The sequence below is a fragment of the Carassius auratus genome, chromosome 42, assembly GCF_003368295.1.
Source record: "Carassius auratus strain Wakin chromosome 42, ASM336829v1, whole genome shotgun sequence".
Classification (NCBI taxonomy): domain Eukaryota; kingdom Metazoa; phylum Chordata; class Actinopteri; order Cypriniformes; family Cyprinidae; genus Carassius; species Carassius auratus.
The window spans coordinates 12,318,095-12,462,273 of record NC_039284.1 but is presented as its reverse complement, the minus strand read 5'-3'; the positions used below and the strand labels follow the sequence as shown (position 1 = coordinate 12,462,273).

Sequence of the window (144,179 nt, the reverse complement as noted above, 5' to 3'; positions counted from 1 at the left end):
CACTTAGGCTATTAGAGATTAGAGATTTCTGTAGTTAATGTGACTACTCTCACATTTAGATTTAGCTGAAATTTTCCTCTAAATAACAGTTTTAGTGAAAATGCATGAATATAGAATGTAAATGTAAATTAGAATGTAAAGTTACATAATTTATCTAATACATACATTTTAGAAAACATATTGACGGACATCAATAGAAGATTATGCTTTGAAAAAGAAGACACAAGGTTTAGGATGAATCCATAAATCATTTATTTCATTTCTGAATCATTGTAGTTAAATGTCATGTTGGTGCCACCAATAGTTAATTTTTTTCTCATGGTAGGTACAACAATACTTATTGTGCTTCAATGCTTCATTTAATTAAATTATTATAATTAAATTTAATTATTATAATTAAATTCTGTCATATAAAGATTTGCAAATAACTTATCTAAATGGTTTAATCTAGATTTGATTTATAAGTAAATCAAGGAGTGCTGGAATGATCCAATTAGTTGACGTGTTATAAATCATGTGGTTAAATGCCTTGTTGTCACAATACACACATACTGTATGAGATACCATGTGAGGGCTTATAAACTTTTTTTTTTTTTACAGAAATGTGGACCAGTCAAGCATTTTATGTCCAAAAATGTGATAATCAGGCCGAAAATTGTTGTGACTGCTAGGGTATAGAAATGCATATTTATATATAAATGTTTTTCATGTTGTTGACATCTGTTTTTAGGAATTTGAAGTTTGGCTCATGCATGTAAATTAAGTGAATTAGTCGTTTTTTTGAAAACTGATTTGCTAAGAGAAAGGCAGGTTCAGATTACGTGTTACAGCTTGCTTTTTAATGAGCAAATAAAATTAAATTAAACATCGAAACCCTGAAAAAAATTAGTTGAGTACATTTTACATTATACTAATTTAGTGTTTTTACGTTCAATTTTCATGTTTAATTCAGTGAGTTACTTGATGTTTCTTTGTAACTGATGTGAAATTTAAAAGCAGAGTGAAAATGTCTACATCAATTTTTTTTTATGTACCATTGAACTCTCAAGAAGGTCTTTCTCTATCATTTACTGATAAACAAGAGCCCAGCTGGTTATATTCTGACCAGACTTTAGACATTTTAATGTCAAATTAGCTAAATGCATTAACTGTGTTAAATTTAACACTGTTAAACATATTTCGTTTAATTAACCTCATAATTAACCTCATAACTTTGACAGCCCAATGCACATGTCATGTATGCTTTGATTGGTGTTTTGGTCACTTTCAAGTACAGAAGACCAGTCAGAAAAGTGTTGGTCTTTGCTTTGATGGGCTTATGTGAGTAACGCTAGAGATGATGAGGTGAGAAAGTGGGGGATAACAGGAAGACACTGCTGTGACGGAGGTAGAGAGGGCGGGACGTCCCAGCTGGACCCGTCTTTGAAATGTGGAAACAGGGAAGAAAGAATCTGATTCAGGGAAATACCAACAAGGTGCTCTTCACGGGAATCAGAGGAAGTCCCAGAGAAGGACTTACACTCCATTAAGTCGTAACCAAATGCATGTGCCTCTGCTTTCAACTCTGTGCACTACTTTGTTATTTGTCTATTAACATTAGAGGCTCAATGGCTGCAGTTAAATGGAGTCCTCTTTTGCTACAGTGGTTTCTGTGGGGTTTAACTCAAATGAAAAGGCAACGTTGCGGGCTGATGTGAAAATGAATACAGAGTTAGAAAGCAGATATGAAGCAGCTTTGAAGTGGCCTGTAAAGATTTTGGCCGGTCTTAAGAGAAGCCGTTTCTCAAACCCTGGCACCCCACACATTATAGTTTTTATTACAATTGGCAACCTTCAGGAGATCTGGAGAAACGAAGATCTGGAATAATCTTTTAAGCCTCTCTCCAAGTCCTTTCTTCTCCATAGTCACGGAGAGCTTTTTATTTTTGATCTGTCTATAATAATAGGTTTCACTCTACATATTAAGTTTTAAGGAGGAGTATATCCAGACAATCCAGCCAGTCGTATTGTTAAAAGTATATAAATGCAATTTCAACACACTCCATCTATTCCTCCTCCACCTTTATTTTCCTACTTAGGCTTATTGGTAAACTTTGCTGTAGAGTCCATTCTCACCTCTAAAGTCCTTCTATTTTGCATAACCTGACCAGTTTAACCTTTGCACGATCGCTTGTTTTTCAGATATAATTAAAAGGAAATCTGTTTTAAGTAATTATTTGGTTGGACTGGATTTGACCTTCATATCATATCATGAGATGCCATTTCCTAACATTTTAAGATTTATTCCCCAAGATAATGCTAGAGTAATGTCTTTTCTAAATAAACATGCAAACATTAGTGTTTCTTGGCATCGTGGTGTGGCTGATGTTTTTCAACTCTCTCACATCTCCCGAGGGTTGGATGACGGCTGACCCTGAGCAACAAATGCAAGGGCGGGAGTGACACGGGTGGCTTCATGCTAACAAAACTGAGATGGAAAAGTTACATGCAACCTTATGGGTATAAAACGGATCCCCACCAGCTCATCAGGGAGTTCATCAGTGGTCGAGATGTGTGTCTGTGCCGCAGAGGACACTCCACGTGCTTTGAGTGTTTATCCCTGAGGTTATCAGTTCACCTGGTTTCCAATCGAAACCATCTGAGACTCGTTCACTCACCATCACACTCACATGACTCTAGCTAACTGCTTTGTAATGTTTTTAAGGTTAAAATGATGCAGTATATTTTCAACCCTCAGTTGAATTGCCCATTAGATCTGTGGTTGCATGTAATTATTTAGAGAAGACATTTAGTGTAGGGTTTGTAAAGTGGCTTGTCACACACAGAAAGCACACACACCATCCCCCTTGCCGAGTGATTTCCCAGGGGTTGATTCAGAGGTCACAGAAAGGCCATCCATAGCTGACCTGATAATAAGTTCATTCTACTTTTTGACTGCTTTTATTTAAAGACAACATGGTATTGGAATTGATCAATTTACAGTTTTATTAAATTTCCCTGCTATTTTTTGTACCATGTTGTCCTAACATGACCAAGCTGAAAGGAAGCCATCCAATTAGGATTTGCCGCTAAATAAGAATGGAGGCTCATTCTCATTGTTAGAGCCCAGATAGTAATATAGGCTTTCCTGTCTCCACAGGCCTCCTGAGAGGAGCATGGGGTAGAGAGCATCCCACAGCCAATTTATCCACCCTTCGTTGAGTTGCATGTGCTGCTGGTGAATTGCACCCTGAAACTTTCATGTTCCCTTGACTGGAAGTTAATTAGGAACGTCTGTATTTGGCAGCAGGGGCAAGCCATGACATGTCACCGACAAACGATAGGGTTATCAGTTTTATTTGGCACTGAGTAAAAATGATGACTCATTGACATTGTCTTTTACGTTGTTTAGAGTTTGCCGAGAGCTGATGAGTGATCTGAATGAATCATCGAGCAAGATCACAAATAATCAATCAATGATGTGATGGTCTGCTACCTCAGTGACAGTAGATGAAGCCAAGACATGTGCGAGCATGCAGGTACATATGAGATTGAAAGAAAAAAAATATATGAGCATTAGTGTTTGTCATCCTAGACTAAAAAAGGAGTTCATATTAGCTTGTCTAATATTCTTCTTCTGTGAAACATAAATTAAGATATTTTTAAATATTTAGACTTTTGTATGAACAAAAGCAGTTGAAACGTTCTTCAGAATATCTTCCTTTTGTGATAAAAGAAAGTCATAAAAGATTGGAATGGCATGATGTAAATGATGAAAAAAAAAATTTTTTTAAAGACATAATGTAGTTCATCCAAAAATACATTTGTGCCATTATTTACCCAACATCACGTCATTACACAACCATAAGACTTTAGTAAATCTTCAAGACACCAATTAGGATATAAACAAACTTGATTTAGGTTTTTATTCACATATGAATTAAAATATAATGTTTACCATGTAATGTGTACTATGCATTTGATAATTGTTTAGATGCAAATAAAACCATAAACTAAATCTGTTAATCATATGAAGCTATTGGATCACTTCATAAGACAACATTAAAAAAAAAATACCATGGGAGTCAATGGGTTACCACAAACTCTTTAGTTAACCATATTCCATGACATTAGGGCAAGTTAATGATGGAATCTAAATTTTTGGGTGATCTGTTCTTTAAGTCTCAAAGTTATCTCCTTCCTAAAGAAGAGTGATAGAAACTGCATGTGAGTGGGCCGTATTTCATCTGTCTGATTTTTCCACGTTTGTGACAGTGAGAGATGTCCTCTGCCAGCTGTGTTTAAGCATGCACAAGCTGTTGCCAGTCAGAGCAACTCCCCATGAGTTTCAGAAGCAAGGTGACTGGCCTTGTTATTATCTCATCAACCAAAAGAACAAAAGATGACTGCATGGTTGCAGTCATCCATGCGTACTGCAGTTGCCTTGGAAACCAGCTGCTCAGCAGGAATGTTGGAAGTAGGTACGGGCGGGGGGCCAGTGGGGTTACAGAAGGGGGCCCGGGTTACACCCCTCTCCAAAATTGGAGATTAAGCCCATTGAGAATGTAACGGTTCAGGAAACTGATCAGAGCCACAGGTCAACACAAACTGAGCTGTATGTTTTGCAACTCTAGAGCTGACCGAGCAGTTTTCCAGCTTGGAAAAGCCTCATGTCAGAAAAAAGTGGCGTGACTGGGAGAGGAAGCCATTCTTAATTAGTTGTACCCACTGCATGGCACGCTGCAAGTCAAGCATGCTTTTTCCACATGATACAGGCTAAACGGACGTCAATATAGACCATTAGACTAATTCAAGTGATTTAACAGAATGGGAGAAGCTAAAGCAGACCGAGAGAGGTTTCTTATTTGCACCTAATCCCTGTAATTTTAAATCCATCAATCTAATTTATATTTCATGAGTTCTTCTCCATCTCAGGCCACAGGGTTCAGAGATTGAGCAGGGATATGCATTTCCAGAACCCTCTCGAAAATAAACCACACTGTCTATGGGCCTTATTCATGAAACATGAGCTACCAAAATTTTGCTAAAACCTTTTAAATGTTCTATTTGTCAAAGAATCAGCACAACTAGTTTCACATTTCAAATCAGCGTGTTTGAAGGATTTCTGAAGACTGGAGTAATGCTGAAAATTCAGCTTTTCCATCACAGGAATAAATGACATTTTAAAATATACTAATATTAAGAATGATTATTTTAAATTGTAATAATATTTCACTATTTAACTGTACTTTTGATCAAATAAATGCAGACTTTGTAAGTATAAGAGACTTTTATCAAAAAACTAAAAAACGAATAAAAATATATTATCAACGTCAAACGTTTGAATTAAATTTATTATGCTGGTGTTTGATAAACAAATATTTGTATTTGGAATAAAACAGAATTCAGCCAACATTTCAAACAGCAGTACTGTATGCTACATTGATGACACTGATAACTTTGTCATATGACACATTAGATTTTTTTTAAATACAAAAAAGTTTCATTAAAACACAATTTTGTATAAAAAATTCTAACAGTAAGGAAATGGGTCAGGAATGACATTGTAGATTATATTACTTCCAGTTTACTGTTAAAAATTGCTGTAAAAAAAAAAACGGGCCAAATTTTGACTGTTTTATAACTGTTTTTCTACAGTTTGTTGCTGTAAATTAATGGTTGCCAGCAAAAAAGTGTTTTTCTACAGTTTGTTGCCATTAAGTCAAGGAAAAAACAGCAAGATACTGTAAAATGTAAAAGTCAGATTTACCAAATGAAAAAAGTTAATTTGACTAAAATATTTGTGGATATCCATATAAATAAAGTTATGCAAAGTCAAACACTGATAATGAGAGTAAATATTGACCTCGACTGTATTAATGTGTGTTTGCACAAGAGAGATCTATTATTTTAATGTATTAACAAATTGTATTACAATAGTTTAATGTATTATAAATTACTGTTATTTAACGGCAAAATTTTTTACGGTGTATAAAAATGGTGAAAAGTTGAGCACATTGCATTGTGGGATAAGTGTGGTCTGTGATTTGACTTTTGTAGTACAGTATTGTTCAAAATAATAGCAGTACAATGTGACTAACCAGAATAATCAAGGTTTTTAGTATATTTTTTATTGCTACGTGGCAAACAAGTTACCAGTAGGTTCAGTAGATTCTCAGAAAACAAACAAGACCCAGCATTCATGATATGCACGCTCTTAAGGCTGTGCAATTGGGCAATTAGTTGAAAGGGGTGTGTTCAAAAAAATAGCAGTGTCTACCTTTGACTGTACAAACTCAAAACTATTTTGTACAAACATTTTTTTTTTCTGGGATTTAGCAATCCTGTGAATCACTAAACTAATATTTAGTTGTACGACCACAGTTTTTTAAAACTGCTTGACATCTGTGTGGCATGGAGTCAACCAACTTGTGGCACCTCTCAGCTGTTATTCCACTCCATGATTCTTTAACAACATTCCACAATTCATTCACATTTCTTGGTTTTGCTTCAGAAACAGCATTTTTGATATCACCCCACAAGTTCTCAATTGGATTAAGGTCTGGAGATTGGGCTGGCCATTCCATAACATTAATTTTGTTGGTTTGGAACCAAGACTTTGCCCGTTTACTAGTGTGTTTTGGGTCATTGTCTTGTTGAAACAACCATTTCAAGGGCATGTCCTCTTCAGCATAGGGCAACATGACCTCTTCAAGTATTTTAACATATGCAAACTGATCCATGATCCCTGGTATGCGATAAATAGGCCCAACACCATAGTAGGAGAAACATGCCCATATCATGATGCTTGCACCTCCATGCTTCACTGTCTTCACTGTGTACTGTGGCTTGAATTCAGAGTTTGGGGGTCGTCTCACAAACTGCCTGTGGCCCTTGGACCCAAAAAGAACAATTTTACTCTCATCAGTCCACAAAATGTTCCTCCATTTCTCTTTAGGCCAGTTGATGTGTTCTTTGGCAAATTGTAACCTCTTCTGCACATGCCTTTTTTTTAACAGAGGGACTTTGCGGGGGATTCTTGAAAATAGATTAGCTTCACACAGACGTCTTCTAACTGTCACAGTACTTACAGGTAACTCCAGACTGTCTTTGATCATCCTGGAGGTGATCATTGGCTGAGCCTTTGCCATTCTGGTTATTCTTCTATCCATTTTGATGGTTGTCTTCCGTTTTCTTCCACGTCTCTCTGGTTTTGCTCTCCATTTTAAGGCATTGGAGATCATTTTAGCTGAACAGCCTATCATTTTTTGCACCTCTTTATAGGTTTTCCCCTCTCTAATCAACTTTTTAATCAAAGTACGCTGTTCTTCTGAACAATGTCTTGAACGACCCATTTTCCTCAGCTTTCAAATGCATGTTCAACAAGTGTTGGCTTCATCCTTAAATAGGGGCCACCTGATTCACACCTGTTTCTTCACAAAATTGATGACCTCAGTGATTGAATGCCATACTGCTATTTTTTTGAACACACCCCTTTCAACTAATTCAACTAATTGCCCAATTGCACAGCCTTAAGAGCGTGCATATCATGAATGCTGGGTCTCATTTGTTTTCTGAGAATCTACTGAACCTACTGGTAACTTGTTTGCCACGTAGCAATAAAAAAATATACGAAAAACCTTGATTATTCTGGTTAGTCACATTGTACTGCTATTATTTTGAACAATACTGTAGGTCATGTAATGAATAGGAAATGCTAGAAGATAGTTTTCTCCAATATGTTAGACTTCTTTAAGTCATATTTACATACTTGTGCATGCTCTGAAAAATATGCATGCTGCACACTGCAGAATTAGTATATGTGACATTCTATTCTCATCTGCAGAGCTCATAAGTCTGTATTTGGCCTTGACTTGAGAACTGGGGTATAAAACCAATGCCTTACACAACACTTGATGATTAATGGTGTTATCGAGTTCTCTTGGTGCATTAAAATACCCACCAAATGACAAGAAGTGGTCTTCTAAATCATCCTAAAACAGTGGTGTGGAAAACAGAAAGCTTGACACACAAAGATTGCAAGCAATAGCATGCGTAGCTGCAAGCAAAAGATGAAGGCAGAGATTGCTCCAGGGAAGGAAATGAGGTGGTCAGAGACCACTCCACATGCTAATCCTCTCTTTCCCGGCTCATAGTCTGGCTGCACCGGTTCCCGTCTCCGTGTCTGTCTCGCAGGCGAATGGGAACGTATCTGGTGCTCTTTCAGCGCCAGCACTAGAGCGCTCCGGCCATGTTTTTTCAATTGTGCTGATGAGACAGGCTGGCTCCTAATAAACGTAGCCTTTGGTTTTAAATGACAGGTCTAATTTCACATACTCTGATGAGAGACTGTGAAAAAGTGTGGCACAGCCTGAGACACGCAAACCATGCATGAGTCATTTAGATCCTTCTAGATTAATTCCATTTCCTGTGAAGATAAAGTGTGCCACAGCTTTTATATCTGATTAGGGTACTTGGGGGAGTTGATTACAATTAGTTTGGGTGTAATCTCATTTCACAGCACCTCATGGGGAGGCAAATGTTTTTTTGCAAATGTATCTGCATGATTGGTCGAGGTGTTAATCAGGTTTGATGATACCTGCTGGCTAAATAAAGCAAAGAATAGACCTGTTCTACATAACATCACTGAGGAATTGTGGGTAAATTATATTGCTCAACATTATTTACATCATACAACATCATCCACTGTGAAATAGATAGTTGTCTTTTTTATATATATACAATAGTCAAAACTAGTGGTGCTTTCCCGTGTAAATTCCGTTGCCACAATGCTATGTTGTTGTGGATGGTGGCATAAACTAAGTGATTGCTAGGGTAGTTATCAGGGCATTACTAGGTGGTTGCTTACTGGCCCAAGTAAAAAGAAACCACTCTCAAGTAGCAATCCTCATTTATGGTGACAGATAAACATGTACTACCAATTTTAGTCATTGTTTCTCATTACTTCATTTGTGTATTTTTGAAACTGTATCCATAATTGCAATTTGAATTTCATTTGAAGGACAAAGAACACTACTTCCAAACTTTCAATGATGGCTTTGTCAAAGTTTTGTTTGAAACTTTTGGAAAACACAAAAACCTTGAAGGTTTATAGGGCTTACAGACAGAGAGAAGGATAGAAGGATAGAACGACAGACAGACCAACAGACAAACAGACAGATATACAGATAGATAGGCATCACTTAATGCATTAACTTTTTTCTAGTCATGACTCTTCATTAAAGTCCCAGTTTCACACAGACCAAAGTTTGACCAAACGTAGAGCTGTTCACCAGACAGATGGTTCCTTTTGTGTTTTTCACTTCCACACTCTTCCTTTAGCTTGCATACAGGTTAGAAGGAAAGACTCAAGCCTCGGACACATTCCAAATGAAACTCCACTGCGATAATATTTGTCTTGACACCCAAAGCTTCCTGAACTCTTTGTGAAGGAAGAGATTGGAGGTGTCATCTGTATGGCACATTAAAGAGCTCTGGCTGTTTATTTGTTGTCAGATGGGGAGGCAGGGTGAGAAAAACCAGGTCTGTCCTGCTGTTCAGCACCACACAACCAAAGGGAAGTGAACCTTTCTTGGTGACCCCCCAACAAGGGCTCACTAAGGTTTTTTCCATTTATGGATACTACTGCACAGTTCAGTCACAAAGAGGGTCTATATTTGGGGCTCTGCGATGAGGCAGATGTGATTGAGGAAAACAACATAAAGAACAAGTTGCAAGTGAAGGCGGTGAAGAGAAAAATACGTAATGAGTTACGTTTGCATATATCTGGATACTTACTCATTCCAAGCAACCAGTGGCGGTGCCAGGGCGGGGCTTGACAGGGCTATAGCCCCATCAGAAACTTGCTTAGCCCCAACACGACCCCCACTAGGATTTCCTAATGATTTTCCTGTTTTTTGGTGTCACTTTCATTAACAGTGAAAAATAAATATTAAAAACCTAAAACAAAAAAATAAGTTCCTAATACGTGGCCTATAAACATTTGATATTATGGGGGAGGGGTCAAGCAACACAAGCAAGAAATGCACAAACTGTGTGCAAGAATTAACTGCTTCAGCATATGCTGAAAATGGTATACAACAGCATTCAATTATTCCCTTAATGTTTATCTTGTGGCCTATACAGTGATGAGAAGAAATCTATAATCTAAATCGGTGCACGAAATAAAGCTTAATTTTAACTGATGACCGCAGTGTTAATAATTGTAATTATAGGGCTATAATTCATTGTATAAATTAATAGACCTGTAAAAAAAAAAAAAAAAATGTTTTTTTAAAAACATCTTCAATGAGAAGTAAGCTAGCCTAAACTTGAATTATCCTCACAGCGTGTAATGCGGTGATGCACTATGAAATTATTGCGGGGCAATAATTTTATGTAGGCCTAATTTAATAATAAAAGTAACCTACTACTACTACAAGGCTACTACTACTACTGATAATAATGATAATGATGAGGCCTAATGATAAGAAGAATGTAACAGGCCTACATTAATTGGAAATGCTAAATCCTCTTAATATTGCTTGTATTTCTGGCTATTGTCAATACATGCATCTCAGCATGGGGAGGTAATCGCGTGCCCTGCGTGCCCGTCCACTATGCCACTGTGTGGAAATATTTGTATGAATCGTCTCCACTATATCTATTGTAAAATAAAAGGTTTATTTACCATAAGGTTTTAATGTACCATGTTTTCCTGCCAGTTGGCATTGAAAGTGACTGACACTTGATGGTCAGAAAAAAACATTAAATAGGCTAGTGTAAAAAAAGAAAAAAAATCCCTACTTTCTTTCTTTTCTATGCATGTTCATCAACTGTATTAATTTGTAAGTGTCATATTTGTATCATCAAAGGTAATGTAAATGGATTAAGATTTAGCTGGTTAATATAGACCAGGTAGTCTCTGCTGGTAGATGTTGTAACTACACCATCTGGCCCCAGAAGCCAAAATACTTAATTTCTTTAACTGGGTATTTCAGTAACACTTTGAGGAAACTACCTGCAGAGCAACATCATTTTATAAAGGGTGAATTATACTGCCAGGAGAGGGGTTCAAACCCAACAAGGACATTTGTCCATTGGATCGTAAGGCCAATGCCTAACCACTCATCCTGGTCCCTATGTGATGCTAATAACCCCTCTTTGTGTTTCACAGGTCACTTCAGGAGCACTTAAACAGCAGTGTAGCATTACTGTATGAACCCACAAAGCATTTTTATCCATGGGATGCCATTTAAAGATTGCTCTGTATGCTGACAGCATCAGATTCTGGTTTTCTCCAGGTATTAGTCAAAATTTCATAATTTTTACTCAATCTTTCCACATTACACTCAGTGCATTAATGCACAGTGAATAGTAAATGAATGAATGTACACAGCATATGCATGAATGTATGACACTTTTTGTGCTTTATCAGCATATAGTAAAGCAGTGAGTGATGTATGCAATGACAAAAAAGAGATTAACCCCTAAAATCCAGTCACAAGTAGTTACAGGCTACGGGATTCGTCTCACAGTGCCAGGTGTAAACAGATGTTTGTTAATAACTACATGCAGCCACACGATTGCATTCAAAGTTCACATTGCTCTACCAGGACTGGGGTTCAAACCAATAAAGTCACTCATCCACTGGTTCTTATTTTCAACACCTTTAGCACTCATTCTCATTTTTTTTTTTTTTTTTTTTTGATAAACTAATTTTTGAAAACAACCACATACAGTCATATTGCTGTTCTTTTAAAATTCTCCCTGATTTACCAGGTGTGGGGTTTGAACCCACGAGGACATTTGTCCATTGGATCTTAAGTCCAACGCCTTAACCACTCGGCCATCCTGGTCACTCTATTCTGTGTTACTACATACATTAGCCACTCAGACATCCTGGTTACTTTGTTGTTTTGAAAACCCCTTTGTTTCTTCTACAGGTACTTCATAACCACTTTGAGAAATCAATTGGTGGTAATGGGACCACATACAATCACATTAATATATTCCATTGAAAAATCACATTAATCTACCAGAAATGGGATTTGAACCCATGAAGACAACTGCATCCATTAAGTTTGTCCATTGGAACCAGTGCTGATAACACAACCACATACAGCTGCATCACTATGCAGGGCAAATTTCTTATTGTTATTATTAAAGAATTCAAGATGGCCACTGGTTGTCTGCTGGCTTGTTGTCACTATGTTGCTTTGCAGGCTTGCCATGGCCTCTCACCTAGGTCAAGTGTTTTGTATTTATTGTTATGGGTGATATGACTGTTAGTGGTAGAAACCTGTTCTTACTCATGTTTGCCAAGCCCTTCTTTATTTACATCTCTTTAACACAGACTGCTGCAGACGTATCCTGAATGATGACCACTCCTTTAACTCATGGATGTCATCTACCTTTCCTGTGGTTACCTGTTGCTCAACAAGTTGCTGTCTTCATAATAAAAAGCGCCTGAGAAAATTAGGAAAGTGCAGCGGTCTCCCTGTAAGGCTAAAGAGATGCAGGTTTTCATTGATATGGTTTCTATTTTTGGCCCTTTTAGCTCTTTGCCCCATATTTTTTGTTATTTGTGGAAATGTTCATCCATACGCCAAAAATCTGGGTGCCGTTTTTTTTTTTTTTTTTCAAAGTTGAATTTCCTAAAAAAAAAAAAAAGTTAATACTTGTTGAAAACTACTTTATGCTACTTAAGATTAAACCAGTGCTCACATCTAGAGATTTGGTTATCATCCATGCTTTTATATCATCTTGACTGGACTATGGAGATTTGATTAATTTATGCTAACTTTCCGTGACTGTCCATATTAAAATGGAAGTTTTATTTTCATGACTGGATTTTGAGATTCCGTCCATGTTTTCTGCTTCGCGGAAATCATAGCGCTGTATGCGTCAAGAACAGGGTTGACCGGGCAATCAGTACCACCGGTACTTAAAGAAACCTGGTACCGCAGTGACATTTTCATTTTTTTAGTAGCTACCGACCTGGTACCGAAGTACCGGGTCTTTTGACAACAACTTGTGTATTTAGGAATTTCTTATTCATTGGTGAATCAGTTGCATCTTGCACAAAATGCTGCTGCAAGACTATTGACCACTATGAGAAAGAGGTCAGAATCACTAAGATTTTAACATCCCTGTAATGGATTGATTTCAAAGCCTTCTTAAGAATTATTTACATTTTAAAAACTCTCACACTACCTCATATTTGTCAGATCTTGTTACTCTAAATAAGCCAGTAAAGAGATCTGCTGATAAACTATTGCTCCAGGTACCCTTGTCCCGACTCCAGTGAAAAGTGATTGGACATTTTTGATAGCCTTAATTTCTTTAAGGAGTAACTTACCGCTAGCCATCCACTCAGCACCCTCTCTGATCGCTTTTAAAACAACTTTGATGAAGTACTTTTATATCTTTGCTTTACAGTTGGATTTAGGAGAGTTTTTTATGATGCTGTGGTTTTTTATTGTCTTTATTTCTTTTTTTATTTTATTGTATATCACTTTTGGCTGCTCATGTTGCTGTAGCATGTGCTTTAAAATGAACCACACTTCTTATTCACCCTTAATGCAGAATGAGCACATCCCTTTAAGAATCTTCCCCATTTGTGACACGACCGTGTTCGGCTTTGATCGCCTTCTGTACGGCTCACCAAGCAAACACTTTAATTAGTGCTTTATTGACTAATGCTTTTTTCTAGGTCTTGTGTCACTAGCTTTACCGGCCACTGCCTATTCTTTGTGGATTAACCTCTTTCTGTGCACAGTTTAACCAGCTATTGTCCTGCAGTAACGTGAACTGTTCTTCCAGGAGGTTTCCACACAAAAGCCCTTCAGAGCCCAGGCAGACCTCAAAGACCCATCATCCCTCCATCTCCAGCTCTTCAAAGACTCCTTCATCATTCTGAATCCCTCTGTTCCTCCTCAGCCCCTCATTTAGGAGCAGGACCCCACTGGCCCTCACCTCCCCCACTGACCAACACACTTATGACAGTGTCTCTTGGGAGCTTGGAGCTCATAAGTAAGACCTGGACAGCTGATAATGACTTTGCAGCTCTTGAGGAAGGAGAGTACTGCTGCGTTTTTGTGGTTATGGCAGTGGTGGTCTTTGTGTACATTCAGGGTCCAAAATCAATACTCACCAAAAGCTAGAAGAGAGTAAAAAATGTCTTTTGGCAAAAACAGTATCATAGTGGTCAAAATTGCAACGTAAGAACAACAGACTGAGCCTTTTTGGCATGCTTAAATGAAAAAACAAGAGAGATGCAAACAATTTACCAAAGAAAAGCTGTTTATATCTAACCACTTTTACCATGAATTTCACTAAAAATCCAAAAGTTTTATTATTTTAGTTATATTTTAGTTATGTATGCGTAACTCTAGAATTCCATGTGGAAACTGATTCCTGGTGTTGGAAACAAGAAACAAAATAAAAATAGGTCTTTTATGTTTTTGTGATATACGTAGTTGGTGTTTCGCTTGATGGGACTGATAGACTGGCAAATACGAGAGACTGGGGCTAGTTGTCACACTTTTATTCCAATGAATATCTCTCAAAGTAAATTTCGGTTTTAGATGCCACAAAAAGCTACTGAACATTATTGCTTTTAACAGATGCAGTTGATTGAACACACATTGACCTTTTGTGGCAATATGTCATATAATTTGAATCGGGAGCGGGGGGATTGATTATCCTATCCCCATTTCTGCCAAGCACTTAAAAAAAAAAAATAGTCAGAGCAGCCCTTTCATCTGAGAGCAACTCCTTGTAATGAGCAGACCTTTGCCATGCTAATGAGTGTTTAATTGTTCCCGTTTATCCGTGGCTTCTCCATCAGCAGGAGCAGCACTCTTGGTTGGGGTCTTCATCCTGTCCTTCTCCTAAAAACCCTGTTGGATCTCAGCGTAAAGGGGGGCAGATAGTCTCCTTTGAAGCACAAGCAGTAATTTTCTTATCTGAGGCCTCATGTTGGGTAATTGCGGTGGCTTTTTGGTGTTAATGATTTCTTTGATATTGTATAGATGAGTAAATCCCAGCATGGGCTTAATTATCTTTTTTTTTCTGTTATTTTTTCTTCTTTTGTCCATCATACCTGACAGGTTACTAGGGAAGGGTTCGCTTACTGCAAGGTGCTGCGAATCAATACACCACACTAGTTCTTTTTCGATTAAATGGCATGGGGATGGAGAAAGATGAGTTAGACAGACAGAAGGGAACTGGTTTATTGGAGACTCAATAACTGAAGCTATTTATATGCGCAGCCTCCTCGTTTCCTTAATGACCTCTTTACCTATTTCAGGCCACCCGAGAGCTTCAGTCTGTGTTGAACGGACTGAACAGAGCTCTACCGCAGTCTTTGTCTCTTGATCTCTCTACAGTTACATGCCTGAAGAATGTTCTTAAGTTACTGGAATACCAGTGTTTCTAAAAATGAGTCTGTGCTCCCCCTGAGAAAAACAGTGAGAGATTTACACAGCTGGTCCATGAGCACAACACAAACGGTTCGTTTTTTTTTTCTCTTTTCAATATGCAGAGGGCAGTGGGTACACATTACATTCCCTCCAGCATTACTCACCCCTCATCTGAATCCTGCGATCTGAGTGATTTGTGTGTATATTGATTCATTCTTCCATCAAATAGCAAGAGTTATTTATGTACTAGTAGTTTTTTTTCTTTGCTCAGTTGCCATAGTTGCCAATAAAGAATCTTTATTTCATTTTTTCATTTTGATCAATTATCTTATGTTTTGTTGAGTTGATTGTGCTCACTTAAAAACATGCAATTCTGTTGGATAAATGTATGGAAATCAGTATGACGGTATCAAAGTTTCACAAACTTAAATCTTATTATAGCTGTTGAAGTTACTAATGATACTGTCATTGCCTAAATATTTAAATTACAAGATTATTGATAACAGTTAAAACAAGTACTGCAGCAGGAACATCTTTACAATAGCAAGTTAGCCATTATACAGATGTTTGTGTAGCACTCCTGTCATAACCACACAATATAGTTTAACTTCATGGTTGCCAGATTTGTTCTTTGCTGATGACATGTTACCATCATCCTCCATTACTATATTTCATTTGAAACTTGTTCTTCTCTACCAGAAGTGGGGTTCAAACCCACAAGGATATCCTTTCACTGGATCTTAAATCCAATGCAAACTCTTCTCTGCTGTTCATGAGATTTGAAAAAGGTAATTTAACATTGTTACTTTTATTTCTTGATATCCTTTTCAGATGCCATATGTCACCTTCTGGTCTATCTAGTGTACTAGGGTGGATGAGTTTGACTCAAGGATGCAGTGTGGTCATATCTGTGAGTTTATCTGAGGCAAGTCTTTAAATTCCTCTTGAGGAAGATAAGAATTGCAATCTTAACTTGCTGTCTTTTCAATCTGTCTTTGTCTGTCTGTTTCCTTTTCACTCTCATTTCAGCTCAAATTGCATTACATTGCTGTTTCATACTGGCATTCTTGTTTTCCATTGGCTATATCAATTGAAACAACAAATAGCCCACAAATTCATAATCTTACTTTATAGAATATAATACACTTAAGAGTTTTTCGCATGTCACATGTCCCGCAGCAGTGATTGTGTGATCAATGCTGAAGGACATCTGCTCTAGAGGAACCACAGCATGACATGTGTCCTTGCTTTTGTATCTTGACTGGAATTACTGTAAAGGCAGAGAGTTCTGAGTATAGTTTATAAGCTTCTGTGTTCATAAATCAAGCCAAAGGCTTTTTCATTCACTCATCTTTAAAGCTTTCCTCCAAACAGCTGTTAACAACAATGTTTTCTGGAATGTATCAGTTTATTGATCGAATCTTTTTAAAAGAAAGCTCCTTTCATTATTGCAACACCAATATATCTGTCAAATGCTCTGGGTAGAAACATAAACCATATATATGTGTCCACAAAATGATCTTTGTACTTGATTATAAGGGGTTTCGAGGAGCAGCTGTTGTTCTCTTGCATTGTTTGTTGATTAATTATTCTCATTTCACTGCATTTGTTATATTTGTTACGTGTGAACCATTTATATTAGCCCTACATCAGTGTTAACCAGAGCCATATAGTTAACATGCTGATGTTAGCAGTTTATCAGGAGGTCTCAGCTAACCGTTTAATGTTTTAAAACATTTTCTAAACATTTCATTTTTGGTTTTAAGAATGTTAAACCTTCTATCTGCACAGAGCAGTAAGCTATTTTGAATGTATTGCAATGTTTCTAAGAGTGTTCAACATTTATTTGTAATATTCATATAGTGAGCTGCATTGCTGAATATGTTTAAAATACTGTTTTAAAAAAGCTAAACCGTCCACATTATTTAAACATGATTTACTTTTTTTAAAGGAACTATGTAAAAAAAATGTGTCTGTGATGACATTTCTTCAATATGATCATATGTTGCATCTTGCATGTTTTGCAATGCTTTGAAAGTGACATTTTCAGTGCATGGTGCTAAAAGCACATTCAGTTTTATCTGAAACAGATGTACGTGAATCTGTCACCCTTTGACTACACTGGTCATAGTATCTATATCACTCTATATATGTAAGTGTGAACTTGTGAGTGCTCTATAGTGTTTAAAAATAACATACAACCTAAACTATACACTATGCTAAATATAAGGTGTAAATCATAAATTTGATTTCTTAGGAATGTAAGAGCACAGCTATATAATTTGTTGTCAAATTATACCCTAAGAGTTAAGGTTTTTTTTTACCCTATTGGCAATAGTAATAATGATGGATGCTTGACTTAGCAAGCACTACTAACTAATGTTGTGATGGTGAGCCACAGAGCTGAAGGGAAGCAGGAGGTATGTGTGCAGATGGTCATATATTTATTTGTGGTCAGTCAATGGCTGCCGTCCAGCACATATATATGATCAGGACATCAGGACAGCGTGTCAGGGTGAAAAATGACTGCAGCAGTGGGGGAGCAGGCGATATTTCAAGGAGGAATAGCAAAGACATTACACTCTCTCACAGACTCTCACACACACTCAGCACAATGACCTTTCCCACGCAAGGATCTGTGTGTGTGTAATCTCAGGTTGCACAAGCATAACAATCTCTACTACTTACTCAGCATTCTGGTCGGCCGTCTCACCTTGCAATAAATAAGTGTGCAATAAATGCTTGAGTATTTAACATGCCTGAGACGAGAAGCATGGCCATTGATCCTTATGATGAAGGACAATATTAATTATTGATTTATATTCAATACAGCTGACCTCCTGTCTTTGTCCAAAGGTCAAAGGTCAAAGGTTAGTGAATATTTCTTATATGTTAAGAGACATTTAATGATAGAGATAAATCATTAATTATACATGCTTTTAATAATTAATTATTTTTTATTAAACTATTGTGTTGATCTTTGAAATTGTTCTTTCTATAATTTTTCCCGTTTGAGGGCTGTTGGACATTATTCGTTTGAACTATTACTGATTTATTAATTGTTGTTAAGAAGGGAATATTAACTTTGAAAATAAATTAAAATAAAATAGCACTCTTTTATTAAAAAAGCTCTCTCTTGAATTGTTTCTGTTCAAGGAATGTCGGAGGTAATTAGTCATTTTAATTATTTAATTTAAATTTTTTAATTATATAACATTTAATAGGGAGAATAAACTTTGATAGTAAAATATAATAAATGTTGATCTTTAAAATGGTTCTTTCTTGAATTTCCCTGTTTTAGGGATGTTAGAGATAATTAATAATTTTTGTAAAAATTATTACTATTTAATTACTACTATTACTAATACTATTATTTACTATTTAATTACATCTATTAATTTTTATTCTATGTATGCACTTTACTCTTGAAAGTAGAGAAATGAAATAAAATAAAATAAAATAATTTAATTAAATCATTATATATTTATTATTTAATTATGTCTATTTTATGTGTTATTCAATTCTTCTTGTTAATCTTTATTTTTAAGTAGGGTGATTGAACTTTAAAAATGAAATAGTTCTTTCATAAATATGAGGGACGTTGGAGACCGATTTTTTCTTCTGATTAATCCTTTGTGGTTTTGGGGGATTAATTAAAGGTATTTTCTCTGGATCCATTGCATGTGTGATTAATGACTTCCACAGTGATTTCTCTTTCCTGAATCCTAACATACACACAGAGAGTTGAACTTTGGCCCTGACCCCTGGAGGACATTGGACCGCCTGCAGTAGTTTTTTTTATCTCTAGGAGATTCCTTGTTTAATCTTGCCTCTCTGTGTTGTCTTTGGCCTCCTCCTCCGTTTGTTTGTGATTTCAAACAGAGCTTATGATAACAGAGTTGAGCTCTCTCATGAGACAGAGCTCTGATAAGGGTCTTGATATCAGGTCACAAAGAACCAGGTCTGGTTATCCCACAACTTGACCCAGACAAGGAAAGCCTCTATTTTATTGTCTGAAGAAGTGTAAGGAGTATAGATTAAACATGAGCAAGGTCACTGCGATCTTCTGATATTTTTGTAGGTCAAGGGCTTTTGGTTTTACGTCACCAGGAAGGGATCTTTAACACACATTCCTGCTCTTTTCATTTTAAAGTCCCTTATTGCTTGGAATCGTATCTCAGTCCACATCTGATTGCCATCATAAAGTTCATGTGCGGGCTTGACATGCTCTCTAATGCTTTCATCACATGTACTCAGGTTAAGGAAGATAGAGATTGTGGTTATATCACATTTTATGTAATGCATGAAATAATTTATAATTTCAATTATTATGATTTTTTTTTATTATTGTTTCTTTTTTTCTATTTTAATTATTTTATTAATTAGCTTTTTGTATTATTTCTATTTTTAATTAGAGAGATACATTTTTTATAAAATAAATAGTGCACTTTAAGGACTGTTTAAGCACTATTTATTTAATTTCATTTCTATTTAGTTCAGTCTCCTTGCTTAAAATATAAATAATAAAACTTAAAAATTAGTAAAAAGTAAACAGAGTAGTTAAATAATAATAAAAATAAAAATAATTAAACAGTGAATTCATAATAATTAAATAATTAAAATTAAATTAAAATGGAGAAAAAAGAAAATTCTGAAAGAAGAAAGTTACGTACACCTAGGATGCTTCGAGGGTGAGTAGAAGATGGACAGATTTTCATTCTCGAGTGAACTATTCATTTAAGTTTTGTGGTCCAGGGTCACAAATATTGCTTAGTGCACCTTTAAGAACTAGTGTTTTAAGAACAATAGTATTTATGATTATGACTGCGTACACAAAGCATGGCAACACTTCGTCTGTGAAGAAGTAGCTATAGTGGATGAAAACTGTCGAACATTAAGAAGGATTGTGTCCAAACAACAGAAGCACTGCAGGAAAGTGACAGCTCGAAGATCCTGTTTCCTTTGTAATCGGAAAATTATGTGACAACAGGCTCTTACATGCAAAACAGATTTTTCTCACATTCTTAAAGCATAGTATTATTTAAAACAAAACATATAATAAATGACTGATGACGTCAAGTAGAGTGCTTTAATGCTTTGAGCTGTCTGGTGGTCAGGACCTCTTGTTCTTATTATGGCAATGATATTAATCAGTGATGAATGTGTTGACATAACTGCATGCATCTGGTCTTCAGCCGTTTAATGCCCCTATATGTTGTCTCACCTCTCCTCTTCTCCTACCACATCCTAAGGGACTCCTTCTCTTTTTGTTTTGGCATTTACGTAATATCCAAATTCTTCCATTCCTCCTTTTCACGTAAAACAACCCTCTGACTTTGATCAAGCAATCCACAAACTTTGAGTCAAACATAACTGAAACATCACACCAGTGTCTCTTGCAAAACATTGGAGATTTGGTTTCTTTCAGTTTTTCCATCATCATACCATCTGTCACAACAAGAAGTGGACTGGACAGAGCTATTAAACATCCGTCAACCCTCATTAATATCATATCTAGAAAATGTCCCTGATGCTCTTTTGATTTCAGAGAGACAAAAGGCTGCCAAATGTATAGTCAAGACCGAGTACTCTCAAAAAACAAGCCTTTTCCACAAAAAAGGTAAACATTTTTCCAATGTTCTGTTGAAAAATTGGCTTAACTTTCAAAAAATATGTACATATATATATATATATATATATATATATATATATATATATATATATATATATATATATATATATATGACATTGTTTGATCATATTTTTATGATCATATATATTAATCTTACTAATATTTTAAATCATGTTGTACAGTACTTATTATGGCATTGGCAAGAAAAAGTTAGCAAAATCCACCACGTGTAGTTTAATCATATTCTAACTCAAGAGCCAAATACATTTGAAAGTCTATTCCTCATGAAAGGTTGCTTTTGGTCAAATGACTGAGACTCTTATCGAGTGTCTATCTCCCAGAGAGCCGCTTTCTACAAAGCTTCAGGTACGGTGGACGGCAGACAGAATGGCTCCAGACAGCTTGTTAACCTTGAATCCACATAGAAGCAAAGAGGTGCAGGACTGCTATATGTGGCCAAATGAGCTGGAAGCAGTGGACCTCTAGACCCCTGTACAGTCTGTTTTCATTCCTCTACATGTCCCAGTGTCTCTGCCGAGCTCAATGGGAAAACGATACCGGTCATACACTCTCCTCAGACCATAGCCTCTGTGTTCAGATGGGGATTTGATAATATCAAACCTGACATCATGGAGAAAAAACCAGACAGAAGGAAAAAATTGGACTTCTAAGAACTTTCTCAGCTGTTTCTCATAGAGTTAGCTGGAGAAAGAAAAATAGACAGAAATTAAACAGCTGCTGAGATTTGTAATTGTAAAGAGCAATGAAGTCAGTATAGATAGTGGGAGAGAATTTGATGAGAAATTCTCAAAATTGTTTGATTGCAGATTTTTCTATATTGGTGGTCTGAGACATATTTAAGATCTCTTATGAAACTCTAAAACTTGAGATTGCTGGGGATTCTTTTTCTCACAAAGAAACATTTAGAAGCTTTAAAGGAGCAGTTAATCCAAAAAACAGGATAAGTGAATAATGACAAAATACTGTAAGCAAGATTTTTGATTTACGTTCCAATTTTTTGGTAAATTTAGTCTAGGAGAACAATTGGGCTTATAAAAATTGCGTTTGTGAATTTTCTTTCTTTTGAGATGAATACATATTTCAACATAATAGAGGACATTTAAGAACAATCAGATATCAAGGCGTTTTGCTGTAGGTAAACAGCTCAATTACTTATAATTTACTTCTAAATTACTAAAATACTTCTAAATAACGGTCATAATGATCGTGACTCAGCTTTGTGATTTGAAATCCTTTGTAATTTCAGACAATACTGTGGTTCTAATTATGATTTACTATTCCTCCATACTTTCGTTTTCTTATATCTCTCCCACTGTCCGTATTTTGTCACACAAAGTGGCACAGCAGCAAAAGTCATGCTATTACATTCCTCTCTGCCCTTATTCTTTCCAGCTGTTTGAAAGACCCTGCTTGCAAATTCATCTGTGAAGATCTTATCAACTCGACTGTTTACTTTAACATGCAATGCAGCTGCAAAAATCCACCACAACTGAAGTATGCATCAAAGAAACCCAATCTGTCAAAACAAGCTGCTTTCCTCTGCGCACGATGACTGGAGACGGCGTGAAATTATAAATGGGCTGGCGGTCTGGGATTCAAACAGAGCAATTATTATGTATTCATACTGGAAGTTGATTTGAGGGTGCATGTTCCGATTTTAGTGGCTCATTTATTTTAGGCTATTACTAAATTGCTTTAGATTAAAACACACTTGTTTGCTCTCTTGACAAATTATTATTATTATTTTTTTTTTTGTTGTTGCTTTTTTTAGTAGTCTAAATGTATCCGTTATGGCCTAAGAATCTTTTATCTGTAACACAAATTTATTAGAGCTTTTTTAGCTCGTGTTTCCCACTGTCAAAGCCATAATACACAGCGCTGTTTTGTGAACAAACAGTGGATATGTTTGACAGAAGTGACATCCACTTTGTCATTGCAGACCCTGGTGAGTCTGCAGAAGAAAAGTAAAACAGCAAGAGCTTGCGCCCTTTTTCACTCAGAAACAAGATGTCGACTGCTGCTGGCATTGAACACTAGATAAATGAGACATTGTGTCTGGCTACAAGCTATTGTCAGTGTGAAAGAGAGGCAAATTCAATGTGCATGTCAATCACTTGACTTTTAACCAGTGGGTCTCACTTAATGGGAATTTGACGGGATGACAAACAGATGGCCACTGTGAAATCAAATTACTCCAAAGACTGTTCAGTGGAGGATGAATTCAGACTGGAATTGATTCAGGAGTAGCTTTGGAATTTAGTTCTGTACTTTCCAATTATCCTTAATCTTCCACAAAAGTGATTTTGTAAAGAATCAAGCTACTGCTAGACATTTATTTGCATCTTAGGTTTTGTGTATTGCACAAATCTACAATTGAATGATGCAGACCCCACTCTGAGTGTTGTTTTCAAGCCTGTCTGAGATTTTTAAAGCATTGTTAACTCTGGTAATAAAACCTGTTGATATTTCAGGGCTATGTAAATGGTTGGTTTGATAGGGACAAAGAAGAGAGGGGTCATTGCCTGTTTGTCTAGTAAACAAAAACAGTTCTTGGCAAATCTTTGGGTAAACATCTGTACAGTTAATGAATCACATGTGTAACTTTATGTTTGGGTGAATGACAAGTACTACGAAAACAAAATCCTCTTCATTTCATAAATCACCACTGAATAAAGTTGTTACCCTAAATCTATTGTGTCGTGTAACCTATTTACTCTAATTTGAGGTCATTTACATGTGGATGTTAATTGCACTGGATGGCTCGCTGATGACGCTGTCCTAAATAAACTGTAGGGTGGCTGTTCCTTTTTAGAAACACACTTATCAACATCTTGTCAGCTCCTTTTATAAGAGGCCTTTTGCCTTTTAGGGGGCCGAGACTCGCTGTTTGAGTAAGTCTGAGTAAGATTGTCTGAGAATGTGTTTTGGGCCTATGCTGGATCCCAGATGATTCATCACCAACTTCAGTGCAGTTTTTATACAAAAACAGCTAGATGGAAAGTTGAGGATTGCTTTACAGTATGTACTAGATATGCAAAGAGTCCCAGTTTGTAAACTCACAGTACACATTAAAAGTATGTACGTGGCTGGGGATGGGAGTATGACAATGGGAATATACATTATAAACTGCTTCTTGATTGCACAGGCCCTTTTGTTGTAAAATTAAAACAAAAATATATCATTTGGACACCTTTATTGTGCTTTTTTATGTCATTTGTAACACAGTCGACAGATTAAAATCGTATATATTATTTATTATGGACAGTATGCATGCACTGGAAGCTTCATTAACAAAAATTGCAATAAAGGTCTTTCTGATTCAGAATGCAGGAAGATATGACTTATTGTTTTTAAATCTTTAATTGATTGATGATTTCTCTTTTCCGTATACACCATATGAAAAAAATGCATGTTTGTTTATTTTAGCACATCACCTTTTTCGATGTGCAAACCCTGAATCCCAGGTTTCTTTGTGAAGTATCACACATTTTTGAGCTTTTCTAAAACTGCATGCTAATATCTTGTGTATTCTTGTGATGCTCCATGTATGAAGTGCAAATAAGGGAGCTTTGCTTCATTTTAAGTGATTGTCTGAAAATATAACAGGGCCCATGCTATATTTATTCATTGCATAAACCTCTTTATAGGCTGGAAGTCTGTGTTCCATCACTTGTGTTTAAATGTCAGCACTCGCAAACCTTCATATTTTATATATATAAATATATATATATATATTTTATCTTAACCATACCGCATAATCATGTATGGAAAGTCATTCAAAAATGTATGGAAAGTCTTACTTACTAACGGCACAAACTCATTCATACTGATAAAATATCATAGATTTCAGCTGAGCACGCTGAAAAGAAACTCAGCACTGTTCTCCCAGACAGGAAATGAAAGCAGCTTGAAATGAAAGGAGTCAGAAGCAGACAACTTTCCCCCTGGCTTCTGACCCTGGCGGCTGTGTGTTTTCATAATGTTCTCTCATGATCGATTGCAAGAACATCGACAGGCCAGCCAGTCACTCTGTGCCCCAGCTGGTATAGTTTTCTTGGTTAACCGCAGAATTCACAGTACTTTATAGTGCCGAAGTCAGGGGCAGAGTCTCTGTTAATCTCAATTATGAAGTCAGAGCTGTCATCATACGCTGACCCTAAGGAGAACAGAGCATGACTTATAGCCTTATAGCGATACTAAATTGTTTTAATGGGATTTTTAGTGAACTACTTCAATCTTGTGCTATAGGCAATGCAAATAGAGAGTGAGACCAGTGCACAGAACTGTCATCAATACCAGTTTTTCAGATTCTTCAAACAATCTCAAGTGATCAACAAATCTAAAGTAATGCTGTTGAATGTAATAATTTACATCATAAAAGAGGCTTGTTTAATTTATTTATGTGCACAAAAACCATACAAAAATGTGTGTATCTTTAATGACATGTTATCATAAGGACAGACAGTCATTATGATACTCATTAGAAAGAATCATAAGAATCATTAGTTCTGGAATCAGACTACAACGGTAACGTTGTTTTTTGGATTCACATACAAGAACCAATTTTCAAGAGTCATTAGTTTAGGAATCAGACTATACTGGTCACGCAATATGTTTTGATTCTTTACTCGCAACACAGTAATCAGAAATCAGGTATAAATGTATATATATATATATATATATATATATATATATATATTTATACCTGATTTCTGATTACTGTGTGGCGAGTAAAGAATCAAAACATATTGCGTGACCAGTATAGTCTGATTCCTAAACTAATGACTAGTGAAATGTATATTTATTATGTAAAATATATATTTTTGCTAAATATAATGACAGATTTTAGCCAGTTATCCCAGTCTGTCTTACCCATGACATCTTACCATAATTGCATCATACTAACAAAAGATTCATGTTTTAATACTGTTGCTACTTGAAATGCACATTCTTCCAGAACAATTACTGCCCACTCTCAAGTGTTCGGCTGTTGTACCATATAATTTAGTATTCACAGAGTTCCTTGCTCAAAATTCCATGATGCAAAGCCATGAAGCAAATCTTCAGTGTGTAATTAAATGTGTGAGTGCTCCCTGCGGACTCAAGGTGTTACTGAATCATTGTGCTCTAGGTGAGAATAAACTTACACACTATAAATGACCTTGGGGATGGCAAGGTCATCGCTGATGTGTTGTGCTGTTTGCAAGTGAGTGAGCATACCTTGAGAACTCATAATCTGCACAGAGATGCCCTTCACATTTCCAATTTCTTCTCTCTCTCTCTGACTGTTGGCACTCTGTTAAGGATGGGGTTGCTATGGTGATGCCGTAGTGCTTCCTGACAGCATTCACAAAAAGACTGTAAAGTGTGTATTTTAGGTCCTGTATTTCCACTGATAAATTACAGGCCTGCAGAAAGTGTCATTGGAAGAATGTGCAGTAATCTGTCCCTTCTGAAAGCTGACTGGGTGTCATTCTTAAAGGAGAAATGTCCTTGCAAGAGAATGTGCTTAAGAAACATACATTTCCTTACAAGGTTTACAGGGGTATAGAAATACACTCAAACACTGACAAATACAGTATATTAAAGCAAAAGAAGCTGTGACCATTGCCATATTTGGATCTTTACAAATTGAGAGTTGAGAGTTCATTTTAAATTAACATGTAATAACATCATCCAATTAGGTTTTAGAGTTGGAACTATCTATTGTGTTAAAAAAATATTTATAAGTTTAGTTTTTTTCTGATATATTTATGGTATATAATATTTTTATTTAAGATACATTTTTAACTAATAATTTGTGATGTTTTTTAATTTATATTAACATACATCCCATCATTTAGTCAGATGTTAGAGCTGGAAATCCATTTTATATTTTGGATTTCTAAATTATTATTATTATTATTATTATTTTATTTTTTTTAGTTAACAAAAGTTTTTTTTTTTTTTTTTTTAAACCATCATCCAGTGACATTTTAGATAATATATATATATAATTTCTTTTTCTTTTTTTGCACTAGCCACCTCTTGGCACTCCTCCCATTTCATTACAATATTAAGAATTACATATGAATCTGTTCCAGGCTAAATGTTCCATGTTTCTGTCACCTGTCAAGGAGTTGATATTGATATGAGCGCTACACACACACCAATGCAAACAAATGCTCCCTAGAGCAGGAACCTGTCAGCGCAGTACAGGGATGTCTCTTTGTCACCATGTGGTCAAGGCTCGCTGGAACTGGGCCACATATCTTAATCTAACAGATCAGAGCGCTCATGCGAGCCCTGATGGCTGAACATTTGGGTGTCTTTTCATTTTGAGGATTAGGCTTTTTTTAGGCCACCCTTTATTCGATTGAAAATGCAATTTCCCAAGACAATGGGGGTTGAGTGGAAGCCATGTCACTGCGGCCGACCTGGGATGATACGTCATGTACCTTCACTAATGTCATTATTGGCAAGCAGCTTTGATGGAATATGTTGACTGATTGCTAGAGTGTTCTGTGTTGTTACTAGTTCTGGTTGGTTACTGGGTTTTCTAGGTTGTTGTCTATGATAAATATAGATAGGTCTGCAGGTATGTGGCACATCTTCAGCATTAAGTTGAGCAAACAAGCAATAATTGTTCATCCTCCTCTAACCCCTGTGTGTTTCCTTAGTGTAGCATTACACAGACATGGGCAGCCAATATAGTCTAGTGTTTTTGTATTTAAAGGCAGATAATATGCTATCTCAGAGTCTCAGTTCCCGGACTGACGTCCCATTCAGCATCAGTCAGCTTCCTTGATTTATCTTTGAAAGACATCTGAGAACTGGACAGGTTGATTGACCGCTCTCTCTCTATCTCTCCGTGCATATGTGCATGCATGTGTGAGAAAAACACATGCATGCATGTTTCCACTCTGGATCCGCCTGGATTGGAAACATATCGGCATAAATGCAGCTTCATCTCCCTTCAAACTGGCTCATCCAATTCTCAGAGCATCTAAAAAATTATTATAATTTCAGAATAGGCATGCAGTGGGTTCTCCACAGAGCAGCTCTTTGTTGTCTGGTTTTGGGTTTACAAATGTTTGCATTAATTTAATCTCACAGTTTTAATCCAGTTGACACAGTTGGATGGCTTGATTGTCTCTCCGTTGCTTTTGTTTGACAGCTTGTTAGCTTTGTTTGTGTCTGTTGATGCACGAGTATTTGCTCTTCACATGCATAGCAGTAAAGCTCATTAGTGAGACTTTGTCACAGCACTCTCCAGCCAAGAAATATGTTGATTACAGTATCTCATGTGCAATCAAGTGTCAGAGATTTACTGTATGTGGTTAATGATGTGAAAACTACTTTTTATGTAATCTCCATGAATGCAGATTTAGATTATAACCAAACGCAGACTTTTAAAGGAATTATTCACCCAAAAATGAAAATAATGAACATTGGATTTCTTTAATTGCATTTGCCCCCATTGTTGAGCTTCATAGATGCGATGAATTGTCCTTGTATTCAAAAGATCCTTATAAATATTGTTCAAATGTTCTGTTTCACAGAACAATAGATAGCATATGGCCTTGAAACGACATGAAGGTGAGTAAAAAATAATAGAGCTGTCATATTTGCTGAAATATTTATTTAAAGAGTTCTTTTAACAATGAATGCAATTCACATTTTCCCTAATATTTTTTTTTATTCTAAATAATAATAATACGAAATACGTTCTATTGAAACTGTTTTGCAGGATTTAAGGGAATAAATGTCTTTAGCATTTCTAAATAAAGACTGGGCACCTTGAGGACAGAAGCATCCCATTATAAGGGAGCAAATGAAAACACCATCATCATATGATGCAGGAGTAAGTGCTAGCACATGATTTTGATGACATTTATAACATTCCTAAAGCTTCTGCAGAAGCATAAGTATAGTTTGTCACTGCCATGCACTGTTAAGTATTTCGCCGTAACATGCTTTTGTGACCTTGTAACATTCTACAAAATGTCTTTTTGTAAATTTTTCTAATTCTCTGCCATGTACTGAGGGTGTTTTTGTTAGATCTTTCTGTTTTGTATCTCACCCAGCAAATTTAAAAGGTTCGACTAACATTAGCAGAATGGTTTTCATCAAAAAGTATGGAGCGTTGGTCAGCAATATCCTTCTCTTTAAAGCCAAGACTGCTGCTTTGAGTCTGGAACACTGCTGATCATGCATAAAGGGTAAATAAATTGTGCGTCATAGTGGGTTTTATGTAAACGGTCAGCAAATGAAAAATGCAGAATGGGTTCCAGCCCGTGGAAGGTCTGATTGCCATCCCTGATGAGAGAACCGTCTGCCTTTAGAATGCGTTCTCCTTTGGTTTGGTTTCTCAGTTGCAATGATCATTCGACTTTATCATGTGGGTTCCCCTCGTGCCGCAGAGGCGTTCCGTCTGCTTCTGCCATTAAATGCCGGGCTTCCAACAGGATCATAGCGTAGCCAAGCATTTGTTTTTTTTTTGTTTTTTTAGTAAAAAAATAGGAAAAGTAGGTTTCTTTTTACTTGGTCAAAATTTTGGGGCTGGTATGAAATGTTATTAATTTATTTTGTTATTTTTTAAAAGACGTCTTTTAAGAAGGCATCTATTTGAACAAAAAAATTATATTTAAAAGTATTTTCAAGTTTTCAATTTTTTTCTAAACTGAATTTTTCAGTCTTCAGTGTCACATGATCAATCTAAAATCAATCTAATATGCTGATTTGCTTCTCAAGTAATGTTTCTCATTATTATTAAGGAATGCAGTTGTGTCAATTAGTCAATTAATTTGTGAAAAAAATTATATAAAAATTCAGGATTCGTTCTGTAAAAGCCCATAAATAAAAGACCCTCCAGCAAAACTAAGAGCAATTCCAGGGAACGGCAAAGAGAGAGTGAATATTGCATTTACAAGGCCGGCTACGTGAACACAAGGAGGTTCTTGTGCAGTTGTGGTAGGGGTAGAACAGACCTGATGATGTTCATAATTAAGATATGAGATCCAGAAATAAGAAATAAAAATGGAGTGATTGTTTTTGTTTTGATTCTGCTGGGACAGATAAGAGAGCTCTCGCACAAAACAATTAGACGCTGCTTGTTGAGGTTTTTTTATGTTTGGACATGGTGAAATAGTTCAGATAATCAGACAGGCCTAAACAAACATGCCCTCTTTACGCTCAGGAAGATGTTAATAGGAAATTCCAATAAAGCTGTTCGGTAGGGGGTATTTTTAATAATAATAATAATAATAATAATAATTCCTTACATTTATATAGTGCTTTTCTAGACACTCAAAGCGCTTACATAGTCAGGGGGTATCTCCTCATCCACCACCGTGTGCAGCATCCACCTGGATGATGCGACGGCAGCCATAGTGCGCCAGAACGCCCACCACACATCAGCTTACTGGTGGAGAGGAGACAGAAAGCATTTGAGGAACATTTGAGGAATGTTCTACAAAACAATCAGATCACTAAATATTAGTTCATAAATAATAGTACATAGGAAGCTGCATCTTTTCCATGTGAAAAATAATCACATTCTCACCTGTCTTCACAACAGCATTGATACTGGCCAAAAAAAATACAGTAAAGCATTTCTATATACACTAATCGCTTCCACAGGCAATTCTTTGTAACGGCTCTACCAGATCCTACCGGATCCAGTTACACAGACTTTATAAGCTGTGAAATTCCTGAATGTTCTGATAAAGGCAGGTGCTAATGCTTTCAATGATGATAAGCTAAGATCTCAGTGTAATTATCTGCAATACTAAACAAAAGACTGGACTTCAACGTATACATTTTCAACATATATGAACATAGTACAAAAGTTGTCAAATAAAGAAAGACACTAATGAAAGACATCGGTCAAAATCTGAGAAATCCATCATTTATGTCTGCTTACACTCAGAACAACTGAATAAGGGTAAACATGCACACTGAGAATTATTCTTACCCCTGACCCCTATCAACCAATCACCTTGTGACCTCTCAACTCTGCTTTGAAGTCATTGATTGACACCAATCAAAAGATAGATCTTTATTTCCTGTTAAGCATCTTGAATAAATATACAGACAAACTGTGAAGCATGTGATCTGCTGTAAGTCTGTAGAAACATTCTAGAATATACAAAGTGATTCACGTTTTGTTCATGCATATTAGCCTTTGTATGATTTGCATTTATGCCAAATTAAAGCATTTAAGTCTGTCTGGAAAATACTGTGGCATATTTAAACAAAGGCTGTAAATCTACATTAGTAATCACACATTACTCACACTTATTTACAGAGTAAACACGCCATCTGGTGGTTTCGCAGGGCATGACTCTTTCAAATACTGTATATAGATTTGGAATCTATTACTTAGATGACTTCTCCTTGTATTATCCCATGAAAACGTTTTCCTCCATGGATATAGTCTTGGAGAAAAAAATTTTTTTTCAAGATCCTTAGCGCATATATATATATATATATATATATATATATATATATATATATATATATATATATAATATCATGTTAAATTGAATGTCTGTTGAGCTATGGTAGAATTTATATGTTTATATTTATATAGTATTGTTTGTATTTATACTTTTAAATTAAATATATTTGGTTAAAAAAAATATTTTGAATTATACATCAATATAAATAAAATATAAATATAAAGAAATAGTAATTTCTTATATCGGAAAGATATTCATTAACTTTCCTCTCTTGTTGCTTCATGCATAAAATGTAACATTTATAATTGATTTAAGGATTGCTCAGATTACCGTGCATTATTTAATCATTACACAGAATGACCTGCTGATAAACAGAGTTCAATAATTTTTTAATGATTAATAAGGTAAAAGGTATGTTTGTAACTTTATAGTTCACTCATGAAGAACTGAAGATCTACATTTGTAGAAACAAATTGAACCCAACATGATTTTTCTAAACAAATTTTGCCTTTCAAAAGTACAAGTTGAATCAACATTATGTAAATATAACCATGCTAATGTAAATTCATGACCTTACAGTAGTAAAACTTCTGGATACACTTTACTGAATGTTTCTCTTGATCTTCATATTTTCTTGATTTAAAGGCATCTTGAAATTTGTTTCTTTATAAATTGCGCGTATGAATTTGTTTATATGTCAATATTATCATTAAGTTCCAGCATTCCCTTGAACCTACACTGGATAAGGCCTGCACCATGAGGTCAGTTTAGCTGGCCAGGTACAGTAAGTTTCAGTTTTTTTTTGCCCCATCTCTTGGTTTAAGGTAAAGGCTACCATCAAAGTAGCTAAGCTTTAATCAGTGTTCATTACAACAGTAACTTACGCTCCATGGATAACCTGCTCTGGGGCAGGTCATGTTCTGGTATAGAGATCCCCAGCTTCTCTTGCTTCAAATTAAAGAACACTAAAAAAATGATTTTTTTTTTTACTTTTAGATGAGTGTTTATTATTATTATTATTATATATGATTTATATAAATATTATACCCTACACTAGTCAATTTAGTTTAATTATAATTATTAAGCTTTCATTTTAAATGAATATAAATATATAAAGATATGCAATATAAATAAGGTTTAAAATCAATAGTTTTAAACATGAGCATTTCAACTTTTACATGCACTGATGTGGCAAGCTGTCCTCTTTCATGGATATATCGTTTCGTCTTGCTTATAAATGTGTTTAAATTCTTCATATTTTTCAATCTTTTGATCTTTGGTAGTGAATCACACTGACTCTCTTGCAAGAAGTGAGTCAGAGTTTCCAGGCATATGATTGGCTGTTGATGTCACACTTCATAAACTCAGGATCAAAGCCTTATTTTGAGAAAGAAAGTTTATATCAATGATTGTTATGATGATAATCCTGTAACCCTAAGTTTGTTCGGTCACCATCATGGTACAAGCTCCAGTTTTCAAGTGTACAGCATGCATGGGAACTCCTTTGGTACTGTTTAAATTAATTTGCTTCACATGAGTAAGCAGAGTCAGAGCCTTTTGTAAAGGGTTGTGAATTTAAACAAGCTACAATGTTATTTTGTTATATTTGTGCGGTATTTTTTTTGGTCACAACACTGTTCCAATACTGCAGTTTGTGTTAATTAATCACTTTTGATTATTGCACTACCCTAATATGGAAAAAAAAAATGAATAGCCTAAAGGATTTAATAAACTTTCATTCACTGGGTGTGTCCACTACAAAACAGTCATGTAATGCCAGTTACCATGCAATGCAACATATGTTTTGAACTATGAACAGCTCTTCCGCTACTTAGTTGCCAAGACAAATTGGCTTTTTTCTCTCTCATTCTTCTGTTATTTTGTTCAGAAAAATCCATAAAACTCATGTAGCCTTAACCGGAGGTTAAGCAACTCAAATGAACAGAGGCGCATAACCTCCAGACCATAGAGGAGCCAACAATATACAGATGATAAGAGCGTTTCACATTGTTACAAATATTATTTAGTCTGTCCTCTCGTCTATTTCCCTATGTAAATCAGCCCTATGTTGTAACACGTGGGTGCGGTCTCTTCTCAGAAGGGCTGGGGGTTTTCAGGCGCGTGCGTGTGTTTGTTTATGAACTCCACCCGGAATTCCTGTCTATACCTACTGCTTCTACACAACAGCAGCTGTGTGACACCTACAAATACAGGTATTTGCCTTCTTTTAGCTTCCTCTCTCATTTTCAAAACTTTCTAAGCAGCGTGAAGGTTAATAGATTTGAGTTTGGTGTTTGTGTTTGCATAGCGATTTGTGTAACTGTTGAGTTTTGCCAATGTAAACTGAAAGTGGTCCTCTCATATTAACATGAAAGTCATCTTGATAGTTTTACAAATAATAATAGTAGTAGTAGAAATAATTAATTGTATCTATGGGCGCCTTTACTCAAGTAAAACTTACATGCAAATAAAACACAAGCAACAATAAAATTCAAAGCCCACATTCATAGTTTTAGAACCATTAGGGAATACATAAAATATCACCGGGGTGCCTGCCTAAAAAGATGCGTGTTCATACGAAATTTGAAAGGAGGAAGAGAGTCACTATTACAAAAAGTAAATTCTACAGATGAGGAGCAACGTAGCTAAAATTTCGAGATCCCATAGAGACAAACAAACGTGTACGAGGAAGAACTAAAGAGAATGTAGACGAGATTTTAGAGTTCGAGAGGAAGTATATGTCAAAAGTAGGTCAGTTAAGTAAGAAAGAGCCAGGTTATGTAATGCCTTAATAAGAAGAAGCACAGTTTTGAATTGTATACGCAGTTTAACCGAAAGCCAGTACAGTTGTTGGAGAACAGGGGATGTGTGTTCAAGGAGTTCTAATTATTCGTGCAGCTGAGTTCTGCACTTACTGTCTCTTGTGTAAAAGTTTATCAGGAAGACCATAAAAAGAGCATTACAGTAGTCAATACTTGGAGAGATGAGACCATGAACCATAATGGCAGCGCCATTTTAAAATAAAGTTCATAACAGAAAAAAAGTTTTTACATTACCATCACTATATGTGATAGCATTTGAGTAATAATCAGATTTATCTGATGAGATACCAGTTTTGTAGCTTTTCATATGCTCAGCATACAGTACATCTGTTTGTGAACAACTAGTCAACACTCCAGATAAGCGACCTTGAGCTTTTAGCTTGCATAAATATGGGCCTCTTACCTCTAAGAGTTTTCCTAAATAGCAATAAAAGTCTTTAGCTAAGAGTTTTCTTGTAAAACCTATTCAAAAAGCTGCTGAGACAAACTTTTACTAGATAGAAGTCTTAAAGGAACACTCCACCTTTTTTTGAAAATAGGCTAATTTTCCAACTCACCTGGAGTTAAACAGTTGAGTTTTACCGTTTTCAAATCCAGACCCGGAGATCAGCTGAATGGATTCAAAAACTGTAAAACTCAACTGTTTAACTCTAGGGGAGTTGGAAAATTAGCCTATTTTTTTTTTTTAAGAAAAAGCTAATAATAATGGTGGGGTTGACCTTGTTGCAATGGACTAATTATGCACAAAGTGATTGGCTGATAGGGGAGGGTCTCTGTCAGTGATTTATTCATATAAAAATTGCAGAGCATGATTTTGCCACATATAAAGGTTTAAAAATAAAAATGTTGCCACATTCAAATAAAGATTTTAAAATGCAGGCTAAGTGTCACTAATTAAACAAATATATGTTCAGCTAATTGTCAGCCTCTTACATGTATGCTTCTCATGAACAATTAGTGTATATGCACAATCATAAACAGACTTTTAATTAACAAAGTAGAATTATCATGGTTAATAGTAATACATTTAAACTTAAAAATAAAATAAAATAAATTAATTTAAAAAAACTGGACGCAAGAGCAGCTATTAGCCTACTTCTTGCCCAAATGGTTAATCAACACAAGGATATAACCAAAGGAAAATGTAGAGTTGGAATAACCTCCAAAGGTGATACCTTTTTAAAAGGTCATTATCATCAAATGTTTCTAAAATGTTAATATTCACAGGCAGACTGATGGCAACGGACATTTTAGGATAGTTTGTGATTTGATCTTAGTTACTTGGGCATCCTCTTCACTACTCCTAACCTTTCACAGGTTTAGAAGCTAGTTTTAGAGCTAAAACGCTTTGTGAAATACTCTAGGATTGACATGCCCATTATTTTTTAAGATTTTCTCCTAAATCTGCAAGTTATGAGCTACTTTTGGTCTTAAGATGTTTTTATGAATACGGGCCCAGGTGTGTACCAACAATTTTTGAAAGAAAGATAGAGTTTAGCTGTACTTTTGCTGGTTTTAAAACACATGCCTTCATTTGAGTCACAGGCCCAGTGAAATCCAAAGGCCTAAATTCATGTTTTTCCTTTCAGTAAATTGTGAATCAGTATTACATAAACATTACCATGTTAACATGAATCAGTGATATACATTCTTCTTACATTAGCTTATCAGTCAAACGCTGGATACGCTTGACTAAATGTTTCTCTTGATCTTCAAACAATCTTCATATTGACTTTTGAAAGAAAGATTGTTACTTTTGCAAGATTTAAACATGTCTTTGTGTGATTCAGAGTCCAAGTGAAACTACTGACGAGTCTAAACTTGCAGTGTGGCAACTGAATGCAGATAAACTTTTGCTACAGGGGAATAGTTTAGATTGATCTGAGGTTGTAGAGATGTATGCTTATGTGCAACTATTCAGTGTGAAAATTTGTACAAATACTCCACATTCTTACTTTAAAAGCCAAAACATGTTAGTCATGTAAGTTATAATGCACCATTTCAAAGGAACTTTATTTTATTTAACGTGCATCTCTGTTAAGAGTGTGCATTTATTACTATTCACAGAGTTTGATAATAATACTGCATTATCTGCTATTGTAATCATCATGCATCCCCTCTGGCTCAGTGCAATGGGTGTGGTGGGAGGTTTTACGGACGAGTGAGTCATAGAAAAATGGAAGCATGTAATGTACTCCAGGGAAACCAGTAATAAACTTTACATCATTTTAAACAAACATTGACCAAATTTATTGGCGTTTTTAAAAACTGCTTAACTTTTAGCACTTAAATGCCTAATTAACCTTAGTTTAAATGTTAGAGACTACGAATGTTATGTTTTAGTGAAAAGATTACCCTTGTGCATTCAGGATTGTGAACATGCTTAATTTAATTAATTCTCCCAAAAATGAAAATATGTTGAAAATGTTCTAACCTTCAGGGCATCCAAAGTTTAAATGAGTTTGGGTCTTCATCAGAATATATTTGGAGAAATACAGCATTATATCACTTGCTTACCTACTGATCATCTGCAGTGAATGGGTTCCATCAGAATGCAAGTCCAAAAAGCTAATTAAAAACATCACAAAAATTCACAAGACTCCACGAGTTAACATCTACTGAAGTGAAAAGTTGCATGTTTGTAATCAAATTTTCATTAGCATGTTTTTAAAATCAATTTATTAATTTAATTTTTTTTTTTATCTGCTAACAGTATAGCAAGGCCAGTGCATAATTATTATTTTTGTTTGCAAAATTAATAATATCTTCTCTCTATGTGAATTTCAGATATCATGGATGTAAGTACTTTTTATCATTTCAATAATTCTATTTATCTTATTTAGCACAACAAATTCCATGTTATAATTTCCATTATGTTCCGTTTTAGCTTTCAGATGCCCTTGACTTCCCACAACAAAATAATCAGCAGGCAGGAGGCCCAGTATGGCCCGGCCAACCAGCCAACCCCACCTGGCCCGGTCAGCCCGCTAACCCCACCTGGCCCGGTCAGCCCGCTAACCCCACCTTGCCCGGTCAGCCCGCTAACCCCACCTGGCCCGGTCAGCCCGCTAACCCCACCTGGCCCGGTCAGCCCGCTAACCCCACCTTGCCTGGTCAGCCCGCTAACCCCACCTGGCCTGGTCAGCCTGTTAACCCCACCTGGCCTGGTCAGCCTGTTAACCCCACCTGGCCTGGTCAGCCCGCTAACCCCACCTGGCCTGGTCAGCCAAACCAACCAGCTTGGCCTGGACAGCCTGGGCAGCCTACAGCTCCTGGGTGGCCTGGACCTGCACCACAAACCGGCCCTTATGGTGCTCCTGGTGAAGCTCCAAGAGCACTAGTGAGATGTTTTCACTTTCCTTGGATTTGTACAACCATCATAGAGTTTGTTCTTTGGTCTATATTTTGGATATTTTTAAAGTGTTACATACGATATAGTGGTTCTTGGTTTCTGCTTTTTTATGTATTTGTATTTACATTTTTTTGCAAGACTGTGCCATTTGACCTCCCACTGCAAAGTGGAGTCTATAACAAGATGCTCATCACCATCGTTGGAGAGGTCAAACCCAATGCTAATAAGTAAGTACAACAACAACAACACATACATACAGTATATACTACAGTTTAGCAAAGATCTTTCATTGATGATAGAGTATATTAACTATTTAATATTTAAGTCTAAATTTAAGATGTATATGTTGAATTCCATATAGAATTTCATCCATTACACAGCTTTAACATAAACTAATAAACTTAATGTGAAGCATATACGTCAGTCATACACAAACGAAATACACTGGTTTATTATTAACTATTTAATTGTATTTAAATATTTTTTTCAAAATGCATTTATTCAAATTGCTTAGAATCAGCATAAATCTTTTACTTAAAAAAAAAAAAAACTTACACTCATTGAGTTCGAAAGTTTGAAAACTGTTAAAACATGGCTAGCTGTGAAACAATAAATATTCACTAATACTAGTACTAGCACTAATATGACTAATAATTATCATCAGTACTGATAATAATTAGTATTATTAGTAATATTCACAACTAAAAATTATTATTAGAACTATTACAGAAATCTTACTTATGTATGACAAATATGCATAACATTAAGTTGATTAATTTGTTAAAACTGCATAATCCGCATGGATGGAAATGTTAAATGCGGTTAAACATTTTGTGGCATTCCTGTGTATTCTTATGTTCTCTTCCCCAATTAGTATCACCATTAATTTAAAGAGAGGCAACGACATTGCGTTTCATCTAAACCCCCGGTTCAATGAAGGTGGAAGGCAAGCGATTGTGCGAAACAGCTTGATTGGAAACCAGTGGGGCAGAGAAGAGCGCGAGGTCCCCTCCTTCCCGTTTGTCCCAGGAAAGCCTTTTGAGGTGAGCATGGCATCAAACAATTTTGTTTCTTTTTCATCTCAGTGGTTTTATTTTGAACAAATGTCTTAAATATTTACTGTCGGGCCCTCATTGTGTTTAAAGACATCAGAGAATGTCTAAGATATCAGATAACAGATAAAAACAGATAAAGAGGTCCTGAAATAGCATCTCTTAAAATACTGCAACAAAAAAGAAAAAGAATTTGTTTTGTCCTGCCATGTTTGGTCAAAACTACATGTTCTGTTGCATGCTTGTTAAATTGCAACTGATTAAATTTGCTTTTAATTTCAGCTGAAGATCTTATGCACTGACACTGAATTCAAAGTGGCTGTGAACAAATCACACCTTCTGGAATACAAACATCGGATCCGTGAGCTCAACCAGATCAGAGATCTTAGTATCTACAGTGATGTCAGCCTCAGCTCTGTAAATGTGGAAACGCTGCAGTGAAATCACACTACAGATTTAACAAAGAAATATGCGATGATCTAACCACATGTGCAAATTACTTCACCTCCAGTAATCATCTTTTTTAAGCACTATGTGTGTCAATAAGAGTTTATATTTCCTGCAAATCCAAGAGTGTTATCAATTTGCAAGCAAATCCTGTTTTTCCTCAATGCTGTAGTTAGCTTTGCCACCTCTAGGTGGGCCTGTTATTATCCGAGAGGGTTGGTTTGTCATAAGGTTCAATGATGGAGTTAAGGAAAAAAATTTTTTTTACAGAAAATTAGCAAAATTTGTTTTATATTGATACATGAGATAATATGATGTTGATGTACCATTGTTTATACACTTGCAAAGTCTGTGGTGATCAAAGTGGGGAATGTGATACTGGCCAGTCAAGAATAATGCGTAATGCGTAGAACTGGAATATAATAGGATTCTATGAATGTACATAACCTTCTATTGTAATCGGTGCCAAAGAAGGTTCTTCTTGGTTTAACGATCCCATGATTAAAGAAACAACAACAGATGTAAACCCTGTGTGCATGTAATTACATTCCTTGGTGAGATCTGTGTATTACACTTTTACTGCCAGCTCCTAATATAAATAAAAAAACAGCAACATAAACTGAAGTCAAGGCAGTGTTACATTTTTAATCATGGAAACAGTCTGTCGGAGACGCCCTGAGAGAAATCTAATAGGCCTGACCTCAATTATGCAGAGGTCTATTTATATAGTGCCTCAAGCACCTGATGAATCTTCAAAGAGTTGAGCCCTGTTGCAGCCCACAGATGAAACCTCCAGCATTTTATAACTAATGTGCACACATTTTAAGAATGCTTCTTTGTGTTGTGATTGTGATTTTAGATCACAATAGCTATCTTAATCCACTTATATCAGATTATATTATATTAGAATGCCTCATGTTAATTATATATAGTGTATTTTCTTGTTTAAATTTTATGATCTATCAGAAAATGTGAGATTCCTCAAATATGGTAACTAATCTGTCAAATAGAGTGATTTTAAAGATTTTTGTAGTTCAAGTGTTTGTGTTTAATTACTTATGTTACAGAATAATAATAATAATAAGCATATAAAACAAAGTTTTTTTTCAACATTTTGTGTTTCTATTTCTATATATAAAAATCATTAAATTAATCAAATCATCCTATTGGACAGAAAAGGTACCTTATTTGAACAACCACACATATATTTTCTGAAAGAGCGTATATTTTAATGGGTTATTACTGCTGGTAAGAAAAATGTTCCTGCAATAGCTTCCACAAATGTATGCAATTTAAAAACCCACACCTGCCCATCACAAGCAGTGCTCTATATATTTCTGTACTGGGTGGCTTCGTGCATGCTCGTTCGCTCCCGTGTCTGTATGCGCGTGCTCGCGATATTTAAGACAGTGCCCTCTGCGCGCTCACCTGGTCTGATCACGCGCACGCACGCAGAATTGAAGCATTGAGTCGAGAAGGACACACGACTTAAAATTATGACAAGATGAGATGAACTCATCCCAGTAAAGACAGAAGAACAAGGCGACGAAGAATTTCTCCCATCAGCTTTGAATTCACTTCTCCATTTCGACTTTTATTCTATTTCTGCTCAGGTCAGTTTTTAAGTCTTCTACTTCCTCATGTTTGGCGTATTACTCCTTCGTGTCAGTCATAAGTAACGTTACCTTTATATGTGGTTAAACTGAGTTTTAATTGCTTTAACTTGCATATAAAGTGACGAAAATGTAGCATTTGTTCCGTGTTTGTCCCCTGTTGACTCGGTTTGGCATATGCTGAGCGGAACTAGCATTTAAACACCCCCAAAACAGGACATACATCCTTTTATACACCCTAAGTTGACTTATTTTTTGATTATGTATTTTTTATGCATGTGTATTTAAGCGCTTATGGTCGTTAAAGTACTCTTTCTCTCTCTCCTTTAAAGAGCAGATGTATGTGATGGCGTTTCTGTCAGTTAGCTTTAGTGCTAATTAGGATAGACGTCTCCCATTTATAAATTTAATAAATATATATTATTTTCAGTGACTTATTTTTAAAGGGAACAAGTAAGTGGAAATTACCTGATGTTTAACTTGTGGTCCATACTTTTTTGGTGCAATGGCCTGTTCCTGTTTTCTCTCTTATTTATTTCCATTTAAGTTTTAGGTCTGTATGTGTTGATTTTAATGAAGTGTATTTATTTATTTACTTATTTACATTTTCACATTTGAAAGGTTGTGATTCTTGAAGGCTTTTAAATAACAAACGTGAATTTAGGCAAGCATGCTGAATTAAACTCATCCTTAGTCCTGTTATGATAATATGAACACAAATACAGGCTGATAATGAGGATATGAGTTTTGAGATCTTTCTACTTCATTAAATTGCTGTCATTAAACCCAAACACTGACACATCATGGTGTCCATGTTCATTAGCTTACCTGAGAAAACATGGCAAATTGTTGGAGGGAAGTGAGACACTTAAATAGCAAAGAACATATAATGTTTAACTACTTAGTTAGACTTGTGAACTTTGTTCCTGTGCAAGGTGTTGACACCAGCACATCAGTCTCAACAGATACAGAAAAAATGTAACCGATTTTGACCAATAGATGAGGTAAATACATTTGCTTATTAATTGCATTCTTCGTACAAAATAAAAGCTACTTACGAATATATTTTTAAGCTATTGGCGTCCGTTGTCATTACAGAAAAGTCAGTTTTGCATATTGATTATCAGACACTTTAGAAGCATGATAAATCCCTTGTGTGTGTGTGTGTGTGTGTGTGTGTGTGTGTGTGTGTGTGTGTGTGTGTGTGTGTGTGTGCGCGTGCAAGTTTTCCTTCCTGAAGTCAAGCTTGCAGCCAACTTTTGATCTAAAGCCTGACTTGTTTTTAACAGGTCAGTTGTTACCAACAGTGGGCTGATCTGCAAGCCTTGTTTTTCCATAATGAGGGAGGAGGAACAAGCATTTTGCAGCTCTACAGTTTTGGTAATTGCAGATCAGGAGTGCAAAGAGTGGCTTTTATCTTTGCTGGACAGCTGTTATGTGGCATGTCAAAGCCAGCCCATACATCCCGTTAAAGATGTGATAAATGTGCTCATGCTTATTTAACAGATGATGAGGTAGTGGAGGGTTGTTTTGTTTGTGGTCGCATATATTTTCTGCTGTCCTTTTTGTTATTAGCTAGGCAGTGTTATGTCAGATTTATGTGCATTTACTTTTTCAGGTCATTTCATTTTAAGTGGGTCAGTGCGTCAAAGTGTAAGTGTTTTTTTTTTGTGTTTTTTTTCTTCTGGAAGGTCTACAACTGGAGGGTTGCAGAACATGTGTGAAGTTAGCCTGAAGCAAGCATACATTTAGCAATACACAACCCAGAATGTCCAACACCAAACAGGCCAGTAAATGACTCTTAGGCAAGTTAATGTGATACAGACGGATACAGCAATTGTTATACATTGATTATATACAAATTAAGTTTTTGGTGTTTTGACAAGTTATTTTACTTATGCCACAAAAATCTAGCATGTAGTCTTGGACCATTTCTAATGAGACATTTAAACCGTTCCTCTTATCAGGCTAATAAAGAGGTTGGTTTATTTGGCAAGCAAAAGTATTGATTTAAGGAACTGGTGTCGATGTGAAATGTGCAGAATTGCAGTAGCCGCCTTTTGATGTTGTTTTTCTGTTTTCCTTATGCAATGCAATGAGAATATACATGGTTAAGTGAGCACTTCATAAAACATTGTTGAGCCAGACCACCTGTTTGAACGCAGTTCGCTTTTGCAAGGGAAGTCTGACAACTGGACTGCTTACACCGCTAAAGAAAACCTGTTTGGCCACTCGGCCTGGGGTCATGTGGCAACTAAAGGGAAGTGGAAAGCAGAAAGGTGTACCTTACCTCACTCTGAAAACCACTGAAAGCTTTTATACAAACTTTTCGTATGTAAGAAATACCCAGCAGGTTGGGACAAGCTTTTGTCTTGAACATAGGCAGGTCTGCAGTATAGTTTGCGGTTTGGATTGCATTGCCCCCTTTGGAACTGGGGTTTAGTGTGTTTTTAATCAAGCATGAAATGCTTTGAAGTATTTGTGTGGTGAAATTTAGAGCTGTGTCTGAGAAACTCTGCATTATTTGGGTGGCTTGTGAAATCCTGAGCCTTTGTTTTCCACAATTATTAATGCACTTTTAATGCATGTAGGTTTCCCGTCAACCTCTGACCAACTCTTTGTTTTTGTTTGACCTAATGTTTTTGGTCTAATACATTTGTGGGAAGAGGTGAACAATAAAGATACTAAACTACACACTTTTTAAATTCAGCCAGTGACTTGCCTGGATGACTAATGGTGGACTGAATAATTGGGCTGTTCTTTCCATATTTACAATGACAAGATCCAGTATACAAGCTGACCTCATTTGTTTAGTTTTGTGTAAATGGGCAATATTGTGTTAGTCAATTAAAATGTTCAGTTTATTATTATTTTTATTATTGTTGTTTTAATTGAATGGTGGACAGTTGCCAGCATGTGATTTCCATAAGATATCATTAACCATTTAGCATATTTTAGTTGACACAAGTATTTAATGCTACTAGGCAATTTTTTTCCTTCCTAGAAAAGTACTTTAATGGTTTTACCAATTGTATTTTTTATTTTATTATTATTATTATTATTATTATTATAAGATACACTGATATACGCTGCCACTCAAAATAGAGGTCAACTGATTAATTTTAGCGATAGCTAGGTTGGACTGCACTGGCCAGTTGCCAATACCAATTAATGAACCGATAGTTTTTTAAATGGATATTGAAGAAAAACAAAAATAGGGCTTTGCTGTTTAACTAAAATTTACTGAGCCATACTTTGTAAATTAATAAAAATATTAATATTAAATATTAATTATATATTGATCATTAAAGTTCATAGTTCATGAACTGTTTTTACAGTTAATGTTAACAAAGAAACTTTAACATTTAAAAATGTATTAGTTAATGTGGAAATTAACACTCTAACAAGGAATAATACTTTAAGTATATAGTTTAATAAAGCTTATTAAACTATAGTTAATTTTACAAATGGACACTTATTGTAAAATGTTAACATTTCATATTGTCAGTCAAGCTTAAAGTTGGCCATCCTCAAATATCTACATAATTGCCAAAGCATTTAAATTAAATGCATATGGATATTGGATGTAAACTCTTAAACTTTATTTTATTCTATTTAGGACATTTGATGATTATCTAATCAAAATAAAATGTTAGACACAAAATGGGCAAAAAGTGCAGAGTTGCGTCTAGGACAAATTGGGTATCACCCACCGGATGCATAGCGTTCAGTTCAAGCGGCGGTCTAAAAATTTATTTAATCAGCAAATGGCCAAAAGTTCACGTCTAGAATGAACCGAGAGGCACAGATGAGTCTGAAGTTCAGAGTTCGAAAAAGAGCAAAATGGAAAAAGAGTGCGTGATCTAAATTATAGCTCTCTGTATGAAGCACACAGACGTTATTAGAGCCACAGACAAACTTTTCACTGAATAATTCACAATACACAATTTTAGAGCCTAATGTGAATTCATTATGTACCTTAACAATGATTTGGGACAAATGTAATTTAATGTAAAACCGATCAGTCGGTCGACCTCTAATCCCAAAAGTCAAACAAACAAAAAAAAACGGTAACGCTAAACAGTGGTTTAATGATGCTGAAAATTTGGCTTTCTTTTTTACTTATCCATCATACACAAGCTCACTTTAGAGTATTGTTTTGTTCATGTTAAACTTGCATTCCTCAAGGAAGGACTCATTGCAGACAGACTGTCGATTCCAACTATGAACATAGTAATGAGATCATACGGCTGTGTTCACATTTCTGCTCATTACAGAGGTTTATGACACTGGGTGATTTAATAGGAGAGTGAGAGAGAAGACAGATAGCAGTTTCAATGGCAACACATTTGTCTTGGAAAGCTGACTGCACAAGGTGTGTTCAACATATCAGGTTTCAGTAGGCGAAGAGCGTTTAAAGGCCTGGTTTTGTCTGAGGTCATGCAGTGAATGTATATTGGTGCTAAATTTTTTATGCTGCTTATCCTGGCTGGTCGTATTGGGTTGGGCTGTGGATATGCTTGTTGACCTGACCTAACTATTCCTAGTATGGTGTCAGAGTAGCAGCGTAGTATTTGGCAACAGGATGATTTCACATTCACACACCCTTATCGTGAACGGTCCATCAAAGTGCCACAGAAGCAATTAAAGAGCATGTTTGAACTTCTGTTGTGATCTGGAATTCAGAGCCATGGCTGTTGGGAAATCAGAGACTCCACAGGTAGTGGTTGAGATGTCTCCATTAGGGACTTTGAGATGGATCGATTTGTCTTTGTTAGCTTGCTGAACTACTGTTGACCTCTTTCAAAGGAGTTAAATCTGCTGAGTGGTTAACACTGGTTGGTTTTTTGACTATAAGATAGTCTTCTGATATCATATGCAAACACTGAATAGTTACACAAGTCTGTTTGAGAACAAACACTCATTTGTCATGATAATCTTATGTTAAAATTGCTGCTTTGGAGATTTGGTGTTATATATTATACTTTCACATTTGTAATCAATTTGGACGTACATGTCTTATTATTGACTGATAAGCTAGCAGTTTATTAAATATTAAACATCAGCAGCATATATATCAACCAAGTATTTGGGTCAGAAATCAACACAACAGTGGACAGAGAGGGCAAAGATAATCACAAGTTTGTTTGTGATTCAGTAACGTCCAGGAAGGCAACTTGAGAAGGCAAATCATTGCACAATAGCTCCACCGCAGCTCATCTACAGCTCAGTTATGGGAAAGAAAACTCCCTAGTGCGTTGCACTGAATGCGAACCAAATCAAATATAAAAGTGGATTTTGTCCATATGCCAAGTGCATTGAAAAATATATTTACTCCTTTTGCTGGATTTGAGTTACTTAAGTGTTTCTGAGAAGGGGAAGTTGTACTGAAGAACCAGTGGGAAGTGAACTGCTGTGGTGTGTTAAGGTGGGTTAAATTTTAGGACCGAAACCATGAATGCATACTAGTTTGAGCTTGATTGTTTTGTTTGTTGTTTTGGTAGTCAGTGGTTTTATTGCACATAGGATATATCTTTCAAGCAGTTTATATTTATTTATATGAATAGAATTGCATTTTTTTTTTTTACAACACTAGTATGCAATTTGTAAATTATCTTTATACACAGAATAGCTGAGTGACCAAATTTGCATGTGGCATAGTGCATCTTTCAGTGCAAAGTGCTCCACTTCAATTAATTTCCTGTGTGATGAATGCATTGGGACTATTATCAATATCAACCGCTGTTAACTCTCTCTTGACTTACATTTTGCTTAAACTACAAATATTTTTTAAATTTTGAAATTAAAAAGATTATCTCCAATTTAAGCAGGCACTTTAGTAGGGTCATGTTGAAATGCTTATCTTTGAACAATACATACTTTTTTTGCATACCATTTTTGACAAATATTTAGTATTATACATTGCATACTTTGCAGTGTGCAGTATTTTAGAGTTCTGAACATGGCCTTGCAGACATGACATGTATCTTTATTGCTTTTGGTTTGGACCAAATGTTCCAAGACACTTTCGACCAACTCAAAGCCTCCTCTGTTTGCGAGAGCAGCTGAAAATGATTGGGTTTGTACCATGAGAGGTGCTTGGTTCTTTGATTTATGTTCTTACATTTTTACAGGGCCTGAGTTCTGGAAAAATCTATGAACGCTATTGTAGCAGCTGGTCTGTTTTAGACCGTCTGGAAATGGCATTGTGTAAGCTTAGCAGCCGCCCCTCCTCTCCTTTTGAATGTGTGCCATTGTTTTTGGAAAAGCGTGAGCAAGTTCAGGTAAAGGAAGTGTGATATGAGAAGTTCTCCGGTCTTTAAAGGATGTCATGCGTACATTGTGCAGTTATGTGTGCATATTTTGTTGTTGCAGAGTTTCTCACGTCTTGTTTTGCTTGCATCACTGAATGTAAAGTTTGTGTGGTATGTGCATGCAGACTGTGCACTCCATGTGCGTTCTTCAGAGAAGGTCCAAAAGTATTGATTATCTTTGCCATTTATAGGCATGCAGCAATCTTGAATAGCCCATTGGCTCCTTATTCGACCTGTGTTTATCTCCTCCGACAGGCACACACGTGCTTGTAAGTGGAGCCCTCCTGTCCCAGCCAATCACAGCTGCTTAGGTGAAGTTCTGGAGGGTGTCAGTCAGACCAATATAACCACGTGCTGTGCTGGAGACAGTGTACATACTATCCTCTGTAATGGAATACAGTGCACATGTCAGAGCAGAGGAATTTACAATGCATTGACTTGTCGAATAGCTTGGAAACATGTGAGTAAACAAAAGACACGCATGTTTAAAATGGTCACGGTCACTCATTTGAGAAACATTGTCATTGTTTTAAGGATCTTTTTGACAATGTGCAGGTTGTGAGTTTGCCGCAGGAGCTGCATGTACATGCTTTTACTCTAAACGCATGGATCGAAAGAGGAAATGAAGTGATCTCTGCTTTGTTTTGGTCTCTCCATTGAGACGGTGTAATCTTGTCATCACTGGTGAGCTCAGCCAGTGACCGTTCTATTAGCCAGTGTTTCATTGTTGGCATATGGATGGGACACAGGGATAATGTTTCAAAAACATTTTTTTCAGGCTTATCTGCTCTTCATAGGATAAAGTATCTCTTTGAAAACAAACTGCTTTACTGCTTTTCTAGCCCCTGGAGAGGGAATGGGCATAAGAAATCCAGATCCATGTGTTCTGTTCTGCTTCACATGCACTTATCTATGCTGTTTTATTTTTGTTTCCAGATTATGTCCATCATAATCATTTGAGCTGTAGTTTGACAGTCAGAATGTGAATTATTTTTATTTTTTTATAATTTAATATGATATACTATTAAAGTCTTACTGCAGCTTGTTTTTTAGTTTTTTTAGTGTTTTTATATATATATATATTTGTAAGCAAGTAGTTGATACGTGCATACTATATTGGCTATGTAAGTTAAACTGTGGTCATATTATGCTTTGTGAATGCAGAACTGAGAAACTGAACATCAGACACTTCACACTTTGCAAACCATGTAGATTTGAGCTTTAGCCAATAGTTCAATCTGTGCTTTGTTCTAATTCCTTGTGCAAATTCACTAGTCAGAGTTTACCAAACTTTCAGTAGACAAAACTCTCTGGTCCTCTGTGACCATGACTTAATTCTTTTTGACATGAAATACTCCATAACTGCCATTAGACCCCATAATGCATCACAGCCATAACCACGCCATCTGGCTGGAATGTACAGTTTCATGTTCTGTTGAGGCACAGCATTTGTAGCCCTTACAAGTGGTTAAAATTACCACTACAAAATACTCTGGGTACTAGAATGTATAGATTGCAAACTGGTGTCACAATGTGTTTTTGTTTGCCACTAGCCATAGTGCAACCTTTAAAAACATGAAGGGGTCATTGAGTGTGTTTACATATGCTGCTAACTTTCAAAAATTAGCTCATGAAAACCAGGTGCAAGAAAACATGTTTGTGCCAGATTTCAAAATATTAATGTTTTCTCTCCGTATTGGCTTTAAAATTGACAATGAATCCGCTTGGATAATGGGCAAAAATGAATGTATGCAGATTTGGTTTTGCCTAAGCCACCTACACTGTAATTAAGCATAATCTGTATACAATTATGAATGTTTTTAGCAGATGTTAAAAAGGTGACTTGCAGATTATAAATACTACAACAAAGGCATTGCAAACCTAGGGATACCATAACATGAGAAGTGCTTCAACGTTCCAGAACTGATTAGTAAATTACCAAATATGAGCTAGTACAAAGATGTACATGAGACACTTTGAGACCACAGATGGAGAACTGAGAGGGGTTAAAAGTAAGTGAGTCAAGTGTCCCATGAAAGGATCTTTAGATAGATTCAGCTGTTCCAATGGATGCTTTTACTGCTTGTACAAACTAATACAAAATATCAGAAATTAACTATTCTATAAAATACTATAGTTGGTAGTAAGTCTATACTGTAAGGGTCTTATGTTTCATAACTCTCCTATTATAGACTATTTACATGTGTTGTGTAGACAAGTTGAAAAAACAAACTTTTCTTAATTTTGTCCATGTTGTTTTGCAGTGAGGCTGGAGTCCTGACCCTTCTGTTTGGAGACATCGCTCGTGCTGGTGGGAGGAGCCTAATGCCTCAGAAATGTGAAACTATCAGTTACTGCAGCCCCACCCCTTACCGGGAGCCACGGTTACGAGCCTCCAGTCCGCCATCAGTCTGGAGGTAATTAGTACTTACTTCACTCAAGCCTATACATGCCATCACACATTTTAAGGATAATTTGATGGTAATTCTTTCATTTGTTTAGATTGAATGAATCCATTTTGGTTTCTGCTGTTCAGTTAAAGAAAAACAACAAACTCTTTCATCTTTTCATCATCATCAACATGGATGTCGCCTTCCATCCATAGTGATTTTTATTAATCTGATTGGACACGACAGCCAACATTGACACTTAACAAAATGTGTTGTTATAACAAAAACTTTAGAGATGCTTACCATGTAGATTTGACATTGATTTTGTGTTGATCTGTGGTAGAACTGGTGTTCAGGTAGACAATTTCCCTTCCTAATATGTATGTCAGTTAAAGAAAGGTTTTGCTTTTATTATACTGTGAGGAGGAGGAAAAACAAGCTGTTCTGCATTTGTTTAGCTTCGCAAAAAGAGAGATCCTGTTTCCATCTCGCCTTTAATTACCACTCTGTTTTCTTGTCTGACTAAGATACATGAGAGGTAGACTGTGGCAACACGTGTGTGCAGTCCCAGATTTTCAGCCTTTTCTCAAGGAAGAACAGAGTGTTACAACATAATTGGAGCAAAGTAGACTTGATAATTGTGACCTCATCCTTGTTCACTTCCCCGTCCATTCCCATCATTTGGATGGGTCCTCTGGCAGGCCCCTTGTAGAGGAAGTCTTGAGCGCTTACAAGAAGAGGGGAGCAAACAAATCTCATGTTAACTGAAGCAGTGTGCTGATTCCAGTATGAGCTCACTTCATCCTTTGACATAACTTGTTCTGATATTTTGCTTTTCACATGTGGGTATTTGTTTTATTTTTACTTAATGCTTATCATTAGCTCACATGTTATTTGGCCCGTGGTCTCAAGGAAACTCTGAGTTGTGGGTGCGTTGAGGGAAAGGGCTGGGCGGCAGCTGAATGTTGTTTCCAGGTTGTGTAATGGGTAAAAATCAGCATTTGAGCGCCAGATAGGACCTGGCGTGCCTCCAGGGTAATCATACTCCCGTCCAGCTATGGTTCTGCAGTGTGTTCCTCTGCAAGCTGGGAAGTTCTTTAGAGATTTTGAGCTAATCGGTACAGTTCTATGGTCTCTTTTATGTGGTATTTTGTCCTCCATCAATATATAAGTCAAATTACATGTTTAACCTTTTGATGTTTATCATTTCATGAACAAATGGGGAAGCTAGCTAACTCAATCCATTAACTTCCTTTATTCAGTGCTGATGTTTTTTATCAGACTACCTTGTCCTTTATGTCTGGTCAAACTATGTTCAACTGCTGAATGTATGTAACTCTAAAGAGAATATACTGTATTTGAGCATTGCTAGCTCCAATTTTTTTGCAAGAACAGGAAATCCGAGGCAGGGTTGTACCAGGAAATATGTGTGTGCCCGTATCCATGGACAATCAAAGCCACTGTTGACTTGCCTTTTGTGTTGTCCCACTTTTTGTCCAAGACACTAGTTCAACAAAATGATTCTGACCTTACAGATTGGCCTCTTTTGCTGTTTGTCACAATGGAAGGTTGGCACAGAAGGAGATGTGCTGGTCCATGAAAGCTTTCCAAGGACACAACAAATCAGTGATTCTTAACTGGTGGGTCAAGACTCAAAAGTGAGTCGAGGAGTGTACAGTCAAAGAATCAACATCAACAAAAATGGATTTCTAATGTTTTTCTCATGCAAGACTTATTTTGAAAGGCTTGAATGACAGCTGTTGACACTTCTGTCAGATGCAGTATAAGTAAAGATGGAGAAAAAAGTGCTGTCCAGATTCAGTATCTGCAGTCAGAGGAGATGTCGTGCCTAATGTCAGTGTCACTATTCTATCATTCTTTTCTTAACTTAAGAAATAAAGTCTCATCTCAGAAAAACAAACTATTCTGTCAGACGTTATACTGCGCTCTTAATTCACACTCTACCATTGCACGCTCAAATTTTGAATATGTTTAAATGACTGTAGAATAGGAAGAATAATTTACCAATCAAATGAAATCCGTATTAACTAAATTAATTTGCACTACAGTGGAGGCAAAGAACACAAAATGGCATGTAGGTATATTTAAAGATGTTTAATGAGGCTCAGAGGCATGAGTGCAGTTAAACTAATAAATTCATGTTGAGATTAATGTTTTAAATGTATAACATTTTGAATATAGAAATATTAAATTTACTTTTAATAAAACAAATATTTCTAATTAATAATAGAAATATAATAATTTAATAATAGAAATAATGGTGATATTTTAAAAATGAAAAGGAGGTGGTGGCAAGTCACTGGTTTTATCATTGAGTTGATTTGTTAGAACGGCTGATTCATTCACAGACGAAGCAAGTGACTATGTCTGTGATTGGGTAATTGAGTCATTGACTCACTAGATTCGCTTGGAGATCAGGTTCAGCTGTGACTTTATTGGAACTATTTTTTGTAGATAAAATAGAGCAAAATCTGGGAAAATTGTTGTAGTCAGACAGTGTATGCCATCTCACAAAGTTCTATTATATTCAACGAAGCTCTCTACACTGCACAATAAATCTCTTTTTTACATTACATCCACATTTTGTTATGAGGATTCGTGAGCTTGTATAACTCCAAACTGAAAAAAAAACTCTGGTGTGTTGAGCAGTTAGTGGATTCTGATTAACATTGCATTTCAAGGAATCAAGAGACACCAGTATGTCTGTGATGCATTACTCAATGCTGCAAAAACACCTTGTAAGTAGAAACCTTTGAAGCTCCCCTGAGTGCAAATAAATATTCTGATCGAGCCTGGTGTGTGTGTGTGTGTGTGTGTGTGTGTGTGTGTGTGTGTGTGTGGTATGTATGTATGCATGCATGTATGAAATATATTCAGGCCTCTAGAGTGTGATAACCAGTGTGATAAAATTTGGGTCCAATAGCCGAACCAGTTGAGAACCCCCGCACCAACTGGTGTTCAAACTTGTCAATGGATATGCCTCTTTACATGTTTGCTATCTAATGAATGGCTGCAGCCCAAGTTCTTCCACACTTGTCGAGTGAGCAAGTCGCCTCCCACTCTCAGTTTGGCTCTGAAATAACTGGTCCACACTAACCAAATGCCATCCCATGTTAAGTCACGTGAGAATCCCCAGTACCACTTTATCAGGTCTGAATCTGCAGTGGAAGAATGCCTTATATGCACTTCAGTTCAGTCCTCCCACTAGATACTGCTATTGGCAGTGCCGCAGGCTTGTTTATAGGGCAGCTGGGTCTGTGTCAGCTGAGTGCTTGTGTAAGAGCCCAGCTGTGTCTGGACCTGGGTGGATCTGCCACTATTATGTCAGCCTAAGGGCCTGAGGGAACAGCTAGCCCTTGTGCTCACTGTGATACTACTTCTGGAGTTATTTGCCATTTGCAGATGCTATACAATCACGTGCTAAATACATTACTAAGAACCTGCTGCACTGATGGCTGGCACCAGCAAATTTTTGAAGTTTACATCTCTAGATTCTATTTTAGTGTTTTACAGCTAATGTGCATAAACCGAATGTTCTGTTGCAAATTATAAAGTAGGCACATTAAAGAAGTTACTTTCTGGTATTGCTAGTTTTTATTGACTAGGGACATGCATCTTATAGGAATAGTTCACTTTCTCAACCGGTTTCAAGCCTGTATGATCCGCTAACACAGAATAATGTTTAGCAGAATATTTTTCTTTTTGTCCATACAGGGACAGCATGTAGTAAACCTGGACTGTCGGGCTTCAAATCCCATTCAGCTCGTCCCATATTTACATTTACATTTAGTCACTTTGCAGACTAATTTATCCAAAGCGACTTACAATTGGAGAATACATACCGATATGATTCTTCTTACTATTTGTTCACACCAGATGCACCTTGCGCAAATAAATCGCGATATTCGCACATAGTTGGATGCTTGAGCATTTGAGTTTATTCAATTCATTTGCGCGTGAAATTAACTTCACAACAGATGTGAATTTGCGTCATGGGAGGGGCTTCTGCCAGTTGAGTTCACGCAGCATTGTGATTTCAGCCACCATTTTTTCAGATAATTTTCTAAATATTACTGTTATCGTGTCATGAAATGTAGTTTTAAAAGTATTTCAGGCAAGAATGTAGTTGGTTTTAAACTCAAATGTGCAGTTTATTTATAAAGACGGCGCCTATTTAAAAATGTATTTTGCCAATTTCGGAGACTGTCCGCTCCAGGCGATTAGCGGGAGCTCCGTGATCATGTATCCGCCTAGATCACTCTAAACTCAGCTAGTCCTTCTGACATTGGTTCAACATAAAATATAATTTGTTTTGGGTAAATCTAACAGGTAATCTTTGGACTTTATTCAATTAAACTAATTTCTTCCAAGCAAGCTCCTGATTGGCTAACGCGGCGCTGAGAATTGATTTGTTCTAGTTTTGTCTGTGAAGAATTTGACAAAATCATCAGCTGTTCCAGAAGTGGTAGGAGGTGGTGGAGGGGGACAGAGGAAAGAATTAAATTTTTAATTTAATAGAATTTAGTTTTAAAGAGATTACAGTACAGGTATGTGTGTCTGGAGCACTGTTGATCTTGTTGTGGAAATATGAAGATTTGGCAGTATGAACTTCAGCAAAGAAAGATGAAAGCAAAGACTGAAACATACTTGAGTCTGCCAAATCTTCTGATCTGCACCTTTTTTTTCCCCCCTGCTGCCCCGAGTTTATTCCCGTGCTCACAAATAGCATTGGATAACCAGGGGTTAGAGGGGGCAGCCCATGCGAGAGAGGACAAATATCGTCTAGATAAGAAGTTAAAATAGAGCATAAAGTGTCAGTTGATGCATTTACATCCAGAGAGGAGAAATGGGTTGGTGAGAAAAGTGAGGAGTATATTACAGAGGAAAATGGGAGGAGGGAAAGGGAGCATGGGTTTAGTCTAAAAGTAACCGGTATAAGGGTTTGTTGCACACAGGTAGCAAGATGTAGCTTAAATGTAATAAATAAATGGTCAGGGATAGGTAGGGATTCTACTAAAATGTTTTCTGCAATACAATTGCGTGTGTAAATTTAAGTCAAGTTGGTTGCCTGATTTGTGAGTGCTTGTAGTGGCGGTTTGAGCAAGTCTGTAGCATAAGGCTTGTCCAGATGAATGTTAAAATTGCCCAAGACTAAAAGTGGACTGCTATCCCCTGGGAATGAGGACAGCAGCCCATCCAGCTCCTCTATTGAAGCTGCCTAGAATTTGCCCAGGAGGGCAGTAAATTACTATAACCTGGAGTTTTATAGGAGCTGTTACAGTAGTTGCATGAGATTACTGTACTGAGCTTTTCAAGTCTTCTAAAGCCATACAATACAAACTTTGTAATTTGTATGAATGGACTAAAATTCTACTAGACTGAAAGATTCCTTTTAAGATGCTTATGTTAACTTGGAATAGTAAAAGTGTTTTTTTGTTTTTGTTTATTAAACAATTTTAAAACAATACAAGGTGTTCCACTAAAAAAAACGGTCTCTTTTACCTTTTTCTTAGGTTTACCACCATGCACCCCAAGCCATACCCCAAACCACAAGATAAAGAGATGCGTCGGGAATCTGTGCATGATGGAACAAGAGGCCTCCATGCCGACCAGCAGGGAGTGCTCAGGAAAGAGTGGGGCTTTCGCCAGGAGTGTGGGCTCTTGGGCTCATCTGGCAACGGCACAGCCAACCGGTGTCCCCTCAGTGTCATCTCCACCAACACCCTCCGATGTAGCAGTGGGAGTAATGGACAAACTAGAGTTAGTTGGGCTCACAAGAGCAGAGCATCCTCTGTCACAACATTTACCAGTTCTTTAGTTCTGCTCTCACCTTTGACTGGTTTGGAGAATGAAGGCTCATTTAGGATCTACCAAGGAGAAGATGCAGAAGGGTTTTTGGATATATGGGCTGTCATTAAACCTGGGAACACAAAAGAGAAAATCGCCATTTTTGCATCTCAGAAGTGTGGCAGTACTTGCAGTGGTGTTATTGACAACACCTCAGAAAAAGAAGCCATTGCCCCAGAGCTGCGGACTGTTTCTGTGAAAAACAAAGGATGTTGGGATGGTGACTGGTCTGTGGCTAAGCGCAGGAGAAGGTCTGGAAACCCAGACAAGTCAAAAAGTATGGAACCTTCTTCTCCAAAAACTGAAATGCCTAAAGTATCTCAACAGGAGACCCTCAATGAGAATGTCAGTCCTTGCAAAGGAGTTGCTGAGGATGCAGTCAGGACAGAGGGAGAAGATGAAAAGATGCTTTCTGTGGTGGAGATGGTGGCATACTTGGAGCAAAGAGCCAGCGACCAACAGGTGAGCTCCAAAGTCCCATTCTTACGCAGCACCAGCACCATCACTTTGTCTAAAGTTGGAACCATCCCTCAGCCTGCAGAGCAGCAGTCCAAGGTTGCAGAAAAGCTGGAGGTCCAGGAGGAGGAAGGCGAGTCTGTTCGGGTTCTGGATATGGTGGCCAAGTTGGAGTCGCAGTGCCTGACTAGACAAAGCCTCCGAGAAGGTGGAGGAGACCTTTCTCGAAACAGCAGCTTACGGAGGAAGGTGGGGCGTGTGCTTCTGGCTGGGTCAGAACCTTACTCGCTGCTGTCACAACCAGTGTCACCTTCTGTCTCTCAGGACTGTAGAGTTGAAAGGGTCCCACTGGATAGTGATTTAAACAAACTGAGTTCCCCGCCATTGACCCTTGAGCCGATAGAGACCTTGCAGTGTGGGATTGACAGCTGTGCCCTAAAGGAGAAACAAAGTTCTTGTATCTCAAGACAAGAAACTAGCACAGCTGCTGAGACCGTGCAGTTCTCACCAAAGGATGCCAGCTCAGAGTGCAGTGAGGAACCGATACCAGGCAATTTGTTCTTTGCCAAATCTTCACCTCAGCCTCCGAAGAAGCAGCAACTGCCCTTCTCATCAAAGAGCAGATTCCAAAACCAAGAGCCTTCTCACATCCAGTACCTTGAGTCTTCTGTCGACACTTCAGTGTCTTTCAGAGAGGAGAGCAGGGATGGACTTGTGGGTGTCCAAAATCATCCAAACTTAGAAGAGACCAAGGGAGGGGGGACTTGCTTAGTTAGTCAGGAGCCTGTGCCTATTCCATTACGCCGCCTGGTGTCTCATGAATTTCTAGAAGCTCGCTTCAAGATCCAGCTGCTTTTGGAGCCTCAGCAGTACATGGCTTTCCTGCCACACCACATCATTGTAAAGATCTTCTGCTTGCTGCCTACTGAGAGCCTGGCTGCCCTCAAGTGCACCTGCCATTACTTTAAATTTATCATTGAGAGTTACGACATACGGCCGGCAGACTCTCGTTGGGTGAGTGATCCACGCTACAAAGATGATCCCTGCAAGCAGTGCAAAAAGCGGTATGAACGAGGTGATGTTTCTCTCTGCCGTTGGCATCATAAGCCCTACTGCCAGGCACTACCATATGGCCCAGGCTACTGGATGTGCTGCCGCAGATCTCACAAAGACACACCTGGTTGCAATGTAGGACTTCATGACAACCGCTGGGTCCCTGCCTTTCATAGCATCAACATGCCAATTTACAAGAAAAACAGGGATACTGATGAGGATCTGTAGTGTGCAAGAAAGATGACTGCAGTGAGGGTTTTATTTCTGAGGTCTGTGTATATGTGTGATTTAACTAGTGTGAGTAGGCTGTTTGTTTCCAGTGCCTATGTGTTGCCAATGAGCATGTGCGCTTTTGATGTATAGTGCTTACTTCCAGGTTGCTGAAACCTAATAAGAGATTGCTGGGTCTTTGAGCTTCTACTCTGCCAACCAGTCACCAATTCTCCTGTCGAAAACCTTTCTCAGGTCCTTATTGTTGGTCTGCACTTTAACCTTTAGATTGAATTTTGCAGAGTTCTATCTGGGTACTGCTTGATGATTTTTACTTCGAGTAAGCATTACTGACTAACTTTTATTTTTTTTTCAATCCACCCACCATTCTTTTTCTGTAACACACCTTGACTATTTCCTGCACTGAATTTGACTCGGCCTAATATTGAAATATTTTGAGCATTGCAGTTCTGTTTATCTCCCAGTGTACTTGTATGCATGATTAACTCATTGGCCATAAGGGAATCTTTAAACAAGGGCACAATGAGTAATTGATACATTTGCTCCATTTCCCTATCTTCCATTATCACCTCTTTGTACCGTTAAAAATTCCTTGGATACTAGGTGGCGAAATGACTTCGTGACTTTCTGAGATTATTCTGAGCCCAGATGTTTACATTGTACATAGAAAAGAATCCTATATATCATAACATGGTGATGAATGATGGCACGAGTGTGGTGTGAAATGCATTTAATCTTAATATGGGGTAAAATGCCTTGTTTTTTTTATGCTAACTTTTTTGTTGTGTATATAGATATCTATATGGAATGGACGCTCTTGTTCTGCAGTGGGAGTCTTATTATAAAACGTGTGTGTATGTGAATACACATCCGTATGTGAATGGAGTGCATATTCTTCTCCGATTTTAAGTATTGAAATCTCCCTTGTTTGATGTGTTGTTTTTTGACAGAAAACATTTGAATGTGGGAAGAGAGTTTCTTCATCTTGACAGTGACTAACTGAACACCATCTGAAAAAAGAAAAAAATATTGCAATATACTGTAATCCAAAGAGTGTCAGATTTTAAAAATTGTTAATGACATTGCTGTGCTCTGCCTGTTAAGGCATTTTACTTCAATAAAGTATATCTTGAAGAATTTGTATCCAATGTTCTGTTTTTTTTTTTCCTTTTCTAAAATGCTTACAGTGTTTCAATCCATAGAGGACAACCTTACATTGAATACTTGTATTAACCAATTAATTTATGGCTTTCTTTTAGATTAGTGTGGGAGGGGGGAAAGGTATTCCTTTTGGATTATGTCTTGGGGTTGAACATTTGAATTCATAGTTTTTAAATGTACTATAAAAACCTACATCTATCAAAATTTGGCTTTAATTTCCATAATACATTTATAAAAACAGGTAGATACTTTAAACTGTTTTCAAGATAACCAATCCTAGGTGAAAGGGTTTGAATTTCCCTCTCTCATACTTGTTTTGCCTGGCATGTCTTGAAGTGTAGGAAATACAATGGAATCAAGACCAAATACTACATGATTAACCAGTGTAACAAAGTTAAAAGATTAGCAAAGTCTGTATACAGGAATAATGCTTCATTTCCTGTTACTTTTCAGAGAGGTATTTTGTTTAATAATTGAAGAGGTTGGCTAATACAAATGAAAACATTTCTACAATGAAAACTTAGAAAAAAAATAATTCAACAACTAAAGAGGGTGATAAACAAATAAATCCTAAGAGCAAATAGACAGCCAGCCTCTCCACTGGGTAACAAAGCAGAATTGTTCTGCCCAATGTAATCCACAGTGTTTGAGGAAATTTAAAGGAAAATAATACAACTTATTTGTTCATAAAATACAATTCCTCTTGTACATTTAAAATCTAATAAAACAAGACACACCAATAACATTTGCCATTCTCTCAGACAAGTCCAGCAAAATGTATACAGTAAGGTTCTTTGAAGAGCTGGTGAGGTGCAACCAGTCAAACTCTAAAAGCGCAGTCAAGTTAGTCCAAACTATGCGTCAAATGTACAATTTCTGCAACGATGAGCAGACAAGAATATTTGGCAATGTACACTGAATAAAGTTGACTGGTGTCTACAGTATAACATGAGCTACAAAACATCAGACATTTAGAAGTAGTTCACCACACACTTCCATTCTGCAATAAACCCACACAAGAGTTGTTTCTGAACACATCCTTTGCTCTGGTTTCCACCACACACTTTAGTATGAGCAGTTAGATGAAAACTTCCCTTTATTTCTCCCAATAAGCCAAGCTGACAAATGAGGATGACAGTAATGGGGTGTTTGCATAGGTCAAACTGCTTTAACCACCCCCACATCCACCAGATCTCAGCGCTGTCCGGTGTAAGTGCGAAACCAGGACGTGACGGAGGCAGCGGCAGAGGAGATCATGCCCCCTGCATTGCCAACTGGCTGGGATGCCTGCATGCCGCTCTGTGATAGATCCATAGGCTGGGAGGGGATGTCACAGAAGCGAGGGCTTGGAACCGTCTCCCAGTCTGTGCCCAAGTCTGTTTCTTCATCCGTCACTGCCTCCTCTCCGCTCTCCTCCGCCGGGCCAGCCGCCTCTGGTTCCACAAACTCCATAGAGTCTTCCAAAGCAGCACTCACCTCAAACGGCCCGGTTCTATACAGTGAACAACAGTGGAAACGTTTTCTAAACATTAGTTTCCATCATATGACACTGACCAAAGGTTGGGGGGTCTCCTATGCTCACCAAAGGCGCATTTATTTGATAAAAAATACAGTAATAACAGTAACATTCTGAAATGTTATTACAATTTAAAACAACTTTTCTATTTGAATACATAAAATGTCATTTTCATTGGTAAAAACAGATGTGCTGCTTAATATTTTTGTCAAAACATTTTATTTTTTTCAGTATTCTTACATGATTAAAACATTCAAAAGAAGAATCGAGATGTGATTATAATTCCGTACAGTCACTTTTGATCAATTGAATGTTTTTTTTTTTTTTTTTAAGTATTTCTTTCTTTAAAAATAAATAAATAAATAAATATATATCTCAAATTTATTGAAAAGTAATAATTTTTTTTTTAAATCAATGGCAAATAAAATAAAATTCAGCAGCAAATAATTACGACAAGACTTGGTTTTTATCTATTGGAATTTGATTGGATCATGAATAGTGGACTATAACACATCATGGACAATATGATGGAAAATAGTTTTCACAAGGGAACAGGACAATGTAATTTCTCACCTGCCAAGTTTTTTGTTTGCCGTTGACACAAGAAACATGATATTCCTCAAAGTGTGGTGCGGATGGAGCTGCTCACTGTCGACATGCTAAAAATCCAGCATAAACATGAGGTATGATCACAATAGGACTCCTCAGATCAGAGTGCTCTCAGTTTTGAGAAGAATTTACCTGTGAGAAGCAGAGGTGCAGGACGTTGGTGTTTAGTTTGTTTACAGCACGGGTGAATCGGTAGCGGGTCAGATTATCACCACAGAACTCGCTGTAGAAAAGACGAAACAGAACACATTTTTACATTATAATTAAATATTTTAAAAAGCAAACAAACTTGTTTCATCTAGTTGTCAGGGCAACATTTATCAGTCTCATTTAGTAACTTGATCTACAAAAAGCTAAAAACTTTTTTTAAGTGTCAAAAACAGACATTAACTAAAATAAAAATAGAAAATACAAAACAGCTGTCACCTGTTGCACAATTTTTTCGGAAGGCTGACATCCAGAATATGAGACAGGATATTGACGAGCTGTGTAGCGTAGCAGAGGGCGGCACTGATGGTGTGCGCCGGGTTGATGTGGTCCAACTCTACACAAGAAAATACATAAGAATTGGTTAAATATATATATTTTTTTTAAAGAGGAACTGAAGCATTAAAACTGAATGTTTTACATTACACATTTAGTTAACTATAACTGCACTGAAAAATAACAATAGTTGGCTGGTTGGTGTTTTAATTCTATTCCAGCGTCCTTGGATGTTTTCATAGCGAGTAACAAGTTGAAAAACAAGACAAAGGTTTTTAAAGTTTGCTTTTGATTTAATGCTTGAGATGTACAGTAATAACCAGCGTTACTGCTATCTGTACCTGGCCCCTGATTCCCACTCTTCTCCTCCACCCAGCTGTAATAGGCTGAGCAGTCTCCATTACTGGGAAGTGTGACGTGTGGAGCAGTGATACTGATGCTTGTCTCTCCGTTCTGATCGTCCCAGATCCAGCGGCCTGAGCTGTAGGTGATTCGCCTCGCCTCTGCGAGTTCACTGACGGTGCTGGAGGTCAGAGCAAGGTCATTTTCAGCCTCTGCTGGGTCCCTGCAAGGCAGAAACACTCAAGATGATGTATTATGTTTTAGACATAATTTTCAAAAACCAGCCTAACAAGATTAGTTCATGATCATTTATCAATGCCAAGTGAAAGTTAGTAATTACACAATTATCCAGAGTGTCCCTGGAGCAACTGAGTGAACCGTCACAATCAAAAAGCACGTTCATAAGCAATTATTCAGTATGATTAGGGTTCACATACCAGGTGAGGAAACAGACATTTCATCCTTCAAAAAATTTTTTAATTCTAATATGGCTACTTTGTGATGAAGAAACATTTCTTATTATTAAATGTTAAAAATATATATAGTCTTTACTGTAACTTCTCATTATTTACCTTGTCCTTGATGAATAAAAGTATTATTTTCTTTCAAAAATGTAAAATTTAAAGAGCAGTGTATTATTTTGTTTGTGTTTTAATGGTGATTCAATCATCAAATTAAAGTTGTTCTACAAAGTAACCAGTTAAATGATGCTGTCTTACAAGTTAACAATGTTTTTGGACAATATCCAGAATGCATTGCAACAAGCTCAGTTAAAATATTATTCCGAGGCACTAGCACTGTGTGTAGTGTGTTAATGAGCATGATTTTTAATGTTCATTAGAATGTGTTTATGCTTATCTCATCTGTTCTGACCTGCTGCCCTGCTTCTCCTCCTGGATGTTGAAGATGTGAGCGGTGAGCTCCAGGATGTGTTCTCTCCGCACTTCAGCCAGGACCTCCAGCCTCCCCTGCAGCTCTTTAGATCTCTTCTCCAGAAGCTCGCCCAGACGCTGGTTATGACGCTTAATTTTGTCCCTCTTTTCCTGATGTCGGCTGGCCCTGCGCTGCAGTCGCTGTCCTTCATCTTGGGAACGCAGTAACAGCTCCCTGCCTGAGGTGAAGAAAAAGAAACAGCCGTAACAAAAAAAAGTTTGCTATTTTTATTTTTTGTCCTTTTACTATTGAAATGACAATTAAAAAATAACTCTGAGTACATTAGTGTGATTAATGAATGTTTACACACTTTTACTCACCACTCTTCACTTCTTCATTGCCAGTGCAGATGGCCTCTTTGAGTTGCTGGATTTTCATCTTGCATGACATGATTTTCCACCTCTGTGTTGAACAAAATGCACAACCATGATTATAAGAACTATCTTAAAAACAGGATAAAATATTTTTTCACATCATCAAACTCAAGCTCTTAAAACGAAACAAAAACACAAAAATACTTACAAGCTGGTCTGCCTGGACCTTCTTGTCCATGGCGCTGATGACTCTGAACCAAAAGGAGAATTCAGACTGGGTGTCATCTGAACATAATGTTGAATTATGCATCACACAATTCTGATATAATACCTCTGTTGAAGATTCTCCTTCTCATTTTTGAGCTTTTGGAGTCTTTCAAGCTTTTCTGAATACCTGATGATAGAGAAGCAATACAGTAAGCAATACACAATTGCCATTCATCTATCTATACAGGTCCTTCTCCAAAAATTTGCATATTGTGATAAAGTTCATTATTTTCCATAATGTATTGATAAAAATTAAACTTTCATATATTTTAGATGCATTGCACACCAACTGAAATATTTCAGGTCTTTTATGGTTTTAATACTGATGATTTTGGCATACAGCTCATGAAAACCCAAAATGCCAGTCTAAAAAAATTAGCATATTTCATCCGACCAATAAAAGAAAAGTGTTTTTAAAAACAAAAAAAAAAGTAAACCTTCTAATAATGATGTTCAGTTATGCACTCAATACTTGTTCAGGAATCCTTTTGCAGAAATGACTGCTTCAGTGCGGCGTGGCATGGAGGCAATCAGCCTGTGGCACTGCTGAGGTGTTATGGAGGGCCAGGATGCTTCGATAGCAGCCTTAAGCTCATCCAGAGTGTTGGGTCTTGCGTCTCTCAACTTTCTCTTCACAATATCCCACAGATTCTCTATGCGGTTCAGGTCAGGAGAGTTGCCAGGCAAATTGAGCACAGTAATACCATGGTCAGTAAACCATTTACCAGTGGTTTGGCACTGTGAGCAGGTGCCAGGTCGTGCTGAAAAATGAAATATTCATCTCCATAAAGCTTTTCAGCAGATGGAAGCATGAAGTGCTCCAATCTCCGGATAGCTGGCTGAACTGACCCTGCCCTTGATAAAACACAGTGGACCAACACCAGCAGCTGACATGGCACCCCAGACCATCACTGACTATGGGTACTTGACACTGGACTTCAGGTATTTTGGCATTTCCTTCTCCCCAGTCTTCCTCCAGACTCTGGCACCTTGATTTCCGAATGACATGCAAAACTTGTCCAAAAGTCCAGTGCTGCTTCTCTGTAGCCCAGGTCAGGCGCTTCTGCCGCGGTTTCTGGTTCAAAAGTGGCTTGACCTGGGGAATGCGGCACCTGTAGTCCATTTCCTGCACACGCCTGTGCACGGTGGCTCTGGATGTTTCTACTCCAGACTCAGTCCACTGCTACGCAGGTCCCCCAAGGTCTGGAATCGGTCCTTCTCCTCAATCTTCCTCAGGGTCCGGACACCTCTTCGCGTTGTGCAGCGTTTTTTGCCACACTTTTTCCTTCCCACAGACTTCCCACTGAGGTGCCTTGATACAGCACTCTGGGAACAGCCTATTCGTTCAGAATTTTTTTCTGTATCTTACCCTCTCGCTTGAGGGTGTAAATGATGGCCTTCTGGACAGCAGTCAGGTCAACAGTCTTACCCATGATTGCGGTTTGGAGTAATGAACCAGGCTGGGAGTTTTTAAAAGCCTCAGGAATCTTTTGCAGGTGTTTAGAGTTAATTAGTTGATTCAGATGATTAGGTTAATAGCTTGATTAGAAAACCTTTTCATGATATGCTAATTTTTTTGAGATAGGAATTTTGGGTTTTCATGAGCTGTATGCCAAAATCATCAGTATTAAAACAATAAAAGACCTGAAATATTTCAGTTGGTGTGCAATGAATCTAAAATATATGAAAGTTTAATTTTTATCATTACATTATGGAAAATAATGAACTTTATCACAATATGCTATTTTTTGAGAAGGACCTGTATATATATATATATATATACGTATAAAATAGTTAATAAAGATACAGTCTCTCTCTCTCACACACACACACACACACATATTTATTTTTAATAATGAAACTGTCACATTTGGCAACATGACACAGCTAAAGTTAACACATTGGCATAACAAATACTGCCACAGAGTTTCTTCACAAGACTTAGGTAAGCCATGACAACACTTTTAATTAAGGATTTAAACCCTATTTAAATAGCTACATCAATGACATCTGACAGGAGATGGACGAGACAGCGCAAACTGGAATTTCTTTGTTGTCTGATAGTTTGTTTACAAAGTTAGCAGTTAGCGTGCTAGGGCCATAAATTAACAAAATGCGATCTAGTGTCTTTACAAAACGCTTTTAAACTCCGACAACACTTCAAATCAAAGGGGAACGTGTGCTTAAATAAACTAAATAGATGTGAAACAGCTCGATAGTACTGAAAACTGTTCGCATGCTAGAGTGAGCTGTGTTAGCATGCAGTGTAAATCATTTAAAAAGTAGTTAAAACACAACACCTCTCCGGATTTCTCCCGTCAAAAAACACGAAATCGCCGTTCTGAATGCATCGGGCGCAGGTCAGTCTGCGTCTGGCCGTGTTGCAAAGCGGACATCTCTCCACGGCTACAAAGAGTCCCTCTGCATCATCCAGAGCCTCCACCATGACCGCGGCAGCAGCACTCACGCACGCCGGCTGAAGGTGCTGCTGAGACGGCTGGGGTCGAACGGCCTCCCGGGTCTCTGATGCAGACTCTGGATGCTCTTCACCAGGCCCCAAAGCCCGGGGTTCGCCTGATAAGGAACAAGCCATGATTATACAGGCTCTATAAATAATAGACGCCTCTTAGAAACGGTCACTATTAGATTAACATGATCTGTAGTTGGAAATATTAAATGTAACCAGTAGTTCTGGTCCTAATGTCTCTATGCTCAGAGAGTAATAAATGTCTGCGCTACGCACTGTGTCGTGTGTTGTTTGTGTTTGTCACGTGTGTGGTGATGGCGTCTCTTACAACAAATTACCATGGTAACCATACTTGAATCTAAAATATCATATAATTTTGCCATCGGAAAATCAAAATAGTATGAGTCCCATTCGAGAATTTCTGACATTTGATTCCTGGATAAATTTATATTTATACTTCATAAATATAGTATAATTATGAAAACAGTAAAAAAAAACGTATTTATAAAGGAAATTAGGCTTAATTTCATTTCACTCATTTCAGTTCTTCAAAAGAGAAGTCTTTGACATTTATTTACCTGCATGAGCAAGTAGCAGTTTAAAATGTACAAAAGGGAAAAAACATAACCTAAGTGGACATGTCTGCATAGGGCAAAGCTGAGTATTTTAACAAAACATTACTTTTCACCATACGCTTTGGAATCCTCTGTTATTTCAGCAAACCTCACCAATGTAGACAACACATAAAGTAAACAAAGACATTAAACAAAGTGCAATAACTAAACTTTTGATTAAATTATTGCATTCAAACCTTTAAGGATCACTCATATATGGATATGAGGCGCATTGTTCTAGACAAATATTCAGATGTAGCTCATATAAGCATAAGTGCAGCATTTCTACTGCTTCCTGAACCCTTTGAAGAAGGGGTAAATATTTTCAAAAAGCTTCATAGATCTCTGACTGTTCTTTCACACCTAAAAATCATAATAACATGAAGGGAACAGGTTTTAAAAACAATTTCAATGCATGGCTGCCTAATATTTTTTAAGATTGGACTTGGAATAGTTCCCACACAAACATAGATCTGTATACTACACAAGCTGTTAATTGATGGACTGGAGTGGTGTGCATTACTTGTGGATTATTGGGATGTTTTTATCAGCCGTTTGGACTCTCATTCTGATGGCACCCATTCACTGCAGAAGATCCATTCGATAAAGAAAAACTCTTTTATGGCCTGAGGATGAGTACATTTTAGCTAAATGGACTATGTAAAATTAGACTAGTGAAAAAGACTAAACCAACTGTTAGCACGACTTTTCCAGACACAAAAATCAGCAGTACAATACATGGCTTCACCATACGATATATCAGTTCAGGAAACAACTCTGGCTCATAGCTAGAGGGGTAAAATGGTTAAAGACAGATGTTACGAGGTCACTCATGTTGTGGGCCAGTAATCATCAAAGTCATTTATGACAGACAGATGCCTGTCCAGACCTGCTGAAACTGCTGGTGAGTGAGGACCAGGCCTTCTAAGCATATAGGAAAGCAGACACAACAGTCACAACTTCCAACTGGATTTTGAAGTCAAGAAATTTGGCATGCAAGCTAAGTGTCTGTACTGTTTTCTGCTAAGATTAACAAAGGAAAAGGCAAATATAGGGTAAAAGACACATGTGAGACTATTTCTGAGCTAAGTTGATCTTTTTTACAGTTGTGTTACTGTAATGTGTTGTGGTTAGAGTTCTGAATATATATTATGTGTACCTTCATTTTTCCAGAGCTGAATATCAGGGCAGTAGTTCTTGGTTCAGGGATCTTCATTATAACTGCAGCAAAACACTATGCATAGGCAAAGTTTAGAGTTATGCTACTGAAAAGACTGAAAAATGGACATGAAACAGTTCACCCAAAATGTTTATTTTGTCATTTACTTTACTCATCCTTATGTCAATGACATACAGAGTAAACAATGACAATTTACAAGAACTATTCCTTTAAAGAAAAAAATGCTATTTAAATGTACGTATATATGATTTAACAATTGTTGTATATATAAACTAGTAAGAAAGCACCTCTGGGTTGTATTCATCATTTCGAGCTTGAAGTGGAATGAATTAGAGATCCAAAAGGCAAGCAAGTTTCACTGTTGACACAATATTCCTGTGTATAACCAAAAACAGGTTTGGACATATAGACTTACACAGATGCATTACTCACAAACAACTAGGATGCAATGTCTGGTGGTTCAAAAGTAGTCACTGTATCTTAAAGAAGTGCAAAGGACTCTATTCAAAGGTAACTAACTTACTGTAGACATTTTGTTTAGCTAAATCATGGAGTCATGCATTTTACAATCTTTTAAACATTTAAAAATAAATGTTTGTAGTGATGTAATAAAAGGACAATTTTTGGTTCTCAAAGCTTGACCCTTTAGGCCCAGATCAGATGAACCCTTAGATGGAAAAAAAATGTCATAAATGCATTAAAGTCTTCAATTCAATCAACTGAATTTTAACACATAATATGTTGTTAGGTTATAATCAAATTATAGAATGCCGATAATAACCAGACAGACATAAAGATATAGGCCTATAGATAATGCACATGCAATAGTTATAGTATTTTAAGGTAAATTATTTATCATTAAATGTTTATCATTATATATCATTCAACTTAAAACATAAATAGGTGAATCTCGGTAAATAATAGCATGGGTCATATCTTAACCTCAAAATTTAAAAATATATATATATTTCAAGAAAAGTGTATTGTTACAAAAACAGTGATACTATGTTTTTTTTTGTTTGATTGTTTTTAGGCATGCCCAAAATATAAGCATATCAGTGACATCAGTCTTCTCTTCCTCAGAGCTTTATCTCAGGCCATGTCCACACGTATACGGGTATTTTTGTTTTTAGTTTTTCCTTCTTCCGTTTTTTTTTTTTTTTAAATCTACGTCCATATGAAAACGCAAAAGCACGCGAACACGCACGCTATGATGCACTGTCAAGAGCATTCCATACCAACAGGTGGCGATATAATCTCAACCGTAGAGACATGTGTTGGCCAATGAGAAGCCTGAAAAAGTTTCAAGTTTGACCAAGGATGCATCAGATTATACAATCAGTGCTCCAGAGAAGATACAAATTGTCACTTTGTTTTTAACAACTAAAAATATTATTTAAATTTAACCCTCAACAGATATTTTTTTTTCAGTATTCCTACAGAAATCTTATAAATGAAGTATAAATCTTATACTGTATATGATGTAAACTTTTAATAATTTTAAAAGTGTGAATTCCAGACACGGAAAAGTGGAATGAAACGGAAATTAATAAAACCGTAAAACGCCATTGTTATTTTAATAATTATAAATATTTCTAGTTATATATGGATCGACCTTTTATAGCCTACCGTATGGCAAGGAGCAGTTTTCTATCCAGCTATTTTATTTGTCTAGCTTAGCTTGAACACTGAATGTTTTTTTTTTTAACAAGAACATGGGCCACAGGACTGTCTATTGACATTGTGTTTTATTTCTTTCTTGTAGAGCTCTACCAGCCAGCGACAAACAGACACAAGATGGCATCTTTAAAATAGCAGATGAGGAAGATTCAACCAAAGTGGAATTCTTAAATGTATAAACATTATAAATATTTATTAAAAAGTAATTTTATATTGTTATAATAATTTCAGAATAATGTGTGGAAAAACTGTATAACATCTTGCATGTTTTGCAGGTCCCGTGGATCCCTCTAGACTCCTACATGCTGGCTAAACCTCTCTGCACTGTGAAAGCTGGAGAGATCTTGTACCTGCCCTCCTCGTGTCCCACCACTGCTCTTTTTCTTTTCTTTTTTTTTTTGTCTTGGCAGTGAATTTCTGGTATGACATGGAATATGATATGAAGTACAATTACTTCCTTGACAAATGCTGTTGAGATGTGCATGCACATTTTTAGTGATCTAGAATAATATTGCAATAAACAATACAGTTTAACATGTAATAAATACAGTTTTATTTGTTTGACTTCTCTGAGAAAGAGATTTTAGGTGACGGATTGTATAAAGAGAATATAGAAACACTTGACTTCAGTTTGGAGCAAAAGGTAAGACAAAGTCACAAGTTTCTGAAAGAAAGTACTGGTCCATATGTAATGCCAAAAAACATCTTGATCCATTGACCATAGTTTACATGAAAGCAGAGCTGGTCACCACTGAGAGATGATGCTAAAAGCAGTAAGTCTGCGTGATTGTTCACGAGGAGCAGGTCAAGCATACAACCATGCATTCTAGTTCAGGAAGCGAGCCCAGCTTAAATTCTGCCTTTCTTCATGCATGTGCAGTGTATTCATGCTGATTCTCACACAGTACTTTTGTTACTGATGCAGTCTTACTGTACGGTTTTCATTTCTGCTACATCACTGAAGCCCACTAGCTAGCTAAATAAACTCTGTTTGGGCTTACATTAATTATCATTTTTATCTCATGCATTTTCAGTCTTGGCTATGAGATGACAAATAAGAGCTTTTGCTGCATACTAAAATGGGTGTAAATAAATCTATTTCACTACAAGACTGCAAGTGCAATTTGCCATTGGTGAAAAGGGGTACCAATTGTTGTTGAAATTGCACATTTTGCACCTTTCATCATTAATACATTTGTAAGAACAGTTTGACAGAATGTGACAAGAAGTGGAACCTCATCAAGTCAATAAATGTAATTTGTGCATCCTAGACCATAGGTAAGTTGCATCTCAACTAGTTGCAGTGTTGATTTAAGCTGGGTGTACACTGTGCAATATTTTTGAAATGTCAGATCTTACAATATGACACCAGTGAGATGCTGGATAAAAGGTCATGGTGACTGTGACATCAACCGTATTGTATGGCTGTATGATATAAATCTTTGGTCGCCACTGATGGCATTTACTAGGTGTTTAGATTGTCAATCGTGTCATGTTCTAATATTTTTATTCACAAAAACTATGTCATGTTAAGCAATCAAAGAGTGTTAATTTGGCCTGTCAACAGAAAACAATCTTTTGACATCCCAAAATCATACAGTGTGCACCTGGCTTTAGCTTGGATTTGTATCAGAAGAGCTGGACGCTATAAAATATTTGCAGGTCCATCTATATAAGAAGTTACAGTACACTGAACATAATATGCCATCATTGAATCAAGCTTAATGACAAAAAAGTGCCTTACTGTACATGATCAATATTAATACAGAAAAGAAGAGTTGTTTCAGGCAGAGGTCAGAGAGGCAACACCTTAAACTAGTTAGCAAGGGATTTTGGGAATGACTGGATTACAGTTTTGTTTAGCTCTTGGGAAAATAACAGTATATCACATAACAATAAAAACATAACTTTAAGAAGACATAATTGGAAAACACTCCAAAATAAAGTTTTTCTGAAAAAAAAAAAAAATGCATTTCAGGATAAAGGAGTTTTTAAAACTAAAGTTCTGTAAAATCTGTAAACTGTTCTCATAATTTGTGCACAAAAGTTCAACAAACTTTATCTACTTGGCTATTGCAACTTCATCAGTATCACCAGAATGAGCAATTCAGTTCAGTGTTTTATGGCAGTTTTGTTTCTGTCACCATATGTAACCTAGAATTGATCAATTAGAGGTGGACAACATCCAAATATCACAGATCATTTCGATATATAACCTGCTTGAATTACAAATGCCGGATTCATTCCTTCAAGCAAATTGCTGGTCGAGATTAAGGCACCCATATCCATGAGACAGTTACTATTCATGTACAAAAAAGTCCTGCAAATAAAACAATACAAAATCTTCCAAAATCCCCCAATTGTTTTTCTCTGGCACCCAACTGACTCTGCTGGCCATCAGGACATTGATATTATACAACAAACACAGTTGAAGAACCTCTGTGCGACTCATTGACCTATCACAGAATAAATATGCCCCCACTGTCCTAATTCAACTTGAGAGTTTCAGCAATAACACAAAATACAGTATAAAAACCATTCCATAATAAAAGGTAAAAGTGAGACAAATCTGCCTTGCTGACTTCCAGGGACATTGGTCCCTTTGTAAGAGATCTTCGAGAATATTTGTAAATATTAAACAAGTTCATATAAATGACGCTAGCTGGAGATTCTTCTCAACAACAGTTTGTTTTTACACATGACAGAATATTGTATCCATATAAAATAGCTTATTCGTCTTTTAAGACAATAACCAATGAATCGATTTTGTTGTACCATGCAGTCAACAAAACACATGTAACCAATTACTCTCCCTGATGCCATTTGGGTCATTTGGGCGAAACTTTTTGGATACGTTTTAGTAGCAGGGCACAGAATATTGCAAAGAGGTGTGAAAGGTCAGGGGTGTGTTGCTGCCATACTAGCATGCTAAACAGGGAGGTAGGATAGTGGCATTTCTCTTTATTAAAAGCTCCTTGCTATCTAAAACAGTCTGCTGTGCAGTCTCATGGCTAGGTAACCTGTTGCAGCCACAGCTCACATAGAAATCAGATTTTGTTGTTCATCCTCTTTTCCACTGCACTGAGCAGCAGTTTGGAGTACTGCTCTAATAGGGCAAGTGTCCTATCATCACCTAATGTTGCATCACTGTTAGCTAATGTGTGCACAGTGTAAGTGCTGGGAGATCTTGAAGGAGTGCATGGTGGCAGGCAGTTCAGCTCATCTCTCATCCCCTCTAATGCTTCGGCCAGCACACCCGCCATTACCTGCTGCTCCTCGCTGGAGTCAGTGGAGTTGTTTAGCTACAAGAAAGCACACACATATGCAAAGTTCGATTCAAGTCGCCTGCACAAAACAGTTTAGGCAGATGTGTGGGCTGAAGCGCAGCCTGCTCTACAATTAAATGTGTATGTGGCCAAATGATAACCTACCATTTTGTAGAGGTGGGAGGCTCTTTTAAAACTGCTCTGCAATTCTTTTGCAACCAGCCTACAAGAATCCACACTGAGAGATGTGTCTGCGGAGGAGAAATCAAACCCTGTTAGAGTCAAAACAAAAACATATAAATGGGACTGAGCTTACAGTGAAAAGTAAATCTGAGAACTATAAAGCAGGGGAAATTATTTAGTGCAGTGGCACTCAGCACAAAATATCTAAAAATACACCATTCGTTGTTCCTGGAACAACATTCCAGTTGACTTACAACAACCCTAACCCTAATATTAAAACCAAAGGGAAATTATTAATCCTAAGAATACTGCTGGAGGACAGTATCCTAAAGACCCAAGGTTAACGATTGGTTGGTATGAATGTTGTTCCATTTCCAAATTCTGCTCTTGAAGGGCACCTTTCCACACTAGAAACCTTCAGGCAGGTGTGATGGAGCTAAACCATGCAGGAGAGCGAGCCTCTAAAAGACTGGACACCCTTGCTTTAACCCAACCCTACCCTAGAAATGATCAGTTAATATCATGTTGTTCCTGGCTAGAAATCTAAAATCAGAGGACAATAATTGGTTGGTAAGAATGTTCCAACTAAGGATGTTGATCCAAAAAGCTTCTACTAGTTTAAATAATGTTAATGCTTTGAGAATCATCCATTTATTTGGATTAATAGAGAATGTTTTAGTGAGAAAATAGATATGTCAAATAAATGGCCCCTTAATTGGTTGAGTACCACTGGATTAGAAGATGGATGTTACAGCAAGTGTTAGTAAGTGCATGCCTCACCCTGCAGGTGGAAATGGTTAATGGGTGGAGAGGGTGAAGAAGAGATGAAAGATGTGATGGTGGAGGTGGAGGATGAGATAGGCCAGGACACTTTGCTAAATAAGTGTTTAGACAGCCCAAACCATAGCAGAACAGGAGATGCAACGAGGTAAGACTGATGTCCTAGCAAACCTGAGTCTTGAGATCCTGAGGAAGACTGGAGCACACTTAGGCTGCACTGGCTCATGGGAGGGCACTCAGCCTTGGAAGTATCCTCTTTTCTTGGCTCTGTATGCGAGTGGAGTTCACCTTCTGTTAAATTCTTGGTTTGGCTTGGAACAAGAACCATACTAAACTCAATCTGGTCTGGGGTTTCAGATGTGTTCAAACAAACAGCTGTGACCGGTTGTACAATGCTGTTAAGCAGGTGAACCGCTCCAGGATTTGAAGAGGGAGTTGTTGGAGTTCTACTTGAGGGCTCCTTTACCTTTTGTGAAAGTTTGGGGATCTTGCTGCATGGTGAGAGGGAAGATAACAAAGGTTTATCTGGAAGAGGATTGGGAATATCTATATGGAGCAGTGGTCGAGCACTGCCAGTCAGTTTGACCTGGAGCCCTCTAGAGGAAGAGTTTCCAGTTGAGCCAGCACTCAATGTGGGTGTAACTGGAAATAAGGATGCCGAAGTATTAGGGGATGAGACCTGGGCAACAGGACTGGTGGGCTTGCTTTGGGAGGCCCTCTGAGGGTTGGAAGTGTTAGAACTTGAGCCCCTGTGAAAGTCTGAAGATCCTGTGTCTTCTAGTTCTAACACATTCAAGTTGTCACCCATGGAAACAGAGCGAGTCATCTTGGCCATGGAGCTAGTGGTAGGACTCATATAGGAATGGGATCTGGACTTGGTAGGTGTGGTGATGTCCCTTGACAGGGTAGATGTAGGGCTGGTGAGCGGGATGGTGGGAAGGGAACGCCATGGTCTTTGCATCTCTGAGTGGTCTGGGGTCTGGGGCTGTGGGTGGACTTCCTTAGAAGGACGACTGGATGTCTGGACCATGTCAGCTGATTAGGGATGGAAGAGGTATGGAACAGATGATTAATGTGAGAAAAGAAGACAGGCCCCGTGGAGCAAATAATGCATAACATAATGTGTAATACTCCATAAACCTATATTCAGCAGCACAAGTTTATGGATGATTTACCTTCTGAGGAGATGTTGTGGATAGACTGAGCTTTCCTCATGCCTGGAGAACTGTTGTGACTTGCGGCAGCTTTAGCGACAGGGCTGATCAGTCTGCGTGAATCCATGACGGTTGTGCTTTTCTTCTGAATTAAACGCTGACCTGTTGTCCTCTCAGTGTCGTGGGATTCCTGCTGTTTGTCTGGTCTCTTATTCTCCATGAGGGGCTGCACCTCTGAGATAAGTGGCTGTACAGCTTCACTGGTGGTTTTAATGTCACTGCTTTTGTTTGTGGGGAATGGGATTGCAGTTCTGGTAAAGAAAGGGCATAACATGGTTGTTTTCTCCTTAGAAGTCTAAATGTCACTGGGAATAGAAGTCACGGTTAGAAGGGATTTGGTCAAAGAGCGACTGCTTCTTACCTTCTAGGGGAGTTCTGATTGAAGAACTTTGATGACATGCTGTCAGAGATATTTGGAGTTACTTCGGGACTCCAAAGACTCTTGAGAAAGGACTCCTGGTCTGGGGTCTGAGGTACAGGAGTCTGAACATCATTCTTCCTCATGCTGTTCTCCTCTTCCTCATCAAGATCTTCCATATCCAGTTCTGATGAGTTTTCATCTACACTCAGTGGCTCGGTTGTCTCAGAGTCTTCAGCAAACACAGAAATATCAACTCCTTTATCTCATCAAGTACCCATTGCAATTAGTTAAATGATTGTGGGAGTCTGTTCAGTGTGAGTTTGTTTAGTTTTTAATACCTTCTCCAGGGTGTTCAGGGCTGGAGAGGTGACTGCTGGAATATTCCGTAAAGCAGGCGCTGTCTGGACTCTGCTTCTCAGGAAAAGAGTTCCCTTTAGCACATCTTACTCCATGTGACAACTTTTTCACTTGATACTCACTATGCACAAACAAAGAAAAGAGAACAGACAGGTATTTGAAGATCATCTCGGAAATTATGCTTTAGATCATTTTATGAATTCTAACTGCACAATTATAGGTATGCTCCACCCCCAAAAAATAAAATTTCTGTCATTATTTATTAACCCTCATGTTGTTCCAAACCCTGAATTATCAAAAACTTTCAGATGAAATCAGAAATGCCAGAAACAATCAGTGTATACTGAATATTTACACAAACAGTATAAATAAAATTATGCTAGTGAGATTTGTTTTACTACGGAGCCCCGCACAGGACACGAAGGAAAAAATATAAGGCTAAAGCGTGTGCATGATTTACTAATTCATTCCCTCAATGTACTAAAACGTGCACACGTTTACTATGGCATTCCCTCGATTTACTATTGCATTCATTCGATTTATAAATTGTGCGCACGATTTACTAATTCGTTCCCTCGATTTGCTATTGATCGAGCAAATGCAATAGTAAATCGAGGGAACGCAATAGTAATCGCGTGCACGTTTTAGTAAATTGAGGGAACAAATTAGTAAATCGTGCGCACAATTTATTTATTTTTTCTTGCATGTCATGTGCGGGGCTCCGTATTTTACTGACCTGCCAGCAAGACTGATTTGGTCTTCTTCACATCCCTCAGGATATAGCACCTCCATCTCTGGGGTTTGAGGGGACAGTGGGATGGAAAGAGGGCGTGTTTGTCCTCGTGCTTCACTCTCTTCAGGTACCTACAGAGAAGATGTAGAAGTCAAATAGAGACAAAACAGACAAACAGGTTCATGAGCACCCAAAAAACGGCATTGATTTCAAGAGGTCTCAATCTCATCATTCTCTGTAAATCAGTTTCTGTATTATATCTAAGACCAGTTGTAGACCCTGTGGTATTATTTTAATGAGTTTCCATTTTGTTGCATGCAGGTTTATTATTGTTGCATCATACATTTCAAATTTCATCAAAAAAATTTACCATGTTTTGACGATTTAAGCTGTAAAATGAAGCCGATTTATGCTGGTATAGTGAAAAGTATAGCTCCATGAGACTATATCTGATCAGATAAGTTTTTAAAGTTAGAAGTGTACGTACAGTTTGTCTTATTCATATTAAGCTTACCCATGCAGCAATAGTCTGCAGACTGATGGTGCTTCCTAGTTCTTGGTTCTTATGTGGTGGAAGGTCTTTATGAACATCTTGGGTTTTGCTGGGGAAGAAAGGCATGGCGAAAGACTCCAGCTGCCTCAGGTCAAGCATGGACTTTACCTTCAGATCAATACTACCCAGTCTCCTGGAACAACGCTGTCTTAGCCGTGAACCCTCATGTTCACAACTGTTCCATTGCTGATAAGAGACAGGATGTTAAAAAGAACCAACAAAATGAAAGCTAAAATCATGCAAACTTCCTTACCTTCTTAATACGTGAATTGAGTGTATTGCGTTTTTCTTCAGCTGAACCTTGCAACAGAAACAATCAATAATATGAGAAGCTTACAAAACAAAACAAAAAAAAAACATTTGGAAGAAGTCTCACCCAATAAAGTCACATGCCGTAACCCAACCTAACCCAAAAAAGTTGGATATAGTGTGTATATATAACCAGCCAAACCAGTTTAGTAAGACTTCTGGAGAATGTCGGATGCATTACCTGTCTCCTCGCCACCACTGCTGCCCGAAGACATGTGAGGGAACATCTCATCTTCCTCCAAGTCTTTGTCACTGTCTGACAACATGGTGCCAATAACAGGGTCACTGTGGATTTTTTTCCTTGTGCTGATACAAACCAGAAAACATTAAGAAATCACCATTTCATGTTGTGTAATTTCAAAAGCAACAAATGATAAGTTAGCTTTATACCTAGGTGTGTGTTGTTTATTTGTTGGGTTCTTCTGAACAGGTCTGCTGTTCTGTTTCAGTTCTGAGAGCCGTTGTATCATTTTGTTGGTCAACTCAGAACAGAGCCGCCACACAAAGATACAGCTTGAACACACAACAGCAGCCAAATTTAACATGTAATATGATGAACTGAGTCAAATAATGGATTCTTCATCTGAGAACTAAGTTATTTGGAAACACTTACCTGTCTCCCGATACAGATATAAGATTTTTACAGTCATTAGTAAACTTCAGTCCTGTTACAATCTCTAAAAGAGGCCCAACAAACACAATGCTTAGACTTGATTTCAGAAGATAAAAAGGTTTTCCTTTAAAATAAGGTATTATAAGTTGCATAATCTCACATGCAGAGCTCATCTTACCAGAATGGCCAAACATGGTGGCCACACATTCTCCGGTGCAGAAGTCAAAGATGCTTATGTTTTTGTCTGAGCAGCTTGTGGCCACATAAAGACCAGAGGGATCCATCTGAACCTAATAAACATATTCAGACAGATCAATAACCGTATGACTGAGATAAAAAGCAGCATCTGAACTAATTTGATACCTTATCTTTTCATTTAAGGTCTGCCTACCTTGATAAGGTTCCCGTCATCCCCTTGGGAGCCCTTGTAGACTTTCTCTTGCTTGCCATTGCAGATGTTAAAGATCCTGCAGAAAACTTTTTTATATTGAAGCAGTTTCAACTTTTATCCACATTTATATTACTGAGAAATGTTTCTTGAGCAGCTATTCAGCATATTAGAATGATTTCTGCGGGATCATGTGATACTGAAGCCTGGAGTTATGGTGAAAATACAGCTTTCCTATCACAGGAATAAATACAATTTTAATGTAAATGAAAATATAAAACACTCTCTTTAAATTGTAATAATATTTCACAATATTAATGTTTTTACTGTATTTTTTTAAATCAAATAAATACAGCCTTGGTGTGCATAACTAACTTTTTTCAAAGAAAGGTAAAAAAAAATTAGAAATTAGAAAAAAACATTGGCTAGCATTATAAGTGGCCTGGGAATAATAATAAAATCTAATAGTGTATAAGTTCACCATTTAAATCTTCTTTTTCGAAAAAGCACTTTAGAATGCCATTCAACTCAGATTGTCTAATGATTTTGATTGGTCAGGTGTCTCAGACATAACAGAAAGGCTGACTCAGTACGTGTGTGTGTGTGTGTGTGTGTGTGTGTGTGTGTAGTCTCCAACATGCTAAATGTGACTGGATTAACCAGTCAAGCCTCTAATTCCATCCAACTGTACTTGAGTGGTAATCTTCGAATGCTGTGAGTCTTACTACAAATGACTGTAACACCTGTCAGATGAGGTCCAAATATATATATTTACATTTACATTTAGTCATTTTGCAGACACTTTTATCCAAAGCGACTTACAAATCAGGAAAACAGAAACAATCAATACTAACAAAAGAGCAAGGGAAAATGACAAGTCTTGGTTAGCCTAACACAGTACACATAGCAAGGTATTTAAAAATAAATATATATATATACACACACACACAATGAAACCATTCTAAGTAGATAAAACATAAAAAATATATGTAAAATAAAAAAAAATAAAATAATAAAAAACATTTTATTATATAATAATATTGCTAAAAAACAAGAAAACCAACCTGATGCTGCGATCCTGACATCCAATGACGGCATATTTCCGTGTGGGGTCAACATCCATGTCATACAGTGTAGTCTTCCTCACTATGTGATGAGTACGTGTGAAAGCTGTTCCCTCCTCTGTCTGTTTTGGCATGTTTAAAGATTAGTTCAGTGCAAAGAATAACGAATATAAACACTACTTTAAACCATTTTTTTCTTTAAATAAATAAATATAATTCATAATAATTTATATAAAAAAGTTTCTTCCTTGAATGAGAATGGAAATGATCTTTAAGCATGATATAGTGGATTTATATAATAATCCCCGGTCCTGGGTCACATTAAGGTCAGAAATAAAACAGATTTTACAGTTGCACAAGCTCCTGAAGACGTCAAATCTGATCACTATCTGCTCCATTAGTTTATTCCACTTATAAATGAACTGTCCACCTGAATCTGGTTTTATGTTTGGTGTAAGGGTTCTGAGAAGCAGAACAATTCTTTTCAGACATTTGGACATACATGTTAATTCTAACTGGACAATATTTAATTATATGTAATGTTTTGTGGATTAATCTCAACAGATCTTAATTCTCATTCTTAATGTTCACCCAGAAACAAACTCAAAGACTTCAAAGTTGATATGTCAGGATTCATTTAGGATGTCAGAAGTGCTTGTTTGTGTCTCACACTGAATCACTGGCCCCTGGTGAGTTTATTTAAATCAGGTGTTCTTTGAATCTATGGCAATGGTTTCTTGAGGCCTGAGGAATCTGACAGCTCTGACTCAGGATTCTTTCATTCTCAATGAAAGAAATGGCACTCTTTCCATTTTAAAGATTTCCAATGAAAAAATAGGTTATTGGTAAATAATAAACATCTAAATGTAACAAAAAAGTGATCTCACCTTCTGTGCCGTGCGGAAGTAGATGCTCTTATCAGCACCGCAACTAATCATCCTGACTTTCCCATCATTAGCTGAAACAGAGACGTCACACATGAACATTTCCAGCATTTGTTGTGAAATAAAAGGAGGCACGGCTGTCAGGATCTCACCAGCGAATCGTACAGCAGTAATAGAGGAAGAGTGTTCATCCAGTGTTTGCAGGAGGCTGTATTCCTGATCCGCATCCAGAACATGGATCAGTCTGTCTCTGCTGGCGGTGGCCAACAATTTCAGCCCTAACACACATTAAACACATATTAAACATAATATAAAATGTTCTATGTGCCAAAAAAATCCTGAATATACTTTGAACAATGATTATTTCCTGAGAAGCAAATCAGCATATTAGAATGATGTCTGAAGGATCATGTGACACTGAAGACTGGAGGAATTATCCATTCTGCATCAACCTTTGAATGGCAGTGTACATGAAGACAATGTTAGTAAAATGAACATGTCACGATATTATCATCTGATACAGTTACCGGCAGCCCCTCAGTACATCTGTAAGCATATACCAGCCAAACTGCATTTCTGAAATAGTGTTTAAAAGATCAATATCCAGAGAGCCGTTGAAAGCGGCTCCTGGTTTTGTTCTTGCACTTTTCACACCACAAGCTGATTCACTAACACACCGTGTTCATGTGCGACTTCACACAGTGAAGAAAAGATGCAAATGCCTCTGAGAGAACAGAAGATGATATGTTTTTGCACTAAGCAGAAGAAAAGCCAGATCGTGTTGAAAACTCTACCAGCTGCAGAGCAGACTCACAAATGATAATGTGATGTTCTTTACTGCAAAAACGAATCAAAATGCAGCTCATGAGGTTTACAGATCCGTGCAGGCCATTTAGAATTGATCAGTTGTTTTCTGAAGTGCATGTTAAACAGGTACAGAAAACCAAATGAGCAAGTTTATATTCCATTCATTCCAAACAATTCAGTGCAGAAAATGTCGAAATACTGTGCAGATTATGGTAGATAAGCCATTTTGGCCTGTTACAGTGCGTGGGATCAGTGGTCCATTAAACTGAGAGAACCCTTTCACAGTGTCACGAAAGAGCAGGAGAGGAAAGCAAGCAAGAAGGCGAGATTGAGTACCTCTATGTGTTCTAGTAGATGTCCTGTTTCTCATCCAGCTGAACACAATGTCTGGCCTTGAGCCTGATATAAACCACCAGCCAAGGCAACACATGCTCAGCACAACTGAACTGCACTAACCAGGGGAAGATCATGACTCTCAATATGCCTGCTTTAAACCCCCAGCCTTGCGTAGAGTCTCAAGAGTTTTAGAGAACTAGAGAGCATTACATTATTCTAGTTAGTGGTAGTTGGAGGCATTTCCAAAGTAATAGGGAAGAATAAGCATGAAAAAATCCCATGGATTCACATTGAAGAAGGGACCAAAGCATTGTTATTATTGTTAACTGAAAGTAAAATTATTAAAAATGATAGTTTTCTTTATTGAAATAAATAAATAAATAAAATAATCAAAATTAAAAAAGAAATATTAAACCAAATTTAAAAAAAAAACATTTTAAAATATTGCCTTGGCAACTACCTGAAATGAAATAAGTTAGAATACTAAATTACTACAGTTAAACAGATTAAATAAAAATTTTAAATATTTTTAAAAACTAATATAACAAAATCACTAACACTTTAAATAAAAACTGAACATCTAAAAATAAAAGTTACAAATATTAATAAACAAATATAATATTTTTTAAGTGTATAGATCATTCTAAAATATCACGGGACTCAAGCCATATATAATAAAGCAGCATCGTGGCAACTACCCAGAAGAAATCTTGTGCATGATTTTTCTGGAACATTATCACAATGATAATACCGTAGCATTGCTACACTTTTTTGTGAACGCTGACAGTTTCCAAAGTATATTATCTTGCTGTTTAAGATCAACAACTGTTTAGTCAACTATTACTGGAATGTCAGTATCCTCTAATCATGTCACGTCTGCTCTCTGAAATAGATCCCCGTGGCTCTTTCGTTTCCTTTTCAGTTCCTCTGAAAAATAACTTTCTGGGTTACTTACGACTGAAGCTCTATCAGAAGCACACATGGCACGCTGTCTATTACCACAATAGAGCCAATGATAACTGCATATTTTAAATGTTTACACACATTGCTGCTCGCTTGTATTCTGATGCATGTTTTTTGTTGTTTCTACAACCTGAAGTACAAGAACAATTTTCTTTGGTAATTTACAGCCTGTCACAGATGTTAGTGATAGTTTTTAAAGATGATTTATGTGTTACAAACATCACTAAATGGAACTGAAAATATGTTTTCAAACAGTCTTCCTGAACATTTCTGCATCTGCCATTGGTCAGTCAAACAGGTAGTGTCCACTGATGCAGCCAATGCTTCTATGTCCGGATGGTCGGGGCGTTCAAACAAACATTTCAATGTTTACATATTATTTAAACTTTTTAAAGACAGATCAACTAAAATAATGACTTACTGTTGTCTCTGTATATTAAGCTGTGGCACTGAACATTGAGAGGGTGTTTTTGGATTGAAAACAGGACTTCAATATTAAGTTAAACCAGGTTGAGCTGATTTTAGTTTACTCTGGAAACCATAGCTGTAAACTGCTGGTGGCATATGTGTGAAGTGATGACTACAAGGTTACAGAGCATCTGCTGAGCATCTGCGCTGGATCAGCACTTCCTTTTTACTGGAGCATTAAGCGGCACCTCAGTGCAGGATTTAATCAGCTACACATCTATATATATATAAAAAACAGCACTCACCAGTCTCAGGTTTGGAGTACTCTAGACACAATATCTCAGAGTCGTGGGCCTGAACGTCTAGAATTTCCTCCATGTTCTCCAAGTCATGGATTCTGGAAACAACAGAAGTTCAGTGAGGGTCTGATTGGCTAAAACATCTTTTACATTTTCTGAAGTAGAATGTAGTTTCAAATCATTGAGAATACTTTTATAATGCATTAAATACACAGTTTTCATAGATGGTGTAACGTGCATGAGACACCCAGTAAACAAAAACATTGTCCTTTCCATTAAAACCCTCAGAGGATCAATAAACTCAAATCAATTAGAGAAGAAGTGTTAAGCAGTCGTGAGAAAAACAGACCTCAGTGATCCATTGCGGTCCCCTGATGCCAGGTGCAGGCCGTCTGGGCTCACGCAGATGGTCCTGATGCCTGTCCGGTTGTCTGAGGTCTGTGGCTCGACCTTCTCCGAGTTACTGGAGATTGTGCAGTCCGGGTCCAGCAGGGAGGAGCTGTTGCTGTCCATATAAATAACCTTCTGGAGGTCCTTTAGAGACAAATTATTATAATTTGTGACTTATTCATTACTTTTTTAAATATGCATACTGTATTTTTAAAGTTACTTAAAATGCATGAATATTGTTATTTTAGATAAATATCAATGCAAAGGGCATTTGTAAATCCACCAAATCAGAACTAAATAAAACTTAAATTTTTGCAATATGTTTTAACCAACTTCTACTGAGGTTTGACAGTAATAAAGTGTCCAATATTTGGATGTTTGACGTGAATTAAATGTTTAAATGCATTTTAATGCCTGAGTTACTGATAGTACAGCAGCTAATTTTTTTTTATGAAAATTTGCGGTTTATAAAAGAAATATGAATCAGTTCACAGTAGCACCCTAAGTGTGATGCTTGTTTTTCACAGAAAATACACTACCATTGAAAAGTTAGATTTTGAGACAAGTCTCCTATGCTTTATTTGCTAAAATAAAATAGAATGAACATTAATATTGCGAAATGTTATATAAGTAAGGTTTTTCATTACACCAGTCTTCAGTGTCACTTGATCCTTCAGAAATCATTCTAATATGTTGATTTGCTGCTCAAAAAACATTTCTTATAACTATAATTATTAATACTGAAAACAGTTGCTGCTTAATATTTAGTTTTTTGATAAATGGGGAGTTCAAAAGAACAGCATTTATTTGTGACATTATAAATGTCTTTAATGTCACTTTTACCTTTTTTTTTATTTTTTAATAATAATTAAAAAAAAAAACTACTGACCCCAAAATCTTTAAACAGTAGTTTTTTTGCAGTAGCCAAAAAACAAGGTTGGATTTGTTTCCAGTCTTTCAGAACTCACATTGCTGATGAGGTTTCGGCTGAGGGTGGTGTTCTGAGCGTCTGTGTTCCATAAACGGATCGTATTGTCAGAAGAACAGCTGAGGAACGATCCGCGAGACAAACGTGGCTCTCCATCCCCCGTCTCTGGGTACACCTGCAGGACAAAGGAATGAGAAGTGATTCAACCAGACAAAATACACAACATTACATCACACAGACTCTTACAAACAAACAAATACAGGTGTATTTACTCTAATGTGGTATTTCAACTCTATTAGGTCATTATCAGCCAATCAAGAAGGAGCAGTCTTACGTAATGAGCGTTAATCACACATCCTCTTTATACAAACAGAGAATACTCATCTGTGACACACAAGGCCTATACACTACAGTCTAGCACTGGATAGGAGAGCATTTAAATGAAAATGTGTCTTTATTATTTGTTTTATTTAGCAACTGTGTATAAGATAAAAATATATTTTAGGCATATTTTGAATACAGTCACAGCTGAAGCTGTCTGTTGAATATTGTGTAACAAAACCTTTAGCTGACACTGTATATTTACAATAATTCAGTTTATTATTGATTAAATATTAAGGCCTGTACCAGTATTATTTAACTATCACTGATATAGTCTTATAGGTTTTGTTATTATTTAGAATTAAATTACATTTAATTTCCATTTTAGTTTTAATAATTTGTTTTTGTTATTATATTATTAAACATTATATAAATAATATATTTTTAAAACATCTATATAAGTATCTTTTATTTATTAGTTGTAGCTGATTTAGTTTTAATTATTTAACTTCAAGTTAAAAAAAAATGTTAAACTATACTTCTGTTACAGTTTTTTATGGTTTTAGTTTTAGTTAATTATAATAACCCTGACCTGTAATTATAGACATATTTCAGGAATTTTGATGAGGTCACAAAATGCCAGACAACTAGAGACAGACACAACAAACCAAAAGGAAAGTCATATTCATAATCATGTGATCTGATTTGTGCATACAGCCCAAGACATATCCTGAAAATACAGTAAATGCTGCATGTCAACAAATCCCACAAGTTTTAAAAAAAATATATAGCCCGTCACAATGGAAAAAATACAAAATTTGTCTGGTACATAAGACTGAAACCTACAGCAGGTGGGTTTTCATTAATACAGTATGAGTATCATATGAGTTCACATCAGGCCTCACAAAAATAATACAAAAACATGAGGCTCAAATACAAAAGACCTGCCTCACATTATTCCAGCAGGCGAAATGTCAACATACAACACAATGAAAGGACAGAAATAGACAAAAACATGTTACCATACACACCATTCAGAAGTCTTAATACATTTGGCTGAGTTTTTTCATAATCCTAAACAATAATTATTCTACTTGAAATGCATGCAATTAGTTTGTAGGTAAAAGTAAACACCTATGTATGAACTGTTACGTAATTTTTAAGCACCCTCTTTCTGTCATCACGTTAATGTTTGCATGAAATGTTTGTCTTATTTGACGTTGCCTCTGCAAAGAGCTGAAATTAAACAAGTATTTTTTATTTTACTTTATTTCAGTAAGAGTTAAAAATGTTTGTCTTGTTTCTCACCTCCACACTCCAAATGCGGGACGAGTGGTAGAGAGCTGAGTACACCTTGCCCACTTTCTGGAGATCACGTACATCCCACACATACAGACTGTGATCGCTGTAGACGCAGGACAGCCAGCGGTTCGTGGGATCATAAGACATGCCCACCGTGTCAGGATAGCGGACGTTTTCCTTGTAGGCGAAGAGATGGCTGTGGAGACATCAGATAGATTACAGGAACATTAAATACTCTTGTAAAGTGTCACAAGAAAATGTTTCCAAGTAGAACCCACACTTAGACCACTGCTATTTCCTGCCAATTATAAAGAAAGACAGAATGACAGTGTGCATTCTGGGAGTGGTGTGTCTGAAGCATGCTTGGGTCAGTTTTTTAACAGTACAGTTGTCCGCTATGAATATTTGTCTTGCTATGAAATGGCTTTCAGTGAAGGTAATACATGGTACTGTAAGTATCACTAATGTGTCTGATCTTACCTGGCCTCTGTTACAGCGGCGATGTCTGTGCCCAGGCTGTGAGGGTGAGGCAGCGTACAGATAAAGTGCAGGTCAGTGGGGCTAAACGCTCTCACTGTCCCATCAGCACAACCACAGAAGATCAGATCCTCACTGACCGACAGAGACGTGGCCGTACTAGTCTGAGAGAGAGAAACATTGAGAAATTGAGTTGAACGAAAACTCCTAAGAAGAGAGTTTTGGAGAGGCATTTAAGTCATTACTGCAGCGTGGGCTGTTAATTAATATTATTAATGTTCTAATAATAATAAAAGTATAATAATAATATTATATTTCTTAACATTTCGTTATTTTTTTTATTTTTATTTTTGCATTGCCTGTGCAGAGTTCTGCAGAAAGCATTTAAATTGTTTTATATAATTTATATATATAAATATATATACAGTATAATATATATAAAACAATTTATATGCTAATATATATATATACATACATACACACAGCAATTTTTCTGTTGTTTAGGATGATAATAAATTATAATAGTTTTTACTATATATATATATATATATATATATATATATATATATATATATATATATATATATATATATATATATATATATATATATATATATATATATATATATATATACACACATACATACATACATACATATACATACATACATATATATATATATATATATACAGTAAAAAACTATGTTATATATATAAAGTGCAGTCTTTCAGATGCAATTCTAGTAGTAAAAATAATCAAACACGCAATGGGTGGGTGGTGGAAAAAACAACATTTAAATTCTGTTGAAACCTGCAGAGCAACCACCCAAAAGTACATTCACCATGTGGGCATAATCATTTTGTTGGATGAACTGCAATGAGGCAAAATGAGAACTCTAGGCATTAAATTGGGATGTCTTATTAAATTCCATTGATAATTGCATGGGAAATGCACAATGCACCAACCTCAAATAAACACTGATGAGATATAAAACATAAAAATAAAATGGAACAGGTGGCAATAAAAAGATTCAATGTGAAAAAAATGTATGCATTAGTGCCCGAGTACATGTAGGTTACAAGTGAGAAGCTCATTTGTGTGTTTTTCTGTTGGCTGTAAGATGTTCCTAATGAGAAAAATCTAATATTGAAATTTAAGTTAGTGAGATAAGAACATTGGGGACTACTTGCTAATTAAGCTTTTTGTCAAGAGACCAAAGTTCATTTTTAGATAATCAAGCTGTACAATGACACTTGGGCTCTTTGTAAGGGATAATCTTCATCCAGCCGGTTGTTATCGCAGAATAACCACCAACACAAATCGGAGGGGACTTGTATCACCCTGAAGGGGGTAATTCTGCGATAACAACCGGCTGGATGTACATTATTCCACTTATTACATGATTATTACTTAATACTGATTTGTGTCTAAATATTCGAATGCAAAGCTTCCTTAAAGGAAGCGGTTGCGAGCAAAAGGCAATTCTAAACTAGACAAACATTTAAAGATAACGCTGCAGTCTACACAACATTTGAGAAGGGTATAACTGCAGCCTGGAGATCTCCAAATGGGGGCAGGAACTCCAAAACGGGGTGGGAGCTCTAAAAAAGGGCATGGCTTCCTCACATGGACAAGACAGGCACACAACAAGCATGCCCCAATCCACATCAGTGCAAGCTCTTCCCCAAAGCTGATTCTAAAGTTTTTATTGGCTGTGTCAATTAAAGTGTTGATTTCTTACACTACGATACAAAAAAATGCTAACTCCTAAACCCACACCTGACCCTATAGCTTAACCTGAAAAGCATGGTAAAGAAAGTTGCAGTTCAGGAGATATGCAGTTAATAAGATTTTATTTTAGAATAACTAGATAAAATGTTTAATTTATAAAGTTTTATTTTGAAATGTAAGTCAATAACAATTGGCTGAAACCACAGGCAATGGTGAAAGTCTTTGCGCGAAGAGACCCTTCCCCCATTTTGGAGGTTCTGCCTTTTTTATTAGCTAAACAAACGCAAAGCTTCCACCAAGAAAATAACAGTTCCTAGCAAAAGTAGCACTGACTTCAGTTACCCGGATGAGCCGGTGTTATCAGCTTTTACTGGTTGTTATCGAGGAATGTTGCAACTGACCAATCAGAATCAATTATTCCACAGAGCTGTGTAATAATACTTGATAAACTATTAGACAGAGAGGCTTTTGTATCCTTTACCATCCTCTCTGTACCCCTTTTCTTTCTGGCACTCTTCTGACTCTTTCTTGTTTTTGCTGTACAAAAGCAGAATTGTGCAGTGCCCACCTGCTCTAACCGGGACCCACTTTGACAGTTTGTGAAGAGTCAAATCAAGATCTCATATCAGCTCTAAATCATGTGTTCAAGTTCACAACATGGCTGACTAGTTCCCACAGTTTTCTAAAGGTCTTCCGAAATACACATTTCTTCTTCTCTTTTGTGAGATACAGAAACTTTTTTTTAAATAGACATTAATACTCTATCTGATGTTTCAGTAAATAAAAATAATCCACCGACTTAAATTATAAAATACCATGTTGGTATTTATATATTGGGTGATTTATGTTAAAACATTACATTTACATAAAAACATAAATATAATATATTATTCAGACCCTTTCAAAATACAATTGAATGCATAATACTACTAATAAATTAAAATAATTAAATATGTAGCTAAAGTATTATTAAATACCATTTCAAATAAAGTTAAATTATTAACACTATTAAATAATAATTAAAATAACTAAATACATAATTAAAACAATGCAATATAACAAATATATTACAATTATATTATTTAAACACAAAATGTGGTGTTCTATGCAATTAAATAATTATTACTAATAATTAAAATAATGAAATACTAAATAAAAAATATAAAAAAATGCAATGTAAAAATACAAAAATCCTATTAAAATGAATATCATAATAATTATATTTTTTAACACAAACATGCAAAAGGGCAGTGTATGCAGTGAATGCAGAAAATGATGGGTATTTAAAAATTAAGCAAGTTTGTGGGTGATGATTCTGCATCCTGGTCATACATAATGTGAAATGCTTTGTCTGAGATATGAGTGATAACTGGCAAGTGAAGGTAATGAGGTCAAACATCCAGTGTACAGGTGAGCATGACGTTCACTGAGTTTTACAATGAGATGTGACAGCTGAATCCGCAGCCCTGATGTCAAACTTACTGCGAAACTGTCATTTTTCTGGACAGTGTGAAAGGACAAGCAGAACAGACTAATATTAGACGACAGTAATAGCAGCATTAGTAATTAACACACTCCACTCTCGCTTAAAACAGCTGAGAGCTTAGAAAAACCCACCGTTACAGGGGCTTTAATATCAGAAAAAGAAAAAAACAGCTTAACATAGATAAAACACAAAACACACAGACAAGGAAGCCTAAACAAACTCAACTACAAATTAGGAGGTCAATATGTGACAACTGAACTTTTTAAGTTTAACTCCAAGTCTAAAACAGCTTTAATTCCATGCATATTATTTTCACAAACATGTTCGAGAATGACCTTTCAGAATTATTTACCGCATTCATTTCCCATTGAGATTTTAAAAAATTGTTCAGAACTTAACCAGCCTGCAAAAATCGTATTTTCATATAAATTCTGTTTTTTATGCCCTAATGGACTCAACAGCCTTTATTATCTAAATATAGATTCATAGTTAGGCAGCTAAACTGATCAAAATCTGTTTCAAAGTTGTAAATAAAACAATAAATACTGGAGTATGTTTTACAAGAAAATCAAATTTTTTTTGTAGTGTTCACTACAAAAACTCATATCCATGAAATCATAAAAATGTGGATATTTAATGATTTTTTTAAAAATATATAAAAGAGGAGCTAAAATCATCTAAAAACCAATTCTGAATTCCATTTTTAACTATGGCATTGAACTCTATGGCACCTACTCATTCATGCATATTTGTGACAGACCACACAATCAACCAATCAGCATGCTCGTCACTCACCCTGAGCTCCACCCACTTGTCCAGCATTCTTTTGTCATTGAACTCACAGAGCCGCCCAGAGGAAGTGATGCAGAAGGTGCTGTTCGCCTTCGGACCCTTTCCACAGGCCACATCACTAAAAAAATGATTGCGCAGTTCTCCAAGAAGACCAGAGCGGCCCTGTAATGGTGCTGTGGTGTTCACCTGTGAGAGATGACATTTATGAGACTTTCATCTAGGACCTGGATAGTATTCAGTACAGTGTGAATGGGCTGGGATTTCATCTGTGTTGAGACAGAAAGTTCAAAAAGAGCTGTATTTGGTAGAGATTTGGCTAGCTGTTGTTTGCCAACGTGTACCTTGGATGACTTGGTGTGGTCAAGATACCAGAACTTCACGTGTCTATTTCCAGCTGTAACAAAGTATGAGCTGTCATCTGAGAAAGACACAGCCGTCACTTTACTGGACACCTTGTTGGTGGCAACCACAACATTTTTCTGAAATGACAAAAAGACAAATATTCAGTCTAGGAAATTTTTATGATATGATTGATGGATGTGTTTTTTAGGCTATTGGTTGAGTAAAAAGTGAAACAATCAAAAGGGTTAAATCGTGGTAAACACAAAGTATGTAAAACCGAACTACATTAAAGGAATAGTTCACTAAAAAATAAAAATGAGCTTAACATTTACTCACCCTGAAGCCATTCAAGATGAAGATGAGATTGTTTCTGTCACAACAGATTTAGAAAAATGTAGGATTACATCAGTTGCTCACCATTGGATCTTCTGCAGTGAATGGGTGCCGTCAGAACGAGAGTCCAAACAGCTGATAAAAACATCCCAATAATCCACAAGTAATACACACCACTCCAGTTCATCACTTAACATCTTGTGAAGTGAAAAAGCTGCATGTTTGTAAGAAACAAATCTAGGCAATTCAACCTTAAACCATCGCTTCTGGCCAAAATACCAGTACCTAATTTATTATAACGCTTCCTGAAAAAAAGTCATCCTCTCACTTCAAAAATCCACCATCATATATGTTTAGAACCATTTTGGACTGTTGTTGGTTGTAAACGGTACTTGATCTGTGCAGATTTCTCTCCTGATTCAGACAAGATTACTTTTTCACTTTAAAAAAAGCAATATTATGTATAGAGGACTTGTATTTGAACCAAAAGCAACAATTTGACGGATTTTTTTTTACAAATACAATTACAAATACACAGCTTTTTCGCTTTATTAGAAGTTAATTGATGGGGCTTTGTGGATTATTGTGATGTTTTTATCAGCAGTTTGGACTCATTCTGACGGCACCCATTCACTGCAGAGGATCCACTGGTGAGAAACTGGATTTCTCCAGATTTCTCCAAATCTGATCTGATGAAGAAACAAACTCATCTACATCTTAAATGGCCTGAGAGTGAGTACGGTTTGCATTTTTGGATGAACTATTCCTTTAAATTACTCTTCTTTTCTTTCTTCAACTATAAGCATACACTGTATAAATTATAATATACGTTCTTTATAGTGCACTACAAATATAGTGTTGCCTTGTGTTAACACCATTCCTTTATAGCATTGCAAACACTGCTATTTCCTCCAGGAAAAGCACATCAAACAGCAAATATAAAAATAATAAACTAAATGAAAACCATCTTTCACGACTGTACGAATGTTGCTAGTCACCTTCCAGGCCCAGACGTTAACCATCATGTCATGTTGGAAACCCACGCTGACGATGTATTTACTGTTGGGAGAGAAAGCCACACACGCCACGCCGTGTTCATGGTTCTGTAACTCTGCCACCTGTGTCCTCTCTGCCACATCCCAGACACGCACCGCCGGCATATGACCGCTCTAGAGAGAGAGAGAGAGAGAGAGAGAGATTATGAAGGCTGTCGACATGTTTTAGTCCAGACAATCTCAAAACAAGAGCTAAATCTACAAGATTAAGAACAAAAAAAATTATATTTAGAAACATACAATAAACATATATAAATATATATATATATCAGTAAGGTTTTTTTTTATGAATTTATACATTTTATTCTTAGAGAATGCATTAATCAAAAGTGGCTGATCAATGGTAGCAAAGATAATATTTATAATATTTAAAAAATATGTCTATTACTTAACATATAATGCTATTCTTTAAAACTTTCTTTTCATCAAAATATTCCTGAAAAAAATGTAGCAAAGGTTTCACAAAAATATGAACCTGCATAACTGTTTTCAACTCTGAAAATAATAAGAAATGTTTCTTGAGCATCAAATCATCATATTGAAGGATCAGATGACACTGTAAAGACTGCTGGAAATTCACTCAAAGAAATTAAATGTTAAAATATATACAATTAGAAAAGTTATTTTAAATTGTAATACTACTTCATAATTTTATATTAAATTTCCACTGTGTTTTTTTTTTTATCAAATAAGTGCAGCCTTGTTAAGCATAAGAGAGTTTGTTCAAAAATGAATAAATAAATAATTAAACACATAAAAAATGTCTATACTGTATGTTATATATTATAGAAATGTTGATTTTTCCTGGCCTGAAAATCACTATCATATTTACATCCCTTGATATTTTCGTATTTTATCTGACTGTGGGAACCTTGGCTTTGTATTTTGATGTATTGCAAGCATGTATTCAAGAGCACCTTTCTGTGTAGTGCAATGCTTGATTGTGAAACACGTTGACATAGATCCCACGTTACGCAACTCCAATCAAGACAGATCATGTCAGATCACCGCAAACCAAAAGGAATTAATGAAGATTTGTTGTGATTAATCTAACACAACATCCCGCTTTAATACAGGACTGTGCTGCCAACATCTAAACAGAATTCAGTGCTCCTGGGGATTCACGGTGAGAATGTAGGGGTCAGAGGTCAAACCACAGTGCGCAGACAAATGCCGATTCCAGACTGTTTCGGTCTCTTCCTCCAGGCACATTTTCTTTCTCTTCCTCCCTACATGCTCTCTTCCTTGCCCTTTCTTGGTGCTCCCGCTTTGACCTTTTTATGACCGCAGACACAGTCTGTGTGCAGGTTGGCATGATGCCCCCTGTTGCCATGGCAGCCGGTGAACACAAACTCACATCACTTTCATGCTGGAGTTAAAAACCCCTCTCACACAGAAATTGATTACTTTTTTGTGCAAACACACACACACATCACCCGTTCCCATGATTTAGTGGATTAGAGAAGCAGACAGGATCTGTGCTCATGTTCAGTCTTGCAAACAAAGTCCAAGCAGCTCTTATCACGGTCCACACTACTGTTTCAGACATTAGTGGCATGCCTGTGACCAGAGGTATGGACACTTCATCAATGCACATTTTTCTTAAAGGGATAGTTCCTTAAAGGGATAATCTTTTGTTTCAATCATTTAGTTTTATTCTGAAGATTGTAATACCGTGTGTCTGTGTTTTATCATAATCTGGAATTCTGTGTGATTTATATATTGCAGTCAAAGCAATAAATCCCTCCTAATCCAAATGTTAGTGCTGCAAAATTGAGGAAGGAAAGCAACCATCATCACATTTGTCTGTACTTGACTCCACTGTGATAAGAGACAAATTACACTGATGGTTAGTCATTGCTCACAGGGATTTCAGATTTCAGTACTGAAGGTACAGGATAGAGAGCTTTATGTTCATACAGCCGCCTACATCAGCTTTATCTAAGTGAGATACTGTTCCAGAGCTCCTGATTTCCTACTGGATCATGTGATGTAACCACAAAGCACAGATATACTGAGCAGTTGAGTACTTACCTCACCAGTGACCATGTATCTGCCATCAGCAGAGAAGGAGAGCGTAGTGATGGTTTTCCTGTGAGAGAGTGGACGGAAGTATTTAAGACAATGTTGAAGTGTATGCATCCTGCTATGTAAGAGACTTCCTCTCCATCTGGTCACCCATTACTTATGATGATTATAAGTTTGAGCATCCCAACACAATGATATTTGCTCAACCAGTGGCATGAGTTTGGGACAGGACTATCTGTTTGGTCAACCAGTGGCAGACAGGGTTGTGTGACAGTAAGCCAGTTTAGAAAAAAATATATATTTTTTTTTAGTTCTTAAAAGAAACATTTTTTTTTCTTAGTGTAAAGAACATTTTGACAAACTTCCAAAATGTTTTTATTTTCCCAGTAATGAAATACCATTTTGTTTTCCATAAAGAACCTTAGTGAACAGTTCTGAAAGGAACCGTTTTGTTAGTGTGGAGAACATTTTAAAATTTAATTAAAATTCCTCATGAAATCATTATTGAAGTTTTTTGTTTTTTTTGTATGAATATGTTAGCCTTAACATGCGACAAAATTCGCATTTAGAAAACATTTTTAAAAACTTTTAATCAATATGGATCAGTTGATTTTGAACCTGCACTTCAGCTTCTCATCAAACTTTCTGTCCAATCAAATGCTCTCTAGAATATGAAGCGTCCCGCCGCTATATTATAAACAGATACTGAAGCTCTGGCTGAAATCGGTCACTTGTTCACAGTATGGTGAATTGGTCACTATACTGGGGATAATGAACGATTCAGACAATGTAAATATGCTTTCCATTGAGATGAAACATTGCGCAGCACACACAGAGCTTTACAAATCTCAATGGCTCTGGCCCGAGATGTGAGATTATAAATGAAACGCTATTGGTTATTTAAAAAGAGGGCAGGGCTGCTCTATATGTCCCAACCTGTCGTCCCATTTCAGTTGAAATTACCTCAACACATAAAATAACACTGTGCATTTTAAAGGGTCATGAAACCCCCCATTTCTGCACTGGTTAGTTCTCACCACAGTTTTAAAAAATGCTAAAAAAGTGGGCGTGGTGTGCAGCGGACCGGGGGAGAGGGAAGAGGGAAGACAGACAGCACACACAGCTTTGCGTTCAGACAGTTTCATTTCGCTACCGTCGAGTTAGAAACACAAATAAATGCTCAGCAATTTGATGCACCCTGCATCGAAAACATATTACATTTACATTCAGTCATTTAGCAGACATTTTTATTCAGAGCGACTCACAAATGAGACATATATATTATTCTGTGGCGTTTATATAAGCCTTTTGACAGGTTGTGTCACAGAGCTATAAAAACGGTTACACTCACCAAGTAAATGAATCGCGTTTGTGCCAAACTCTTATTACAAAGAAAAAACACTCTTCTGCGATCCATGAATGTTTCTCTGTTAATGTGTGCGATGTCATTTCACAGTCTGATGCATCATAGCAAATCAACACATGTTGTTGTGAATAATTAAGCGAAGCATCTTCTCATAGGATAAGAACATGCAATCTCATGAATAATTGAATAGACACCAACGCTCATCAATGTACTATAGTCCATTGCCACGTCACATATCGTGACGTCAACACAATGTAGATTTTAAATTTGGAAGATGAAAATAGAGCAAAAAAGCTTAAAATTAACCAATTTTCTCCAACAGTTCAAATTAGCGGATGCTAACATTGTCTTCTATGATGTACAACACAAACATCTCTGCTATAATCTTAGAATAAGTAGTCTGGGGGTTTCATGACCCTTTAATACACTTCAGTGGATCTTTAAAGATTGTTTTTCCTCTATAAACCTTTTTTGGAATGGAAATGTTACACAGGTGTTAAAGGTTCTTCATGGAACCATCAATGCCAACAAATAACCTTCTTTTTTTTTTAAGAATGTATAGAGAACCTTTAGTGGAATAGAAAGGTTTACCCTTAGATGCCAATAAAGCACCTTTATCTATAAGAATATAGTACACTTGTGCAGCTTATGAGCCATAAGAGGTGACATTTATCCACGTTGCGCTTGGTTACAAAAGTATGAAAAAGTCTTACCTGGAGCTATTGAGGATATGATGCTGTTTGTTTTTCTTAGGGTTCAGTAGCACCACCACACACCTATAAAATGACAAAAGAAAGGGGTCATTAAAATGGGATTTAGCTGACACTTTCAATCCAAAACAACATAAACAAAACTATTTTACTATGGTGAAAAAGTCTTAATCAATGACAGCCTTTGGGTTAGCAGCCCAGATCTTGACAGCTAAGCCACAATCCCACAATTCCACTACCTAAATCATGGAGTGGTATTTTCTACTACCTTAATTAGACAAAAAGATACTTATTTTAACATGCTTATACCTGATTTTTTAGGCCAACATTTAACAATGTTTCATATCCTGAGTCTGTTAATGTATTAAAGCAGTAACCATGATAGTATTTGAAGTACCTTGGAGTGCTACTGTATTTACTGTGAATATCATGTTTTATGTTTCTGGTGAATATATCATAACAAAGTATTGCTATCTAAAAGGTCAATGTACTATACCGCTGCCACAATTTATTTTCTAGGTGTGTTATTTTGGGTTTTGTGTTGAACGGGTGCAGTGCGTGACAGTGTCGAGTCTTATCCTCTGTCTTTTTTATCTCCCAAATACAGGAACAATCTCATTCCTTTTCAAAGAATGAAAAACAAACACAAGCCCTTTACAGCCTTTCATATGGAAGTACTGTAGAGCTGGTGGTATAAAGACTGCCTGAGACAATGTCAGAAAAGGAAGGCAGTCAGACAAACAGAACACAGAGGAAACACGTCAACGACCACTGCTGAATCCATTGGTACAGTCAGAAAAATAAGAACAAGTAAAAACTGCTAAAACACACATTTTCACAAATAACTGCATAAACAAAATGCTGAAGTCCCTACTAAAAGTAAAATGCTGATACAGAGACAGTCTGTGCTTAAATCAGTTTTCAGAAAAGCAAAAACACCCTGCCATGCATTTCCACAGCCACGCAAAGGAGAAGAGTGCTCAGACTATCTGATACATTAGTTGCCATTAAACTCACAAACTAAATCTATAAATAAAGATATAGATAAAGAAACAGATAGTTGGATGAATATTTGGATAGATATATAGATGCATGCACAGCGTAAATTAATACAGTTTTTAAATTGATGTAAAATTGTATATGATGTAGAATTAAAACATATAGCATATATAAAAATAAATAAAATTAATGATATTATTTATTATTATAATTATTTATTTATTATAATTTAGACTCATATAAAACATAGTCATTGGATAGGGAAGAAAGGAAGGAATGTAGGAAATAAATAAATGAATAAAATATTTGTACTCATTCATATACACAAAATTGCAAGGGTCAGGCTCCCTGCTACGCGCCTTCTTAGAGTTCAGGGTCCATGTTTTCTGCCCACACACATGTTTGTGAGACTCAGGACATCGAACATGACAGATAATCAAGAGATTTATTTGAGGTACTTAGTAGTGAGAAACAGGATTTCCTCAAATCACACCTTTATAGTCTGCTTCATTTTCAAAACCATCATATTAAATCATATTACAAAAAATTCTTACCAAAAGATCTTCCATGAAATTTGTTATTTTACATTACATCCTCACTAAATCTTACATAAAAAAAATAAAAAAACAAAGCCATACAGGAAGCCCCATCCTGTCTAAATGGGGGATGCTTAGACAGAATTAATTCATGTGCAAACGTGTACCAGACTTTATAGAGATAATCAAATGTCTGCTTTAATGAAACTACATCTTCAGAGTAAAGGTCTCTTCCACTGGCAAAGGTCCAGCTCTATTGGTCAGTTTAAATGAAACACACACACAAAGAAAGCACAAAGCCACACAAGCGCTCGGTCTCCCCCAGCCACAGGAAGAGCCCCGTTTGGAATCGGCCAAGTTAAAGCCTCCCTGTCATCAAGCTCTGTGCGTCTGAGAAGAGAGGGACAGAACAGATGACCTCATGCTTCAATTGCACATTACTCATGTCTCTAGAAACCACTGATACCAAAGAAAGGGAAACGAAGGAGGAGTGGACCTTCATTGTTGGCAGGTAATACCATTAATGGATCTCCTGCACCACATACAAGCCAAGCTGCTGATGGGATTGACAGGCCTCGGATCAATGACTATGCAAGCCTGTTGTAAGAACATCTATGGCTCCTTCCATTACAAAGATAAGCTGATATGAATCAGTGCACAGTCAGCAAATATGCCTGGCCTTGTAAACAAAAAATATCTAAAAATTTAGCTCAAATTAAAAGTGTCGTTCACGGTATGTTCATATAATGCAATGTTAACAAATGTGATCTAATTTTAAAGTCTAAATCAGGATAACTTTGAACAATATATTTTTATATTGTTTGAGTTTTGTTCATGTAATCTTCAGGCGAATGTTGTGTTATATTGATGTCAAATCTATATTTAGCTGTCTTAAATGTCACATATCTCAGCCAACATCAGCACTTATTTGCATACTCTCTTCAACAGGCTGAGCAGGTTGATGTTTTTCCAAAATACTTGTCTTGGAAAACAAGTTTACAATAGGTCGAGCCAGCAAATGAACCCTAACATCGAACTGAATCAGTTAACATACCGAGGCATTGAATTGTGCCCAACGAAGTCTATAGAGATATAACTGTTCTCAAAAATAAACTATAAAAGCACCCAAAGCACAGCCTATTTCACAGAATTTAGAAGGGAAACTCTAAAAATAATTCAGTGCTTATGAGATATAGGACAAATATAATTGTTTGAGCTGTTATATAAACAAAAACTTTTATTAAACCATTTCAGTGTTATTTTAGTACTATTATAGTATTTAATAATATTTTGAGTTAGCTTTTATTTTAATATTTTCATTACCATTTTAGTAATTTCTATTGACTTTTTTTTACTTATTAAAAAGATTTTAATCTAGTATTTTTATTTTATTTTAGCTGTAATTTAATTCTCACATTTTACTCTATGAGCATTGGGATAAACATTCCACCACCAAAGTCTACAACTGAAACTAAACTAAAATCTTTTATTTTTCTTTGGTAATTCTTCACTATACAGTTTCAGCCCAGAGCTAAACTCAAATTTCTACGAAAATCTGGAGATTTCAGCAGAGTTCCATACAATTTTGACTGATTTCATATGAATGTCATTGTACCATTTCAGACATGAGAACTTTATGAGAAAAGCTCGGCAATGAGGAAGTTTATATGAATCATGAGATTCTGCGTAAAACAAGTTATCAAGTAATGACTATGTATCTTGCACGTGAATATATTGGCTGTTGTTGTGAAACTCTGCAGGGCCCACGTGTGCCATCATGTGCTTCTTGAAACCCAGAAAAAGCTGATCCAGCTCATTATCTCACCTAGCAGTGAATCGAATAAGCCAAGTGAAGTGTAGCAATGCACAGATCAAGCAAATGACTGCTTCAGTGATCTTAGGCCACCAAACCCTCTACAGTTCTCCATATCTCCATAACCAGACTATTATAAACAGATACAGTGACATTACATGTTGATAGCAAAGTCAGAGGTGGGTAGAAGCAAAAGTACTTATAGAAAAAAATTACTCAAGTAAACTAAAAGTAATAGTCTGAGTAATTACTTGAGTAAGAGTAAAAAAGTATTGGATAAAAAAAAAACTCAAGTAGTTAGTTACAAGTTACTTTGGATCATGTAGTAAAGTCAAGTCAAGTCACTTTTATTGTCACATCACCACAGCACATGTGCTTTGGTGAGTGAAATTCTTGGGAGCTAGCTCCAGAAACAGTTAACATATAACCAACAGACATCAATGGGTGAAAGTGTGCAATATGCACATTTATATGGTCAGTACACACAGTGTACCATTAGACAAACTTACAGTTAACACTACACATAATACACAAAGTACATACAAACAGTTAGCTATAGATATACTGTATATCTATAGTCAATTTTTATTTAGATATATATATATATATAAAAGTTATGTAATATATAAGCATATAGCATATAATATGTTCTTTTTAGCTTTAATGGGGAGACTTTTTTGGCAATCAGGTTCTCAAAAATTATGTAAAAATGCGGATTTAGATTTATTGGCCAACAAATCGGTTATCGGCTTTCATATTTAAGGAATTATCGGTTATTGGTATCGGTCAAAATCAGTGCATCCCTACTTTTTTTTCATCAAATAATCAAATAAAAAATATTAAGCAGTAAAACTGTTTCCATCTCTGGTAATAAGTCAATATATTAGAATGATTTCCGAAGGATCATGACTCTGAAAACTGGAGGAACAGCTGATGAAAATTTGCATCGATAAATTAAATTATAGCCTACATACAATACATTGTATTTAATTAGTTACACACACAACAAACTGGTAATGTCATATTGGTATTGTGTGCTGTAATCGAATGTAGCCTATCTAACTGATGAACTGTAGATAGTGCACGCGGTGTTCATCTAATGAAGATCTTCATCGCTAGCAAACAATAGCCTTTGCAGATTTGTTTTCAATTGACTATATATCCAGAGCCATGTCTTCAATGCTCTTGATATTCTTATACTTTCTGTTACAAATTTGAGTCAGAACTGCTTCAGACGGCTTAGTGTGTGCGGCAGGGAACTGAATGAATCATTAAAATCAAATCATTCACGATTCGCGAAATAATTCACTTGTTTGCCAAATGGTTTGATCAAAGTCTTTGAACATAATTGACTCAAAAGAATGAATAATTCGCGAAGTGGCATCGCTCATTGCTTAGCGAAAAGTAGAAGGCTTTTGGAATAAACTGAAGCATTTATAAATTGTATTGCATTAAGATAACAAGAGGAGGGTCACCAATAGTAACGAAGTAAATGTACAGTATTTTCACAAAAAATGTACTTGAGTAAAAGTACCCGTCTTTAAATATACTCCGAAAGTATTAGTCACCCAAAACATGTACTCAAGTAAATGTAACGAAGTAAATGTAACTCGTTACTACCCACCTCTGTGCAAAGTACTTATGGACATCCAAAACAGTTAGTCGGTATTCAATGTTGCTGTCACTTTGGAATGAAGAATTTCATAAGTGAAATTCTTTAGATATTTTTCAAATACCTTTCTTTTTCTTTAGCCAGAAGCAACAGTTTGAAGTTAAAAATGCATTTATGTCTTTGTTTCTTATAAAGATGCAGATTTTCACATCACAATTTGAACCAGCGTTACTGTGAACATCATCAAGTGTGATACAAAACAGTGAGAAACTGTCTATTCATTCTAGAAAGTACTTAAAACAAGCCCAAAGCTGATGTATAGCAAAGGCTAAAGATAACTAGATCACAAACAGCTTGTGTTATGGTCTCTCAGGTTAAACAACTGTTCTGGTTGTAGACAGTTTTGTGTGCGTCTCTGTGTGTGTGTGTGTGTGTGTGTGAGTGTGTGTGTGTGTGTGTGTGAACAAAGGTTCAAGATGAGGCAGATCAAAATATGGACAGTTTTAGTCTTCCTTCCTCTGGTGAGTGGGATAAAACACAGACAGGTGGTGAGGCGCACACACAGGCATCACTCCCCATCACAACCAAGACTGAGCCCAGCTGTAAGTCTGGCTATTAGCCAGACCTCCCCAGTGACCCAAGCCTGGTCGCTCCTCTGCCTCAGACAGATGGTGACCAGGTTGTCCTAATCCTGCGCGTCTGGGCCCAGCAGTCAGCACACTTTCAGATGGCAGAGGATCATGCACTGTAGGGAATACCTGCTACTATGATGTGCTTAGGCAACCTTCCTGCTCATCTCTTCTGTGCCACTATCATCACCCAATGCAATTGCAAAAATAAGGATAAATAAAATAAATAAAAGGATAAACAGGTTTTCAAAACACTCCCTTGAGTAAAAAAGAAAAGACTGGAGTAATGATATTCAGCTTTACATCACAGAATAAATTACATTTGAAAATATATTAAAACAGAAAAACATTAAAAAAAAAAAAAAAAAACTGTTAAACTTTTATTTCAAATATTGACTTATTTAATTCTCAACCTGTGAAAATTAGTTTTGGTCAGAGTTTTGGTCATCCTGGATCACAGATGGCAACATTACTTCCTTCAAGTGACCATCAGCTTTATGCAGTATATATCACTAACCATGTACTTGTAGAAGAAAGATGTTAGTAAAGGGATTCCACTGCTTTCGTACAGACCAGCCTTGCAAAAATCATCCTTCCGCAGTGACCTTCAAGTGATAGGCTAGTGACAAATGGTCAAAAAGTGCTTTAGTTTTCGAGATACCCCTACCGGAGGTAGAACTAAACCCAACAATGTTTTTCTTCATCTCTAAGGTCTCCCATATATGAAATGGATTCTTGGCTAAAAATATTTTACTGCTAAGATTGTTAAATTAACACATATTGTTATACACCACAAAACCAATAAAGTACTAAAATATAGCCTGTCCGTATGGGAGTTAAGGCATATAAACTAATGCAGATCAATCACACAAGCTCTGAGAGCTTTGAAACTTGACATGTTTGTAGTCAGGAAGTTGATTTAACTACTAGAAAAGACTGAATGTGAATATCTTGATGTATGGAATAAATAGACACATGTAAACACATATCTAAAATAAGCGGACATGCACAAATTTAATATCTATGCAGAATGTTTTCATTTACTTTGTGCTTGCTTTGCCTGGCATTATCATAGAAACACATATGATGGCTTGTTGGAAAGGTGGGGTTGTGCTGAATCCAGCAATACCAAATAAGTAAATATATGATAAAAGAGAAATGTTCTGTCACTCAATGTATGAGGTGTCCAAAATGAAAGAACGCTGGACAAAATAGCCTCAAGTCCAAATCACATTATCAGTGGTGAGAAGAATGTTGACAAATTCATCGTTACTGCAAAGTAACTTACATTAGGTAAGTGCTGATCTATATTCATGATACATTTAATAATGATACATTTCATAAGGCACAGTATACTATACAATTCATATGAACCACAGATCCAATTGAATCAGGTTAACATTGGAATGGAACACCTTTATTAAAATATCGTCACTGACGGGCAGAATCCTCGCATGTCCAAATTTTTGTCTATTTCATATTTTTACACAATTCAATGCTATTGGTCAAACCCCACGTGGTAAACAATCTAAAGTGTTGAAAATAGATTGAGAGCAAATCTCTTAACTCCATTGGACACTTCAACTGTCTGAGAATCCTCGTAACTCCACCTCTTCTTCACTCTGCGGCAGGAACTTCCACGGCATTTTGTGTCCTCAGGATTTAAAGTCGCAAGGATTGAGAAATCCTCATCGAGCAACACATAAAGCAAGCCTTAACTCAGATTTTATCTATTTTAAACTATGATATCAGTTATTGATGTATTTTAAATGTCTACTTATTACTATTACTACATTTCATACACAATGGTAATTCAAAGTGCTTTACATAAAATAATCATGAAGAAAAATAATAAAAATAAAGACAAGCAATTTTAAAACTTTTAAAATTATGAAAAAAACTACTTAACTAAAATGAATTTAAAAACAGTTAGAAAATGATTTTACATTAAAAAAAGTGAAATTATAGTGCAATCAGTTCTGACATTGCACAGTGCTCATTTAATAAATGCACAGCTAAACAGATGGGTTTTGAGACTAGATTTAAATGTGACTAGTCTTTTAGCACGTCTGATCTCTTCTGGAAGCTGATTCCAGCTGCGGGCAGCATAGTAACTAAAGGAGGACTCCCCTTGTTTTGTGTGAACCCTTGGTATTTCTAACTGACTCGATCCTAATGATCTGAGTGCTCTGTTAGGTTTATATTCAGTGAACATATCTGCAATATATTTTGGTCCTAGGTCATTTAGTGACTTATATACGAGTAAAAGTATTTTAAAATCAATCCTAAATGTAACTGGAAGCCAGTGTAAGGACCTGAGGACTGGTGTGATATGCTCAGATCTTCTGGTTCTAGTCAGAATCCTGGCAGCAGTGTTCTGGATGAGCTGTAGCTGTCTAATGCTCTTTTTGGGAAGGCCGGTGAGGAGCCCATTACAATAGTCCACCCTGCTGGTGATAAAGGCATGAACAAGTTTCTCCAAGTCTTGACTGGAAACAAAACCTCTAATTCTTGCAATATTTTTGAGATGATAGTATGCTGATTTAGCTACTGCTTTGACATGACTGAAACTCAGACCGGTCTCCAGAATCACACCAAGATTCCTGACATGATTTTTAGTTGTTTGACCCCTAGAGTCAAGGTATGCATTCACCTTGAACACTTCATCTTTGTTTCCAAATGCAATGACTTCAGTTTTTTCCTTGTTTAACTGAAGAAAGTTCTGGCACATCCAGCTATTAATTTTATCAATGCATTGGCAAAGGGAGTCAATAGGCGGATCTTTTGTGACGTCATTGTTTATGTTTGTCACGTTGCATCATGGGAATCGTGTGGCAGGAAACACCGCTAGATACCTGTAATTTGATTGTTTTGCACGTTTGGAGGAGGATTTAGGGAAGAGGATGGTTCACTCTTGCTGTGTGGTCGATTGTACGGTTAGTTGGGGGCCTGATAAAAAGTTTTTTCGAATTCCCTCCGAAAAGGATAGCGAAAAATGAAAGAAATGGTTGCGTGCAATTAGGCGATTGAACCTGGACGTTCCGAAGAAAGCCTGCAGCTTCTGATCGAGTTTGTGAGGCACATTTTGTTCATGGTAAGTCTTAGTGACTATGTATTTATAGAAGATTGAATAAAAATAAATAAAACTGAGTCAAATCAACCGAGTCATATGTTTTCGCTTTCTGATTCAGGTGTCCCAAACTGTTCCTCACATCATTCTGTAGCTGTGCTTTGCTGCAAGCCTCACTAGTACATGCAGCATTTGTAAGTCCTATCCTGACAGCTGCTTCTACTTTAAACATTAAAGCTGCTACACGACTGCATGTTTCTCCAAGACTGGATTTGAAAGAAGGAGAAATGTGTAAGCTGTGATATACAATTTTTCACCATTAGTACAGACGCCATTGAAAGTCTCACACTGAAAACAATTGAATTGGTACAACAGTCACTACATTTTCAGTAAATAAATAAGTAAATAAGAACACTGATCAATGAAGACTTACCCGGCTTTGCAGTCGCAGTGAGCAGTGATTATTTCGCCGTTCTCTTTGTCGAACACCCACGGGAGATGCGAATCATGCTGTGACTCTGCTTGGCCAGGTCTAACCTCTGCTTTTAGCACGATCACTGCTTTCTGTTTGGCAGAAAAGATTGGCCCAACTTTTCGAGAAACAAAATAATCATAGGCCTTCAGACTTTTGAAAGCCTTTAATCTTTCATGAGTGAAGGGTCCAGGGGTTTCTATTAAATAAGAATAAATGTCTCCCCAGCAGATTCGTGGCCAAGACACGGGCGAGTCGGACCAACGTTTTTTGTCATCCCAGATCTCATATGGGCTTTGAATAACTTCGATTTTGTCACCAATACAAATTTTGAGCTTCTTTCCAAACCTCCTCCGGTCTTCCGATGTTAAAGTGCTTATATATTGAGGATTTCGCCCGCTAACTCTCTTGAAAGTGCTCGTTGCGTCTTTACAGCCCGCCATACTGTTTGTTTTGTTGCCACACAACCACTCGCGTATGCGTACAAAGATGTCATCAAAGTTCCTCCTATTGGGCTGTAGTAATTTGGAGATAAGGCTAGGTAAATCTGGGTATCATCAGCATATCTGTGATAGGCAATTTGGTTCTTTCTCATTATTTGACTTAGTGGAAGCATATACAGGCTAACCAAGAGCGGTGCAAGAATTGACCCTTGTGGCACTCCACATGTCATGGACGTCCACTTAGACTTATGCTCTTCTAGACTCACATAATAGCCTCTCCCTTCTAAGTATGACCTGAACCATTTGAGTACCATCCCAGAAAGCCCGACCCAGTTTTCCAGTCTCTGTAGAAGTATGTTATGATCGATAGTACTAGGGTTATTATTACTAGGCTTATTATACATGTGCATTGAAGTTTTAAAATGTATCTAATTTCTAATTCTACTTGTATTGAATTAAATGTTTTGGATACCATCATTAAATTATTGTTTTTATTATTATTTTACTGACTCAAAGTTGGCACTGTGCATGTAAAATGCCCCAAGTAGGCTAACAGGTTTTATTTATGGGAGAAATCTACTGGCGCCAAGTAAGCCTATCTTTGCATAACTCTGTTTTTTTTTTTCATTTCTTACAATAACGAATGAAAATAGTTAGGTTAGATAAATTTGAGTAGGCTTGTTTTGTTAAAAATCCATAGCTGTAATGCTTCGGTAATGCTCCACACAGCTGTAATGCTCCACACAGCTCACGCTGAAAAGCGACGCAGTGCCTTACTCGGAGACTGGCCCATTCTCTCTTGTGCGGCTGCTTCGCTAACATCTTCGGATGCCTATCAGAATCCGGGAGTTAAGACCGCAGTTTGAGCCAGTGGCTTGAAATGATATGGCTCAGGCCCTGGCCCTGTGTCCTCAGACACCTCGACATCCTCCACTTCAGGTGAAGGTTGGGGAGAAAAGTCCTCTACTTCAAATGAACGCTCTGTTGCAAAACTACTTGCGTCACTAGAGTCACTCTCCATTTTAGCGACTCTAACAGCAGCTGTCCCACCGGCTCAGCCCTGCCCTTGGTTTGTCCCCTCTATCTCCGCTGTGCTCTGCCCACTTTTCAGCATTTTTCAAATATTGCCAGTGGGTGGAGTCAGGCTCTGACCAGGGGTTTAGTTACCCCTTAAAGCCTTATCTCTTGTCAAAAGGCTCGACACGGCCGCAGACTTTGATGAACACTGCTGGCAGCAGCGACGTCTGTGTGTGTATCATTCTTATCAATGAGTGCATAACCTCGTATCTCCCCGCTCCCAAGTCATAAAAATCTCGTATCTCAGATTAAACATGATTTTGTCCCACCCTCTTTGTTTTTTGATGATGGAAGCATAAAGAAGACAACAGCAGCTGCCAAGTGTAAAAGAACCATCAGCATATATCATTGATGGCATGGATCTTCTTCAAATGCTCAATGATTCAGCCTTTCAAACGTACAATGACCTGGGTGAGTGTGTCTGGAAAAAGATTGCAACTTTAATGGGAAAGGAAGGTAACAGCTGTGTCGTTATAGTTTTTGATAGATATGACCACCAACACTCAATCAAAGATCTTGAAAGACAAAGAAGAGGCACCAAGATGGGCATCCTAGCACCAACCTGGATGAGCTGAGGTGTCAGCAGCAAATCTACCCCCAACAGAAGATGGCTTCCAGCAACATGTGCTGAGAGCCGTGTACCAAACAGTAGAGTGGCATCACAGCCACCTGGCCAAAACTCTTCTCTGGAACCCAGTTGGTAGAGGATGGAGGCTCAGAGAAGGTGGCTGCATTTAATCTGTGATGTTCCAGAAGGCACCAGCACCTAAAGGAGTTAGAGACCTCACCCACCTCTACTGTACAGACGGAAACTGTGCCGATGCCACCAAATGCCAGTGTCTTTCAGTGGGCTTGACCTGCACAGGGTTTTACTCGCCCTTTCCCAGACTGTCCAAATATGACCCACTTTGTCACTGAAGACAATGTGGATGAGTGGTGTGTTGCAGTTGTAACATCATGGGGGGTTGACCCCAAAATGTTTCAAGAGGGTCTGGCTGCAGGCTTGTACTTGCACTCTCAGACTTGCACACTCAGACATTTGCACTTCCGCTAGTGACATCACTTGCAGTCTTTATTTTTTATTTTGTTGAATTGTTTTATTACTTTTCGTTTGAATTTCCCAACATTTAGGTGGTGAAGAAAAGAAAAAAGAAACTAAATTACAATGTCACTTGAAATTGCTACTTGTACTCTCCGCTACCTGTGACATCACTTGCTATCAACACAAATCGTGCATGCCAATGGAGACAAGACACTGTGGTGGTGATTAAATTATTAAAACTAATTTGGTACTATAACGTACAGGGTCCTGCAAGAAAAAGACAAGACTGGCAAATCCATGGCCAGAACAGCAGAATATGAACATTTGCACAAAGTCTCTAGCTAAGCATAGAAAAAAAAACACTTAACATGGCTTAATATATTAAGATGCTATTAAATTATCAAATTAAATGTACAGTTCATTAATATAAGGAATATGTATATAGTATTTTCCTCACATACTGCAAAATGTGGCATAATGGACATAGATAAGAAAGGCCAAACTCATGCTTCTCTACTTTATTAAAATACATAACTAATATGTACAGGCAAGCAGGTGAGCCCAGAATAAACGCAACACGCAAAGTTTCACATTAAGCATTTTTCCATATTGAATAAACTGTCTACAACTTGTTTATATCACTGTCTTTGTCCATTAACCTACATTATGTGTTTTATTTATAATGATTTTCTATAGGAGGAAAACGTTTAATGTACAATTTAACGCACTGCGTTCTGTACTCGTCTGCTTGCCTGTACGGAGCTGATCCTTTTAAAATCACTTAATGCATAATGCCGTTCATATTTGCTGATCTGTATATACGTAGAGGCAACAACAAGACATATAAGCTAGGCTAGGCCTACTAAATTGTCTTTATCATCTTAGTCTGTTATTAGGCCACATTAAGCGTTATGTTGTATGGGAGGACAAAGTTTGCACATTGTGTTCATAGCCATCTGCTTGCCTTGCAGTACATTTAATAATAACTATATATCAAATTTGATCTTTTAATTGAACTTAATGTGTCTGAATACATTATGCCATATTAAGTGTTAGTTTTTTTCTACAGGAGGAAAACGCGTAACGAAAGACTTTGTTCATTGCATTCATATTCTGATGTTCTGTGGCCAAGGTCTGTGCTTGTCTTTTTCTTGCAGGACCCTGTACGTTATAGTACTAAATTAGTTTTAATCGTTTAATCACAACCACAGCGTCTTGTCTCCAGTGGCAACATGCACGATTTGTGTTGATTGCAAGTGGAGTCACATGTAGCGGAGAGTGCAAGTAGCGATTGCAATTGACATTGTAATTTAGTTTATTTTTTCTTGTCTTCGTCACATGGCAACTGTTATAAAATGTTGGGAAATTCAAACAAAAAGTTATCAATAAATAGAACAAAATAAAAAATAAAGACTGCAAGTGACGTCGCTAGCAGAAGCAGTGTCTGAGAGTGCAAGTGCAAGTCTGCAGCCAGACCCTTCTCCAATGGTTACCAAAAGCAGTTCATGTTCCAAATGGTTGCTGCTAGAAAATAAACTAAACAGCCTGAGAAGACAGGGCTTATTTCCTTGAAGAGTGTTTGTTTCTTTAGTTAGATTGCCATTTGTTTTATTTAAGACAGTAATTTAGGTTGTATTGTGTGAAGTTAAGTTATAGTTTTATTAAAAAGTTCATTAAGTTAAAACTCCTGGTCTCCTGTTTGTGCTATGGTAAGGTGTTATCTTTCGATTTCAAATTTTCAATCTTTGTTTCCATATAGTACAAGGTGCCATATTAAATATTTTTTGATGTCTCTTATATTTGAATTTCTCAACATTCTCCTCACCACTGATAATGAATGGGTTTGGACTCAATTATGTCAGTGTTCCATTTTCATTCATTTTGGACACCTCATACATTGAGTGACAGAACACTCATATTTGTCATGCTATATTTACATATTTGGTATTGCTGGATTCAGCACAACCCCACCTTTCCAACACGCTATCATATGTGTGTCTATGATAATGCCAGGCAAAGCAAGCACAAAGTAAATGAAAACATTCTGCATAGATATTAAATTTGTGCATGTCCGCTTATTTTAGATATTTGTTTACATGTGTCTATTTATTCCATACATCAAGATATTCACATTCAGTCTTTTCTAGTAGTTAAATCAACTTCCTGACTACAAACATGTCAAGTTTCAAAGCTCTCAGAGCTTGTGTGATTGATCTGCATTAGTTTATATGCCTTAACTCCCGTACGGACAGGCTATATTTTAATCCTTTATTGATTTTGTGGTGTATAACAATATCTGTTAATTTAACAATCTTAGCAGTAAAATATTTTTAGCCAAGAATCCATTTCATATATGGGAGACCTTAGAGATGAGGAAAAACATTGTTGGGTTTAGTTCTACCTCCGGTAGGGGTATCTCAAAAATTCAGGGGCATTGTCACTAGCCTATGAGTTAAACTGATGTTGAGATACGTGTGTGTGTGTGTGTGTGTGTTTTGCATATTCATCAGTTGAATTCAGCACTCATCTATACACTTTTACAAGTAGCCAAACTGCTTGTACAACACAACTACGATTTTCAATTATTGTCATTCTTCAAGTACATGACTGCAGAGTCAGAATAAAAATGATACTTGTATTTTATTTTATCCTAAAATGATCTCCGGCATGAGTGGCTTCTACTTGTTTGGTATTCCCACGGGTGTCTTTAGATTGCGGCTCTGCTCTCGGAGCATGTGTGTGTTAGCGTGAGATGTCATTAGGGATTGTGTGTGTGTGAAGCCGGAGAGCCTCACGAGTGCTGAATACTGCAATGCAGCAGAGAGAACGACCACACACACCACAGCAATGCTAAATCAACCTCTACTGCTACAACCTTCCTTTATTTTTTTACTCTGCCCATGTCACCCTTTCCTCCCTTCCTCATATCCATCATCCGTCCGTTCTGCTCTACTGACCCACTTTGCCGCAGCACACACATTTTCATGTATCTTTGATTAACACAGAGGGCCATTTATTCATTACGCTCATATCTATTCTACAGTGACCGCCACATTACACCAGAACTCATTCATCATTCAAATGCTCAAATACAGTTCACAGATGTTCCTGCATGCAGAAATTGATAAATTAGCTAAGGGTGCCTTAATACTATAAATGACTATGTAGATTTGCAATAAATTGATCCGTTTACTTCAGTACATGTGTTCCATACATAAATATGATTTTAATGCATGCAAGTCATTTGTTTTGTTTTTTCATGAGCCTGCAAATTCACAGCATTGAGAACTATACCGAGAAAATTTTACTTCCTCTGTATCTACAAAAAAAAAAAAAAAAAAATTGCTAAGAGATCAAAAAGGCATGTGTAACTCAGCTTTTGCTGTTTGCTTCTGGTTCTACTGGTTTTTCCTGGCTTTGCAGAAGACACTGTCCTAAACCACACAAAGTACACCCCTCTTATAGCACTGACACTGTACTGCACAACAAAGCCTAATATGAAGGGTTACAGTACTTCTCCTTAAGACAAATATTAAAAACAAAACATTGTGAGAATCATGGCAGGGTGTTGAAAAAGGGCATGAAATGGCTCGCTCAACAGCAAGGTCATTTTAAATCAGCATAATATAAAAAAGGACACCTTTTACTTTCTTAGAACACTTTCCTGGTGTCATCAAGAAAGAAACTCAGGTAATATGTAATATATAAAGTTAATAATCAAGATTTTTTTTTATGTTATTGAAAGCACGTATTAAGATATTTTAATGTTTTTGAAAAGAAAGTTTCTTAATCTCACCAAGTCTGCATTTACTTTATCAAAACTGCAGTAAAAACAGCAATAGTGTGAAATATTATTACAATTATAACAATTTTTATGTAATTTATTCCTGTGATGAAAAAATGCAATATTAATTAATTATAAAATTAAAAAACTTAAATATATTTGTTAGTCATTTTTCCCTATCAATTTTGCACTCCTTATTATCTCTCTCTCTCTCTATATATATATGTGTGTGTGTGTGTGTGTGTGTGTGTGTGTATTTATGTATGTATTCTGTGTTAATTTTCAGAACAGGAATACAAAACGTCAGGAAACGACAGAATTGTATGTTTTGATGTTAAGGTTAAAAACCAAAAAGCAAAATGCATTACTGGCTGATGGTCCATTCACGCCAAACAAGTATAAAATAATAAAATAATATAACAAAAACTCAAATGAAAAACAAATTCACTGTGATATGGTGGCATTTATTAACAAACAAGCTTAGTGGCACCAAATATGTGTAGCTACAGCGGTTTTGCAGGTGTGACCCAAATCTTAAATCATACTGGCCCTACAAAAGCTGTAGCACATACTGAGATCATGCAGATAGAACCAGACTGCACTTAAGCAAATCTAGTGCAAAATTTAGGTACAGTTCATGAAAATAGGACAACTTCCTGCAAATAGCCTCATCTTTAATTAATACAGTCCAGAAGGAGTTTACAGCTCTTTTAGACTTGAATTAACATTCATATTTCATTTCAATAATAATAATCCAAGATTTGATTTAATCTCGGAAGCTTTGAATGCACTTTGACCTCACATTAGTCTTAAAGTTAGATGATCTAATAAATCGAATAAACAGTTAAACTTGCAGGACAACACAATGCTGGGGAACATCTGCTTTGTGGAGGAATATACAGTTACTACAACAATGCAGACTTGGTTCCTTTACATTAACAGTGCATGCATAAACATACTACAGTATACTACCTCAGGTAACCTCACATTTGTTTACAGCATCGGCACAGTATTCAAACAAGAAAATGCATTTCACAGCCCTCGTAAAGGACTGGCTCGATATCTCTTAGACGTGTGGGGTCTGTTAGTGGATCTGTGACAGCTGCTTAAGCCTGCGCTAATTTTCCTACCTATAGCAAGCCAAGACATCAGCACCAAATGCTCGCTTGGCTCAATCAAACTGCTGACTTAGCATCGAGTGAGGTTTGTTATAGAAGCTTTGTGAGCCTTAAAAATAAAAAGAACACTTCTACTGTACCTTCCTATACTGCAGTCAACAGTTTGCAGATTTGTTCAATACATAATACCGTTCTAGCCAGGTCATGTTTAACTTTTTATAAGTTATGTTTATTAAGCATGCATTTTCAGTGTTTCATCAGCTGGACAATCAACTATCCTAACAGTCTCGTTTTCTATTATAATATATTTTATAATGTAATTTATTCCTGTGATACAAACTGAATTATCAGCATCATTACTCTGGTCTCCAGTGTCACCTGATCTCACAAAATCGCTAAAGAAATATTTCTTATTAATATCAATGCTGAAAAGAGTTGCGCTGCTTAATATTTTTGTGCAAACCAAGATGCATTTTTCAAGGATTCTTTAAAGAATAGAAAGAATGTATTTACTGTCATTAGTGATCAACTTAAAGCATCTGAATAAAAGTATTAATAACTTTACTGACCCCAATCCTTAGAACAGTAATGTACACATACTGTACACAGTACTTTTATGACTTTATTTTCAATTATATACCTGAACAGCACAACTGGAGTCCCACTGACTATAGCTTTTGAACTGTAATCTATTTCAAATAAAATAAATGCCACTCATGATGACGCATGATGCTCCAAAGTAATTAAATAAATACTGTGGTATTGCTATTGTGCAAGTCTGGAAACATTTTGTTTCAAAAACTTTGTGATTGTAATAACGTGTTATACTATAAATCACAAGACCAGGTGCACTTTTCCAGAGATTAAATAGCCAAAGCAATTTTTATTCTTGGCCACTGCTCTAATTCAATACATTTGGGGGGCAAAAATATCAAAATCAAGCTGCATTCATGCTTTGGAGAGAGAACGAACATCTACAGGATATTTTAAAAGCCAAATTGTCTTTGTAAAACGCTAGACTAAATCCTGCATTTCCTGTTTGTACCACACCTAACGTCACTAAGATCACTCAACTGTTATCAGATTCTTAACTCTCCTCTTTTTTCTCTCTGTGGTTTCTTTTGCCAGTAAGAACTTCCTTCTGCGAGTCACCAAGCTCTGTTTTTAGCAATGTGCTACAAAACTACCTCCAAAATGAGATCTGACTCACCATCATAGATCATCATTCAACTGATTACGTTTACCTGGTTTTTCAGGCAAGTGTCACAAAATTATCCCAAAAAAAAACTTTTCTTATTGTGAGAAATTGAGTTACTTACCCGGCTGGGTAGGCAACCAGTCCTGAATGTGGGTCACACGCCAAAGCACGATTCGCGACGGAAGTGATTCCCAGGACTTTTTCCAACGTCACCTGAGGAATTACATTAAAATAAAAGTTTTGATGGGCACTTCACATTATTTGAATGTTGTCTGAACACTGAATTATTCTTGAATATGAACAACACAAAAATGTAATATATAAATGTAAAATAAATGTAAATATTTTTAAATAAAGAAAATATATAAATTAAAATATTAATGTTTTACAATACATATTAAATATACATAAAAAAATATATATATATAAAATTTATAATATATAAAATATTTTAAAATATATAAAATATAAATTGAATATATAAATTAAAATACAAAATATTTTAAAATATCTAAAACATTAATTAAATATTCAAAATTTTCCATGAGACTTTAAATAGTGCTGAACTGTTCAAACTGAAGGAAACATGTTCTTGAAGCACAAAAACAAGATTAAATATTAAATGCTTAAATCTGCAAACAGTAAACTGGCTGGGTAACGTGTGAATAACATTCCCATTATAGTGTAAATTTACACTACAACTGCATAAGCACTGACTAATACTAATTTATAAAAATGTGGTAAATCATTACTCAAAAGTTGTTACTACCATAATTACAGATTATGTATAATGCATAATATGTATAAGATGAACACACAATGTCATACTATCATTCCAGCAAAAAACAATGAGGAATGCACATGCACTGTGAAAACCACATAAAAACCAGTTTATTGAACATCTACACCTGTCTTCAACATCTGAGACCTTTATTCTATGCATTAAAACCTCTGCCTAGACCATCTCTTCAAAGAAAGCATGGCCATATCCAAGCTCAGAACACTCTCATATCAGTCATGGCCACTTCAAGTACAGGTCAAGAGAGAACTGAAAGGAACAACACCCGGTTTATAAAAGTGGTCTTCTGCCATCTTAGACCATTTCATTAATAAGGACGCAAGCTGTCTTTCCGTTTACTACTGTTTTATTCCCAAAAAATGCAGGTTTCAACAAATCAAAAAGCTGAAGTCAGCGTTTGGACATCAAATTATATGCATGTACATCCATTATCCTACTGTAAGCTGGATGTAGCCTCAGTACTACCACAATTTGTGCTGAACATGCTGATGCTAAAAACACTATAATTGTGGTTGTTGCTTTGATTTATCATCTTTCCAAAGTTGTTTTGACAGACCTCCATATATCCACTGTGTCTCAGAGTGCTGTAACAACGGAAAAAGAGCTCATTTTCAATTGCATGCTGTTTTTAAACCATTTCTCATCCAGCATCTCTAATGGGAATTTCTGAACCCACGGCTGTGTCATGCACTTTTCCAGAAACTTTCTTGCAATCATTGTATGTCGGATCACCGGAGAACAGCAAAGTCCTTGAGCCAGGAGTCAATGAACTGCACAGCACCTTTCATTTTCATACAGTGTGTAAACCTTGGAAAATAGAGCCCTGTCTAAGAGATCAACTGATGTATAGTCTTACAAAAAGCTCAGATTCCTTTGTCTGGGTTATGTACACCAGCGATTCCTAAAGTGCTTTAGGCAAAAAGAGAGACAGATCTCCTCTTTTGTACGAAACAAAGACACCTTGACAGAGTCTTTTGCATAGCGCTTAAATGGTATGTAAAAATTATTGTCTCTACAGCAGTGATCATCACGGTTTGATACTGAATTTTTATTATTATTATGACATGCATGTTAAATGCATGAAATGTAATTGCATAGGGTGACTTCTCTGAAGCATTGTGCATTGCAATCAGGAACCATAAATGTTTAAAATTACTTATTATATTCTTGTCCCACAGTACAGCTTGTGTCCCTCCTTCATTAGCCCCTTTCACACAGTCTTTACTGGTAAATAACAGGTAAATTACTGTTAAGAGATCATGTGTGAATGATGCTTTTATGATATATTTATCAGCTGTTTAGACTCTCATTTTGATGGCACCCATTCACTGCAGAGGATCCATTGGTGAGCTTCAAACCTTTTCTGATAAGGAAACAAGGTCATCTATTGAATGGCCATAGCAAATGTAACATTTTGGGTGAACTATTCTTTTAAAAATATAATATAATACAATTGAATAAGTTTAATTTGAGATGGGGCATAAAATGAGCAATAATATCAGTGATGCCTTATCCAGCACCATAAACACTATAATACAGACTAAAGAGACATTCCATATAGATATGGATTTGGTTACAGAAAATGTGCTTGTGAGAACAACAGTGTACAATTTATGAACAACAAATCATATGCAGCTGAGGTCTCAGAGTTATTCAAGGCATTTGTTTTAGTTGCACAACAGCCTCAACAATCATAAAACCACAAGGCTCCTGTGTATGAGACGGAAGTACAGTCATCCAAGCCAGGGTCTGCAGCAGTAAACAGGCAATCTGAATGGAATGCAACAGTCAGTAGCTTAATTAATACTTGGATACAATAATCATAATGCATATTTGAGCATTATATTTTCACAATATGCACTTTACCACTGCTTGAATTTTTTTAAATATATTATATACTGAATAAAGGGTGCCCTCATCCCCAAACTGAAAATGCACTCAATATTATGTTATCTTATATTGAGGGTTTCTGTATATTGCAGCGCATTTTTGACCAATTTATTTTCACTGCAACATTACGAGTGTTTAATTAATTGAGGGCCATTCATATTATTATTGTTTTCGTGCATTATAATCTCCCAGCATGACATTTAGCAGGGCTTGAAATGATTTGTGACATGTGGCAAATGGGTCAGTAATTTTTAGTCTTCTTGCTGTTGCACTGTACTGAAAGAACCACATCATGCCTTTGTGAAGTTTACACAACAAAACCCTGGAAACATTTTGACATATAAGTGCCAATTAATTGTCACCTTGCATTAAACTGCCGAAAATCCCAGCTATCGGATACACTGTCAGCTGCAGATAACAGATTACATACGTGCTTCATGTAATTTAATGTAAGTAGTGCACTGTACCTTATCCCTGAGATTCTCTTTGTTGTTTCCAGCTTTACTTCTTCTCAATTTAATGAAAGGCGAAGGAATCTGATTTTTAATCCGACTTTTGATAGTTGTGTGTTCCCCTGTCATCTTGATTTGGTGCGCTGTTGATTCAATATTTCCAACAAACAAATGGCGGGGCGCTACAATCACAGTCGTTAATCAATTAGACAAACAATACGCGTTTAAAATAAGCCATGATCCGTTCACTGCGTGTTTATTTCATATACTAAACCAATCCACCACTATCGGAGCTTTAAATCCTGTGCTGCAGTCCTGTCGGTGAGAGACGTGCTCCTCACTGACGTCCATTTGTTCAAATGGACCATGTTTCGTGTATAATCAGCAGTTTGACGGCGAGCCGGTGTGAAAGCTCCGCGAACAACCTCCAGTCGTGATACCTTCACCGGTGTGGTGTGTGTATTTACAAACCCTACTACTGTAAAGGCAAGGCTCATGAATATTAATTATGCAAGGCGACGTTTTTTCAGTCGGCTGTTCTGATTGGCTGAAAGGCTAAAATCGGGAGGCGGACGCTTGGCAGCTGGCCAATTAACGATTTATGTTATGGGGGACCTCTTGGCTCCTGAATATAAATAAGATAACGCGACTTGATATCTCAGGAGTACAAAATGTTGCGTGCCTCTCTTAATTAATATAAAAATTTGCCTTAGCCACTTAACCATTATACTTTAAATACACATATGTATACAATTAGTTTACTTTAGGCAAAGTGTTTATTTTGATGTTTGCAAATAATTGAATAGTAGAAAACTGTCGCATTATCGTATTCATTTCCCACAACTGTATAATTCAGTTTAAGCTTGGAAACTCGTTTTTTAACGTTTTCCGCTCTGGTTTAAGCTCAGGACAAAGCACAAATACCGGTATATAACCTTGGAGCAGTAACATACCATCTACAGGATAAATGTTGTTTGAATTTTACAGCAATGGTTCCAATGTAAACATTGCATGGTTGCAATTCTCCAGTCTTTGCCAGATGCCATTCTGTAATACCCATGTAGCTTTTTTCATGCACATGCCAAATGTTGGGATATATGAATGAATGATGCAGAGATTAGAAATAAGGATATTTATGGCTGGCAAATGGAGATTTATGACGAAGAACAAATCCAGCCTGCTGTGCCATTCAGACTGAAAACAGTTGTAACTAAATGACAAAGCAACATTTATCATTCCCTTAAAGGGATACTTCACCCAAAATTAACATTTTGTCAATATTCACCCCAATGTTGTTCCAAACCCGTAAAAGCTTTGTTCATCTTCGGAAAACAATTTAAGATATTTTGGATGAAAATCAGTAGGCTTGAAACTGTCCCATAGACTGCTAAATAAATAACAGTGACAAGGTCCAGGAAAGTATGAAAAGTATCGTGAGAATAGTCCATCTGCCATCAGTGATTCAATCATAAATTTATGAAGTGACAAGAATACTTTTTGTACATGAAGAAAACTAAAATAACGACTTTATTCAACAATTCCTCTCCTCTGTGTCTCTCCAAATTAACATAGTGCTATTTTGGCAAATCTGAGTTGTACGCAGATGGCTTACCCTCCACACTGCCCTGATGCATTGTTTGCTTTCAAACCAAAGTGTAAATATACGTAAATAAAATGTGTTTTGGCATACACTCTTCTGTCAAGAACATGAAAACATTAAATGCATCAACTTACAATTGAGTACCTAGACATTTATGGGTGGTCTTTAAAAACATCACTTTTTTAATGTTCTTAGTTTGAGTTTTTTTTCCATTCTGCCTTTGGAACCACCATTAAGTTGGATGACACTGGCAGGTTTCTCTGAAGACCCTCCCAAATCTTGTTTCTTACCTACCTGCAAGAACTTTCTAGCCCAGTTTACTAATGCAACCAAAGGAAACAAATCACTGTGTCCCTGCTGCATGTGGAAAATTAAAGGATCAAGACATCGAGGCAGTACAGTATTCTGGAGGATTCAGAGAACAGTTTGACCACCCATGCAACCCAGCAAGCATTTATGCAGTGATCCAAACTGAAGAAAATTATACAGGCAATGATGTGAAGCAGCTGCCCTGGCACCCAACACACCAGGAAGTTGGCAATGAAAACAGCAATCAGCCAGATGGTCTTGTCCAGACCTCGCATGTTGCCTGGTCCCCAATGCTGCCATGACTGCTTCTTCTGGCAAATGATATTCACATAGAAGGGAATGATGAGGAGCAGAGGAACAGAAACCTCAATGGAGTAGTAGGACAAGAGATTGTAGGTTACTTCAGTGGTACTGAACCCGGAAATCACCACCGCTCAACACACATAGATGCCATCATTCCTGATCCAATAGAAAATGTTAGGATAACCAGACCGGTGTGTAAAACTCTCAGACATAGTATAAAGATTCCAGGCCGCAAACTTTAAATATTTGACATACTTTTGAATATCCAGCATTTAGTTGATCCTGATAAGCGCTTTTAATCACAGTTGTTAACTCAACGGCTTTCTTCTTTCGTGAGGGGTTTTGGCGCCACAGCATTTTTTTTTCCAGACAGAATGTTAAAGAACGCGAAACACACGTCTCCCAGAAATCCTGTAGAATTAAACCAGTCCGATGACGACTTTGACACTCCTGAAGTTTTTCCACTTTTGTGTCCCATATGCATCAGACGTTTAGCCAATGGTCTGTGGGCGTGATGTCCAAGGCTGAGACTATGCTTGTATTAACTCCACCATGTTCATTAACATCTCATTTAATTTTTTGTATTATGTATTAAACAATGTGGTCAACAGCTAATTATTTAAGATAAAATTACATACTAATCAAAAATATCTACAAAAAATTCTACACATTTGATCTCAAAGGAGCACATTTTAGACTAAGGCAGAACATAAAGATGAAAGAGCTTCTTTTCAATCTTGTGGTTTTAATGAACCACAATGCCAAGAATCATAGACTTGAGTTTATCTTTATTAACTTGAAAAGACATCCATCTATTTTACAAAAGAGAGAGCACTGATTTATTAAAAAATAAGTATTTAAGTTTGCATACTAACAAAGGAATAGATATTACATATTTACAATATCCAAGAAGTTATATTACAGACAAATATACAGACATTTAACAAGCTAACCTACTTACAAAAAAACCCTGTTGCTTTAAATATACACAAGAAAATAAACAGTGACTGCATCTAATTGTATTTAGTTTTTTAACATTCCTGTCTAGCTTTTCTTTACCTATTTTGTCTAAATCTAAAGCAAAACAATTGCATAGTGATTACTACATTTGTAAGCTCAAACTGAGGGATCTCTTGAAGTTAACCACCTCATTGGAAGTGTGAAATTAGCGTTACAACCCTTTGAAATGCTTCATTATAATTTGTTGCTGTTGAGGTGGGGGAAATAAAAGAAGGTTTTCAAAACTAAAACGTTCAAGAGCAATAAACTGTCTGCATTCAAACTTCACCAATTACTTAAAAAAAATAAAAATAAAGTCAGTTAAAAAAATAATAATAAAAAGACAATACTTAAACATCAGAGTAAACCGCAGTGGATACACTATATCCTTCTTTTATCTGTAAGCTCCTAATGCTATTGTTATAGGTTTACTATTTCCTAATAAAACAAACCTATGTCCCAATATGCATATAGAAGAACCTGTTGAAAGGCACTCTCTAAGAAGAAGAAAGACTGTTTTCTGAATTTAACATCTATTATTGCCTTAACATGCATTCATGAAAATGGGTTTAATCGACAGTGGTTTTAGTTTCAACTAGATTACTAAGACAATGACATTTGTGTAATCTCATTAGCAGATAAACTCAAGGGTGATATGGCTTTACTGTTGAAAGTCACTGGGCAAATTCATTTATACCTAAAAAGGTCGCCTGGAAAACTGCCCTAATGACCATACAAAATTCCCAACGCAAACAATGATGATCAGTTTCACCTCCATTATGCTAAGGGAGAAGTAATCCTATATTTAAAGACCAAGTAAACATTTTCTTTTGTTTTCTTAATGAACTCCAATGGGGAAAAAAACAACATGCTCCAATATGGAGCTTAGAATGAGTAAACAGCTTCTTTCACAGCTATAACCACAAAGAGTGGATACACAATTGCTAGCAAAACCAATCAGACATCTGTCTAGCTGGTCTAGAAGTTTGTGTGTTCAAAAAACAAAAAAAGGTTAAATCAACAAAAGTCTTTGGATTTACCAGAGGCACAACAAGTGGTGCCCACAGCAGCAGGACATTGACAGCAAACAAACAATAAATACATAACATTAAAAACTATTCTGTACATAATTTTTTTTAAACATAAGCAGCAGCTATACCTGATTCATTGATTGGTAGATCACATTTGTGGTTTATGAACATCTTCCTCGTTTGAGTCTGGTTTGAGAACTGGGGAGCCAGTCACCTTATTCAAAACAGTGTCTTGAGATTTTAACCCTAGAGGAACCAGTTTAGGCATAGGCCGCCATGTCACACTGGTCCCTTCATTGGCAGACTGCCCTGATGCAGCTTCACATGCAGCTTTCATGTGCAACAGAGGTGGCAGTGTAGGGGCATCACCTTTATCGTTGAACGTTGGGGCATGTGGACTCTGAACATTTGTTGATGGTGCAACCCCAGATTCAGATGAAACAGAAGGTGAATCTGATCCAAAAATGACTTTGACCAAGTCATCCACTTTGGGTGGGATGTCAATTTCATCTTTAGAGTCTGGAGACATTAGATCTTCATCCAGAGTTAGGAACAATGGACTGAGTGCACGGTCATCATCCCGTTCTTCATCTGCCTGCTTGTCCGAACATGACTGTACCTCGCCAGGCACGACAATTCTCTGATCTTCATCTTCGTTACTCAGCTGCTGGCTAAGGAGAACAAGTTCATCTAACAAAGACATGAGACTTTCATCCTCAGGATCGTTGCAGTCATCCGGACATTTCTTGTCCAGTCCTTCTTGGTTGGATGAAGTAACAGATGCACTGTTCTCATCTCCTCCTACAGGTTGTTTGGGGACATCCTTGGATTGAGGCTCATCCACAACTGCCCTTTCCTCCAATTCAGGAATTGTAACATCTGAAGGGTTCTGCTGATTCTCCACAGGTGAAGGGACAAATGTTTGCTGTGCCTGGACAACAGATGTATCTTCCACAACTTTCTGTGGTATTACCAGATTCTCCGCCGGTGGAACCAGAGAAATAACATTGGTGATATTTGGAACGTTGGCGTAATCCACTGAAAATGAGGCAATGTAAAATAAAGAAACGTTACCCATATGAATATCACTGAAGTATGGAAGCCGTTTCCGCCACTGAATAAACAATTAAAAAGGTAATTGCAACTTTAAATCTCCCAACTGTATCTTTCTGTGAGATATAAACTTGCACTTTGGAATGTTTTTTTTCTCAGAACTGTAAGAGAGAAATTCAATTGTGAGAAAAAAAGTCCAAATTGCGAGTTTATATCTAGCAATTCTAAGAAAGTTGACCTTTTTACCTTATAATTGAGCTTATAACCTTTCTAACCTTTTCTCGCGATGACTTGTTTTCTCACATCTGTGATATTTAAACTCACACTGCAAGTGATAAATTCCAATTCTGAAGGAATTTTCTCAAATGTGTTATAAAGTCAAAATTTCAAGATATAAACTTGCAATTTTGAGAAAAAAAAATTCAATTGCGAATTTATCTCACAATTCTCACTTTATTTCACTTTATGTCAGGCAGTTCTAACTTTGTAACTCACAACTGGAAGTTTTTATAACACAATTCTGACTGTGTAAGTCGCACTTAATAGTTTAAATCATGTAATTCTGAGAAAGAAAAGTCAGAATTGTGAGATAAAAATTCACAATTACCTTTTTTATTCAGTTGTGGAATACTGGCTTCCACAGTGAAAAATGTAGTCAGCTTAATCAATAACTTGATTGAATAAATATATGCATATATCAGCCAAGCTAGCTCACCTTGCGTGTTAATATTAACAGGACTGTTTGTAATTTTAATAAACTGAGACTGCAACAATGGAAGGGGACTTTTCACTCCAACCGGGTGAGATATTGCAGGAATTATGGACACAGATGCAACACCTAGTAGAAAAAGAAAAGACGCAAACCAACACAAAATGCTTGTAATAATATCACTTATTATATTCATGACATTTTTAAAAGCATATTGACCGTTTCAGAGGCAAACCTGGTGTGGATGATTGCTGTGTCCCTACAGAGGTGATGCCAATTGGTTGAAGTTGGTTGTTTATGGTTATGATTTGATTGCATGGAACCATGGAATTCATCAGAGGGAATACTTGAGGTATACACACTAAACAAAACACAAGAGACATAGAAAGGTTTGAACATCAAAAAACCAGTTCCAACCAAGTCAAGTCAACATGGCACATGTAGGTAAAAGTTTTCTTCTCGGACTAACCATTAGTTATAAGAGGTTCTTTGACTGGAGATCCTTGTATCACCTGGGATGTGGCACGGGAGAGAATGTTTGGCCTCGTTCTCTCACGTGGTATTGGGGAATGTTTCACAGGACTAGGGACAGAGACAGGTTTCTTTTGTGGACTGGAGTTGAGGGATGGCTGAGAAGGTTCAGATGTACTACCTCTCTCTTTATCCTGAGTTTTAAGAGAGTTTTTGCTACCATCGACGTTTGCAGGGGAGGCTGGTGCGGATTTGGAAACACTTTCAGTTCGTTCCAGGCTTTTTTGTTTTTTAATACTCAAGTCTATTGGTTTGGAAGGAGAATAGGTAGGTTTGGGAACATCTTTCAATTTGTTCTGGTATGCTAAACCTTTCGGTTTACTTCCAAGATCAGCTAGTTTACGTTTTGGTTTAGATTTGGGCATTGCCTGGTTCAGCTGGGACTTCATCTCTTTTGCATTAGACTGGGATTCCAGAGATTTTTGTTTAGTAATAATTTCACTAAGCTTCTGGCTGATGGCCTCTGTGCTCTTGTCTGTGGACAAAAACAGATACAATGTTTGTTAGCAAAACACAGATGTTAATGCATTAACATTACCATTTAATATAAGAATGTCTCACAAATACGAAGTTGACGATTTGTAATAACTTGTGTGCACAAATAAATTATTCCACAGCCTGAAGGACTGCCTTACCACACAATAGTGAAAGTGTCTGTAGGTAACGCTGTCTCTTAAATTGCAGCTTCGCTATTCTTTCTATTAAGTGGTCCTCCTGGTTAACCAGAGACTCAATCTCTTTTTGAGCCTTGAAAAAAAAAAAAAGCCATGAAGCATAAGCAATATTTTGAATTTGACATGACATACAAGCATGAATTGAAGCAAAACCAACAAACCATTGTAAGGATTCTCATCTTGGAGGTCTTAAGATTTTTTGAAGGCTTTCCGAGTGTTTCCTGAAGTTTAAGAAAGCACTCTTTAATTGTGTGGCGCCTCTTTCTCTCCAGCCTCACTCTCTGTACAGACATTTTATAATACAATGCATTCAATATATTACAAGTGTATGTTACAGAACACACAGAAAGGGTTGGATAATCATTTAAAAAATGTATGTGTGAAAGAGAGAGGATAAAACTTACCTTGACCCTCACCTCCAACATTTCATCATTAATGTGCTTCCGGTCACTACAAAACGTTTAAAAATAATTGGTTTACTTTTATAAGCAAAGCATCTACGGTATTTTCCAAATGGACTCGTAGTGTAGAAATGAATCAGGTTAAATACCAAAATAAAAGATAAAAAAATTTGTAAACTACACGTCCACATAATCAGACATTCATCAGGTGTGCAATACCTCTGATGCTGATTCCGCCTCAATGCAGATGCCTGAAGTTTGGTAATACTGTTTTCATCAGCAGACTCTTCAATAGTCTCAATATCAACCACCACCTCTGCAAAATCTTTCATCTCAGAGCCCAAACCATCTGTATCCAACATCCTCTCCTCTTTATCAGAATCCTGGATCAAAAAAATAAAACTAGCCTGAACAATCAATATATCAAGATTGTTGAGCTATATTAAATTATTCAGAAAAGGTAAAAAGAGTCAATTTTACAAAGCTCTTACACTCATTATACATGCATCTTCTCTGTCATCATCACTGTACAAGTCAGAGTCATCAGTTAATTCTGTTGCGTCCGAACCAATCTCTTCCTCTTCAGAAACTGGAGCAATGTTAAAATGTGTTTCTTTCACTTTGGGATTAGGTCTGTTACCAGCTTCAGCCAAACTCGAACCATCTCCAGAAAACTGACTTGGTTTTGGAGAGGAGGCAGCAGAAGATGGATGCTCTGATACATTTTCTGCTATTAGTTCAGAACTGTCACAGCTTTTTTGTTTAGAAGGATCCATTTCAGATTGGTTAGGGACATGACTGACTGCCCCCTCTGTTGAAACTGAGCTAACAGAAACGGCAGTCTTAGACTTAGTGGAGTCTTGGTTCAGTAGCGTTGAACTTCCATGCTTAAGCAATGTAAAGCCACTCTGAGGGAGGATAGGGGAGGAAGTTGGAAAGATAATTCCTGTGTTTTGAACAGGATTTGTTGGGAGAATCCTTAATGTGCAAGTGCCAGACTGTCCCAGAAAACCTGGGACAACTTTAAGGGTAGAAGGAAGGCTGCTCACTGTGACCGTCTTGGATGCAGTAAGTGTGTCTGGCTTGCCACTCATAGATGAAGATGTAGAGACTGGTATAGTGACAGCAGGCTTTGTCTGCATTTGTGGTGTTGGGCTGGAAGATGTGACTATGGTAGCACTGCCACCCTGAGGCGTTTTTGGATTGACAGAAGTAGCTGCGGGCAAACGAATAAAGGTTGCTGTGGAGGAGAAAATACATAATTATTAATAATATAACAACATAATAACAAAAACATAATGCCTTTAGAGCAGGGATAGGGAACTCCGGTCCTGGAGGGCCACTATCCTGCAGAGTTTAGCTTCAGCCCTCATAAAAACTCACCTGCCTGTATATATCTAGATATCCCGAAAACACTGATTGCCTTGTTCAGGTGTGTTTAATTAGGGTTGGAGCTAAACTCTGCAGGATAGTGGTCCTCTAGGACCGGAGTTGTCTATCCCTTCTTTAGGGGATAAGCACACATTTGTTATGCTAGTTTATTAACTTCTCACTAGATCTGAGTGAAATAATCTTTAGAATATGCTGTGCAAAGATGACAACATAAATTTTTATATCAAACAGTGTTTGCCAGCAAAAACACTAACAAATTAAACAAATAAAAGTGAATTTAAATACTATTTAATACTTGAATACTATGTATGTGAAGTAACAAAATGGCTATAAACCTATGGGAATGCCATAAGGAGCATGATTTCACCAAGTACAACATGTTCCTAGCTCAAAGTCTTTGTTGATCCGGGAACAACATTCCAATCAGCCAAGATATAACTTTTCAGGAAGTTTTCATCTGTTTTAAGCTTACAATCAGGGTTAGGTACTTCTACGCCCTTGTTAATCAGATATCATTTCCCACTGATTTAAGGAATAAATTATGGGTAGGATTAGGTTAAGTCTATATTTTTGGACAATAATGTTGATCCAGGAACATGTCTTACCTTGCAAAATCACAGTGACCGCCAACGTCATGGGTTCGATTCTCAGGGAAAACATGGACTAACAAAATGTAAATGTGTACCTTGAATGCAAACTTTGCTTTGGATAAAAGTGTCTGCCAAATGTGAATATGTTACACATCTATATTTACTGGTTTTCCTGAACCAATTTATACAGTATTCCAGAACCACTTACGTTGACCTTGAGATAGGAGGCTGGGTTTGATAGCTTTGATTTGGCTCAGAGGCACCAACTGCAAGAGCTGGCCATTAGGATTACGGTACAATGTGTTGCCATCAGCTGTCTTCACCACCTGAAGCAGCACCCTTTGGCCTGGGGTCTGTTGGGGACAACTCTGTGTGACAGGCTTTGTAAACCTTGGAACACTACTGGTGAGGCCTGTACTACGGGACATAACTGTGATATAAACAGTCTTTTTCCCAGGAGTGGTCGATCCAGGTGATGAGACCGTAGTTGTTGGAGTTAGACCAGACACACCTGAAAAAAAAAAACAGAAAATGTTTATTATGGCAACTTAAACATTGGACTTGGTTGCTTGGTGAAATTATTCAAGGACACTGTGAAGCATATGAAGTCATCAGGCCCAAAGCACCAAACTAGCCCATAATCAAAACAAATGATAATGTGATATTACATTCACAATAGCAAAACACCTGTTACTTTGCAAATGATCTGAGAAACTATTTGACAATTATATGACCACAAATTGCCAGGTAATTTAAAATGTGTGACTGGTTGCTATGTTTTAAACATTACAAATTAATCAGACTATGTTAAACAATTACTATAAATTTCACAATGCTAAATGAATCAAGAGGAATCAAAATACAATCATATTTTCATTTACCACTGTAAACACAGTTTAACACATCTTTACATCTGTCCATACCAAGGAAATATCTGACATTATGTGTCATATCAAAATCAAATATTTTGTTGAAGTCTACAATAGCAGTCACAAATGACGATAAACAAAGATAATGGGAAGGGTACACACACACAAAAAAATTTAAGTAATCAAGCAACATACTTTGAAGCTACAGCAAGCCCTAAATCACAAGCACAGACCAATATGAAGATAAAGTATGTTAAATTCTCCCAGTAGCTGCATGGCCAAGGGTTTGTTGGGTAGGGTGGGGGGTGGGTGGGTGGCAGCACAGACACACAATGGCAAACCAAGGAAGCCAGGCTTACCCAGAGGCAGGCTGGGTGATTTAGTGAGGTTGGTTATGGCAGGGGCTTGGACTTTTGATACAGTGGGAAAACTGGTGCTACCTGTGGAGTCTGAGGGCTTAGACACCTGGGTAAGCAAACCTGCTTTAAGAGGAGAAAAAGCCACCCCAGAAGCCCCAGCCTCCTTGCCAATCAACAGCATGGAGGAGGGGATGACTATTTTTGGAACGGAAGGCTGTAAGTGTGAGGTGCTAGTGTTGGTCAGATTTTGAGAGTTGGTGTGGTTGACCACAAACTGGTTGAAGACCTTTCCCACTGGGGGCTTGGTCACTGTGCAAAAAACAAATTATGGAGCAGGTTAAGTCTGCTACTTAAGTTACTGGCATATTCACATGTAGTAAAGCTACTCAAATGTAACAGTGATATGCACTGTTCCATAATATGCTGGATGTCAAAAATTTTGGTCAATAACATTGAGAGTAAAATGAGAGGTGAAACTGCAAACCTTTTCTTGACTTACCTACAGACTTGATGAGCGGTGTGGTTATTGAAGCAGACGTGCTGGTAACTGTAGTTAATGTGGAGACAGTAGAGACCGGAATTGATGTGATAGAGGCCTTTGTAACTGTTGATGTTGTTACCAAATTAGGTCCAGACTGACTGACTGGACATATTCTCCCAGTTATATAAGCTGCCAGTCTGTTGGCCGGGTGCAAAGCTCCCATCTTTCCCAGCTCTAATTTGGCTTGTGGGTATGTCTTTCCATTAACCTGCAAGAACAATTGATCACAGGTTTTAAAGGTCAGGTTCTAGTCCATTCGAAATAAACACACCTTATATTTAATTCATGCTATTTTGTATTCCAATACATTTAAATGGTTTTATCAGATAATTTCATGCATACCATTATCCGTCCTGGAGCATCAGGTGCTTTTTTCTCAGCCTTGAGTAAGCCTGCAGGACAACATCTGGAGAGGAAGGGCAGACCTTTTACCTCACTCATATCTACATCCCTTTTCAGCTCAGCTTTGTTTTGCTCAACCTTCTTATCTTCTGTTTTTTCTCTGTAGGTTGAGAGATGATGACTTTGTATGTATCGACAGAACCATCCTCCTTCTCTTGTAGAGTTTTGGAGACTGGCTGAATGAAGTACTTGCCAATCCAGAAAGGATGCTTCAAACGATCCTGAGCCATGTGCTCACATACTATCCGCATAACATCATTTCTGGTGTCTGTACTAGCCCAAATGCATTCAGATATGATCTCAAGCCGCTTGGCAGGGCCAGAGAAATTAAGAGGTACAAGCTCTCCCTCCTCTATATCTGTGAGCGGAAGGGAAAAGGGGGATTTCAATTTAAGGACCAGCTTTGTAAGACATTGAACTTGTACTTGAACCTCACAATATGTTGTCTGACAAACTATAATAACACTAGCTAGTAGCTAATTACCAGTTAGGACAAAACTGACCTTTTGTAGAGACATGTGGGATGTGGTGTTGGTCAACCTGCAAAAATTATAAAATGTTTAGTTAGTGTAAAGTTTTCACATGGTATTTACCAAAAATTTGCCATCCTTCATGTAGGAATCTCACCATTTTTTGTTTATCATGGCACATGGAGGAAAACGGTCTCGAACGAGCACATGTAAGCTTGCTCTCCATATTGTCCCCAGTTATATTCAAATTTCTCTGTTCCACCTGAATAAAGTAAGGAAATATTTAGGATATCAAAGTGTACACATCAATGAACTTACGAAAGAGCTAACTTGAAAAATTACAAATACAAGGAATCTATAATGGAGAGAAAAATGCACATTAAATAGTAAAGTCATTAAAGCATGTTAAAGGAAAAATGATCAAAACTGATGTTATGGTTGCAATGTCTTTTAAAATTACAATTCTGAGTGTCTCACCATTTTTTTTTCTGAAGGACTGAAAAAGCTTTCCAGGTCATGCATAAGTTCTCGAGACAGGAGTGCTGGAGAGGGGGATCTCGAAGGAGGAGGACAAAAAAGAACTTCTGAATCCAAACCTTCTCTTTTTCGATCCCATAATGTACTCACACGCTTAGCCGGTTCAGGTGCTGTATCCGGATCTGTCAGTACTGCAGCAGAGGGGCATCATAATTCAATTAATTTAATTTGCATAGCTCTTTTCGCAATACAAATTAGGCGTTTCTCAATATCAAGGATACTTCCTTGGTAGGACTGATCCTTGCAAGTCACTTCCTTCAGAGGCTAGGTGAGACTCCTCTTTAGCATACGGAGAACACGTAAATGGAACAGGCTAGCAAGTGCACATAATTGCGTCATACGTCAGTGAAAAGGTCCGTTTGAATAACGCTGTGAATGGTATCATTAAATTACTTTGGACAACTTAACTAGTTATTTATATACGAAATGCCGTTGACGCAACCAATTGTTAAATGACAGGTCCGGTTCAGTTAAACATTTGTATTTGTATAATTTACAATATCAATACGGTAGTAATTTGTACTGGCATTTAAACGTCAAACTTTACTTATATTTGCTACATTTATAACAAATGTTTGGTAACTTAATAATCGTTAACGTTCGACATTTTTGAATTTTTGAACTAACGTTAGATAGCAAAGCTGCGGGCATAGGATTGTGGGTGATTTGAGAGCGCGAAGGATACACATATGCATCCTTTCATGTGTATGGCATATTCTTCGAACGAAGGACTCAGTCCTTGGTTGAAATTCCGAGGATCCTCGACATTGGAACAGTCCTTCGACGGATGTCGATGACGTAGCATCCTCGAAATACTGGCTTCCGAGGATCCTTCCTTGACATTGGGAAACACCTATTGTTTCAAAGCAGGTTTTTAAAGGGGTCATATGACGTTGATAAAAAAGTAAATTATTTTGTGTATACAATGCATTTATGCGGTTTAAAAAACACATTATTTTCCACATACTGTACATTGTGGTCGCAGTGTAAACATTAAACCATGTCTGCATTTGTGATCGGAGAAACGCCAGACTATCCTTGTAAAGTTGGAATTGCCCCACATTATAGAAACAACCTTTGTGCACAGTCACCACTGTAAGCTACTCCGCAAAATGCGCTGCACACATCTGAATATTTGCGTTGAACTGTTCTGGAACAGTGTTGTGATTACAACTTAACCTCTGATTTCTAGTTGTGTCCTTTTCAAAGACCAAAAAAAGTAGTTCACTTTCACAATGAAACACAGTGTCTCCATGACATGGCTGCAGCAGCAAGAATACTAGTGAGAATCAAAGTTACGTCTTCTTTCTTTGCATGAACATTTGGGCGGTGTTATGCAAATCTTTCCCACACAATGACATAGACATCGGTGCATGTTTAAATGAGGCGTTTTAGGAGTGCATGACCAGTCTTAAAGGGTAATTTCACCCAAAAATCAAAATTATGTCATTAATTACTCACCCTCATGTCATTCCAAACCCAAACACAGTTTAAGATATTTTTGATTTAGTCCGAGAGCTGTCAGTCCCTCCATTGAAACTGTGTATGGTATACTGTCCATGTCCATTAAGGTAAGGAAAACATCATCCAAGTAGTCCATGTGATATCAGAGGGTCCATTAGAATTTTCTGAAGCATTGAAAATACATTTTGGTCCAAAAATAGCAAAAACTATGACTTTATTCAGCATTGTCTTCTCTTCCAGGTGTGTTGTGAGCACGTTCACTGCAGTGTATGATATCCGGTTCGCGAATGAATCATTCAATGTAACCGGATCTTCTTGAACCAGTTCACCGAATCGGACTGAATCGTTTGAAATGGTTCACGTCTCCAATAAGCATAAATCTACTAATTACTTATGCTGTTAACTTTTTTAATGTGGCTGACACTCCCTCTGAGTTAAAACATACCAATATCCCAGAGTAATTAATTTACTCAAACAGTACACTGACTGAACTGCTGTGAAGAGAGAACTGAAGATGAACACTGAGCCAAGCCATATAATGAACAAAAGACTGACTCGTTCACGAGTCAAGAACCGGTTGCATCGGTTTTCGTATCACCAGTAGTTCTTTCGGACAGTTCAATTCAGTAAACCGGTTGAAGAAAATGATTCACAGGTTCTTTTGCACTCGACGTAATAACATCATTTGCGATGTTTGCCCTTGATTCAAGCCTTCGGTTTACCCGCGCTCATAACATTAGCACAGAAATGTATTTTCGATGCATCCAAAAATTCTAACGGACCCTCTGATGTCACATGGACTACTTTGATTATGTTTTTCTTACCTTTCTGGACATGGACAGTATACCATACACACAGTTTCAATGGAGGGACTGAGAGCTCTCTGACTAAATCAAAAATATCTTAAACTGTGTTCCGAAGATGAATGGAGGTCTCACGGGTTTGGGACGACATGAAGGTGAGTTATTAATGACATAATTTAGATTTTTGGGTGAACTACCCCTTTAACTTTTATAAAGAATGTCTCTTTGGGATTGATACTTTAGTCTTTGCAACTTTAGGGATCTTATCTATGCACAAACAGCTTTTTAACACACCAAAGAGAAAGGAATACTTGACATTGCATCATATGACCCTTTTAAACAATACAAACATGTTGGAAAGATAAAAAAATAATGTTTATGGGCAAAGTGGTCAAACGTTAGTAATGACAACAGTACAGCTATTGCAATAAATTATAGACTGACCATAAGTCTTTCTTTTTTTGTTTTTCTTCCTCCATTTAGCCTTGTTCTCCTCCGACACTCCCTGAGGTTCAGAATCAACTGTTGCAATTTCCTCCTGTTTGGGGGTCTTAAGTGCAACCACTTTGCGTCGCAGACAGCTACAGCCCAACATGCACTGAGGTTTTCCACAGTGATGATGTCGCCTCAAGTGAACCAGACTGGCACACACGCAGCCAAGCCTACAGGATACATTGAGGCAGGGTGGTGCACGTCGTCTTATAATTCTGATGGCATCAGGGTTTCCTTTTGATACCCCCTTAAAGCAGAGAAAAAAAGAGATCAGGAAGAATCCAAGGTGTTTTGGAGAACACTGTTATTATTGACAATCAAACTACACACTAAGATGAGTCCCAATTTGACTTGTACCTCAGCGGTGACAAGAGTGGCTAGTGCGATGGCAGCCCTTTCTTCTGTGATATAGGTACGGTGTTTGCCTTCCCACACTGCTCCATCTTCCACATCCATAAGCTTCACCAGAGTCTTAGGCAAACCTGTAGTACGTCCAGCCGCACAACTTGATGGTGTGGAGCCAGAAACTTCAACCATGGAAGTCTTATTAGAAGCTACCACTGCAGCATTTTCTAGAGCAGGCTTTACAGCACTTAGACTCTTGTATTCCTTCTTATTTTTACATTTCTTGTTTTGCTGTGGCTTTTTCAAGCACAAAGCAGGTTTGTTAACAGGAAGAACTGGTTTTGTTTGCTTTCCTATACACGACTTTAAGTGTTTTTTAGATTTACTTTCCTCTTTGGGCTTGAAAGTTGGCTTGACTTTATTGGATGTAGTGGATAAGGTAGCTGGTAATTGTTTCTTAAGTACACTATCCAGGGTACGAACGTAGCTAGTGCTCTTAGTGGGAAGCTGGTATGCTACATGTGCAACATCAGTCTGGGATAAGGCTGCAGCTCGTTCATCTATCAATTTGCCCTCATTGGCCAGGTACTCATCCAGCATGTCACTACAAAATGCGGACAGGTTCTTCTGTCCTGCATCTGTGATTGACATGCCTGCAAATAAAATGTAATGCAAAATTACATTCTTTTAGCAGCATTATCATATCCATTTTTCAATTTAGTTAATATATTAAAGATATATTCTTGTAATTACTTGACAAAATGGCATACCATCGGTAAGGGATCCTGAGCCAGCAAACTTATCTCTCCATCCTTTAATTTTGGTGAAGTCAGTGGTTTTTCCTGTCCTTGAAACAAATTGGACTACAGAAGGAAAATGCATTAATGACAATGAAAACCTTAATCATCATTAAAGCATGCTTGTTAATATTACTAATATCCGTTACCTTGAGATGGTGCTGAAATTCCTTCGGGTGAGAGTACAGGAGGGGGTATGGGTAATTGCACACCCAGATATTGCAGATCAATTTCCAGGGTTAGATCAAGAAGATTCAACTTCAATCCAACTATGATGAGAGAGATTTTAAATCAAAACTTTATTGGGCTGTTGTATTATGTATGGTAATACAATTGCGATACTTATAAAGTTATAAATCAAAAACCTTCTTGTAGCACCGGATGAATGACCTGTCTGTGCCTCATGAATTTCAGATCACGTAAAAGTATTTTCTCTAGCTCCTCAATCTTTTCCTCTATACTTTCATAGCTGGCCCCTGTTTAAAGCAAAAAAATTAATTAAAATAAATGTGTTTCCTTCACATTAATCATGATAAGACATTTCATTCTTACCATCAGTATTCTCTGTGGTTTTTTGTGCCATCTCCATTTTGGCATCATCTACAAGGTGAATCTCAAGAGCTTTCTATTTCAGAAGGTACATAAACCACACAGAATGTCACAAGGATGTACGATCATAAATTAATAGAAAGTTTACTGTAGAAACACCAGGTAAAAAAAAGAAAAAAAAACATTTTAAAGTAGTAAAGCAAACCAAATAAAGTAAAGGTTCTCCAAGTTCTCTTTTAAAGTACCCTTTCTACATTCTAAAGTAAATTGACATGTTATTTGTGTTACCTTTGACAAGAAGGAGACAAACAACTGGCCTTCAACATCTTCCAGGCTTGGCTGCATTGGAACAGATATGGATCCTTCGAACACCTCATCATCTTCACCGAACTTACATTTTCCTGTTTTTTTCTGTTTAGTCTTCAATTTCTTGAAAGTGCTTTCATGAGAGGAATGTTTATTTGGTTCAGATACAATGTGACCCGAAACATTGGTGTCACAAAAAACTGCAGACTGCAATTCATGAAGAGGACCTGGTCGATCAGAGCACTGACTTTGAGAGATCAAGTCAACTGTTTCCCTGGGATGTTCTGGCCCACTAGGGACACTTGAAGACAATGATTCTTTTGAAGTTATGGTTTCATCCACAGGTAAATCTGTAATAAAATCAAGGATCTTTCTGGGGGGTACTGGCCTGCTGTTGAATAGACCTAGTGGGAAAAGGTCAGGAGAGGAAGAAACTGTGCAGTCCAATAGCCTTTCTGGAAAAGAATCAAGGGTCTTTCTAGGAGGTACTGGTCTTTCACAGAATAGACTTGGTGGAAATGGATCAGGAGAAGAAGGCGCTGGGCTAGGTAAGGAGAAATCTGGGGAAGATGGGTCATCTAATGGCAAGGAGAGGGATTCCTCATGTGTGAAAAAAGTGTGTGAAGGGACTTCTTCAGAAAAAAGCTCAGGACAAGAGCCCTTGGAAGTGTCTATGAGGAAATTAGAAATTGATTCACTCTCAGCAACTTCAGGCATTGATGCAAGTTGCTGGTAAGGAATAATTCTATTGTCTGTACTAGATGGAACATCAAAAACAGATGTAGTGACAGAAGAGACAATAGGTGCATCAGCAGAGTCAATGTTAACTCCAGGTGAAGTAGGTGAACAAGTGTCATGCAAAGTGTCACATGTAGGGAGAGATGAAATGTCTGACTGAGACCTGAGTGTGTTGTCAGGATCGGTCAAAGAAACATCATCAGCATTATGAAATGCACTAGAGATAATGTCAGGTGTTTGGTCAGGATCAAGTTTGGAGGGAGAGATAGTGTTTGGGGCATTTAATGCATCACTTCCAAATGGGGAAGGTGAAAATCTAACAGATAATTGTGTTCCTACAGGTACAGGGGATAAAGTTACTGATGGAGATAATAACGTAGTAGATGGAGATGTTATGTTGCTTGCATCTATTGTCGATGATGATGATTTAACTTTTTCAGATAAGGAGGTAAGTACTGGTTGTGAATCTGAGTTAGGGGTAACACAAGGGATGGAAGACATCAAGGGAGATGAGCTTTCTGGGGTTATGACAGGTTCACAGGACTTTACAGAGTCTAAGAATGAGCTGGAAACATTAGGTTTTGGTGTAGTAGGTTTTGTTTTAGAATTTCTCTGTTTAAGAAACTGAGCAAGGAGTGGTAGGGGTACACGTTCTGGCCGCTTATGTGGTAAGGCTTTCTTTGTGTTTGCTTCAGACTTGGCCTCAGTGTCCAGAGAAGAAAGGGTCTCCATCCTCTTTTCATACTTTTGGTCACTGGGTAGCAATGTAATCTTGTCAGCTTTGTGTTCATGTATTTCTGTTTTATTTTCATCTGTTTTCAACTCTGTTTTTGAGGAGGTGTCTGTGCTTTTACATCTCTGAATATCACCCGCCACAGTTTCATCTATACTAACAACTTTTAGTATATTTTCTGTTTTGGATGATATGTCCATTCCCTCCTTTTGTTCACTTGTTGTGGATGTTTGCGAGACAATACAATTTTTTTTGATATTCTCAAGTGATAACCTTTTTACTTTCACATGAGCACCTTTAATAAAGTCTGAGAAGGCCAATGATGATGGCCGTTTCTTGGTGCTGTCAGAGAACGGGAGAGAAAAGACAAACATTGTTAAATTTGTCAAAACTGGCAAATATGTACAATATCAGAAATATTTTTTTTTTTATGCAGGCTACAGCCTAAAACACTCTTTGCATGTATGTGAATGCAAACACTGAGTATTTATTTATTTTCTGGCCAACTGATATGATAGCGGATCAAATGCTTGAAGAGAATCTTGCTGAGAACGTTAGATACATGTGACAATTTATGGCTAGCTACCAGAATAATACCAACAGCCGGTTTACAGGTGTAGTTCACCCAAAAATAAAAATTCTGTCTTTAATTACTATCTCTCATGTTGTTCCAAAATTGCAAGACCTTAGATCATCTTCGGAACACAAATTAAGATATTTTTAATGAAATCCATGTGCTTTCTGACACTGCATAGACAGCAACACAGCTACCACGTTCAAAGCCCAGAAAGTTAGTAAGGACATCTTTAAAATAATCCATGTGATCAGTGGTTTAAATAAAATTTTATGAAGCTACAAGAATAATTTTTGTGCACAAAGAAAACAAAAATAACTTTATTACACATTTTCTTTTTCATGTGGTGCTGCTGACACAGGAGCACCTTGTTTACAAGCAGAGGAAGATGCACACTGTACATAAAAAAAGTCTTCGTAAGCAAGTCTGAAGATTTCGACAGGGAGCACAATTTTTGCACTTGCAAAAACTGCACTTGCAATTTTTTGCCCAGCCTTACTTATCTGAACCAGAATATACATACAATGAACTAAGAGAGAAAGGCATTCTACATCAGAATGCCGGCTCCTGCGTCAACAGCAGCACATGTATATGCAGGATCAGAAAGCTCTCGGATTTCATAAAAACTATCTAACACTTGCATAGAGTATGTTTCTTGTGGAAATCTGATTCAAAGTAAAGTAAAACTTTGCTTCGGTTTGATATGTCGATAAAACTACTTACCACAAACTTTGAACATTTGCATCTACAACGGAAGCATCGGTATTAACAGCTTTCCTTTCTCCATTTGTAGGGCTGGGAACATTGTGATCCTTACTGACCTTTACAGTAGCATTTCTCTTCATGAACAGAGTTTTTAAATTATTCAAGGTTGTCATCTCCCTGCTTAGTTTGAGCTCACTCTCTGCTTCCTCAGTGGACATTCCATTTTTGGCCTTAGATGATCGAGCATTGACTGCATCGTCCCTGAAACCTTTGGCAAAGGGGTTGTAGTCAATTTTGAGTTGGGTGATGCTAAGGTTTTGATAGGCCGTGACCGCAAAGAACTCTGTCTGAGAAAAACTTAGAGTTATGACATTGGGTCTGTCAACTTGAATGTTTTCAGAGTCTTTTTCTGCAGGAATGATATGAAGTCGAGGGAGGTAGCGGTGCATTGAGTGCAAAATAATATGTTCCTCCTGATCCAAGTTGTTGCAAAGTTTCAGTCTGTAAAATGAAACAGGGTACTGCATCCAGTGTAGGCCAGTAGCAGGAGATTCTGGGTGTACAAACAAACGTGCAACATGAGGCTCAGCCTTCCCATTGGTTTCCCATCCTTTTCCACTCCATTTGTATCTGTAGTTATCAACTGGAACAATATCCATTGCCAACAAGTAACTCTGGAAAGGTTCCATTCCAGAGAGACGAAAGCGGCAGTAAGGGAACATTCTACGACCTTGTTTAGTCAAAATCATCTCAGTCTGACATCTATAAAACTCATTCCACATACTGTTGTTGTCTAGAGTAACAGTGATGCCTTTACATCTAGTATCTGCTGGCAAGTTCTCAGACTGTACAGTGTTGTTGGTGTCTGCAAAAGTGGATGATGTTGGATGGATGCCTGTTACAACAGAGGATGTCACCATTTTATTTGCTTCACTAATTGCCATCAGGCTGCACTTGTCTTTCCCACTATGACGAGACTGCAACTGTTTAAGTACAACAAAGATGGATGGTGGAGAGGTAGTGGGAGGTGCCAATGTTGGGGCAGTCACGCCCTCTTCATGAAGCACCATTGCACCCTGCTTCTCTGTATCAGCCATGGGAGTTACAAAGTCATCTGGAAAGCTTCCGAATCTCTCACCTCAGCGTATATCAGATCTACATCCTTAAAAAAACAAGACATACATGGCATGGCACGGTCAACGCATGTTTAAAAGCTAGCAACTGGAAAGCTTAACAACTACATTATATACAGTATTTGTGTGTTACTCACTAGATTACACATCTACTAGTTAGGTGAAGCCCTGTTTGGCCTCCATGCATAAATATGTGAGAGGACAATTTATTCCACAAATGTAATACCTTGTCTTTTGTCAAAATGTTGACACCCTGATTGAAGAGTTTGAAACACAAGACTGGTGTGTAGTGTAAAATGCTTATTGGACTACATAAATCACAAGAGGTTGTCTATCATAGGTAAGTATTACATTAGCCTCAAGGTAATACTTGTGAGGACATCTAAGTAAGTCCACTTCGCAAGAGAGTTTTGTGCACACTTGAGTCAGGTACAGTTGAAAATTATAGGCAGGACATTTAAAGATCACACGGTCAGAACACCTGAAATTACAGGCAGGTGCAAGATTGGAACAAAACTTTGCATAAAGGTGGCATGATGGCTACCTTGTACCTAAACAATCTACATCTATCTCTGGCTCTGTAAGGGACAAACAGTAAATTAAAAGCCTTGGTGTTTGGACACATTCAAGTAAAAAAGAACAGTAAACATATGGAAAAACTGAATACTTTCAGCACTTACTAAGATATCTGTTGCCTTGAGAATGAGAATTGATAAGAGATACTGTTATAGTACCTTGAACAGCCCATGCCACTGACTTTTGCCCTGTTTCCCCCTGGTATTAAAGGGGGGGTGAAATGCTGGTTTTCACTCAATATCCTGTTAATCTTGAGTACATATAGAGTAGTACTGCATCCTTCATAAATCCAAAAAGTCTTTAGTTTTATTATATTCATAAGAGAAAGATAGTCTGTACCGATTTTTCCCGGAAAAACACGACCGGCTGGAGGCGTGACGTGTGGGCGGAGCTAAGGAATCACGAGCGCGAATAGGCTTTTGCGTTGAGAGCATGTGGAAACTGTGACATTACCGTGAGGGAAAACCCATCATCCAAAACAAACCATGGTTTACAGTCAGATTCAGCCGTTTATTTATGATCCAGAATCATATCCAGAGGCTGAAACTGAACGAAAGCAGCAGCAGCAACGACTCGCTCCGAGCGGGGCTCGAACCCGGATCTCTGGCATGGGAGGGGACACACTAACAAGGAGGCAGAGATATTTGAAGCAGTTTTACTCACCGCCTGCGGTTCCAACACACGATCGTTACCCTTTTTCCTTGGGATTGCATCATCCTTAAGAAATAAACGATACGCAAATCCTTCGTCAAACTGGGCCTTGTGAACAAGCATCTTCGAAATGCAGGGAAAAAACACAAACATTTGCACAACTCCGTTGATGCTCTGTAAAAATAAACTCCATCCACTGGTCCCTTAATGCTGTTTTTTTTTTGGTAATTCTGTGCAGGGTTGTCTTGCCCTGGCAACCAAAAACACACTTCTTTTGTGACTTTTCGCGACGCTCTCGCTCTGATCAGTGAAATGTCTGTGCTGCTCAGCCTCACTATACAGGAGCGCGCGCTCTTCCGGCAGAAGTGCCTCAGGACCCATATAAGGAAATTCCGCTCCATCTAACGTCACACAGAGCCATACTCGAAAAAAACTTTCCGAAACTTGTGACAAACCGGAAGGAGTATTTTGGGAACAAAAATACTCCTTCAAACGTACAACTTAATTTTTGAAACTTTGTCCATGTTTAGCATGGGAATCCAACTCTTTAACAGTGTAAAAAACTCAGTATGCATGAAATAGCATTTCACCCCCCCTTTAAATAGTTTTCACAAGGGGTCTGCTTTAAAGGGGTCAACATTCAATTTTGGGATGTGTTGTAAATAACAAAATTACAGCTGCCTTCCTTATCCTCATTTGGTTGGTTTCCTTTTCGCTTGAAAGCTGTGGAACAATATTTTGCTCTTTAAACAGTATTGACATCCCAATTAACTGATTCAAGTGTTATGGGGAATGTCTTGACAAAATCTGAACACAAGTATTTAAAGGAGTATTACCTGTTGGAATCAGTAATGCTTTTTGACTGACCACTTGTGATTAGATAACTGAAAACACATCTTAATACCAGGTGTGTGTATACTGAATATATGCATGGGGACAAATTGAAGTATGCACATAAGGAAACCTCTTTGGAAACAATCATTATTATTCTTGCAGTTCCATTTGAAGCCACTAGTTGCATCATCTTAAAAACAAAGTAATGGTATTTTGAGTTGATGTTTAAATGATCAGCTATAATAACATTTAATGTTGTAAACAGTGGACTTAACAGAAATGATCAAATATCAATTAAATGAGTACAAAAGATTATTATTGGTTTTAATTTATCACTTAAATCTAAATTTAAGCAAAAATAAGACCGTACTACAGGTAAGAAAAAACAACTACATATGAAATGTAAACAATACTGGGTGTGAGTTTCCAGGCATATAGCAATGACAGGAAATTCACTACTAGAGTATATGCAAAGCAGTCTCAGAGACGACTGATCATGGGCACAATATACACACACAAAACCTGAAAAGAATTATCAAAGCAAATAGGTAGGCTAGAAGATACATCATTTACAGGGAGCTTTTTGTTAGCTAGAAACTGCATAATAAACTTAACTATTGCTGCAAGCTCATAGATGACACTTTGTTTATTCTTAAAGTACAAACCCTTTTTATTTATCTTTTGTATGGTGATAAGACTGACTAATCTCAATTGAGGATTGTGTTTTGTCCTACCTGTGACATGACTTGACTTGGCTCTTCTCATCCAGAATATTTTGCAAACATGTCAACTTGCTTAAAATGGTTTCAATAAATATTACTAGGTACTACAAAATTAGTAATGTTTTTCTAAAATCAATATGGCATTGAGGCATCACTCTGCTACATGACTATATTCCTAATATGGCACAAACTATTGTACATTATTGTTAAAATATGAGCATGTAACAACACATTATTTTACCCGATGTGCTGTGTAATTACATTCACTACACTTTGAGAATGGGGGAGAACCCACAAAAATGTATTTGACTAATCAACCAAAAGCTGGGACTCATTTGATGATTATTTCTTCTCTCTAATAATTAGGGGCAACTCAAGTCATGTACTAGGCCAACATATTGCTGTACAGGAAGTGTTAAAGGGGTCATATGATGCGATTTCAAGCTGTTCATGAATAGATAAAATCCATAAAGTTGCAAAGACTAAAGTCTTAAACCCAAAGATATATTCTTATTAAAGTTTAGACTCGTCCACACCCTTCTAAAACACCTCGTTTTAACACGCCCCCACACGTCTACGTTAAAATGTTGGAAGATCTGTATAAATCACGAAAATAAAGAAGGCGTAACTTTGATAATTGCTGTTGGCGCCATGTTGTGGAGACGCCGTTTCATTGTGAAAGCAAAAATACTTTGTTTGGCCTTTCAAAAAAAGGACAATTAGAAATCAGTGGTTAAGTTGTATCTACGACACTGTTCCAAAACAGTTAAACCCAAATTCAGATGTGTGGAGCACATTTTGTGGAGTACGGTTTCCTGAACCTGGGAGAGAAGACAACAATGCCGGCTGTTCTGACTCACAGTCTGTAAGTACGTTTACATATTTAAAGGATTTACAACTGATGATTTAAATGCGAGTTTTGAGTAGTGTGGAGTAGTGCTTGTTGTTTAGACGATCACAAATGCAGACATGGTTTTATGTTTATGTGGCATGATGCAACTCAACACATAAAAAGACTGTTCAAGTCATTATAATCCGTAATTATGTCCCCACTGGATGCATCAAATTGCTCGTTTGTATTGTGTTTTATTGATTTTGTCTTGCCGTGGCGGTGTTCTGACCGGGAAACGCGTATGGTGAGGTGTGTAACATTTGTCTTACATGCTTGAGACACTCGACCAATAACAACGCACTTTTCAGACCGATGAAGTTTGTAAAAAAAATTTGGTGTTTCAGAAAGGCGGGGCATAAAAGAGAAACAACTATGTACAGTATGTGGAAAATAATGTGTTTCTTAAACCTAAAACAAAACAAAAAATACACAAAATAAATGCTCTTTTTAGCAACATCATATAACCCCTTTAATGTTCCTCTGGTCAAGCGATCGCAACATGTCAGCCCTCATGATGCAATACACAGCAACATAAAACTACTTTTATTTAGCTGCTTTTATCTCAAGTCCGCAACCCATGTGTGAGTATCATATAAACATTTTCTTTCTGTGTGAATATCAAGGTAGGTTTACACTACACGCAAAACGCAAGTAAATAGTGAAGGTTTTGTCTTTCAGATCATTCCAAATATTTTAACATTTTGAATGCATTATTAATTACATATGATTTACTAATTTATGTAAATTGCAAGTAATAATATAAGTTATTAACAGAGGGCTAGAATGAGATGCTGCTACACAATAATAAGTTGCATAACCCTCTATAAAATGTTATAATAAATCATAAATATTTGTTTCCTATAAGGGTAAAGATGCATTTTAAGACACTCAAATTTCTCAAATCTTTCTTATTAAAGTAAAATACAATAAATTTAAATATTCATTGACAACGCCATAACATCACCCTAGCCACATGCTTTTGAAAATGCAAAACAAGTCCAATCTTTAATAGACATCTATGATAATAATAAAACCTAAATTATAACTTCAAAAGCATTTGTAACGCAATGTGCGCATGAATACCGAGAAGGTTCATAAACTAGTCGATTCGCTTACCATAAAAACGTGACACTAGACTTATTTTAACTAATTCACAGGTGAGTAAACGCGGCAACAACCGACGTACATAAATGTTAATTGTCCATTCAAAGTCAAGAAATGGAGTTTCAGTCACCTTTTGTGTAACGGACGTCGAGTAATATTCGTCGATGGCGCGTGTCTCTAATAGGCCCGATAACTAAATGCTGGCGCAGATGGCGCGTGCACGTAGAAACATCTCGAATGGCGGGCGAATATGATGCGAGAGCGCTGAGAGATGATCTGCACTCTGGCCACGAAGTAACAACGAAAAAGACCCTTGTTCAGCCTACTTTTCCTATTTCTTTTAACAGATATAGCTTTATGCGGTTTAGACTGTTACCTTTCGTCAATATGAAATGCATATTATGCATACTCTCTCTCCTGTCTTCGTTAAAGCTGTTTTGCTCTCTCTCCCTTCTCACATTATTACACCGTGCGTCTCACCCTCCGAGCTTTACGTGCGTGCAGTGACGTCAGGACGTCGCCGCTCAGAATACTGCACGCTCATTCGCTTGTGACTACCACACGCATGCGCTGCCTCTGACTGATTTGGCTTTTTTTTAATTATTAACCCAAAATAAAAACATTTTACAAAAACATGCCAGAGTGCACAAGCCATTGATTCATTAATCAAAAACTGCATATTCGTGAAAAATATTAAGTTTTTGCTTTTTTTTTATTTTTTATTAACAATGTTCTACAAACTTGTGCAGTAGTACTTAGTCTCCTGTAGAAAGTGAATGAAATCTGGCCTGGATCCTGACCATTTCTTCGTATGTATGTGAAATTTCCACAAAATACTAAAAAGCTGTACAAGTAAAATTATTATTATTACTTTCACTGAAATAATGAAATATATATATATAAAAAATATTTAACTTAAATATATTATTTTTTCCTTCTAATAAAATTTTCCATATCCACCCAGAAAATCCTTGTGTAGCCTATACACAATTACAAAACAGATAGACAATGAACTCGTTTTCCATATAACAAAATTACAGGAATAATCAATATCCAAATTTAATACCTCAAAGACACTTTTAGCTGGAAAGGTAAAAGTATTTTTCACAAATATGCCAACTTTATTCCAATTTATATTTCTAAATATACTGTTCCACAATAAGCTTTTATAAGTAGCTGTGTCACCTGTTATAATATTCCTAATATATTTATTAGTACAACTTTGTTTAAGAATAGCAATGCTTCCTATAAATTAACTGTCTTTAACATATTGATATATGTTAGCGCGCGCGATCATCATGGGTGAGTCCAAAACCATACCCAGAAAGGTAATCGACTGGCATGACTAACACCGCCTTCACACTGGCAGTTGAAATCCACTCCGTAATACGCAATACTCCCACAGTGGACGTCGTACTACACCGCTGAAAATCTTCGGAAGCGAGTAGAACAAAAATGGCGGAGAGATTAGAACGATTGATATCGTCTGTATCTGAATGTGCATGTCAGGTCAGCTAAATGTGATAGTGGTATATAGGGCTGCAACAACCCTGCACTCGAGCGAGAGAGACCGAGTGTGTCTGAGAGCTGGGGGCACGATATTTAATCATTCAT

At 37.0% G+C, this 144,179-nt stretch overlaps 5 protein-coding genes, 1 long non-coding RNA gene, 1 other non-coding gene and 1 pseudogene across 17 annotated transcripts; 3 read left to right on the top strand and 5 right to left on the bottom strand.

Annotated features, from left to right (window-relative positions):
- Window positions 1–11,754: 11,754 nt before the first annotated feature.
- Window positions 11,755–11,837, bottom strand: trnal-uaa (transfer RNA leucine (anticodon UAA)). Its single transcript has one exon. It is a non-coding gene; the product is annotated as a tRNA-Leu (tRNA).
- Window positions 11,838–33,564: 21,727 nt separating this feature from the next.
- LOC113060683 (galectin-3-like) lies at window positions 33,565–39,796 on the top strand. The gene is made up of 6 exons (XM_026229808.1): window positions 33,565–33,712; window positions 37,109–37,119; window positions 37,209–37,661; window positions 37,812–37,900; window positions 38,548–38,716; window positions 39,008–39,796. The coding sequence occupies exons 1-6, from the start codon at window positions 33,637–33,639 to the stop codon at window positions 39,164–39,166; spliced, it is 957 nt and encodes a 318-aa protein (XP_026085593.1). The 5' UTR covers window positions 33,565–33,636; the 3' UTR covers window positions 39,167–39,796.
- A 770-nt stretch (window positions 39,797–40,566) lies between these two features.
- On the top strand, window positions 40,567–58,240 carry LOC113060676 (F-box only protein 34-like). 5 transcript variants are annotated; one of them, XM_026229800.1, is made up of 4 exons: window positions 40,567–40,785; window positions 42,477–42,590; window positions 49,364–49,516; window positions 55,024–58,240. In XM_026229800.1, exons 2-4 carry the CDS (start codon window positions 42,580–42,582, stop codon window positions 57,092–57,094), a joined length of 2,235 nt encoding a protein of 744 aa, XP_026085585.1. In that variant the 5' UTR covers window positions 40,567–40,785; window positions 42,477–42,579; the 3' UTR covers window positions 57,095–58,240. The 5 variants fall into 5 exon arrangements, with proteins under 5 accessions (XP_026085585.1, XP_026085587.1, XP_026085586.1 ...); XM_026229801.1 differs by lacking the exon at window positions 40,567–40,785 and adding an exon at window positions 42,066–42,165; XM_026229802.1 differs by lacking the exon at window positions 42,477–42,590 and having other exon boundaries at window positions 40,568–40,785.
- Window positions 58,241–58,783: 543 nt separating this feature from the next.
- Window positions 58,784–65,315, bottom strand: LOC113060677 (beclin 1-associated autophagy-related key regulator-like). Its single transcript, XM_026229805.1, has 10 exons — window positions 65,023–65,315; window positions 62,787–62,849; window positions 62,664–62,706; window positions 62,462–62,543; window positions 62,082–62,319; window positions 61,208–61,431; window positions 60,810–60,927; window positions 60,516–60,606; window positions 60,348–60,433; window positions 58,784–59,750 (listed from the first exon to the last, which is right to left on the bottom strand). Exons 1-10 carry the CDS (start codon window positions 65,313–65,315, stop codon window positions 59,453–59,455), a joined length of 1,536 nt encoding a protein of 511 aa, XP_026085590.1. The 3' UTR covers window positions 58,784–59,452.
- Window positions 64,579–69,026, top strand: LOC113060679 (uncharacterized). The gene is made up of 3 exons (XR_003278278.1): window positions 64,579–64,667; window positions 68,749–68,836; window positions 68,939–69,026. It is a non-coding gene; the product is annotated as an uncharacterized LOC113060679 (long non-coding RNA).
- On the bottom strand, window positions 66,089–67,414 carry LOC113060678 (TATA box-binding protein-like protein 2; annotated as a pseudogene).
- A 166-nt stretch (window positions 69,027–69,192) lies between the features above and the next one.
- Window positions 69,193–116,843, bottom strand: LOC113060675 (mitogen-activated protein kinase-binding protein 1-like). 7 transcript variants are annotated; one of them, XM_026229795.1, is made up of 30 exons: window positions 116,393–116,842; window positions 113,358–113,449; window positions 95,447–95,509; window positions 93,374–93,431; window positions 91,283–91,453; window positions 89,951–90,088; window positions 89,613–89,795; window positions 88,814–88,831; window positions 85,603–85,763; window positions 85,129–85,318; window positions 83,540–83,674; window positions 82,531–82,715; window positions 82,188–82,279; window positions 79,521–79,646; window positions 79,372–79,442; window positions 78,485–78,606; window positions 77,424–77,499; window positions 77,211–77,322; window positions 77,033–77,096; window positions 76,810–76,932; window positions 76,601–76,725; window positions 76,364–76,410; window positions 76,072–76,296; window positions 75,561–75,688; window positions 74,806–74,945; window positions 74,468–74,696; window positions 74,068–74,357; window positions 73,064–73,927; window positions 72,095–72,201; window positions 69,193–71,965 (listed from the first exon to the last, which is right to left on the bottom strand). In XM_026229795.1, the coding sequence occupies exons 1-30, from the start codon at window positions 116,504–116,506 to the stop codon at window positions 71,711–71,713; spliced, it is 4,704 nt and encodes a 1,567-aa protein (XP_026085580.1). In that variant the 5' UTR covers window positions 116,507–116,842; the 3' UTR covers window positions 69,193–71,710. The 7 variants fall into 7 exon arrangements, with proteins under 7 accessions (XP_026085580.1, XP_026085582.1, XP_026085577.1 ...); XM_026229797.1 differs by having other exon boundaries at window positions 72,095–72,180; window positions 116,393–116,841; XM_026229792.1 differs by having other exon boundaries at window positions 77,033–77,322.
- A 2,595-nt stretch (window positions 116,844–119,438) lies between these two features.
- LOC113060674 (MAX gene-associated protein-like) lies at window positions 119,439–142,935 on the bottom strand. The gene is given in 26 exon segments (XM_026229791.1): window positions 119,439–121,657; window positions 122,388–122,510; window positions 122,617–122,742; window positions 122,851–123,387; window positions 123,548–123,659; window positions 123,748–123,867; window positions 123,991–124,036; window positions 124,207–124,370; window positions 124,479–125,227; window positions 126,178–126,480; window positions 127,198–127,506; window positions 127,697–127,946; window positions 128,081–128,238; window positions 128,241–128,498; window positions 128,644–128,680; window positions 128,768–128,872; window positions 129,088–129,278; window positions 131,859–132,153; window positions 132,264–132,904; window positions 133,022–133,114; window positions 133,198–133,317; window positions 133,414–133,524; window positions 133,601–133,673; window positions 133,886–135,716; window positions 136,672–137,815; window positions 142,696–142,935. Coding segments are annotated over 25 exon segments (8,721 nt in total). The 5' UTR covers window positions 137,751–137,815; window positions 142,696–142,935; the 3' UTR covers window positions 119,439–120,767.
- Window positions 142,936–144,179: the final 1,244 nt, after the last annotated feature.

Bases quoted from the DNA above. Each gene is read 5' to 3' on its own strand.
- LOC113060683 (XM_026229808.1), top strand. From the start codon at position 33,637: ATGAACTCCACCCGGAATTCCTGTCTATACCTACTGCTTCTACACAAC. The intron at 37,662-37,811 runs GTGAGATGTTTT...TTTTTTTGCAAG, and splicing joins GTGAAGCTCCAAGAGCACTA to ACTGTGCCATTTGACCTCCC. The intron at 38,717-39,007 runs GTGAGCATGGCA...TTTTAATTTCAG, and splicing joins TCCCAGGAAAGCCTTTTGAG to CTGAAGATCTTATGCACTGA.
- LOC113060676 (XM_026229800.1), top strand. The intron at 49,517-55,023 runs GTAATTAGTACT...CCTTTTTCTTAG, and splicing joins AGTCCGCCATCAGTCTGGAG to GTTTACCACCATGCACCCCA.
- LOC113060677 (XM_026229805.1), bottom strand. From the start codon at position 65,315: ATGGCTTGTTCCTTATCAGGCGAACCCCGGGCTTTGGGGCCTGGTGAA. The intron at 61,432-62,081 runs GTCAGAACAGAT...TCTGCCTTGCAG, and splicing joins GAGGAGAAGCAGGGCAGCAG to GGACCCAGCAGAGGCTGAAA. The intron at 60,607-60,809 runs GTGACAGCTGTT...TCTTTTCTACAG, and splicing joins CCGAAAAAATTGTGCAACAG to CGAGTTCTGTGGTGATAATC.
- LOC113060675 (XM_026229792.1), bottom strand. From the start codon at position 116,506: ATGACAGGGGAACACACAACTATCAAAAGTCGGATTAAAAATCAGATT. The intron at 83,675-85,128 runs GTGAGAAACAAG...TTTGTCCTGCAG, and splicing joins CCCGCATTTGGAGTGTGGAG to GTGTACCCAGAGACGGGGGA. The intron at 73,928-74,067 runs GTAAATCATCCA...ATCCCTAATCAG, and splicing joins CCACAACATCTCCTCAGAAG to CTGACATGGTCCAGACATCC.